General features: G+C 39.0%; 8 protein-coding genes, 1 long non-coding RNA gene and 1 pseudogene across 11 annotated transcripts in view; 4 read left to right on the top strand and 6 right to left on the bottom strand.

Moving 5' to 3' along the window:
• Positions 1–5,580: 5,580 nt before the first annotated feature.
• On the bottom strand, positions 5,581–9,426 carry LOC145496158 (uncharacterized). Its single transcript, XR_014050526.1, has 2 exons — positions 9,074–9,426; positions 5,581–6,681 (listed from the first exon to the last, which is right to left on the bottom strand). It is a non-coding gene; the product is annotated as an uncharacterized LOC145496158 (long non-coding RNA).
• An 855-nt stretch (positions 9,427–10,281) lies between these two features.
• LOC145496118 (prolyl 4-hydroxylase subunit alpha-1-like) lies at positions 10,282–29,943 on the bottom strand. Of its 2 annotated transcripts, none has more exons than XM_081475753.1 (12): positions 29,240–29,943; positions 27,781–28,109; positions 26,551–26,602; positions 25,258–25,457; positions 24,434–24,604; positions 22,556–22,626; positions 17,554–17,653; positions 16,661–16,714; positions 15,789–15,851; positions 13,572–13,640; positions 12,656–12,752; positions 10,282–11,795 (listed from the first exon to the last, which is right to left on the bottom strand). In XM_081475753.1, the coding sequence occupies exons 1-12, from the start codon at positions 29,580–29,582 to the stop codon at positions 11,725–11,727; spliced, it is 1,620 nt and encodes a 539-aa protein (XP_081331879.1). In that variant the 5' UTR covers positions 29,583–29,943; the 3' UTR covers positions 10,282–11,724. The 2 variants fall into 2 exon arrangements, with proteins under 2 accessions (XP_081331879.1, XP_081331878.1); XM_081475752.1 differs by lacking the exon at positions 22,556–22,626 and adding an exon at positions 19,366–19,436 and having other exon boundaries at positions 29,240–29,942.
• A 1,565-nt stretch (positions 29,944–31,508) lies between these two features.
• On the top strand, positions 31,509–42,570 carry LOC145496120 (prolyl 4-hydroxylase subunit alpha-1-like). The gene is made up of 13 exons (XM_081475757.1): positions 31,509–32,143; positions 34,137–34,277; positions 35,115–35,305; positions 36,383–36,434; positions 36,537–36,703; positions 37,336–37,506; positions 38,373–38,443; positions 39,603–39,702; positions 39,959–40,009; positions 40,714–40,776; positions 41,143–41,211; positions 41,320–41,416; positions 42,272–42,570. Exons 1-13 carry the CDS (start codon positions 31,798–31,800, stop codon positions 42,340–42,342), a joined length of 1,590 nt encoding a protein of 529 aa, XP_081331883.1. The 5' UTR covers positions 31,509–31,797; the 3' UTR covers positions 42,343–42,570.
• Positions 42,571–43,299: 729 nt separating this feature from the next.
• On the top strand, positions 43,300–49,930 carry LOC145496131 (enkurin domain-containing protein 1-like). Its single transcript, XM_081475770.1, has 6 exons — positions 43,300–44,325; positions 45,909–46,078; positions 46,568–46,723; positions 47,567–47,727; positions 48,347–48,483; positions 49,217–49,930. The coding sequence occupies exons 1-6, from the start codon at positions 44,118–44,120 to the stop codon at positions 49,375–49,377; spliced, it is 993 nt and encodes a 330-aa protein (XP_081331896.1). The 5' UTR covers positions 43,300–44,117; the 3' UTR covers positions 49,378–49,930.
• Positions 49,931–54,698: 4,768 nt separating this feature from the next.
• Positions 54,699–61,347, bottom strand: LOC145494332 (uncharacterized). Its single transcript, XM_081473773.1, has 2 exons — positions 61,273–61,347; positions 54,699–55,639 (listed from the first exon to the last, which is right to left on the bottom strand). Exons 1-2 carry the CDS (start codon positions 61,345–61,347, stop codon positions 55,130–55,132), a joined length of 585 nt encoding a protein of 194 aa, XP_081329899.1. The 3' UTR covers positions 54,699–55,129.
• Positions 61,348–67,032: 5,685 nt separating this feature from the next.
• Positions 67,033–79,592, bottom strand: LOC145496134 (phenazine biosynthesis-like domain-containing protein). The gene is made up of 10 exons (XM_081475774.1): positions 79,134–79,592; positions 78,087–78,186; positions 77,882–77,980; positions 77,600–77,662; positions 76,012–76,064; positions 75,070–75,103; positions 73,040–73,124; positions 72,626–72,819; positions 71,024–71,086; positions 67,033–69,752 (listed from the first exon to the last, which is right to left on the bottom strand). The coding sequence occupies exons 1-10, from the start codon at positions 79,251–79,253 to the stop codon at positions 69,640–69,642; spliced, it is 924 nt and encodes a 307-aa protein (XP_081331900.1). The 5' UTR covers positions 79,254–79,592; the 3' UTR covers positions 67,033–69,639.
• An 8,466-nt stretch (positions 79,593–88,058) lies between these two features.
• Positions 88,059–89,178, top strand: LOC145496140 (uncharacterized). The gene is made up of 2 exons (XM_081475782.1): positions 88,059–88,077; positions 88,229–89,178. Exon 2 carries the CDS (start codon positions 88,235–88,237, stop codon positions 88,925–88,927), a length of 693 nt encoding a protein of 230 aa, XP_081331908.1. The 5' UTR covers positions 88,059–88,077; positions 88,229–88,234; the 3' UTR covers positions 88,928–89,178.
• A 3,970-nt stretch (positions 89,179–93,148) lies between these two features.
• LOC145496105 (sperm-associated antigen 1-like) overlaps positions 93,149–107,852 on the bottom strand; it is a 22,128-nt gene continuing 7,424 nt past the window's right edge. Inside the window, exons 13-24 of the mRNA XM_081475736.1 lie at positions 107,621–107,795; positions 106,592–106,672; positions 105,532–105,922; positions 104,755–104,862; positions 104,550–104,639; positions 103,965–104,078; positions 96,369–96,521; positions 95,502–95,624; positions 94,639–94,744; positions 94,079–94,153; positions 93,849–93,944; positions 93,149–93,430 (exon numbers count right to left, since the gene is read on the bottom strand). Of these exons, the coding sequence (XP_081331862.1) occupies positions 93,330–93,430; positions 93,849–93,944; positions 94,079–94,153; positions 94,639–94,744; positions 95,502–95,624; positions 96,369–96,521; positions 103,965–104,078; positions 104,550–104,639; positions 104,755–104,862; positions 105,532–105,922; positions 106,592–106,672; positions 107,621–107,795 (1,613 nt within the window). The 3' untranslated portion in view covers positions 93,149–93,329. The remainder of the gene's footprint in view (positions 93,431–93,848; positions 93,945–94,078; positions 94,154–94,638; positions 94,745–95,501; positions 95,625–96,368; positions 96,522–103,964; positions 104,079–104,549; positions 104,640–104,754; positions 104,863–105,531; positions 105,923–106,591; positions 106,673–107,620; positions 107,796–107,852) is intronic.
• LOC145496148 (uncharacterized) lies at positions 96,655–98,217 on the top strand. The gene is made up of 3 exons (XM_081475793.1): positions 96,655–97,177; positions 97,630–97,767; positions 97,874–98,217. The coding sequence occupies exons 1-3, from the start codon at positions 97,040–97,042 to the stop codon at positions 97,928–97,930; spliced, it is 333 nt and encodes a 110-aa protein (XP_081331919.1). The 5' UTR covers positions 96,655–97,039; the 3' UTR covers positions 97,931–98,217.
• On the bottom strand, positions 98,833–102,452 carry LOC145496116 (uncharacterized; annotated as a pseudogene). The gene is made up of 5 exons (XR_014050517.1): positions 102,272–102,452; positions 101,786–101,895; positions 99,901–101,339; positions 99,499–99,611; positions 98,833–99,358 (listed from the first exon to the last, which is right to left on the bottom strand). The product of XR_014050517.1 is annotated as an uncharacterized LOC145496116 (transcript).

Here is a 107,852-nt window from a genome sequence, read left to right as displayed (position 1 = left end):
AGTTCACAAAGGATGTAGTTTTCGCAAGTTTTGATTGGCTCAAAGACAAAAAAACTCGTGGTAGAAAATTTGGCCAATCAAAGTTTGAAGACATTGTCTTTTCTCCGAAACATTGTGAACCCGACGAAATTTGAAAATAATTGAAAGAACAAGCTATTTGCATTTTTCTCGCTTCAACTTTTAAACGCGATGGCTACGATTTCCATGCAACGTGCTTGCAACATGAGCAACATAATATGTTGACGCCAAACATTTAGAGGAAATTGTGCACGCTGCTGTCAATACCAGTGTCGACACCTATCTTGAACAATAGTCTAACAGTTGACAATGTGAAGTCCCATTTCCGAATATGGCGACCGGAGACTGTGTAATCTTTCGAAACTGGCTGGTTTTATGGGCAGCAATTGAAGACAACTGAACAATGCGCTCTGTGTACTATGTTCGTTATCTGTTTCTTGCTCAGTCCGGTTCTCTCTTTGTGAGCTATATATGTCTTTATGCTTTGTTTGCTTTGGTCAAAATTCTTTCAACCCTGATTCCAGACAAGTTCACTTCGAAAAAAGTTTTGCTCAACTCTGCATTTTGACTGTTCAGAGCCCTATATTTTCTCGTATTTTTAATTCGATCGTTGAACGCACGGATAGAATCGCGATAGAACTGGACGCCAGCGCAAAACGGGAGACACGACGGTGTAGGGGGTGGGGATTTTGGCTTGCTTCCAGTCCACAAGCCCCTCGTGCTCGCTTTTTCCTTCGCGTGCGTTGAAAAATAGAGAGGCTGTGAACAGTCTATTCTGCATTTTCAAAATTGATTCCTCTAAAACTTATCAGGGATTATTAGGGGATTATACACTGATTGCACCGATTGTCTATGAAAGTCTTCATCGCACGATCGCAACCTTCATCGCAACCCCCCCCCCCCCTGCCCCTCCCTTTACATTTCCCCTTGGGTTGCCGGCAAGTTCCTTCCATGTAACGGTACAGTGATGGGGAAAGCAGAAGCTTTCTTTTTGATCAAAATTGTGTGCAATTTCCCCGCAAGCGCGCGACTCTTTACGCGTGGGACTGGCTCTAGTTACGTAAAGGACCGATAATGTCACGTGGACAAATCTTGGATTTCCCGCCAAAGACGAAACACAACTAGCTATGGCTTCATTTTGAAGGAGGATTGTTTCGTGGAGACTCTGCTTTGATAATAGTGAGATTAAGAAAAACCACGACGGCAACGGCAATGGGAGCGTCGCTAAACAAAAGATTTAATTGGGAGAACAGTGGCTGTGCACGTGCGTTATAATTCTTGGTACATTTCTTTACTGTCCTCGGTAAAACAACAACGTGAAACGACCAAAGTCTGCGTTGTCTGGAGAACGTGAACCACGACGGCTAATTTTTTAAATTTTTATTTCAAGTTTATCGCTGTGTCCCAGATTCGGTTTCGTGAAAGTTTTGGCAGTGATAAACAAAGTAAATGACTTAAGAGTATCGCGAGATTCGTAGCTAAAATATAAATTCATTTTTTAATCGACGTTGACCTCGGTGTCGCCGTCGTGGTTTCTGAAACTCCCTAATGACTTAGACAACACTGCTTTTTGCCCACTTTCCTGAACTTTAGTTAATTGTATCGTGCTATCTGAGGTACGAAGTTGAACGGAAAAAAGGTTAATAATGTGTTGAAAATGCCCATTTCTGTTTGTACAGTCCGTACGGGTTCACGTGAGCTCCATAAAAACAGAGGAAATGCAAAGTTGTAGCACAAGAAAGCGTGCAAAAGGTGTGGTTTGTTAAAAATTGTGACATATTTGTTAGCTGATTGGTGTAATCTTATTTTGCATATTCATGATGACTATTGCTGATCCGAGGTGCTTGTTTGTCATTTTGAGATGCTTGCCGTCGGAGTAAGATGTGTAATTCGTAGTTCCGTCTACACGAGAAGCGAATTCTTACTTTGAGGAAGAAATGGGGTCGACGTTTGGGGAAGAGAGGTCGGTTGACACCCATTTCTGCTGATGGTTAGTATCAATTTCTTTGTACTCCACCTTCGCAAGCAATATTTCAACCATATGCGCTCGCCGGACACAGTTCACATTTCGTGTTGAACTTTAGAACAACCGTATGGCTTTACACGGTAACGTAGTAAAAAGAACATTAGAAGCTAGTTCAGGAACCATACGCGACGCTTAAGTTCTCAGCGGTTTGTTTTCGATGTGAGTTTGGCTTTCTTCGTTAAAGTGACGTTTCTTTGTCAAACTTTGTCTTGTACTTGTCAACGCGCACTCTTGTTTAACAATTCACTGTGAATTCTTTACTCCTCGTTTATTCTTTGGTTTCCACACTTTGGATTGTTCCTTACGCAATTTTTATCTGTTCTATTTTCAGGGAGTAAACGACTGAAGACAGGAAAATCAGGAAAACATAAGGAGAGGCAAAAGGATTCACGCAGTGAGGATGAAGAAAAAGTTGAGAATGGCATTTGAGAATTTGGTTAAACTGAAATCTCTCCGATATGGCAGTCTTTGAGCTAGAAAAGATATAATCGTGTTCAAAATCGTTTTGTTGGTCAAAAGTTTTCTTTTTCTTTTTCTCGGCTGAAATATTTGCGATGGATCGGAATGACATCTGGACGTGAAAAAATTTAAATTCGGTAGTGATTGTTAATGGACTCTGCCATTTCTGACGGAGAGGTTTCAACCGCTTTCGAGCTATCATTTAGTACATGTTTTCACATAATGGGAAGTTTTATTTCTTTGCTCGAGCGATCATGAACGTGATTAAATCATACTTTATCGGTTTGGTGTTTGCATGCTTCACTACGTGTATTTGTTAAAGTCGAGAATTTTTTTGCTTTATTTTTTGAAAAGTCCAAATCGTTGTACAATTGCTCATCACTCCCAAGTTTGAAAACATGTTACTAGGCGATAACGTTTGTAGAGTATTTTTTTAAGGTGGCGCTGCATGTTGAAAACGAAAACACCGTGATAATAACTATTGGTTACGTGATCATGTCAGTCATAACAAATTCTGTTTTGATATAAACTGGACAAATAAGTCAACGCTGAACATTTCCAAATGTCTTGTTCTCCAAAATCGAATTAATTACGCAGTTTTACGAACGTCTAGTTTCAATTTATCATGTGAATTGTCTGCTGAAGGGGAATGCCCTTGCTCAAAACAACATTAAATTCCTGGTAGCCGAGTGGAAAATTGTTTCAGTTGAGCTATCAAACGTTATGTTGTCGGAGAATTATTTCCACTATTCAAATCTTTGCATTTTTAAATACGAAATAAAAGAAGTGCCTCGATCGATTCTTCGATTTGCAGTCGAATAGACTGAACGTTTATAATTTTTTCCTTTTTTTTCCGATATGTCATGGTGATTAGATTAATTCATCTGATGTGAATTGTGTGTATGTTAAAAGAGCAAATTCGTTGCTCAAAATTAATTAATGACCCAAATGATCTGAAAATGCTGCAGCGTGTATTGAAGTTAATTAACAGCGTTCAGTTCAACAATTTCTATCGTTTCTTCGTTATTTGAAATTTATTATGAAGCATTTCAACTTACTCTTTCTAGGAATCGTGAACGAGTTTGTAACTTCATTCAAGTTAATTCAGCTTTCAATATTTATGACATGATCACAACCAATTATTTAACGCTTTCTTCGTTTGTTTACGTTTTTTATGCGCTATAGTAAAAAGCGCGAACATCTTTTTGACGTTTAATGTGTATTGACATGCAGAGCCACCTTGCAAATAAATAATTCTAGAAGAGGATATTGGGTTTCTGGATGATCATTGTATTCTGAAAATACTAGATTAATTTATCGGCAGATATTCTTTTATACATTTCTGTACGGAAAACGTTCGGTTTACATTTTCTCTCTTCGGAAGGGGAATAAGCGCAAAGAGATCAATCAAAAACCAAATATATCCTCTTGTTTAACTTCCAGCGAGGCTTTAATGAGTTATGTCTGGTATCAAGCAACTCTTTCCAAAATGCTTTTCAAAAATTTGTAGCTCCAATTGTTTGAGTGTTCTAAAATGATATTGCTTTCTTCCGCAAATGATGAACATTTTAACCAAAATTATACACTATTACATCTTTGATTTTCAACACTAACTCCAATTGTCTGACTCCTTGAAAATTTTATCGCTGTCGTTTGCTACAAACAAAAAGTCACCAAACATTTACTATTAGCTCTTTTGCTTTATCAAAGCTGAAATTCCAATTGTCTGATTCTCCTCTGTTACTGCTTTCGTTCGCAAATAGCACATTCGTATTACAGAAAATTTTAACAGAAGCCATAGGACATAAAATATAGCGATACGTTTTGAGGCTTGATAACCAGACATTAATCTTTAACACCTCGCTGGAAGTAATTTCTAGAAGATAACGAAGCAAGCCATGAATATATTTTATTTCAACTGGCTTATAATTCGTCGGGTTTTGCTTTTTGATCTCGGCTAAAGGTGACGGAAGTTCTAAAATTATTCTAACGCTAGGACTAGATTGAAGTTTTCGCGGTTTTTATTATTTCGTAGGAGTAATCAGGTTCATGACTTGCCTTTGCTATCTTCTTGAAATATATTACATGATGATATCACGTTACATAGTTAAGCTGTGAACGACAGGCAGCTAGAAATCTATATACAGAAAGAAGACGAGCCAGTTAAAATGTCTACAACTGCAACGTTTCTGCACAACATTGAGGTGGCGACAATTTAGAATCGCTTTAGTTAATGGTTGGAGAGCAAGTTTCCCAGCTCTATGAACTTTCTTAAATATTTCGATTTAGAAATTTTCTCATGTTCCAAATGTTGTGTAGAAATGTTGCAGTTGTAGAAATTTTAACTTGCTCTTCTTATTTTTGTAAATAGTTTTCTCACTGTATTTCGTTTTACGGCTGACTATTTAACAAGATATTATCATGGAATATACCATTTTGAACACAAACAAATATTTACAGGATTCAAAATCTTGGTGTTTTGAAAAACCTGAATGACAGAAATCAAAATTTTCGTTAGTTTGTGTTCAAGAAGGTATATGTTGATTTTTTTTGGCGGGAAAAATTCAAGGAGGTACCTCCTTAAAATTTTTGTCAAAGAAGTTGTCAGGGGAAACGCTGTGCAAATTTTTTCCAATTTTCCCGCCAAAAGTCTTAGTATATATAAACTAATTAAAAAATACTTCAGACTTATTGATTTGTCATTATTTTAATTAAAGTTATTTGACGTCAATAAAAGAAACGAAAGAAGACAAAACAAGTTTGCGTTTTTGTGTATATTACTTTTATTGAGTGAATAATATAGGACTTTACTGAATAGAAGTTAAGTGTAATGATATAATACAGTTTAAAAAATATCAGAAAAAAAGAAAAGAAAAAAACGGCGCATACGTTTTTTAGGCGCTCTAAGTTTTTTGGCGTGAAAATAAAAATATTTAAACATGGGTTGAAACAGAAATTTGTTTTAAAAAATTGGCGCATGCGTATTTAAAGCGCCCGCATTTTTTCTAAGTTTTTTGGCGGGAAAATTTAAAATTTTGACATGGGTTACCCTAAGAGTAAATTTAGGCAGTCAAGACAATGTTTAGAAAGCATTTAATAAACAAGAGAAACTGATTTTGTACAAAACTAACTCGACGGAATACGCTTGAAATAACTCGACAAAAAATCAGCAGCGAAATTTTTCATAAATTCTGGTTTCGAGAAAACTTTTTAAAATCACTTTTGGTTTCATGAGTCATTTTGGAAAAACAAGACAAGGCAATCCATTCTGAAATTGGTCCGTCAAAGAAAACTAGCAAAAAGTTGTGATTCTAAATACGAGGGCTAACTATAAAAATTTGCTCCTCATGGAAAATGAAAGACTTACGAAGCTCACGATAGGAGAACTCAGTGAATCATATGATAGAAACGTACAAGACTATAGAACAACAGTAGTGTTGCGTTACAATAACGACCGTTGAGAATATGCCAATAACGTTTTGCAAGGGAATTGTTCAAATTCAGGAAATGTTGCCGTATTTTAACTGGTAACTCAAAAAATAAAGAAAATAAAGTTTCTTTTGGTACCCAGCTGCTTTACCGTTTATCTAAACAAGCCAACAAAATATCAAAAGGACTTCACAATCTTCATTTGCTAAATTAACAGTTAATCTCCTGTTGCAATGCCGTGTAATGAAATTCCCACACAAAGCCTTGTTAACATATTCTCAACGGCCGCTAATGTAACGCAACACCACTGATGTTCAAGAGTCACGTACGCATCAGTCACACAATCCACCAAGCTCTCGTATCGTGAACAAACTTTAAGACAAAAGCATTAAAACTGGATTAAAATTTTGTACAGCAAAGCTCACGAAACATTTACCGAAAAACCTAACTGTAACTCATTCTTCGGGCGAGTTCATTTTTTTATTGATAGCCTTTGCGTTCTATTTAATTGTGAGGAAAACATCGCTAATCTAACGTTTAGTCTTCGAAAAAGACTTTTTCTTATATGCCCTACTTGTTGGTTTGAAAAAAATCTCTCAATCTGTCTTACTTTGGTCCTTTCTGTGCTTCATGTGTGTCTCTCTTTAGTGTCCTAACTTCTTAATATTGCATCTGGTGTCTTGTCTGGTCTTGCCTTTGCCTTCGCCCTCGCCTTTATCTTCCCTAAATCATCTGGTCACTGAGAAATCCTGAAAGAAAGCAAAAACAAAAAAAATTGTGTGATGTACATCACACTGAGCTTTTTATTATATTTGCACTCTCTTTGCAACTACACGAAGCTTTCTTCATCCTATCCCATATACATTAGCTAAAGAATTCCTGTATTGATGTTCTTTTCAATTGTCATCACCTGTTTGCTTGACAATGAACTGATTTTGTAAGATAATGGATCAGAAAACCTCAGCATTAATTTGCAGCAACTACTAAATTAATAATGCCTTTGATTTACATCCTGATTTTTGTGGCTCTTAAAATAGAGAGGAAAGATGTTTAGTTGAATTTGGACAGTGGTGGATCCAGGAGAGGGGTCTGGGGGGGCCGGGCTGCCCCCCCTTATTTTGGGTAAAAAAAAGAAGAAATCACAGAAGGAAGAAAAGCTGGCAAAGCAAGCAAAACAAAACTGCCCCCCTCCCCCTTAGCTCAAGGCCTGGATCCGCCACTGTTGGACTAGTTAGTAGACTATAGCACAGGCTTTGAATCTAACAATAGAAATGCTGGTGGTAAATGAATAAAAACAATGTGAAACTATTTGATTCATTAACTTTTTTTGCTGTTGTTGTTTTTGTTGCTTAAACAGTAGCCTGGGCCAAGATCAGCCTCAGCAACAATAACTATCGAAAAGCTTTCCTTTTGCATCTAGTACAATATTTACAATAAATGTACTCTCTCAATTTACTTTTACCCTGCCAACCTAGTAAAACAAACTATCTGGTGGCAAACAATTCTGTTTTTAAAAAAAATTTAACTTAAAGAAGATAATTTGTACACCAAACTTCTGTAATGAAAAAGGTCACCGTGTTCATTTGAGAAAAAAAAAACAGCATTTATTTCACTGTCGAGATTAGCATGATGCTGTGTGCGTGCGAGCGCTTGTGAGTGCTGATGATGCGAAAATTGTGCACAGTACGGGTGCGAAAATATGCAGTTCTGAAGAATTAACTTAAAAATTTGGAGTAATCTGTCAGGATGTAGTAATCAAGACAACATTTGTCAGTTAAAGTTTCAAGACATCTGACAATAATGTTGACAACAATGTGGAGATCAAAACACGACTTGCCTGTCACTTTCCTGTTACCTTCAAGCCATGTGACAGGTCCCAGTAAGGATGTAGCAAATGAAATAAGAATGGTCACTTAAAATTTCATTCTCTCTGTTAGTGGTAAATATGGATCAATTCTAGACCAATCTGTCAGTTGTCAGTAAGGATTTTGAGATCAAAACATGATTTTGTCAGTTAAAATTTGGAATCTTCCGTCAGTTGTCAGTACGGAGTTCAGACCAAATCATGATTTATTAGTAACATTTTGGATCCATCTGTCAGTTGTCAATAATTTTCTCCAGACAACTGAATTAAATACTTTATAAAGTAGACAAGTGATGAGAGTGGAGCAACTCAGCAACTAGGAAATATTGTGCAGTATATAAATTTCACAACTCATCCCCAGTATATCACAATAAGAAGGGAGAATTCATAATTATTTGAACTTGGGCTTCTCAAGGCCAGTTCAGTTTATGAAGGTCAACATTTTTTGAACCTCAGGAGAAAAGAAATTTCTCCCCATCAGTTAGTTCAGTTGCCCTCTTTGGCTGTCCATTTCTCTGCCGTTCATTCAGTTTTTATTGTCCGGGCAGAAACCAACACCATGTTGTGCTGATGATGATGTGTGGGCAGGGTACATCTGTCTTAAAGTTCCGAAATGTAATAAAACACAACAAAGTTGCTCCCTTGTCTTCTGTAATATTGAAATATCAGAAAAAAAACCTCCATGAAAATGTCAACGCAACGTGCAAGTAGCATCCGCGGAAGAACTGGGCACCATGTATAAAAATAACTCAAGAGGTGTTACCTTCGGTACAGTGTATAAGGAAGGATTAACTCTCTTACGTTGATCTTCTTTTGGTATGATATGAACAACTTTTCACTTCACATATATCAACCCGGGTCGCATAAAGAAGGAGCAGAACTTCACTTAAGGTAAAAATGCTTAGAAAATTAGGGGGTCTTCGTTTTAGAGTTTTTGGGGTCTTTTAGAGGTCTCCGTTTTAGAGACACCCCTTTTACCAGTGTTCATTCATGTTTTATTTTTCCCCAGAGTGGGGTTTTTTTTTACACTCTTGATTAACGTTTGTTTCCCCACCCTGGGGAATTCGTTCACTGAAAATAAATCCCCGCCTCTTACCCGCACTCCTCCCCACCCACCCCTCCCGCGGGATTTACATTGATAGGTGCAAAAGATGTAATCCACGAGATATCGATTTACTTTGGCTAAATTAATATCTCGAAGCATGTAAAAGTCTTTTCACCCATTTAAGTAATCAAAAGTAGTAATAGAACATAAATTTTTCAATACGTGTACATACCGTGGACGGTCAAAGACAACACTTTTCATCTCGAGGTCGCTTGCTGTTTCTGGCTCTTGAATAAGTAAGCGAATTTCCCTCCAGTTTGTTCCACAAGCAAAAGTTTGTGTCTGGGACACGTTTGGAAACATTTCCTCTCATGTAGACACGGCATTAGGCAAAGGTTTGTAGGCAGAAACTTCCAAAGAACCTCGTGCAAAGGTGGCGAAGAAAAAGTGTAAAAGACATTTGCAATGCAAATATTCAATTTGAGTCCCAGGGCCACCAGTCTTTCTTAACCGGTTGGGCTTTGGCCCGAGGAAAAGGGATTTTCAGTAACCGCCTGCAAGCAGACTCTTTTATTTTTTATTTATTTATTTTATTTTTACGGTAAGAAAAGGCTCTGCTTGCAGGTCGTTCAGTAATTAAATCAACACTGTTTTCCACCTGTTGATCTATAACTGAAACCTTCTTTGACAGAGTTAAGAAAAAAATCTCTGAATTTACTGAAAATTTCTCCCCATGTTAGTTCGGTTGCCCTCTTTGGCTGTTCATTTATCTGCCGTACGTTCAGTTTTTAACGTCTGGGCAGGGCTCACTCTACTGGTGTCATAACACCATGTTGTGCTGCTGATGATGTGTGGGCAGGGTGCATCCGTCTTTAAGTTCCAAAATGTATTAAAACAGCGAAGTTGCTCCTTTGTCTTCTTTAATATAGAAATATCCAAAAAAAAAAAAAACCTCGATGAAAACGTCAACGCAACGCGTAAGTAGCATCCGTGGAACAACTGGGTACCATGTATAAAAATAACTCAAGAGGTGTTACCTTGGGTATAAGGAAGGATTAACTCTCTTACGTTGATCGTCTTTTGGTATGATGTGATCAACTTTTGACTTCACATATACCAACATGGGTCAGATCAGGCCACATTGAGTTGCATTCCTAATGCTACCAAAAGTTTAACACTTGTCTTCCGTTTACTTAACAATTTACCCATAGCATGAGAGGATATCACCAACTTATAAATGTTGAGAAATATCTTGTGTTACCCCTCGTGGATTCCATGTGTAGTACAGTGGAAGAGGAGAATACACGGGGAACCGCTGGAAATCTCCGAGGGAACGCATGCAGAGAGGACGAAGTTCCTGCACCGGAACTGTAACCCGCGTCGGTTCCAATCCTTTGCGGCGGAAACATCCGGATGTACAAAAAAGAGGAGAGTCAAGAATAAGGAATATATAAACTTTATTTCCATTGCGTAAAAGTTTGTCATTGACCTGAGAGGGAAGCCTTGGAAAAATACTTGAACAAGAATGGATTACTTTTTATTTAACATTATAAAATTCTAATATAAAATTCTAATACTATTTTCTATGTATTGTTATCAATTTACGATTATTTCTTCATTACTCAGTTTTATGCCTCAGCTATAGTCACTATCTCTAGTTCTTTGTTCCTCAGCGCGCACAAAGCAACGCGTGAATTCGCCTTTTTCCCCTTTCCTTGGCACTAGTGTTAAAATTGCTAATTCTACTAGAGCGGTTTTGAATTGAGTGTTTAAAACCCAAACCCAGTGATCACTCTGGCCAATCACAAAGCACACAGACAATCAAGCGAACCAATCAGAACTCGAACTAAATACAAGCCGCTGATAAAAAGCGCGGGAAAACGTTATGGGCAAATCGCGATTTTGGTTTTACTTCCGATTGGACGAGAAAGTAGCGCGATATTTTTAAACCAATCACAAAGCGTTGTAATGCAAAACCAAAGCAAATAACAATAACTTTCGACAGTCAAAGGAAAAGCGCCCTAAGGTTACTAACAAAGATCGGTACAATTTCTAACACACTAGTAGAGTTGCCTGGCTTTGACAACGCAAAGATATTTTCTACCTTATTACGAAAACAGCACGTTTTTTCCTGTACTCATTTTCAGTTTTTAGGGGCAAGAGGTGACTCGAAACTGCGGAAAAACTAGAACCAAGTAATCACAGAGTCAGTCACTACAGAGACCGCGATCAACCAAGCAGAAGTCGAATGATTAAAAAAACCAATCACGCCAGGGCCTATTTCGTGCCCAGATCTGATGACGAACTGGGAGATGTGGGTTCTGGATAGGACATGGGGCAGGCGCGGGAAATGTCGCGCGCTGTCAACTCACCATTTCTGTTGGTCTTAAACGTGATTGGTCAATGCCTGACTGGCGAATGCCACTCAAGACAGGTTTGAATTTCTTGTTGTTAGATCTTTATGTCGGCTTTTTTAGTTCTTGGCCAATTAAAATCGAAATTATCGAAAACTTTAATTCCTGTCATGTGGCAAAATGCGGCGCGCTTTATAACATCCCCCCCCCCCCTCGAAAAAAAGATATTAAATCGTTCGTGTAACCAAAATGGTTGAAAACTGAATTTCTAAGAAGCTTAAAGGATAAGCGAAATAACTCGACTTGCTTCAGAAAGTGGTTTACAACTGTGCTGGAGGCTAATAAGCGATATCACACGTTGGCCATTTTTAGTGACAGACAAAATCTACTCAAGGCGCGAAAAACGCCTCCGAAATATTATATCAGTAGAAATATCGTAGAAATATAGGTATTTATAAAACCGACCGCCATTTAGTTATCTTGGTATTTTAAAAAAGTTATTTTGAGCCCGCTGTTCCAGTCAGCAGTATTACTCGTGTCGAGAAAGACCACAGCGTCTTCTGAATTCCTGGCCGCGTTCATGAATCCACTTGTTGGCCACTGAAAAACATGAACATACGATATTACAAAATAAAAAAAAAACAAATCCTTCTGAGGTTTTGCTTTCATCAGATACAAGACCCTCTAAGGACTTGACGTTTTACAAAGTTTATAGTTCTTCTGAAGATGACTTTTATTTTGATTTACGTTTCAGGAATCCTAGCGGCAGTCATTTTTGGATTGAATAGTGTTTGTCAGTCCATGGTGTTATAATTCTGGTGCGTTGAAACTGATCGGTCAGTTTAGCCGTGATAGTATTGGCTGTAACACGGGTGTTAACAGCGATTGATCAGTTCTAGAGAGCGTCTGGCTTCGTTTGTACTTGACCGGAAAACTCGCTTGAAGACTATTTCAATAACCTTTTCTGAGTAAGAAAAGAAACCCTCATTTGTCATGACTGTTCGATTCAAACGTTGTAAATATTGCGTTGTTTATTGTTTTCGTCCGCGATTTCGTCTCGGTTCACACGAACAAAGTAGGACACGGTGAATAGTTTTATTTCTTGGCGTCGCGCCTGGTCAGTAACGCCATTTATTATGTGGCAAGGTAGTCTTGAGTTAAATCCGAGGGTTCTGATTGGTTCTTTTTGGTCAGATTTTGATATACGAAGGGAATAGGCCGTGTATTTCTCACTTTTTGAAAAGCGGAAAATTCAAGGGCCGACTGCCATATAACAACCTGCTTACTAAACTAGCTTGCTCGAGCCGCACGGGTAAATATATGCCCTCGGATGTTTTTGTACGGACCTCGCTGCGCTCGGTTGGTACTGCAACGAGCTCGGGCCAATATTCCCGTGCGGCCCTGGCGTTCAGTTAGTAAGAGGTTAATATCACAAATAAATACATATTTACTTATCTTACCCCATTTACTGCCGACCAATACTGGGCAGCCAGCATGTCTTGTGCTATCATCACCGTCTCCACTGCGCTTCAGGTTCCACCAGAACGCAGCGTCTCCCTGTTGTTTCATGGTTAAAAGCAAAATATCAGCGGTATCAGAAGTTTATGATGCTAGTATTTTTAAACTTCTGGCGCCATTTAAAGCTAGTCCGTTCACCGTTTATTTTACAGTTATAATGGCAAAGCGCAGACGGGCGCGCCCCAACACCCATTCCCGGAGTTCGCGCCTGTCCAATCTCTACTGGTTAACATTTTGCTAGTGCTCTCGATGAATTTATAGAAGAACTAGAGGATGGAGACTATCTAAAGCAGGTTTCAAGGTCGATCGAAGCTCTTTCAGTCACATTTCTACAGGCGTAATGAAATGTTTGTCGGGATTTTCACTGAGAATTATTTCGCGCTAGGATTACAACTTCAAATCGTGGGTGGAAACCAGTTGTGATTTCAGTACGATTCGGTACTGATTCAGTGTCGCCAGAAGTTCCAAACTTGAAACGAACACAATACCATCGTGGGGGACTCCGACTGCCCTGGACTCCGTCGGGATCCCGGGTGGGGGTGGGGGGTACTCCCAGAAAAATTGGGTGGGGGTGTGCGGCCCGCTTTCCAAAACCCTTACCCCATTTATGACCAAAATCTGCGATTTTCCCTACCCTATTTATGACCAGACCAACCATTCGATAGCTTATTTATGACTATTGCGACTGACACAGTTGCCCTAAACATAGTTTTTGAAAGGCTTTTATTTATGGTCTTATTGATAAAGATGAAAAAGTAGCTTCTTCTTAAAAGCTAATGTGATTTATTGTAGGCTTAACGCGACTTCGTCAGGCAATGGGGAGCACTGCGTGACAATCTAAACAAATTTCTCTATTACCTTGCTAGGAAATAAAGTTGTGCCAACTTGAGTGAACACTGTGCCACCGCCTGCTTCGACATCACTCATCTGAAAACACGAGAACAATGAGTTAAAATCACTGAACAATCGGGACCAAGGACACTTGAAAGAGCTCAGTCACGGTATTTTGAGTTATTTTGACCACGAACAAAACTACTTTTAAATTCAAGGAAACCTGAAAATAGTAGTTTACTAAGATAGAAAACACCAAAGAGATAACAATAAAACATAAAAGAACAAGGATGGTTAAGGATGGAGAAGATTAACACGGATTACAAACGACGAACTTTGAAAAATTTAGGCTAAACTTTTCAAGATGTGCAAACCGTGACGTAACTCCTCTAACTGAAAGTTGTTATATGCTGGACAAACTATGTTTCAATACTCTACCACAAATGATTGCAAAATAATAGTTCTCAACAACTTCTTTTAGGGACCGTTCATTTTTTATGAGGGAGGGGGGGGCTGGTGGGATTTGGGAAGCACCATTTAAAAATCGCATGACCCCCCCTCAGCTTACCAATTTTTTCACATGCCCCCCCCTTATAGCGGTCATTTTTTGGGATGACCCCCCCCCCAAAAAAAAAAAATTGAACAAACAATATTTAGATTTCAACTTTTTTAATATTTCTCTAATATTTCCCCCTACTTCACGTTCTGTGCTCACTGTGAAGACAATATTTACAATCCCTATACTACAGAGAGCTGTTGTTTGAAAAACAAATCAAAAGAAAGAGAACTCAATTTCGGATCTCCTAGTTATGGCTCGCCCTGAGTGTGTGGCATTTGGCCTCTCATTGGCATCTCCCTCATCTGAATTGATGAATGCCCACAGTTTTAATGTAAAACAGATCAAATGTATAGAAGCTAAGTTGACGAAGGTCACGCAGGACAGAAGAACTAGAAAATAAGAGCAATTATAACAGCATATTTAAGGGCATACTCAAACAGCACATCAACAAAAGGAGAAGGAAAAAAGAAAACCGCAGAAAGTCAAATGAAAGAAAGAGGAAGCGGACTGAAAACAACGTCCAACGAGTTTATGGAATCTGTGTTGGAAACCCGCTAGGAAATGATCTTCCACAATGCCTTGTGTACCCTCCTAGAACGGCCGTCCCGGAAGAGTGTACTAAAGTTGAGGATGTTGCCACGTCGTTATTTAGAAGAGATGGGCCATACATCGCACAGCTCTTGGAAGGGAATTATTTCACCAATGCTGCAAGAAGCAGAATCACCACCAACCTTGAGCGGGAAGTCAGAGATTATGTTTACACCTTCATGTACCCTGAAGAGTACACCCTGACGGAAAGCATTGCTGCTTCTTGCAGCATTGGTGAAAGAGACTCCCATAGCAGCACAAACGGCGACGAAGAACTCGACGACAGCGAAGATGAAGATGAGTGCCAGTGAAAGTTGCATTCGAAAATAACAGTGTTAAATACTTCTTTTCAGTAGCTACAAATGCTTTTTGTTGCCAAACGTTTTTTTAAAGCAGAAGGAAAGTTTGTAATAAATTTGTATCCTGCCTTCTATGTTTATTCTATAGCAATGTTTTTGATATTCAAACATTATGCCATTTTAACGTTTTACTAAAATATTTCACGTGACCCCCCCTTTTTCCCTTATTTTTTTGGGATGGCCCCCCCTCGAAAGCCATTTTTTTTCGCATGGCCCCCCCCCCCCCAAATCCCACCAGCCCCCCTACCTGATAAAAAATGAACGGTCCCTTAGTTCAAGTTGTCATAACGAACAATTCTCACGAAAAAGGTTTTCTTATTCCGTGACACACCTTTCGACAGCCAAACCTTCACTAAAGTTTGCTTCCAGCAATGTCAAGCCATAAACTCTGACATATGCAGAGATACTCTTTTTCTCGGTTCCCACACATAGTATTGCCTCTACTGTATAGAAAACCTCTATCAAGCACTAATAGTTATCGACAGGAACTATTATCTAAAGCTTAAGTCTAAAGTCTGTCGAGACCCTTAATTGATTATATTGAAGTAAAATATTTGTTTGGCCGTTATAAGTTCTTCTTAATGCACAGTTTTTACCTTTTTAAGTGTAGATCATTCTAGAATGTATAAACAGCTTCTACGACTGCATAAGGATTGATTTCACTTCTATATCCAATTCAAATTTTACTTAATCTGTTTCATATTTTAATTTAAAAAAGGGAATTTTGCACTGACTTACGTAAGCCAAAAACGTAGCAATCCTATTGCCGGTACCTAGTGACGTGAACCTATCTTCATTGCCCTATAACAGAAAAACACAGGCACACAAATAGTTATGGAAGACATTGTGGCCGAGTGGTGCCACTGGTCTAGGGGAGTAGCTAAGGCTCGGTTCATACGTCGCGCTTGTGTCGCAGTTAATTCAAAATTAATACTGTCGCGTATGAAGACATGATTGATCATCGCAGTTATATACACAACATTTTTGCAGTGTCGCGTATGTCAGTCATCGGAAAATGTCTTAAACGTAGAGTATCCAATAAGGCGGACGAAGATACTAAACGACGAAGGGTTGTTGCGGAAAATTGTCAATCAAACGAGAAGGAGAAGGCTGACAATACAGCAGTATGTGTAGCGATATGTTCAGGTTAGAACTCCGGTTAAAACTGCAACTTGTCCTTGCAAAGTAGTCGTCTGAGCAGATCGCACCTAGCATATCAGCAACATGATTATCGAGCCAATGAGCCTTTCTGCCAGGTAGGACTGGGGACGAGAAAGGCCACGTTGTTTCTCTTTCTATGGCCAGACCAAATTTACGCATGCTCAATACATCATCATGATGTATGTATTAGGTTCAACACGGCAGAAATTCGACGTTTGAATCGGTGTCGCATTTCTGTCGGATAATGCGAAAAGACCAATCGAACGTGCGGCGGAAATGCAGCTGCCGATTCAGACGTCGAAATGCGACGTACGAACCGGGCCCTACTGTAACGACTACCCCAGCACCAGAGTTAACATACTGTACAATTAACAAGCTGCAGAGGGCACACGAGTACACACGTTATCCTCATGCAAATTGTTCACGGAAGCCTTTAATATTTTTCTTACTCGGGCAAAGTCATAGTGTGGTTCGTAATGACCAGCAATTCCATAGTTCACAATCTACAAGAAAAAAAATTAAAACACATATGTAAGCAAAGACGAAACTGGAATATTAAATTATGTGAATGAGCCAGAGATTATGAAGAGTAAAGAGAATCAATAATCATTCCCTCTCAAGTTATTTTTAGACATGGTACCCAGTTCCTCCGCGGATAATATTATCGCACGCGTTGCGCGGAGGATGAAAAGCGCGAAAAGCCGACTGAGATGACTGTTCACGTGAGCAAAATTCGTCACATGATTGGCTGTTTCTAGACCCCCTCGGGATTTCCGAAACAGGTTAGTGATCTAAAAATAACTTGACAGGGGTTCCCTTGGGAATAAGGCCTTTAACGGGGGATTCACTCTGTTACCCTTCAGCCTCTCTTGGCATGACCCAGTAAACAGCCAGACATGGCTGGTGTTTTGCGAAATAGGCCATTTCCGAGTTGCCGTTTGCCTCTGTGTTAAAACCATTGTTGTGCGAAACCATTGTTTTGAAAAAGGGTTTCATCTATAAGTTCATTTTCATGCCAATCAAACTCATTTGATAAGAAAGGTTTTGCAAGAGGACTCGTTTTGAAAGAGAGGCAAAAAGCAACGAGGAAATGGCCTATTAAAGGTACCCTCTCTACTCAGCCCCCCTCCCTCCTACCCATTCAAACATCCTTGAAATTACTCAATTAACCATTCAGTTTCCTAAGTTCTAAAATGTTTTGAACATTACTGAGCAGTTTGGAGGATTAGAAGTTTCCAATCATAAATTGTAACGATCAAATAGAGACCAATTAGCAATCAAATTGATCGCCCTTTTTCAGCAGTGGTAATATTTTTCCTACCCCTCCCTTGACAGTACACACCTGTAGTTCCTCAGCAGTGTCCATAGTCAAGCCTGTTACATCTTCAATGCGCAGACTCACTCGTCTGATGAGTTCGTGGTCCTCGTCCTTCAGCCAGCCACTTACAGGAAGTAAACAAGTAAACAAATAAACAAAATAAACAAAACAAAAAAGCCAAACAAACAAACAAAATATAAAAATTCAGAAAAGTACACAACAGACAGTAAACAACGTAATAAATGAAATAAATTAACAAAAGAAAACAACCGAGAATTCAAATAATTGCGGGTTCAAGAAATTCTCACATACGGGTCCGTAATAAAATCAGTACTAATTTCCCGGATGGAAAACCAATCAATAAGCTGCAGAACACTTTACAGCACTGTCATTTAAGTGTCAATTCAAACGCTATTTTAACTTTCAAAGTTTACAATTATCATCTGTTGATTATTGTTGATCAAGTTAAAATGTATTAATTCCCTTTCTCATTAATTAAAAGGAATGGTTTTATCTCGATGGACATTTTCGATATTAAATTGAAGATGTTTCTATCAGACGCTCGTCACTACTGTTATTTATGGCGTCACGCTTCTCGAGCGTAACATAACGACGCGGCTGTCACGATTGTCACGCTTGAGGAACATTGTGTCACGGCCCAGATAACGTTTTGAAGACCCTGATGTTCTCATCTTTGCCACAATCACCGTTACTTAAATATATGAAGTGCAATTTTTTTTTTGAAATAAAAAAATAGAATGTCTTATTTTAGCCTTATATTCAGTCTTCATGATCCTATGTTTAAATGAAGAATCTTCAAATCTACAATACGTTATGATAATGTTTATCATGTAAGTTTATATTTTATTAGTTCAAGATTGGCTGTAATATATTTCGCTTCATTATCTCTGAGAATTTAGCGCTAAGTCTGGAAAATCATATAGAATCGCTTTAAACATAATTATTCAGTTAGGTCTACAGTATAACGCGTTATATCAAATATCAGAGCAACGTAAAATCAAGTCAATTAGTGTGGATTCAACTGTCTTTCTATATTGTCAGCCATTACAAACCGAGCATATGAAGATGTTACAGCTGTTATCAACATAGGCTCATTCATATTTGATCGATAGTTTAAATCATTAATAATTACGTAGATGGATAGCGCAGTTCTTTGGTTGGTTAGTTGATTCTTTCCCTCGATCGATTGACAGTTGGTTTGTTGGCTAGTTTCTTACGCTGCTAGTCTGTCTGTCTGTAGGTCAGTCAGTGAGTCGTCAGTCCGTCCGTCCGTCCATCAGTCAGTCAGTCAGTCAGTCGATCAACAGTTGGTTCGTTGGCTAGTTTCTTTCATCACTTGTCTGTCAGTCAGTCAGCCAGTCATTCAGTCAGTCAGTAAGGTCCCGGTCAGTCAGTCAGTCAGCCAGTCAGTCCGTCTGTCCGTCCGTCCGTCTGTCAGTCTGTCAGTCAGTCAGTCAGTCATTCAGTTCGTGTGTCCGTCCGTCAATCAGACAGTCCGTCAGTTGAGAATTATTAGAACCTTGTTTACAGTTAGACATTACCTGGCATTATCTGAATTCAGAAAATAAAGTCGTTGTTGTTGTTACCAGATTTAGTTTACAAAGTCAAAAAAAATTATGGTTATTTCTTTGGATTACCAATAGTCACTGGTTTAAAAAAAAATTATCCCCGCAGGTTTTCTAAACGACTGAGGCAATCGGGACCGTAGGATGAAAACAGCCTTCACATTCTAGCCTGTAAAAAACCATCCCTAGAATCTCTGCTCCAAGCAATCACCAAATATGAATGAACCTGATAAAAACAGCAGTAACCAACCTTTTGCTTATACGGTAGGACGCATGTTCGAGATTCCCCGTGACAGGATGTTGGATTGTCGCACGACGAAGCTGTTTGGAAACGTTTGTGAATAACACTAATTAGTACAATTCTACCATTTTACCAAATGCTGCAGCCTGATTGGTGGAGCAATCGTTCACTATAAGCCATAAATGCGCAACCAGTGACTCTTGAGATCTTGTCTACAAATTGTTGATATTTTCTCGTTTTTCTGAAGTTTTGGAGGAAGATTAAGAAATACTACTCAATAATAAAAATCCTTAGAAGAGGAAAAGACGAACGGCTACCATTAAGTGACATTAAAACTCGAAATTGCTGACAAAACCGATCTGCGTACATGCACAATTGCAAGTTACCGTGTGAGATCTTTCTGTAACGCATGTTGTTCTACTTACAACGTAGAGAAGTAATCAAAAATTATCACGTGAAAGGCTTAGAAACCTCGAACTTATGATCTAATTAGTTAATAAAATAGGTTTGACCTCGCAAAGCGAAAGAAGCGCTGTAACATTTTTCTGTTGTTCGGGGTTGGGTTAGGAGGTTGTGGGGGGGGGGGGGGGAAGGATATTGTATCAGAAAGATAAGTTTGTCACAGACCTAAGGAAATAAGCCTGGTTGTTAAAGATGCAGAAAGGGTACAGAAAAAAAGAGATGTACCACTAAGTCAACAAATACTTTTAGGAAGTACCTTGGGAGAAATTGAAGGGCAGTAACAATAATTCAATGTTCTCTTATCAGAACTTATTTGATTACCTTTTCGACGTAAAGGTTATTGGTTGTTTGGCTTGAATTACGGCAATGATCAAGTAAAATAACATAGTGGTTATAAAAAAAAAAATAATAAAATCCGTCTTAAGGACTGTGTGCAATGACTGGAAGCAAATGATATGCTGTTGTTAATCTCACATCCCAGTACCTTCCAACATACTGCACCTCCCACTGTACCCATGCCATTCCGTATCTCACGCTCAAAATTTCTGGTACACAGAGTCTAGATTGTAAGCTTCCTCCCAACACCCTGTGCGTCTTAATTATACTAAAACTGCATGAATATGTTGCGGCTCATTTTTGAAAATCATGCTTTCTTCATGGTGACCTGGAAAATTATTAGTCGTTTTTGTATCGCAATTTTCATGTCATCACGTTTTTTCTCTGTTATGTTTGCCATTATTCAACAGGACTAGCTCTCGAGAAATAGTCGCACAGCATCTAATTAAGGTTTAAGTCGGGGTGACGCCTGTGCCATCATGTTTTAAATGTTAATGTCCACAGATATTGCATCACAGTTCGATGTCATCATGAACAAGCTATACACTGTGAGCCAGTGAGAACAAAAATAATAGGCAAAATGTATGATAAACATTATTCAAGAGATTTCATTGGTTCTAGCATCATGGTATGAGCAATTCTATTTGAGGTTGTTAATGTTTTCAAATATGTATATTATTTTTTGTTTTCGTTTTGTGAATGAACATAACATACGGCCATTTCTGCCTGCAAGAAAGCCAGTTAAATCCACATAAGCCTCACAGGATATTTCAAAGAAAGTGAACTATCTTTGGTCTTTTATCTTCCCTAATGCCATTCTTCTTAAGGTGGCCTGACTTCTTTTATATGAAAATAGTGGACAATTTTTAAAGAAAGACAGTTAAATCCACACGAGCCTTAAGCGATATCTCCAGGAAAGCGAACTATTTTTGGTCTTTTATGGAAAAAAAATTTTTTTTTTACTTGTAATGGTGCTTGTCATGGTTGTCACACAACGTTCCTTTCCCACTAACAGCTGTGTCAGTGGTGGAGTGTTGCGTGACAACTCAAATAACGGCTGCATAGACTATGTCACGGTGGGCTGGCTTTTTATGTTTAAACCTAATTTTGACACGACTCTGTGTTCACAAACCTTTTGCTAACTCTATGTTCACTTGTCTCTAAAGTTCCATCATCAAGAGTTACTGTAGCACGTGCAAGCTATATAATTAGACAACAACATGCAAAGAAAACCAAGCTGTTACTATTATGCGTTAATTGTCACATGAACCTGAAGGGAAAGGTTACCAAGTTAAGAGCTTTAGTTAGCCTTTGCATTAATGAAAACAATAAAAGAAACCACCATGCACAGCATAATAAATAGCACAACATGAAAGTACTACTCAGTAGCTTTCATTTGAATGGTCACACACTAGGGTTTCATCGACAGACCTCAAAGTTAGAGCCACCTTGTACAGCATAATAAACACTCAGTTATTACTACATGAAAGTACTGCTCAATAGCATTCATTTGAATGGTCACACATTAGGGTTTCATCCACACGCTTTAAAAGTTAGAACCACCTTGTGCAGCATAATAAACAGTACCACATGAAAGTACTGCTCAATATAGAAAAAGAGGAGTATTTATTGTGACAAAAACTAGAGCTAAGCTTTACAAAATGCTATAATATTTACATAATTTGATGTCTGTTAAACCTGTAAAACATGTTTCCGCTCAATAGCTTTCATTTGAATGGTCACACATTAGGGTTTCATCCACAGACTTAGAAGCTAGAACCACCTTGTACAGCATCACAATTAGTAGCACAAAAAGCATTCCTCATGAGGTTTCATTTGAACACTTGTACCCTGGGTTGAAGTTTGATTCACAGACATAAAAGTTAGAATCATATTTATTTGACTCTGTCAGAGAGTTGCACATGTAAAGAGTTGATTTCTACAAAATCAAATAGTCTCACATCAGGCTTGCTGAATACATAAAACCATTTGATTGACAGTTAAATGACAGTCCTGAAGTCACAAAAGATCAGCTTGGTGTGATAGCTTAAATAGCCATTGGGCTTTGTTGCATAATTTCACAATGTTGCATAATTACACAAAGTTGCATAATTATGCAATGTTGCATAAATATTACTCAATATTACATAATAACACAAATTATGTGAAAAGCAAAGTCAGCCACATATGAAGCAGAATTTTGAGCCACATCTGCCTTGGATAATGTTTCATATATTTTCACAATTTCTAATAGGAATGTTAATAAATCATTAATTTTCAATTAATATCTTAATATTATTAATTTTCTTGATGATCACAAAGTAACAAATGTTGACTCGTTGTGTGTAGTCGTGAAACATAAGATTAACTGCAGTGACTGATACAAGCAATGGCTCATTACCTTTTACTAACTCTATAATTTGCATGTTCTAACAGTCCTGTTGTTGGACTTCTTACTGTGGCTCGACGAAGCTGATTATAAGAAGGTCAATAACGCATATTAGTACCCAATCAGCATGCTTAGTGGGAGACACACGAATTTGATTGGTTCAATCTCCAAATGTTGACATGTGAACATGGTTGTATTATTCTTCTTGTTCATGACAGAAGTCACCAAAATTATTTTTGCAAGCTAATTAAAACTCTGTCATGTGCAAAGCTCAATTCAAATCTTTTAGCAATGAATTGTTAAAGATGTCTTGGTAAATGGCCCATACAAGTTCGAACAACCACCAGCAGTTTCATTAAGGGCCAGGCACTAGGCAAATTGAGTGGCTTTTCATTGATAATTTATATAGTACTGTTGCTGTTCTCTCCTATTTCCTGAGGCAAACAATCTCCTAAAAAATTAAGCTTTTTTTCAGGTCATAGAAAACACGATTTTGCCAACTATAGTACATGTTATCTCCTTTTTTATCTTCAAATAGTGAAGCAAATTAGCCCAATGATGCATAATTTAGCAAAATTGGCCCAAAAAGTTATATACACCCTTTTTGCACGAAAGCCTTCAATTTTTAACAACTTATTTACCAAATAATATGCCAAAACATTAATAAGACGACAACATATTCATCAACTCCTGCAGATTTTCCGGTTGTCTAGTCTCAGAGATGCTATAAAGCTCCAAATGTGCTGTGTTTTGGAACATTTTTGACTTGAGATGTATGTTGTACCTGGCTAACATTGTATGTTTGATGTATCGGAAACTACAGTTTTGAGGTTTGCTTACATGTAAATACACAATTTGTTGGGGACATTTTGTTGTGTTCTTGGGCAAGACACTTTACTCTCACAGAGCCTCTCTCCACCCATGTGTATAAATGGATACTGGCAGACCTAATGCAGGGGGTAACCCTGTGATGGACTAGCATCCCATCCAGGGGGGAGTAGAAATACTCCTAGTGATTCACTTCACGCTACAGAAATTGGGATAAGCTCTGGCCTGATGGGCCACTTTGCTCATATGTAGACTTTTTGCTGGGTTCAAAACAATAGTGTGCAGAGTACATGATCTTTATTGTTGAAGTGCATTTTTTCCAATTCATTTTTCAATCAGAGAGTATGGTCTGCAAAGCTTAATTAAGAAATTAAGGCTGTCAGCAACCCTGGTTTAACAAGCTTGAATGTCGAAAACCAGACAAAGCAATGAAGCAATTCTTGTGGTTCATAACGCAGCAGCAGCAACAGCAGATAGAAAAAAATGTCAGCTTGCCGATAACATTTTACTTAAATTCCACAATTTATGAAAATAAATCTCACAAAAACGTAAAAATGGAAAAAGACATATACATGTATCCAGGTGAAACTACACCCACTTTCAGGTATAAATAATGAAAGGGGGAAAGTAAACGCATAATTTTCAGAGCTTGACCCCGTCCACACTATGCTAGAGAAATTTGAAAATGGAGCTTTCTTTCTACAGTTAGGCCTATACCATCCACACTAATCCATCACAAAAACAGACCTTTTTGACAACACTCTTCAAACCGGAGAAATTTAAAAACGCCAATTTTTCATTCTCGTATGGACAGAAAACATTTTGAAAACAGAGCTTTTCAAAAATGATGTCATCGTGATAATAAATGTGATTTCCCTGCCCAAGTTTTCCTCAACCACGAATCCAGAATGACTGGTTATTGTTGCATTTGTGTAGTGTGGACGAAAACATCTGCTGGGTTTCCAGAGCGAAACCTCCATTTTCAAATTCCTCTCGTGTAGTGTGCACAGGGCCTTACGTTATGGGAGTTTTATAGACGAGAACAAGAAAGAGTTACATTACCCTTGGCGCAGCCAGTTCCTTTATTTTGTTCATCTCTGACTCTGATAAAATGTTCCGCATAATAAGTATCTCGGGTTTGACAAACACTCGTTCAAATTTTGCAGGCCTGATTTTTAATCTTGGTGTAGCACTGTGGTACCAACACGTCATTTTACTCTGTTCCCATGCAGTCTGTAAAAAAATTTCAAAATGATATGACATGTGATTGAACAGACACATGGACAAGAGGAAATACAGTCGAATCCCTACTAAGCGGCCACCCTAGGGGAAATGGGAGGTGGCCGCTTAATAGGGGTTGGCTGCTTAATAGGGGTTTGCCTATTTTCGGTTAATTTCTTAGTGAACATGGAGTCACTTCAAGACAATTATGATAAACATGTGTTTGAATGTTTTTATCACTCATCACCTTCTCTTTCAGACTCTTTTCTACCATTGCCTTTTCCAAAACAAAGTTAATTTACCTGTAGCAAATTTTGGGTGGCTGTTTAATAGGGGTAAAGACAATGGAAAAACCTTCATCAGGATGACCAAAAAGTGGCTGCAGCCGCTTAATAGAGGTGACCGGTTAATAGGGGTTTTATTTACAGTATTTTACTGACAGTCATTTTGGGACTTAAATAACTGGTCACTTAATAAAGGGTGGCTGCTTCATAGGTCGCTGCTTAATAGAGGTTAGACAGTGGTTATGAAACTGACATTTTTGTTGAAGGGGTAATTAATATTGTGAAACGTAAATTAAAAGAAACTAGGATTTGGACCAACCTGAATTGAAATTAAGCTCAGCTCACACTCAAACTTGGGTACCAATTGTGCAATCTACTCACCAAATTTCTGACTTCCCCTCTGCACAGCCTTTCGTAGTTTTGGAAGGAAGATGTTTGATGCCAGTCAGCTCGCTCACTCCTTGGTTTCACTTTCGTATCAGTGATAATTCCAGTATCACCTCTGCGACCAGTCTGCTTGTACATCTTAACTTCTTCCCCAAAGTATTCAACATTTCCTTGAGCTCTTTCATGTGTGGGATCTACAAAATAGAAAATCTAAGTTAGAAATCAGCACGGGAAATGTAAATCTGCCACTTTTGAGTCTTGTATTTGACCATGACTCCCTACTCACCCCCTTAGAAGGGATTTGGCTGCATTTTTGTTTATTTAAATTATGACCGAATATCTCTACTCTCGAAGGAGACGCGTTGGCCTCATGGTTAGTGTGCTCAACTCCTGAGCAAGCAGTCTGGGTTTGAGCCCTGGCCGACGACATTGCGTTGTGTTCTTGGGAAAGACGCTTAACTCTCACAGTGCCTCTTTCCACCCAGGTGTATAAATGGGTACCAGCAAATTTAATGCTGCCAGGGGTAACACTGCGATGGACCAGCATCCCATCCAGGAAGGAATAGAAATAATCCTAGTCACTTCATTCTACAGAAACTAGGATAACAGCTGGCGTGATGGGCCACTTGGCTTGTATGCAGTCTTTATCTCCACTCCTGCACAAAAATTAAATGTTCCTAGTACTCTAAGATGAAGTTGTTGAGTGTTTTTTTGGAGGGAGTGAGCAAATTGCAATGTTCAGGGAATTTGGTAATGGTTATTTGTAACAGAATCTGCCATGACTCTATTGCAGAACAAACCTTAAAAGAAACTTGCAATCTCTAATTAAGTTGGTTGAACCTCCCGCTTACTCAAACTGAAATCATTTTCCCTTGGTTATACGTACTTTTAGTCACTTACTATCTCAAACCCCCAACATCTCGAACTATTTTTTGTTTCCCTTAATCAAGATTGCAGGGCTCAACTGTATAGTAAAACATGAAGCATTATCAGTAAAGGGAAAAAAAAATTTCTTCAGCTGATGAAAGACTTCTCAAAAAGCCTTGGAATAGGATTCAAGAAAAGGGTTCTGCACTCTATTCTTTCCTGTTCTTTGCTTTCAACAGGCTTTGCCGGTTTCATTTTGTATCACTGATGTGCAAGGTCATGCAAGAAACTACTAAAAAAGTATCAGATGTGAAAAAATTTATGCCATTCGTGAATTGTCCATTTTACATTGAAATTGTTTTAAATAATGTGTCAATGACCAACAGAACATATACAAACAACCTTAATTTTTTTACTTACCAATTTCTACCATCTTGTTAGAGTACTCCAATGCTTTTCTAAAGTTGCCCCGCTGCAATGTAAACAAAAGAACCAGTCAGGAAATGATATATTTTTTGATCATGCCACAGCTAAGATAGTACATGTACGCACTTAGCCTCATGCAAAACACAGATGTATATCTCTGTTTAGGTTGTTACTTGATAATCAACTGAAGCTGATTAACTGACTTGAGGTATTAACTACCTTTATTTATTACTTACTTAATTTATTCATTTTTATCTACTATTAAAGATGATTTCCAGTTGGTACTGCACACTCGCAAGAGTATGTTTACATTTTTTGTTTTGTTTCATGTATGACATCACAAAATGTGAACTTTTTGCAACTACTTACATGATATCACTTGACGAAACAACTTAACAGCTGTAAAAATCAATGAAGCAGTTGGAAAAAGAATTTGAAAAGCCTCAAAGATAAGGTATGTGGCTCATAACGAATAACTTCAATTTGCATTCCATCGAGTGAGAATTTTCATGTTTATAAACATTAGGGTGCTGAGACTGCACAGTACGGACTGGAGATCATTTTTAAGTACCATAATCTTAGTATTATAGAGACATGTCTACTAGAAAATACACTCATAAAATTCATACTAAACTACATGTATCCAGGAACCAAGTGCCGAATATTATATATGTCCCCACTAGTAAGGATATTGATGATGTCACTTCCCACTTTTTCATGAATTTGCTTGTGCAAACAGTCACTTTGTCTATGTAATAAAAAGAAAATTACAGTGGCTTGAAGATATGAATTAGACATATTTTCTCATGTTAAAAGCAATATTTTACTCACTTGCTGCACCTGTTCGTAAAGTATTGTGTTTTACAACTGGAAAATATAATTCATATCTTCATGCCACTGTCTAACACCTATTATGTTAATATAAAGACAAATGTGGAGAATTTTGAAACCTGACATTTACATGTAGGAAAATAGCTGCCCTTAATTGCCACAGCAGAAATCCTATGAAAAAGTTCTTAGGATGGTTAAGGTTTAAGATTTAAATGCTTGATTCTTGATCATGAGGGATGTCGACATAAAACCAGATATAAACATTATAAGGAATAGATAGCAACCATAGATACTAGTTCCACTAACTCTTTACGTTTGTTTTTACAAGTTTATGGTAAACAAGGAAACATTTTACAGCTACAAAATAAATAAGTATAGTTCAATGTTCCTCACTTTGTACTCAGAAAATGCCAAGTGATCATACACATCAAACAGACGGACATCTTCAGTCTCATTCTGTTTGTTGTACTGTTTCAAAGCTTCCTCCATCCAGGTCTTCGTGTAAAACATGTCACTGTTGAGATATGCATGTCGTCCCACATCATAAACTTCACCCACTGTCATTTTAGGTGACTGCACTGACCCAGGTAATTTTCCAAGAGCAAATGACGAAGGTTGAAGTTGGTATGTGTCCTGAAGTCGCAGAAGTGCCGTGATTGCTCCGTCAAAGTCTTCTTTTCCTGGAAATGCTTCTTTATGCTTGGTAATAGCATCACTCACAGCTGCCAGACAAAAGCATGTGATATGATGATCTGCGAACTTAATTCTCCTCGCAATAAAATTGTGAAGTATTAATGCGTTACTTATGAGAAAAAATAAACTATAAATCATAAGCTAAGGAAGGTTGCAGTTCAAATTTATGTAAATTTTATTACAATCATCCATGTGAAGGTAATCCTGAAAATGACTTTGGATGATCACAAAATTTGCTCCAATCTGAGCAGAAACCATATCTGGATAAAGTGAACAAAGACTTTAGTTTGTCAGTCAATGATAAGTCTTGTCTGTTGGAACTGATTGGTTAGTTTTGATGTGATCGCTGACTGTCAATGGTCTGTCAACAGTGATTGGTCAGTTCTAGCTAGTTTTGATCTGTGTATCAGGGGTTTCATAAACATTTTCAGCAAGAGGGCAACTGCCTTTCACAGGCAGGCAAACCGTTTTGAACTGAACGTCTGTGTAAGAAAAGTTTCCTTTAGATAGTCAAATCAGGCAGGCAAAATCATTCTCACAGCCGGTCAATTTGCCTGGAGCCCGGCCCCTGTGTATCTGAGTATCATCGTAGGGGATTGAATAATTTTCTGTTTAAGTACCAGATTCTACAGATTCTATAATATTTCAGTTTCAAATTGAGTAAAATAGCCTAATCTCAAGAATATTACCAAGATGCAGTTCTAACGGGAAAACCGTCATTAAAAAATGTTCATGCATAAATTAAGACAATAATGACAACTCATCAAGCTATGTCAATTAGAATTGGATTAAATCAGTGACTGACACGTCAGCCAAAATTAATACTAAGGGAATAAATAAGCATGGTGTTCAAAAATTTTCTCGTATTAGTCTTTAGTCGTAAGATTACGCACTCTCGAGAGTGTAAAATTGATTGCATATAATAGCTTAAATTGAAGTCCTCATCACAAACGTGAATTAAAATAAAATTAAATCAGATCTCCATAACAATATCGATATAATTTAAGGCAAACAAGCTTACGTGGGTAGCTGCTCTCCAATTTTATAACTGAGAGAAATTAATCGGCGAGACAAATTAAAACGAGTTGTTATTGAATTCATCACCTCGATAAAATGCAACCAAACTTATATGAAAATCTCCCTGAAAAACTAAACTTACCCTCAGAATTGTCTAGCTGAACTAGTCTTTCTGCTTCGGGCCATTCCTTGTACATCCTCCTAATTTCGAGATAAGAGTTTACGGGATGTCCTAAATATCTTGATACATCCTCTCCCACAACCTTATGCGCGGCGTTCACTTTAGCGAGAAACTTCTTGAGTTTGGTCAGCCTCTGTTCCTCTAAATTGACATACTCTTCTAAAGTGAACCTCAATTCACGTTCTCTGTACACTAGGTTCTCTAGATCGATTAAGGCCGTGAACACTTCACCTTGAGTTCTACTCAAAATCAGGTAAAAAGTCAGTGTTAATAGGGAAAATCTAGCGCAGAACATCTCCGCCATTTTGCAGACCCGCGCCACACGCAAGTAAAATGAACGAAGTTCTGTGAGGTCCTAGACAAGGAAGACATGTACTATTGAGAATTTGAATATTCATCTCATAAAAAAACAAACAAACATTGCTAATTTTCATAATGACGTCTAGACCAACGCCATTTTGTTGTCTCCTACTCATTACAATTGCAAATTAGTGCTTAAGCTAGAATAATGGTGTTTTGAAGAGCGAAAGCCCTCGTGGAAATGTCGCTTGGTCCTAAGGCACAGAAGTAATTCTTACAACCAGCGTGACACAGGAATGGAAAACCTGCCAAAAAGTGGATGAATCGATTCATTCATGAAAACAATCAATTATTCATTTCATTGAAGCTGGAAGGAAACATGGCAAACTGCACGTTGAAGTAGTGGAAATAAAATACTTCAAATACTTTTTGGAAAGCGTCTCAGCAAAGCAGTGACACATATTACTCGTGGAGAGCGGAGCTCGTTGCACTTACTACGTCATATAACACTCTACCTAGTTTTCCCTCGAACCCTCGGAGTGGGGTACACTGGGATGTGTTGCTGTGAGGTCTGCCATGGGAGAGATTTGGTCTACAATACGTTATAAGCTCAATACCGGGAAACTGATTCAGTGGCACAAAAAAAATTTACTCTAGACTAGGAAGGAATAATTCACACAAAATGCATTTGAACATGAAGAATACTGAAAGCAAAAACCGATACAACGTAGAATGATTTTTGAAGGTGTACTATATTTCGGCTGGCCAAACCAGCCTTCTTTAGGTACAATGGAAGATTTTACATTGGTGCGTGTTTTTATGTTTTTTTTTGTGTGTGTGTTTTTATTTGAACATGGTCTGATGTAGGGTAAGTCGCTTCACAGCCCCAGCTTCACAGCCTCAACAAACATTTGCAGACCTCCCACCGCCCGGGGTAAATATTCTCAGTAAAACTGCTATAACCTCGAAGCTGCTATCAGTATCCAGTTTGGTTTTAATAAATAAATACAGACTGTACTGAACTAAGCATCAAGCCTTCCCCTTCCCCACCTTCCTGCAAGAAGCCTTGAGCCTGGTTCACACTTGTCGGATAAGCAAAGGTATAAGCACAAGCCTAAGCACAGGAAAATACTAGTGTGAACATCCTCGTGCTTATGCCTGAGCTTATCTCACAAGTGTGAACCAGGCTTTATATTCGAGTTCCAGCCTTTTATTCTAAAAAAAAGCCAAACAACTTTTGCCTTTTAAAAAAAGCTAGGCCTATATCCCAAAAAGCAAAACAATCAATATTCTAAACAATGGCCAAAATAGCCCATATTCTAAAAACAAATACGGCTAGCCTATATTCTAAAACTGAAGGCGAAATAGCCTATATTCCAAAAAAGGCCAAAATAACCACCTACATTCTAAAAGAGACAGCCTGTATTTAAGGAAAGGCCAAAGCAAAGTTATTATTATATATATCTGTATTTCTAACCTGTAAGTGTTTTGATCTGATGGTAATATTTGCCTTTCTGAAGCATGATAGTTTGAGAAAAAGGGAAGACACGTAAGACAGTTTCATTAAGATTGGCAGACATCATATCGCAACATCCCTCTTCACCCTAGCTACGATTTTGAAGCACTTGGCCTTCAGCTGGTATCAGCTGGCCTTTGAAGAGCCTTTTCGATCAGTTCCAGCTGGTATTGAAAATAAAGTTTGCCACACAAAATTGGCTTAGCTGGATAAATCCATTAGTTAAATCAATTCTTCCGATGTTGTCTTTACACAACTGCCTGAACGTTTCGCTTAAAGTTTACTAGGGGTCTAACAAGAGAATCAGTACCACGGCCTGTCTTTGAAACAATAGAAAAACCAGTGTAACACCCGTAAACAACTTGCGCCACAGAAAAAAAAAATCTATTTGAGAACTTCACCGCAACTACACTCACATGGCTCGACCAAACACTGTTTAAAAGAATCAGTGATATATTCTGGAAAATATATTTCAGCGACCAATTCCTACTTTACATCTTGATATTGACTACTTTCCATTTAAAAACCATCGAAGAATTATATTCTAAACATAGCGCAGATCCCATCTGCTTTCAAATATAGTATAGAAATGTTCACGATTAATTATTAATAGTTTGAAAACTTCCCCTCTCAGAATTCGCTAGCGCAAACTCATCGGTCACATGTATCGAGCCTGAATCAGTAAGACCTTGCTGGTGACAAAATGGGCACTCGATGGCTGTGTGTAATTCTCTTCCTGGCTTTCTGTCGAAGTTTTCGTCGAAAATTCTTCGCTAAAGGAGATAGTTACACGTCTATCGCAGAGATGACACAAGTTGTAAACTTGGAAATGAAACTTGGAGAAAGCCTCGAGAAATTTGTCGAGTTAGAAAAGAAAAGATTGCAACAGATCAAGCAGTTTGCTGATAGCGTCAAAGAAGCGACGAATCGGGTGAAGATAGAGGGATTGAAATCTCTAGAAAATCCAACCACAACTTATGCTCTTATCAAAAGATTTGCGAACGGATGGAGCGAGCTTGGCAAATTTTTGGACAAGGATTATTCGAACGGTAAGTTTCTTTATTTCGTTCATTAACATCGTTAATGATCACTAGATTTCTATACTTGTTTTATTACACGCTGCTAGGTTTTTCAAGATTTGTATTCATTTCTCGATTTTCAATCTTATATTTCATAAAAATTGTAAAATGGCTTTTCACGAGCTGAACATTTGCAACACTTATCAGTCCTGTAAATTCTAATAACATTGCAACGCTGAAAACAAAAGTATGGACAATTGAGTATCAATATAAAAAAAAATAATCCAGTTATATTCTAGGGTTTTTTCTTTGAAGTTTAGATAATATTTCATGTCGTATTTTCTATGAATTACACTAAATGCATCAACCTCGTCAATATAATCTCCACTCGAGTTCAACAATGCAATTTTAAAACCGATTGGTGGGGCCTAATGACTGCTGCAAAACCGATATCAAAGTCACCTTGGAAGTTTAGTTGTTTACAGCAAACGTCAATCATGCATTGGACCAATCAGAAATCACAGCGAAAACATGCAACACGCCGCCGGAAAACGCGGGAAAAATAGGCATTGTCCCATGTGACTATGGCTGCGACCTCAGACGTGTTTCCGGCTGTCCAGCCTCAAGTCTCCGCCGAAAATATTTTCTGCGGGAGACAATCGAAAGCCGGAAATACGTCATCTTTCTCAGGCTAATGTGACTATGATTATAGTTGTGCCGTCTAGAAATTTGAGTAGCAAGAGTGATTTTAAGCTGCACATTTTTTTTTTAATGGAGGATTCGGCAAGCTCAGGATGTTTTAAGATGTCTACGACAAAACTCGTTGCCAGATCCCTTGCACTTCCCTGTCCCTGGTCTGGAGAAACGGATCGGAGCGAATATATCAATATTCTAACGTGGCTCCGAGGCTTTCGGGTCAAAATTGTAAATTTTTAAAATTTCTTTTGTCTCTCAATTTCTAAAAGAGACTTGGATACAAAGAAAACAACACCAAATATAGAGGTTTGTCCTAACCTCGAAGCCATGTTAGAATTATCGAACTTGGCCTATTGGGAACGACAGTTGACACATTTATGCTCATAATTCGGTCTGTTAGTCCTACGTTTATACAAAAGATTCATTACCAGATTAAAAGTTTATAAACTAAAATTACAGCATAATATATTGTTAAGAAAATATATATTGTAAGAAAATATGCGATTACTTAGTCTGCTGATAAAGATATTGGATGACTGATTCCGCAATTTTCGAGAGGCCATCAAAAAAATGTGTTAACTTTCCGGTCTCTTTCCAACCACTTTCTGTCTAAATATCTTCAAACGTCCTGCAAATCTTTACAAGTCTCCGGGTAATCGTCAGTAATCTTCGGAAGGCTTCGGTCGTCATTGGATATTGACGGAAGTCTTGAATAAACGTAAGAGTCTTCGGAAGTAAGTTTGAGAGAATTAACAAATGGGAAACGCCATAGCGTGTACTATTGAGTTATGGATGCACGCGGGAGGTTGCAAAGCACGAAAGAAGCGTAAGAGTCGCACGAGGCGATGCCGAGTGCGACTCTAGCTTCTTGAGTGCTTAGCAAACCTCCCAAGTGCATCCCTAACTCAATAGTGCACGCTATGGCGTTTACCATTTGTTTTATAACATAACATTGAGACACTGGAACAACAGAAGCCCTTTTATTGAGCTACATCACAAAAAAATGTTCGTGTAGTCCTACATGACAAGAGAAAACAAGCGCGCGAAAATTCATTCATGACAACCGACTGCACACCAGTAACTCGATAAAGTTTCATCTTCAGACTACTGTGAAGACAGTTTCGCATTTCTGGCAAAAGAACGTCGGCCATTACTTTGGAAACAATGTCTGTCAAAGGATTTGCTTTGTAAACGTTAGCACACACGTCAGCAGCGTACACCCATGGGCAAATAGTAGACGCTAAATTAACCAATCAGAGCGCGCGCTTTGCTTTAGTTATGTTATAACCAAATGTTTTTGTTTGAATCTTGTCTTCTGTTTCCGTAGATTTGAAAGATCTATTGAAGTCAAACAAATGGCAGTTTCCAACCTCCAATGAGGACTTGATAGGAGCCATGGCCGCACTCTTTCGGCTCCAAGACACATACGACATATCTACTCCTGACATGGTGAATAATGATATTCCAGGTGAGCAAAGGAAACCAAAAACAAAACGACATTTGTCAGTGATCATGAGTAATTGAAAACAGTCTTTTTGCCCATAAAAATGGTTCTGATGTGGAAAGAAATGGCAGAACGTACCCAGGTCTCTTGTGGGCGCTTACGAGAGATCTGGGAACGAGTTTAGGCAGAACGACCTCTAACTGAGAGAAAATGAGCTCGACAGGGCTGGAGTGGGAAAGTCGCGTTCTATAGATAGATCATATACTCACACGAACTAATAATACCGTTGAATATACAACGGCTTTCTTGTATTCTGATTGGCTGTATTTTCTATGGCATGGTGTAAATAGTTGTATTAAATAGTTTCTGCATGTAGCAAGAGAAAGGAGCATCGAACCCTTAAAGAAAACAATGTATTTTAGTTGAAGGTAAAATGGTACAAAGATTGAAGAGAAACTGTCTATTCTCAAAAGCGAAAATACTTGGATATGTTATCGGTCTGTTAATTATAAATTGCTGAATACTCCAGACTTGTCTCTTAATTTTTGACCGATGAAAGGACAAGTCATTTAAAAAAACGTTGCCAACAGTTAAATATTGTTATTATTATTATTATTATTATTATTATCATTTTGTTACGAAAAGCATATAATTTCGTAGCTGTCTTCATAATTCGTCCGTATATTATAATACCATTCCTTGCTGTCCATTATTATTCATCCTAACTTCGTTTATATGTGTCCCTGTCATTTACTGGGTCGTACTGTACAAATTCAAAACATTTATATTGTTGAGCGTTTGTGATCAAGATGCGTTTTGAGTATACATGTATGTTAAAAAAAATATATAATGCCTGCTTAGGATGTGGAGCGGCTCCAAAGCTATTGGCTGAAGACTGTTTTGATATGGGGACAGTAGCTTACCAGTCCGGGAGATATGGACTGGCCAGGGCCTGGCTGAACATGGCGGATGATCTGATACGACAAGGAAGACACGACGGAGTAGCTAATCGCACAGAAGTGTTAGAGTACTTGGCTTGGATCGAATATATAGTAAGAAAATCAGACTTTGCTGCTTTGATTCTCAATTAAACGTTACGCAAACAAAAAATTAGGGGCCTCGTCCACATTACACCCGAGTGAGAATTTGAAAACGGAGGCTTCACTCTGAGAACGCATCAAATGTTTTCCGTCCACACCGCAAAAAACGAGGGCAGGGAAATCACACGGTTATTATGACGTCATCGTTTGCGAAAAGCTCCGTTTTCGAAATGTTCAGTTCCGTCCACACGAAAATGAAAAGCTGGCACTTTCATATATTGCCTCGGTTTGAAGAGCGTTTTCGAAAAGCTCCGTTTTGGTGACGGATTAGTGTGGACGGTAGGCCTAACCGTAGAAATAAAGCTGCTTTTTTAAATTCCTCCGGCGTAGTGTGGACACTGCGCAACTTAAAACGTGTAATTTGGTTATGTGCATTTCAGTACGGCTCTAGAGATTTGTTTTGTTCGAGGATTTATAGCTATTATTTCCAGGAGCTTGTAAAACAATTCAAGAAACAGCTGCGAATAAATTGGACTTTAATGTGTAACAGACAGCAGAGAACTCATTAACGAATTATTATTTAGAAATTAAAAATTTTGAGTGTTTTTCGTTGGCAATGAGAAAGTGATGCACTCATAAATAAATCAATAAATTACAATATTTAGAGAGGAAGACACATCAGCCTAAGCTGGTTTTCATGCAGGGCCTCTTTCTTGGTCGAATTGGAATTTGCAGATGTTAGTTTTTTCGGAGGGCGAAGAACCGGAGAACCCGGAGAAAAACCCTCGGAGTAAGGCGAGAACCAACAACAAACTCAACCCACGTATGGCACCGGGGCCGGAATCGAACGCGGGCCACATTGGTGGGAGGCGAGTGCTCTCACTACTGCGCCATCCCAGGTATCATTAATACTGAAACGAAAATTGGTGTGAAATTAGGGTGGTTCGAGAAATTGGGGATAAAATTAAAGTGTTCGACCTAGGGCAGGGGAACGTCTTTTGATTCGAGTTTTCGAGAGGTTCGAAAAATCGAGGGTTTGAAAAATAATATTGACTTGAATGATTTTGTCTTCTATCTTTTTATATATAGAAAGGAAACCCCGAGCGAGCTCTTAATCTTACCTTGGAAATAGTGCAACTGGGTAAGATATTTTATTTATTTCTTTATTCCACTTTAAAGTGCGCTTGCGGCCTATAGTCTTCGTTTTTTCAGAAATAAAAACTGTTCACATGTTTTTAAACAGCTCCCAACAGCACCCAGGCAAAAGAGAATGTTATGCACTACAGAAGAGCTGCTGAACAAAACACACGTGACACCCATGAGCAAATAAAGGCGAAAGAAGAAGAAATTACCACGACTACTTTTACAAGTGGAGAATACGCGAGCCTGTGCAGGGGCGATACGAGCAAGGTACCAGTCCTCTCTCTTCTTTCCATTTGTTCTGCAGTAATGGCTTCTATAATTGGAATGACATCTGTAAACCAACTTCGAATAGCCACAGCAAACCCAACTGCTTCTTATTATCGCAGTCTGTGATAGGAGAATGGGAAATGCTTAAAGAGATTAGGTCAAGCAATTTTAAGCAGTTTTTGAGTGGATGAATTTGCTTCAGAATTAACTGAAATATCACAATAGCGGCTTAAAACGGTAGAAAAACCCAAACGAAACAGAGACCTGACAGCCAAAAAGGGACATGAATCGGCAAAATTGGAGAAGATAAAAACGGATTACTTTCGGGAAAATTTGCATGGAAAAACGTCGGACCGACATTTTACGAGCTGGCGAAATACCTCCCGAAGGTCGATATCTGTAAAAAGTGGACCTCCCTTAGGTAGATATTGCCGAGTAAAAATGTTTTGAAAATACAAAAGCAGCGAATTCCATAACATGTGGCAAGAAATTTTGTTCGGTGACGACTGGAAGTTGCTTAAAAGAAAATTTCCATCCTTTGTAATGTTCGCCGAGTATGGCGAAGCAGTGAATTTCAGAACATTTCACTAACTGAGCTCGTAACTGTTTTTTCCTTTCCATTTCTGACTTAGAGTACTCCGCAAGGAAATCTGATTTGTTGGTATCACGGGAAGAAGAACCCTTTGCTTATGATCAGACCTGTTAAAGTAGAAATGGTTTGGCGTCGACCCCGTCTTATCATCTTTAGAAACCTTCTGAGCACAGCGGAGGCTAACAGAATCAAGGAAGTCGCCACGCCCAGGGTATGCTGAAATACGAACTGTAGGGAAAGTATCAACCTCGTTCCCAGGCTCTCTCTCGTTTGCCTCCTAAGAGAGGCAAAGAAGACAGAGCCTGGGAACAAGATTGGGAAAGTAAAGAGCGTTTTCACATACATGACGTCACGGCAGCCATATTTGTGTACAAGAACAATAAAACGGCGGCCATATTGATGTTCCAAACCAATACTATGGGAGTTGAACTCTTTTCTTAGGGAGGCACATTCTTTGTTTCAATAAATTTGTATGGCTGCTGGCCACGTGAGTGAAACTGTTCTATTGCTTGGTAGATTATGGCGTTTTGTTAGGGGGTTCACACGAGACAAGGGGTAGACCTATTATTCTACAAGCCATGAAATCTATCATAAACGCTCTTGTTCTTTGACCATTTCAATTTAACAAGAAATAAAATGCAAACAGCGGCAACAAACATAACACATGAACTACGCATGGTTTGAAACAACAATCTAAAATTTTCTTGAAATATATGCTGCGTAACTAGCGTAAGGGCAAAATAACTGTGGTTATCAATCATGAGTATAGGGCAGAATAAAATGGGAACTTCAGCTACTTCAACCGTGGTAATACTACGGTTAAAACGATGGAGGAAGGGGCGTTTCTTCCGTCCCTGGGGTAAATCTCACGCCCTACGTGCAAAATCCCTTTGTCAGCCCGGGATCTCTTCAAGGATAGTCCTGTGTTCTACTTAAGATACCCACCTCTCTCACAGATCTCATGGAAATTGGCTTCCTATCTGGAAAACTCTACTTAAAGGTTTACCCTTTATAATGCTGCTAAATTTATCATTTGATTCCCAGTAGCTGACGCTTTGTTTTGGCTTGATTTGACAGCTAAGAAGAGCAACTGTGTTTAACAAAAAAACCGGAGTGCTGGAAAACGCACATTATAGAGTAAGCAAAAGGTGACTGTTTTAATCTGTATCAGTGCACTTTAAGAAATTAGAGAGTGAGGAGGTGAGAGAGTTATCCTGCGTATAGCCAGCCGAGCGAAATCGGGTCTAATCTGCGATTAATTAGGCGTTCTTTTTCATTGCGCCGCGCGAAAGACCTTTTTCGCATTCAAGCCGCGCCAAAAATGGGGCGAGAGCAATTCTCGCCCCATTTTTCGTGAGGCTCGATTTCCGGTTCGTCTTGTATACGGGGACGCTTGCTGCGCAGGCTATGAGAGAGTGAGTCAATAAGTTTTCTGATAACCACTACATTCATTACTTATTATGTCCATTTAATCCTTTATAATATAAACAGGCGCGCAACGTTCAAACGCAACAATTTAGGCCCCGTCCCTACACCGCAGGAATTCGAAAACGCGCCTTAATTCTACGGTTAGGCCTACCGTTCACACGTCCACACTAATCTGTCACGAAAACGAGACTTTTCTTCAAACTGAAGGAATTTGGAAACAGCGGCTTTGCTTTTTAGTGTGAACGGAAAACATTTAGAAAACGGAGCTTTTCGAAAACGATGACGTCACGATATAATGACGGTAATCATGTGATTTTCCTGACCGAGGTTTCCTCAAACACAAATCCAAAATGACCGGTGATTGTTGCGTTTTTAAATTCCTCCGAGGTAGTGTGGAGTGAAAACATTTGATACGTCTGTCTTTGCCATCTTGAAGTTGATTGAAACAAAACGGCAAGAATGTCTGTCAGAAAACGTACCGGAAATACAAAGGAAAATGAAAATACGACGCTATGGACAACAATTGAAATAAATCTGCTGTGCAGATTTGATGCACAAAGCGTAAGTTTTCAGTAAATTTCTTGAGTTTTGGCCTGTAAATGGAGTATTTTACAAATTCGAGATACCTCTAACAGTGACCGTTTTGGGGCATTCTCGTTCCCAGTGTTACTCGTTCTAAAATGTCGTTAAAGAAACAGAGGCTCTAGGGACGAGAATGGTTTAGGTGGGAATGACAGCAGGAAATGCGCATGCGATGCGTTTGACCGCTGGTATGAAGCAAACGGTGATCGACTGCTCGTACAAATTGCGTGCTGTTTTATTATAAAATGTGAGCCATATGACTATGTGATTTACTGAAAAAATGGTTCCAAAATACAGCGCTTGGCTTGAAAACGAGGATGACGAGGTCGTTGCAAGGGTGAACCGTCGGATTGGGGCCGTGACAGGACTGGAAATGAGTACTGCAGAACCATTGCAGGTAAAGCATCAATACAGATATCTTTTATTCAGAACTTAACATACAAGATATGTCATTTATTTTACAGGCGCTGAGATTTACTCATGAGAACAGTAATAACCTAGAATTTAACCAATTAGAAAAGACCGCGATAAAATTTGACTAATTTTGCTAATTTTACAAGGTACATAGAGAGGACTGATTCACCTTTAACATGTATGTACTTCTTCGGTTTCCATGCTCAATGCTCTAAACAAAAGTTTTTTCTACCAACCAGATCGCAAACTATGGAATGGCCGGTCAGTATGAATTTCACCTCGATTTTGGAGTAAGTAGCCTTTGTATAATAATATACTCTTTAACAACACACTGAAAAGAGAAAATTTTAATTGACTCTCGTCCAAATATTGAGCGGTGAATCCTGACTTCGCAAGATTAAGTTGATAACTTTCGATTAGAAGTAAAACTAAAACTAATCGTGACTCGCTAGCCCACATTTTCCCGCGCTTCGCGTCACCTACATGTATTTGCTTCAAGTTTTCATTGGTTCACTGGATTGTCTGCGTCCTTTGTAATTAGCCAGAATGATCAGAGCTTGGGTCTTGGCTTAACGACACTCAATTGACTATATTCGTATCCTCGGTATCGTACTGGAACTAGCTTGGAATGGAGGCTCGGGGGGGGGGGGGGGGCGTTGGGCGGGGGAATATCTTACAAAGAGATTCATGCATTTGCATTTGAAAAGACTCCCCACATTAGCCTGAGTTGCAAGCTAGTTCCAGTCCAATACCGGGAATACGAATATGGCCTATTGAAAACTGCTTTATTTTAGTATCCAGTTCCTTTCGCGAGAGTCACGGTAGTCTTATGTCATAGCTAAAGCGCTACTCTCGAGATTAAATTGCCCAGGTCTGGGCAGTGCTAGAGTCAATGTATAGTGTTCTTTAGCAAAACATTACCTTCTGAGATCACTAGATCGCCAGTCAAGAGTATATAATTGTGTACCGACTAATTGTTTGTTTCGACTGTTAGGACCCAGGCTCACCCTTAGATGTCTCTCCGAATGGAAACCGAGTCGCCACAGTTCTTATTTATGTAAGGAAAAAAAAAGTTTACATTCTGAAAGTAATTCTATATTCTACCCAGAAACAAACCTGAATCTTAGAACCATTATTCATAGGGCAAGACTCATAATTTGTCAAAATATTTCAATTTTTTTTGTTTCGTTTCTATTAAGAGCTGTTAGACTCGTACGTCTGTTTCGCTTGCTGAATTTTAAAGTTTCAGTTGGCTTTAGAACAACCCCATCACAGACCTAGCCATCGGTTCACATTAAAAAAAATAGCAAATTAAATAAAAAGTAAAGTAATTTACTTTCTTTTTCTAAGAATGAGAAAAAGTTGTTGGATCTCGAAAAATGCTAACTGACATAAAAATCTACTTTTCTGCTTGGTTCTATAGCTTAATGACGTCAACAGGGGAGGTTACACAGTATTTACGAAAGCGAAAACTTTTGTGAGTCCGTCGATGGTAAGAAACTTTGAAAGCCTGTCAGACCGGTTTTGTCAGACCTGTTTTGTTCCACTTTCTTGATTCCATTATACTAGCTTTTAACGTCATTTCCTGACGTGTTTACAGGGTGATGCAGCGTTCTGGTATAACCTCAAGAGATCAGGGAAAGGAGATTACGAAACAGAGCATGCGGCATGCCCAGTCCTCTGCGGAAATAAATGGGGTGAGTCTGTAAATGGGATTGGTGCCTACTTCCCCCAAAGTTTGATCGGCCAATAGGAAACAAAACGAAATTAAAATATTTTAAGAGGTCAAGCTAAGCTAAGGCAAGTCAGATCTAAAACTGACAAAGGTTAATTCCGCGTTAAATGCAATTATTTTCTGGCTACTGGAAAGTCAATCGACGTGTTCTATTTGAAATCTGCGAATTTTTCATCCTCGAATTATTTCGCATGTATATCCATTGAAAGAGACAATTTTTCTTGATTTATGGCTTAGAAAATAACTAAATTTTGTAGGTTTATGATTATTATCTGTTGACCTTTATAGCGTTCATTAAAAAAATCTGTCTACTTCCCCTCGTTCAACCTCGTCCCTAGGGCCCTTTTCCCGTCCCGTCCCGTCCCACCCCATCCTTCCCACATTTAAATGGTAAATTGCTTGGTTGCCCTTCGTAGTCAACTCTTCTGGCCCTCCTTGACTATTTGCTGTCAGAGAACTCGGACTCATTGCGTAATTATTAATACAAGACCTCTCTGCCAAGTTATGATATCTCGGTGACCCATAGTCTCCTTCAAAGCTGTCTTTCTGGGTGGTCACACAATGTTCCCTCCACCTCCCTCCCCATTTCCTAGTTGGTGGACCCCAAAAGGAGGCTGTCACGGAGACTAGGTGACCCACTGCAGCACGTAAGTAATGCAGTAAGCCAATCACCGCTCGAAGCTAGACACATGACCAGTGTAAAGCGCGGGAAAACAGAAGTAAGGGACACGCTGTGCTAGAACTTTCACTGATTGTTTTTAAAACACTTTACAGCATATTTAACAGCACAATGTTTTTCTTTGATGTTCTTTTTCAGTTGCCAATAAGTGGTTACATATTCGTGGACAAGAATTCCGCCGCAAATGCAGCCTTGACCCCAACGAATGATGATAAATAATTTCAGACGTGATTTCTACATTTGTTCCGCCTTTTGCGAGTTCGTTTTAGTTTGTCAGGTCTTTTGATATAAACGTAGGTCTAATATGAGGCTGGGACGAAAAATAAGTCTAGTGGAAATATTAGCTAGTAATAAAATTGCAGCTTGGAGGACAGTTATTCGCAAATTGTAAAATTGATAACTTAAGAAATAAACTCTTTATAAAAACTAAATCAACAACCGCATTTGCTCTGTGTTTTGGACCCTTTTCGTCATAGGCAGAATAAATCTTTGGATAGAAAAGTTAGTTAACCAAAAACTTTTTTCTAAGCTAGCGGCATCTGTATTTCTTTCTGTCGATAAGTGTAAACTGCAGACTATACTAACTCTCAGCGACAATAACTAGCTAGCCCGGGCTAGCTATAACTAACTCTGAGCCTGAAATAATCCCCTCTAGCCTTTAAATGGCTCTCAGCAGGGTGATTTATTCACGAATTGCACTATTTTTTGCTCTAAATTGAATCTTTTTCCTGACCAATGAGAATGGAATACGAAAACGAAACAACCAATCAGATTTCAAGGCTTTTTCAAACTAAAGAATCACATTCCAGGAGACTGAAAGACAAAAAAGCTATTGTTTGGCAAATTTTGGTACTAACGAAATTCTTGTATTTCGGCTATGAAATTGTGCGATTTCAAAGCGAATGTAATAAAGTGGAGTACAATTTTGACCTAAAATTATACTTGTGATTTCAAATCGAATCTCGCGCTGCACGCTCGTTCGATTTTCAAATCACGCGTATGATTTTCAGACGTAATAAGTAATCATACGGATTTCCTCGTTCAATTTAGAATTAATTTTCACTTGTGGGTTAATTCCAAATTGAACTCGAAACCGTATGATTACCTGTACAAATTGCACTGCACTCAATTCAATTACCATTATATGTTTTTGCCAGTGTAGTAAATTTTTAGCGGAGAAAATTTTTGGGCAGGGACTGCGGAGGGGGAGGGTATATAGCCCTACCTTTTTATCGCAGGGATTTATTTTCTAGGGCTCCAGACGGCGCGCAAATGCAAGATAAATGGCGAAACACTGACCTTAACCATGTTAACGTTTGTTTGTATTCTCTCAGATTTTGTAGCCCTACCCTGTTGTGGGAAATTTATTTTTTTCGGCAACTTTTTATTACATATCGTGCAAGAAACCACAAAATCGTAAAAAAATGAAAGCCGGTCAAGCCGTTTCCAAAAAAGCACGCGAGAGCGAGTGCAAAAACTAAGGAGCAGGGGGAGGGGGTGAAGCCCCTCCCCACTTCTCCCCATTTCTTTTCTCACCCCAGGCGTGTTCCTTAGCTCGCCCGTTTGCTCGATCGCTTGTTCGATCTCTCCGCCTGGAAAGGAAAGGAAACGTCTGTTACGCGGGCTAGTCAAGCCGCCATCTTGGATTTAAATGCACGAGCAGATCCTGGATGATCCGTTTCCTGGGTACGAACCGGGTAATTCAAGCGAGCGATTTCTGTGTACAGCGGTTACATGGCAACATGCCTCCGTTGCCTTGTGGGACATGCTTTAGTTGTTTAGCATACCAACGGAAAATACATGTAGGAAGTAAGCTTTTGTTGTTGAAAACCCGAGAAAATCGTGGTGAAATTCTTCGTGGACTTGCATCGTAAAACGTTCAGAACCAAACGGAACTATGACCCATGAAAATCCAGGGATAAAATTTCGCGATCTGTCGTCAATCGATTGATACTAAAGGAAATCTCAAGTCGTGAACTAGAAAATGCTTTCGACTTGGACGATACCTACAGACCCTGGATTTGATACACGAAGGCCTTCTAGCGCTGATAGATACAGTCCAGTCTATGCAGAAAGGCTACCGAAAGCACGAGTGAAGCCCGAAGCGCTTTCTAATGCAATCAAGAACCAGGGAACTCTGGCGCAGTTGTTTAATCCTCAAGGAAGACCATACTCTATCGGATCAAGACCCTGTAAGTCATAGTTAAGCTCATATTAGCTTACAATGCACTTAGAACGTACAGTTTCAGCGTAAAAACACTTTCAGACCCTTGCCCATGTAAATCCCAGAAGAATATCTCGTCTTCTGACAGTAAAGTGAAGATCGGTGTGTTTGTAAACGACACTTGCTGATCATTCTCAATGGAGTGTTTACATTTGAAGCCATGAATATGCTCACATCTCGTGAGATGTCAAAAAGGTTTTTGACGCTATTAAGGTCATTCCACTGAAACAGAATCTGCACTGAGATTTTTGTGAAACTTTGCCTATTGATTGGTTATAGTAGAGGAACTTAAATTTTGAAATAAAAATGAGGGATCCCCATGTTCGTTTAGGAGCAACAGCACCTTGTTTATACCCAATAAATCCTTATAATAGCACCATGATTGTAGTCACGATTGCTTGCTAAATTTACGTTTCCGACGAATGGTTTTGTTCTACACTGAGAATTGTCCATATTTATTTTACACAGAGAAATCTATTACTCAATTCAAAACAACAGAAAAAAATGATAGGTCACCATACTCTTTTGCGAGAAAATGACGATTTACCTCTATACGAGATCCAGCCGTAAAGAAAAAGCCACCATTTTTTAATGCGCACATGCTAATCACGCTTGAAATTATGCGCAGTAGGGATGCGCAATGTAATACTGGGGAATGACCTTAAGTAATGATCCAGATTAGAACTGTCACATTTTCTATTGTTCTGCGGCAATATGCTTTCCCCACATTGAAATGGTTGTGCTTTCATACGGAGAATGTATCAACTGATGGAAAGCAGGTTTATGAAATAAAATGTATTTAAACTCTATTTTGAAAGGTAGTTTCCTTTGTGTTGAAACATTTCAACCAATCACAACAGTCATAAACAAAAACAATAAAAGTTTCCAATTTTCCAATGTTCCCTACATAGGATTGCTGTGGTATTTAGACTCAGAAGAAGTTTTGTTGAAAGAAAGATAGTTGATCAGTTGCAGATAAGCACATGTACAGCTTTCTGAAGTTTTGTTAGATTTTGCTGATTGAACCAGTCAGAAGTACGATACAACAATAGCAAAGTTGCACAAAAGTTAGCACCTATTTGCATTCCTTGCCATGTGGTGTTTTCCTTCTTATATGGACCGTTACTTGATTTAAGTTAAATTTTATCTCGGACTTCACACTCATTTGTGTGTTTGTATCTCAGATTAACTAAATGATTAATAAGCAAGAGACTGGTCAATTACTGAGCTAATATTAAATTGGTCATGCTATCAAATTACTTGGTACCATAGACGAACTCGTGCTCATACTAGAATTAACGTGACAGAGTGCGAATGGGAGATTTGTAGTTATATGTAAGACCTGATCAGGCAAAGCTGTAGGGTTAAGGTAAGGTTAGTTTTAATGTTTCAGTATTGTGAGAGTAATACTTGTTTCACATAATTTCCTGATCACATGATCACTGTACTGAACAATCCAAATAAAGCACACCTATGTTGGGAGAGGCTTTGTGAAAGGATAACATAAAGTCTGTCTTTCCTGAGCTGATTCATTACAATGTCTCTTTGTAGCCTCGGCACAATCCAAGAATTTTGCAAAGGAAAATGTGCATCGGATTAAGGAAATCCAGAAGGCAAATCGAGAAAAGCAACGAGAATCTGGCACTAATGAACCAGTGAAAGCGGTTTATAAGCCAGGAAAGTTTGATCATGTTGACTCGAAAGTGGCACACGAAATCAAGGTTTGTAAAATTTTGTTGTCTGGTTAATCCTTTTGTTTCTAAGATTGCCCAAGTTAAGAAAAGAAAAATTGTAACTTGTGTTTTGCAAAATGAGGATTAGAAAACAATTTTGCCACATACAACAACAACAACAACAACAACAACAACAAAAACTAATTATGTAAATATGGGGCACTGACATTTTTCTTTGCCTCCTTAATTTACACCCCAGCAAATCAAGTTCTACTTGGAATGTTTTCTACTCAGAATGTAAGGATGTGAGTTCAACAGAAGGATTTTTTTATTTTCTTTTCAGAAGGAAGGAGATGATTCTGTGGATTTTTACACCTGATAGAAGTCTCATTTTATGCTTTGATTATTATATTTTTCCGATCGAAAGGCTACAGGGGGAAGGGGAGTGGAGGTTATTGGAATTCTATGGTATACATGTACATTATGTATGCCTTCATATTTTAAGTCAGTTTTTTCCTTTGTCACTATTGTATATAGGCTCCTCCTCCCCCTCTACAGAGATCGAACTCTGCAACATTTCTTCGAGCTGGTTCAAGAAATGGTCCTCCAGTCAAGGACCGACCCACATCATGTGAGCCTGTTATTCCACGCGAGATGAAGTTGACTGTTCCTAAGGCAACTATTGCTAAAGAGGTGAGCATCAGTTGCTGAGGACACAAAAGTCTATCCAGTTTACTCAGCGGTGTGAGATTCATGGGCGAACAGTATTTATTTAGTGCTCACTATGTGTTCTGTTTTGTATATATGGGTTATTGACCAAGTGTGAAAAAAAGATGGCTAGATATTGGCCAAGTTCTTTTTTTGCGAGTTTATGGACCGAGACGGAGGCCAATATCCAGCCATCTTGACCGAACAAGCTTGGTCAATAAAGGATTTATTATATGGCTTTTGGGGAAATTTTTCTTGCAGGATATGGCAGGTAGTCCCAAGCAGGCAAGATAGCTCCATCTTGCTCGCTCGGGTAGCCAATCACAATGCAGGATTTGATTCATCTTGTCCGCTCACGGAGCTAACCATATAATAGGTGTGTGTACTGACCTAAATTTGTATTAAGACCTAAGCTGCCTGCTCTTTTTAACTCTCTAGTTATTTCAGGAAGCCACTGCCCCTAATTCTATTAATATAAAGTATTAATTTTGTAAAAATATATACCGGTATGTGAGAACAAGGGGAAATAAAGCTTGTTGATGTTGTAATTGTTGTTACAGCTTATACAGCAGGGTTCGTACGGGTCATGGAATACTTAGAAAATGGCAGATCTTAAGTTGTTGTTCACCACTGTTTTCATCAAAAATTGTGGACAAATGCCCTGCCTAAAGAAAGTAGAGATTCAGTGAAGTGTTATACATTGTAACTGATAACAGGTATGACTGTTATGTGGGTATATGGTTCTGTGAGCTGCTAGAGTTTTGATCTAGATTTGTATGTCTGTTATAACATGTTCTCCTCACTGATTATTGTCGTTTATTATTGCAGCACAAACCACAAGTGAAAAATGTCAATCATATTGGTCAAAATGTTCGCCATGCTCCCTCACCTCTCAGACCACGCCCACCCTCAGTGGTTGCAGCCGAGAAGTTAGCAGCCAAGAAGCAGGAAGAGGAGAAACGTTATCAAAGAGGAAAAGTACCCAAGTAGTGAGTATACAGGCTCAAAATCTAAATTATCTTTACATGGTTACAACACTTTGTTAAAATTAGGTTTGAGAATTAATTTTGTTCTTATATAAATTCAAGACGGCATCCTGTATGTAATGGTGTATTCTAGCAATAGATAACCTGCGAGTTTGGCTTGGCTCACTCTTGCAGCCTCTTCAGTCACATGTGTTACTGCGTGGTGATTCTTGTTGTTCCACCCAATTCTTGGAGGTGAAAGGAAAAGTGCTAAATGTAGCAGTTGGTAAAAGACTTGCTAGGATCCCTGGATGGGATGCTAGGTCATCACAGGTCTCCCCACCATTCTGACGCATTGTCCTAAGAGACATTGCTAGAGTAAATTGTCTCCCCAAGAATAAAATACCTTGGCGTAAGCCAGCACTAAAACCTGAATGGCTCAGTCCAGTGCAATAGCCATCAGGTCAGCATGCTTCTCACTAGTTTGGAACTTGTTAGTAATGATTGAAGAACTTTCATGATGTACTACGTACTTCTCAAAACCCAAATAGAAACTTGTGTATATGATTCGTTCAGGAGAATTAGGATTTTGAGTTTCAAAGAAAGCAACCATGCTCAATGCCATGAATATGATTATTTTCAGCCTTAAAGTTCGTCAACAACAATGGAAGGAAGAAGAAGCGATAAGAATTGCTAACATGCCAGATCCCAGTGTCCCCCCTGGACACACGCTAATGCCAAGGGAAGAACGACTACAGACATTGGCTAGCCTTCAAAAGAGTAAGTCGCAGAAGTTTCTGCTGACAAGTATGAGTACTATATCGAGTGTTTGGTTCTGACAACAACAAAATTGTAAAATGTAGACTTTTCTAGCCTTTAAATCTATCATTTTTCAACATTTTTAGTAGAAAAGCAACTGGTTTTAGTGTGGTATCAGGTATCCCACACTATTGTCATCTGTTCGTGTCCGTTAATGTAAATGAGTTGCAAAGATTGCATTGCATTCTGGATCCACGTATCCCACACATGTACCCTTTAAGTACCTATTTTTACCGGGTGTCAAAACTTTTTGAAATCAACTTCTTTATAAGGAGAACTTTCCTCTACATTGTCAAACCAGGTAGGCAGAATCAACCTCACAGCCAGGCAATTTGCCCTTTTTTCTTTCCTAGTCTTAAGTTCTGTGCTAAACTACCTCTGTTATCTGAGATTTTCTACTTTTAACACATTTTGGTACACCGTAAAAATGATGTAACGTAGTTATACATGTATGACCTACAATTTGGTTCCCAAGAAATTCCTGTAATTTAATAAAGTGTTAGAACGTTTGATTGATCTGTTGAAGGTCTTAGGTTAAGCTCCTGTGACATGTAGGAGAACTCAAAAAACGTTTTCCACTAGCTTGTGTCAAGAATCAAGTAATGTCTGCCTCACAACCAACCTCAATCCCAGGCGCCAATTTACAATTATAATTTCTTTCCAATTTTATTGTTTTTGTTTCTTTTTCTTCCAGATCAGACAGAGCTTCTTACCCAATTAAACGCACTTCCTGTACGGGTAGACACACTGCGTGTAAAGACAACAAAAGCCGAACTTGAAAGGAAACTTTCCGAAATAGAAAGTGCTATCAAAATTTTCTCCCGACCCAAAGTGTTTGTAAAAGTGGACGAATGATAACCTTAGTGGAGAAGCCAACGGAGAAAAAAACTGCCTTACCCCTCTCGTGTTGAATTGAGATTACTTGAGGGGCATGGGACGTAGAACTTGGATGACAATAGAAGAAACTGGTTGGTTCGAGATTCTGTACGTCGAAAGAGAAACATGGTTAAGCTAGCGGAAGAGGAAGTTTTTGAACATATGATTAAATCTATGATACTTTTGTTTTTCCTTACACAGAGAAAATCCCACGTATATGAACATTTTACATATCCATTATTTTAAAATTGAAAGAAAAATTCAAGAATAGATATCGAAACCTTTCATATCCTGTGAAACTGAAGTTCCTCTTCTCATCGAGAATTTGAGCACGAAAGTCATATACCAAGATAGTGCTGCACACGTGTTGCGATTGGTTCAAAGCTGTGTGCATTATGACATTGTCAGTTCATTTGAACGAATGACTGCAGCAAAAGCAAAGCTGGTCTGTTTTTATAATAATTTGAATTTTCATCAAACATAGTCTATTCAAGCCTTCTGTAAACTATTGTAAATAAACTTTGTACCCACTGCTGTGTACAATCATGATTTTGCGTGTTGGACTGCGGATGAAGAGAGCAGCTTTTAACACTATTCGACGTTGAAATGATAACATGAACGAAAAATACAAATTAACGAAAAACGAACTAGAAGTAAGCAATCTGATTGGTTTAGCGAACGGAGGCAAACGCCTACGGATTTCGGGTTAGTTTCTGGAGGGCCTTCGCGGTCAATTTATTTCGGTGACTTATAGGCCCGTTACGCACTACGTAAATTTGAAAACGGCGTTTTCACTCTGAAAACGCATCAAATGTTTTCCGTGCACAATACGCCGGAGAATTTTGCAAACGCAACAATCACCGGTCATTTTGGATTTGTGTTTGAGGAAAACTCAAACAGGGAAATCACGTGATTATCGAGACGTCATCGTTTTCTTAAAGCTCCGTTTTCAAAATGTTGTCCGTCCACATTAAACGCAAAGCCCGCGTTTTCAAATTCCTCCCGTTTAAAGCCGTTTTAGTCGAAACGCTCCGTTTTCGTGACAGATTAGTGTGGACGGTAGGCCTAACCGTAGAAATAAAGCTGCATTTTCAAATTTCTCCAGCTTAGTGTAAACGGGGCCTTACCTGAGACGAACGGCTGGACCACGTGACCCAAACTGGATTGACCGCGGAGAAGTATCGAGACCTAGGAACTAGGCAATGGACAAGAGTCGCTCAAGGGTTGATCCTCGCTTGGTACGAAGTAATTTTATGAGCAGCTATTCTCTTTGGCATTCTGATAAGTCAAAGCTTTCTACATACTAGGGATATTCTTGTTAGAAAACGTGCAATACCTGATTTGATCCTTTCATTTACTCGCGGGCAAAATAAATTGAAAACTCGATGTGGAAACTTTAAAAAAAAAAAAAAATATATATATATATATATAGCAGTTATCGGTGTACACAACTTAGGCAGTTGCAAAAATAAGCCTGAAAAAATTATTCAGGATTCAACGACATTCAAACCCATGACCTGTGCGATACCGGTGCAGTGCTCCACCAACTGACCTATCAAGCCAACCGGGAGCTGGTCACTTTGTGGGTCATAAAACGTTAAAACTCTCCTGAAAAATTGATGCGAGCCATTCTCGGTAAATCTACTGGCCAAAGTTAAGGTTTCATTTTCTTTTTTAAGGTTGCTTCGTAGAAATTAACTTGATTGGAAATTGTCCGCCAAACACGAAGGAAAAAATTCCACAAAACAACAAGCTGCCTTCCTTTTTGCAGAGTTTTGCAAAGCAATTCGTCGAACGAAACTTGTCCTTTTTAGCGGTGCATATTGTAAAATCCGTAACACTCAGGGAAACAAATTTGGCACACAATAAAGTCAATAAATACGAATTATGCAACACTCTCTCGTGGTATGTCATGGAATATTCCACGAGTCATTTGTGTTTTCTCGGATGTACACACGAACCTTTCAGCTATTTTATTCCATGCCATAGAAAATACAGCAATCAATGAGACATACGTATGGTTCTAGATTCGAAGGTCGGATGTAATACTGTCGATTATACAGCGGCTTTCCTGTATTCTGATTGGCTGTATTTTCTATGGCATGGTATAAAGGTTTTTGCTAAATAGCTGAAGTTAAGTTGATTCTAATGCGCGCTCTTATTGGTAGATTTATGATCAGGTGGCAATGGCTATATCGAAGTGTCTCCCGCTCTGTCACTAACCAGAGGTGACTTTGATTTCTTCTTGCCTTGTTACTTTATACTTAACTCAAGCATTCAAGCTATGCAAAACACTTAGTTACTGGTCCCTTGCATTGGACAACAGTTAGCTTTCCCTCGAATCTCATGTTTCTCGGGATTCTCGGGAAAACAAAACTAACTGCATGAATTCATTGCGAGTGTAACTTATAGTTCTATTCCTAGGAGCGTACTAAGAGAAAAACTGGGTGGTGTGCGGCCCCCTTCCCAAAACCCTTACCCTATTTATGACTAAAATCTGCGATTTTCCCTACCCTATTTATGACTTGACCAAAACTTCGATACCCTATTTATGACCAAAACGGCTGAAAAACCATACTGCCTTTGGGGCCGCACATACCCATATAGCCCACATAAGGGAGTGTCTTCCCCCCCCCCCCCGGGACTATATTAGACTGATTTGCCTAGTTTTTCTTTATTTCCATTCGATTTTAGTTTGTGTTAATTGAAGAGTAATTATTAAATTATGTTAATCACAACGAAACGTTCCTTTTGCATTAACTTATTTTGGACTTAAATCAGTTCGAGCCATGTTTTAATGCTTCTTAAAAACAGATTCTTAAAGTACCACACTTTCACGAATGATTACTCTACCATTTAACAGTTCAAGGTAAAATTTAGGAGAAGAAGAAGGGAGGCGATTGAAATCCAGTGCCAGGCCCTAACCTTCAATTAAACTTCCGGTCTTGTGGCCCGTTTCTCGAAGGTCCCAAAATGTTTTTAGTCGCCCCTGGAAAGCCACAGCAAAATCTCAAACCTTATGACTACAGAGCTGTTTTATTCACATATTCCTACTCTAAACAGAGGTTCCATTCATACAAGAAATTTCAGGCTTATACACCTCCTTTTTGTTTTAGATACAGATTAAAATTCTGAAAAATGGTTTTGCGGACCCGAAACGTTTCCGACGAAGCTTTCGAGAAACCGGCCCCAATAACGAGACATTTTGTCACCCGACTTCGGTCATCAGAGACCAAGTCAATGACATTTGAAGTCGTTATCGCTTGAGAAAGGCGCCTTGACGGCTCCAAAAGCTCGCATTAGTTTGATATTTTTATTTTTCTTCGGTAACTTTATTTTAGTATGAATTCCATAGAATCGGGAAGCACTATTCTCGCTTGCTTTAGACTGGTACTACCAGAGACCCTTCGCCGCGGTGAAAAATTTTCGCGTAAACGCAGTCAATGCTGCACCGTAGTAACGAGGGCTGTTACTTTCGGATTAAGCAGGCAAAAGGGGCCGCTGCTTTCGGGTAGCTGTTACTTTCGGATGGTTAAAAAACGTTTGCACGGTAATTCATGGTCGTTTCAAGCTAAGGGGACGCGTAACATGGCTAACATGAAGCTAGCAGTTCCATTTATATATGTTACTAACTACCTCGCATAAGCAAAGCAGACTGTACAAACAAACAAACAAAGGCCCTAAATGTTGGTACTGAAGTGCGAAAGTAATGATCGCGTTTTATATTAACCTATAGTACTGCTTGAAACGTTATTTCAAGTGTAGTGCGGTTTTTTATTGTAGTCGAGTGGTAATCTACAAAAGGCCGCTACTAATTTCGCGTGGGCTGGCGTTACTTTTGGAAATCTACGTTACTCGGGAAATAAATTACTGGAGATGGTACCAGTAGAAGAACTTTAATTTCACAAAGCTTCGACTTGCTATTGAATTTGTAACAAAAAGTCTCTGCTTTTTTCGACATTCCTCGTGGTGTACAAGGGATTTCTAGCGACTACTAAAATAAAAACCAGGAAACTAGAATAACGATTCTTTCACGCGCTCATCCAACTTTCCACTTTAGAAAGTTTTAATACCTCTTATCATTGCGTTTTTAAACTCCAGGTATCACTTAATCACTTTAAAGCATCACTTTAAATTTTATAAATAACGTTATCGTATTGTGTTCAACACTTGATAACCACACGGCGCTAACACAAGCCAATTCTGTAACCGGCGCCAAATAAGCGCGGGAAAAAGTCGCATGGCGGTCAAAATATTTGCTTTGGCTCGCATCTGATTGGCCAGTATTATCATCATCTCATTGGCTGAATTTTTGCACCGAGGATTGCGTTTAGTAAATGATAAAAAAAATGACAAAATTTCCTTCGAATGTTGTTGAGAATAAAAAGTCAAATGGTTTCTCCGTTACCTGAGTTTCATTAACTTGTTTTTCAGCGTAGTTAGAGTAGTCTCGATCTAACACTGTCTGACCTTGTCAAGAACACAGGTGACAAAATAATAAAATTAGAAACTAGAAGATATTGTTCCCCCAGTGCACTATTAAATCCTTAGAAGAAACGTTAAAGAAATACATTGTTACCCTACTTGATATTTCGAGCGTAGAACTAATGAAAGTGTTAATTAATTATAAGATGAACTGAATGACTGAAAGACATTTGGTTCTAGACAATTGATTTTTAAAAAAAAAAACAACGCAGTTTTATACGATTCATAGATTGATCTGTCAATTGCATTCAACATTTAACCATTATCCCATTTTGTGTTTATTCCATACATCCCGCTGTTTTTTCTGTTAAAAGCTTGTGTGGCGAAATCTTCAAACAGTGAAAACTTCTCAACGAGTTTGCCCCGCTGCGGTGTTAAAACTTCTTCTTCAGTGACGTCAATGGGAGAAATTTTAGATCGCATTTGTCATTTTAAACAGCCATCGATCATCAAAGAATACTTAACATGCAAAGCCATAACTTTCAAAAAACAAAATTGAGAACATGTTGCCATTGGGTCATACCCTATTTTTATGATCCTTTGTCTAAATGTTGGGTATTATAAATCATTTTTTAACCATGCATAAAAGCAGCGAAGGTGTAACAAACGGCTGGCCGACACGAAAACCTCTTCTCGTAGCTACAGGTTATGGCATTTTGTTTCTCCCGTTTTAAAAGGTAATTTTACTTGAGCTGAATGAAACAAAAGTCCATTGCATTAAGTCCTTTACCACTATTGTGGACGACTTCATCTTTGTTGGTGTATGTTTACATTTTATTGATTATACAGCCAACACAATCTTTTGTAGCGGCTCGTTGCCATTTCACATCAACATAGAGCGTTTTGCAAACAGCCCATGTTTAACACTCCAGTGCGAACTCAGTTTGCTAAATGATGGTTAGCGGCTCTAATACCGTGAAATCTCACTGGTCCGTGAAACATCTCACACACCTCTTTTGCGAAATCACTCTTAACGATGTTAACCTATTGTCACTTTTTACAAAAAGATACAACTGAGCGAAGCGACATGCAAATTAGATCTCGAGGGAATAAACATCAAAATGTCCTAAGCGCGCTATTCCAAGCTTCATGTGACAAATTCTAAAACAAATCATGAAGATCTTTGCCCGTTTGTTGTGTTTTCGAGACCTTCAAACACTGGCTATCATTGGTGTATCCATGTCAATGTAAAAACCCCGAAATTACCATGTCACGAGAGAGTCCCATTCGATGACAATGAAAGCATTTAAGCATTGAAAGTTCCAAGAGCGTACTTATTATCATGATCCTCCTTGAGTAGCTCGGTAAGATTTGAAATATAGTTTTTCGCTAGCCGTAGGATTTCAACTTGAGTCATCTTTCTCTCACTGACTCCTCCGGAAGAGTTCACATTGCTTGGAACGACCGAACGTAAAACTTGAAAAGCTGCATTCAGTCTAGCCTTCCTTCCTCGTTCCCTCTCGTTCCGCCTGATTTGTCGCGTTGTTCTAACACCAGTCGGTCGAGTTCTACCCTGTGTTTGCCAGCCGCTGGTATTTTTCGTCCATTTTTGCCCTCTTGTGTCATTTTCTGTGCTGTTGCTCAACAGTTCCGAGCTCGTCTCCTCCATATCCACATTGAACGATTTCGTGTTTGTAACCTTTGGTCCTGCCGGCTTGATAAAACCCTTTGAAGTCGTGGAGCCGAATTTTTTTGCTTGCGACTGCGTTTGAAAATGACCCCTTCTTGATCCCTGGGTGCTCATAGCCGAAACAAACTGTCAAAGACCTACAAGAAGACAACATGACAGATACTTGTGATAAATAAACAAAAACACTTGGACGAGCTGCGAAGGAGATAGCTTAACGAAAATGCATTGACGATCTCATGAACTTCTGACACGAAAGTGAATCTCAGCGAAAACACATAAAACAGTTTCTAGCGAGCCTTAAGTGGTCAAAAAGGTACTTGTCATAATAAACCTTCACCGCTTTACTACCTGTTAGCATTTTTGTTTTAAAGTTTAAAAATTTAACAACTTAACCGCCCTCTTACCTGTTGGTGGTTAAGCGAGGCGCAAATAATTGTGCGTTTGTGATGTTAGGGTGTTCTTGAGCTCGGGGGACTTGCTGGGTTGTGGTGTTTACTTGTAAATGCTGAGCTAGTTTTGTGCGATTAGCTGATCGCACGTGGTAAAGAATGGGATCATCGGTAAACAATGGTTAGCGTTAGGCACGCCTCAGGTAAAAAAAAAAAAAAAATTCAAACCCTTCATTTTGCGACTTTGAAGACAAGTAAATCAGGGAACATAATGGCATTCACAATAAAAATTCTTGTAAAAAACCACGTGTACTGCCAGTGATTAAGTCTCCACGTTAGATAACAAAGATGCAAAGGGTCTTTAGAAAATGGAGTTTTGCTAACAAGCCGAGCCACAAAGCGAAAATTAGCTACATTTGACTCTCCATAGCGCCTCCCCAAGACGAAATCATCGAGTGTCACATTTACAACATGTTTTTTTGACATGTACTCTCTCAAAAATGATGCGATTTGCAGCGATTATTAGAAATCCTATACTCGCGAGAGGACTGGCTATTTCGTCTAGTTTTGTAAAATAACCCTTGATTGTTAAATTTGCATGTTTTAAAACTTAAGACAGGCCGGAGACTCCATGTCTGATGCGTGAAGAGAAGATAGAGACAGAGACACGTTCGGGATGTTTTATCTCAATTTTGACAGAGCTGGCAAATCTTCTTTCTATAAAAGTGTAAACACATCGACGAGAAATGGTGTATTATGCGCATGCGCGAAAGCCTTGGGTTCCATTTATATAGCAATAGGAGGCGAGTGTTTTTTTCGTATTTTTTTGCGGTTTAAAACTTGGCCAAAAAGGGCTTTCCCGTGACCTTGTCCAGCAGTTAGTTCACAATGCTTGTGTACAGGATGCTTTTAAGGTGGGACAAAGGTAACTGCAAGTCCAGGAGGCTTCCCCAGTAACATTTGTCAGCCTCCACCTGGCTTAATTGATTATAGAAACTTCATACAATGCTGTGACGGCACATCTAGGCTGTGTGAGTGATTACAGACTTTAGTCTCTAATTAGCGGCTCATTGGCGAGAGACTAATGATTTCCTACGCCATACACGTTGGCCTTATTCAAGAGTTGTGCGAGTTGTCAGGTCTTTATTCGTACCTGATGTGTTCAAGGATCACACAAACGCTGAACATGTCACCTACGTGTGTGTTTTACCATATCAATGATTCTTGGCTGGCGAAGTATTGTGTGCTTTAAAGGCTTGGAAATTAACGATTTACTCTAAAAAAAAGAATGAAATCAACTGGAACAGGTCGAGGAAGGCCTAAAGAGGCTCCGCCGGCCCTGCCTTCAACCTAACAGGGTTGAAGTTCGAGTAGGTTTCGATCCTGTTGGCGTGAATACAGAATATTGTTGTGGTTTGCGAGAAGCTAATTTTATTAGCTGCCATCTGGCGATTATGTGAAAACTACACGAAAACAATGGGCCACATGGAAAGCGAAAGATAAGGTCCAAAGTAAGGAGTATGAATGTGACACCTTTTCAGGTGATGGGAGCTGGAAGATTCACAGATTATTCATGCAAAACATGCAATCATGTCTCACACAAGGGGCGTCCATTGAAAACATCTGATAAAGTTAAAAACCCAAACTGCCTTTTAATGGTAGCTAGGTTTTTTTAAAAATATGTGCTTTCTCAAAAAAAGGAGTTGTGTTCTCAAAAAAAAGCATATATCTGCATGGATAATGAGATACAAGGCTAAATAAATAGATTTCATTGTTCTTTTTGTGAGTCCGTTATGAGTTAATTCTCATTTGATTAATAAACAGCTCCAAGGGGTTTACAGTTTTATTTAAACTGCAGGTTAAACTCGAGAAAAAAAAACTTCCAAATCCGAAGACCGAAAAACGAAACAGGGAAACACTGTTTGTTTTGGAAGCTAAAAATGTGGGGAAAACTCTGAAAAGTGCGGGAAACTTACCACAATATTACAACAATTTTAACAGTCAAAATAACAGAAAGCCTACTTTGAAGCAATCATGGTTTTCTATTATTTTGAGTCCTTTAACTTGGTAAAATGTGCCGCATTTTTATTGTGACACAAATTGGACCTTTTAACATGCGTTTAGAGCACTCTTAAGGAAACAAACAAAAGACATCATTGGTTTATTTGTTACTCAAGCTGAAGCGAAAACATCAAAACGATATTTGAATCTAACCAGACCTCATTTTCAAAATGTATTTCTTAGGTCCATTTAACTGAATTGATACTTTTGTTATGCTGTATGCCTTTTTATCATTTTAATAAAGTACCTTGCAAGGGAGATTCTGTTACAAAACAGACGTAAGCTGATTTGAATTTCAATCTGATTAATACAGAAATAACTAAGTTAAAAAAACCTTTTTTCAAGAAAAAAATCCCTCAGCGCAGAGCCTGGCTCTAGTTTTAACTTCCGTGCTCTTCGCACGATCTCGTTGATGTGTCACGTGACTGGCTAATTAATTGAAAATTCTCACAAAAAGCTGCCCAGGAAACAAAACTTCAACTAATCAGCTCATTTGCATATGTGAAACGGTTTTCTTCAGTCAGTAAAAACAAGTAAAGATCTGTAACTTTCCATAAAGGGGGATAAAGCGGTCACACGTTGTCTTAATCCACCGTACATGACCAAAGAAATGTATTAAGTGAAAATCTGCGTTTTTTTCATTGTTTGATAAATGCTTTTCACCATCACTCCTTAGTAGATCGTTGGCGTCTTAATTAATTTCGGTCTTGTTCGCTATAGCTAGCAATACTGGATTTCGGAAGAAACTCCAAACCCGATCACATATATACGAAATCAACTCGACTGACATGACTCGTTGATCGACTTTGTTCCGAAAGCATTGAACGTACAAGTTAGATGTTACGTTTCACTCAATTTCATGCACTTAGTAAACGAAAGCAGCTCAATATTTCAATATGTTTTTGTTGCTAAACTTTGCTGATTATCCAACGTCGGACACAACACTTATTGTTTGTAGCTTGAAAAGTGGGCGTTTAATGTTGCGTGCGGAGGCATTCTCTACTTTACAATAGGCGTCGCAGAAACAAATTAAAAATCTCTAAAATGGACGTATGTGGTGTTTTTCATTTACAATTGTTGTGAACGCACTCTGTTTGTCCATTGAAAATGCTTGTATGTATTGTTAGGTTGTCAACACACTTCGAGAACTAAATAAATAAAAGATAATTAAACAATTTTTAACGAAAAGCGTGTTTTTAACGTCTAGTTTCTCCCGATCTTAATACATTATCAAGTAGATAGGTGATAGAAATACACAAAATCATCATCTAAGGGAGCCCATCTTGATGTAACGCTAAATTTTCAAATCTAAAATTAAAAGAAATGTACGGAAATAGTTAGGAGATTTAATATTTCTTGCTTGGTATAACAACAGCGATTAACAATACGACAGTACCTGTTGTAGAATCATAAGTAGGCTATTATATATTTCGTGCAACGATGAAATTTTAGAGTATTTGCTGTTGAATTTGTTTTAACGCAAAGTAGCTTTGTCTTTGCATCTCTTTGTTGGCTTTCTCAATGCTAAACCAATCACAGACGAACGTGGTTACCCTTGTCAGACGAAAGAGGCACGTCAAATGCACGTGCCGTTGTTGGGGGCTATGTGATTGGCTGAGAGGTTAGGAAAACCAACAAAAAGGCAAGAAAAGTTGTCATATTTTAATTAGAAAGATTACAGGGGGAAAGTGGATTTTTCGGTGTAGAAACTAAATTTTGATAGCAGGAAAATGATACAAACCACAGTATACATTTTAGGTGAATTTAAATGCCCTTCGGCGGGTGGGGAAAAAAAGGCTCTCATTCTCTTCCTCACAGATATTTTCCTTTTATTTTGGTCTCTAAACTACGCCATGTTCATATTGTTCTTTGTCTTGTTGCTCTTTTCTTTGCGACAGAAAGAAATCCTGTTCATTCAAAGATTTCGCTTCTGGCTAGTATCTACTACCCATTGCTTTATCATCGTTTTTTTTTTTTCATTTGTTAACATTATAACTTTACATAGTCGCGACACGATTAGTTTATACACAGAAAAGATGCTAAAAAACAGTGCTAGCTAGACCATGAAATGAATATAATATTTTTACACCATCCCATCAAAACGTACTATAAATCGCAGCATGTTATGTAATCAAATTCGGTTTAATTTCTTCTCGCAACTGAGCAAGATTCTAGAGACTCTCTAGATTAAAAATGTTCCGAGGAGTCGTCGTCGATGTCACTGTGGCTTGTCTGTTTTAAGGTCTTTTCATATTCAAATACTCTCCTTCTTTTTCCCGGCTTGATGTAAATTTGTCCAAAGAGCGTTTGATTTCATCGCGTTGGCGTTTCTTCGATTTACTTATGAAGTAAACGTAACTGAAGCACAACATGTGACGAGGAGTAGCTTGAAGAGGAACCTGGACTCACAGCTTTCTTTGAAATTGAAAAGTTACCCTAATGTTATCTCATTATTTGACATATATTCCTCTATCAAGTTTATAGCTGTATCATTTTAAAACACTTTGTTTGGAAAATCCAGCAGACCAAACAGTCTATAATTTCGTACGATGTCCGCCCGTGACTTTATATTTTAGGGCTGCCAAATTTAGATTGGTTTAGTTGGATCACTAATGGTTTCCGAGGAATAAAAAGCAAAACAAGTCGGCAGTAGCTGACGACTAGTAACAACGAAACAAAATTAATGATGACGAATTTTATTGTATCCTTCTTACCGAAAAAAGTATTGCTAATCTACAAAAGTAATATAAAGCCCTTCCTATAGTCCAAAAAAGTTAAAGTGGTCAGTGGCGGATCTAGGGGAGGGGCCCAGGGGGCCCGTGCCCCCCCTTATTTTGGGTAAAAAAGCAGAAGAAATGACAGAAGGAAGAAAAGCCGGCATGGCAAGTAAAACACAACTGCCCCCCCCCCCCCCCCCCTGTTAGCTCAAGGTCTGGATCCGCCACTGATGGTCATTATGGCACGCCAATGATGACGATGTAACATAACAGATTTGTGATTGGCAGTCCCAGATTCAACTCCTCCACGCTTTGTAATTAGCCAATTGGTCAGCCTACCACCAGTTGGGATTTTCAGCACGTTTCTGTTCAATTTTCAATATTTGTTTACTTGTTTTAGTGTCCCCAATTAGTACAGTGGTGCTAAACACTTCGACAGTTAAATAAAGTTTCTTTTTAATTCCACAGTGTATCGTGACGATTAACCCTCAAGTTTTTAATTTTTGCCAGGGTTATCACTCTTGCAAAGTAGATTAAAAGTGAGAGTACAAGACGTCACGTAGGGAGGGCTTATTGAAAGGGTACCCTATACTATCTTTAATTCAGTTATTCCCTTAAGCTCGTCTGAAGAAGATTCGTTGAATCCATTGCAATCAATCTTAGTCATCTTTGTTTTACTTTTGTATGTTAAAATCAATTTTGTATTTTCTACCGTAAAAAAGACTGACTATAATTTTATAGTTTCCTTCTATTGGAAGGTATTTTGTGTATTTTGAAAACTGACTAAATAAAAACTTTCGTGGGAAGTCGCATTTTCGACTCAACCGAGCAAAAATTGTAAGCGGAAACGGGAACCTATTAATAATACAAAAACTCTAGCTGCCTGTTTTCAGTATATTTCCCTGTTTTATCGAGAAAACGGGAATCTTATGAAATGGCCTTTCTATTCCTATTACTGAATAAAACTACATTTAGTTTTATCTTTTTAGCCTACGTAAAAGTTTCTCATCATTTTAGCTTTCTAGATTGGGGATATGGTTTTTCACGTTTTTACGTGTCCACGGTGAAAGAAAACGGCCGCTATCAATAATTATAATCATTGTATCACTGAAGATAGTTGCCCACAAATTTATGTAAGCGCATGTGATATTTAGAGTAGAGACTTCCTTCTTTGTGTGAAAGCGAAGTTGATACTCGTGTTGAGGGCGAAAGAAGCATTTTAAGGAAAGTGTCACCGACATCTTTTCAATTCATTATTATTGTCAATCAAGAGAGAGGAAGTCTGAAAGCACGAGGACCATAATGTATGCCTCGTGGAGGGTAACCCTTTCGAAAGTTCACCAAGGAAGTACATATTCAACTTTAACTTAGGCGCCGAGTTAGAGAAAGACTTCGCTTCGCTGGGCTCGCCTTTTGTATTTTTACCGTTTGGAAAGAAAAGAGGCACAATATTTCTTTCGGCGATACCCACAGAAATTGATACTTGTAAACTCGCAATTTGATCTGCAATCTAATGGCGTCGAGGAGTTAAAAAATTCAATCAACTTTTAAAACGCCACTTCAATCAATGTTTTGTTTTGAGCTATTTTAGGATACGCAGTTTTTGCCGCCTTTGTTAATGTTTTGTAAAAACGTTTTTAACAGAAAGACGAGCCGAAGTTTCGATACCTTTAACGCGGTACTGATATAGCCCGCCCGAGTCGTAATTCCTCTACTCGAAATTTAATTATTTGAAGTAGAAATTAAAATCGCTTTTTATGCTATTTGTGGACTATATCAGAAAACCTATAAGGGTTCCTTGTAAACTTGCACATAAAATCTTATTGTAAGCTATTCAGCCCCAAAAGTTCACAAAAGTCGATTTTTGACTTCAAATTCACGCAATTTTGAAGTAAAAAGCTTGGGAGTTGTTTATGGTCTGAGCAAGAAGGCAATTATGGAAGCCCAGATCATTTAAGTGAAAAAAAAAGCCTTAAAGTCTTACAATTTTTGCGTCAGGATTAATTTTGTTCGATAACTACAAGACCCTTTCTGATTAGATCACACGGACTATTAAAAACCAATTATATTATAAAACGTAACTTACAAAGAAATGATGTTCCACTTTAGAGGAGGCTCGCCGCGTTCATCACCATACACTGACACCGTGGTTTGATTTTTGATTCTTTTTAACAAAGGCACTAGTCAGTATCGGCAATCCAGAAGCTGCGATCACCAGCGCCAAGAAAAGGAGCAGCGTCTGGGAGAAACCGGAAGGAAGCCAGCATTAATTACAGTGGTTACTCTCTCTACGCATGTTCAGAGACCGTTATTGAACTTGAACGCATGCGCATAATCAAACTGGAACTAGGATTTTCTATTTCCGGTGTTTGATTTCGTTAAGAGCGTCACGTGTTCCGTCGCCGCTGACCGCAAACGCGCGGGGTTAGTGGACGAGTTAACAAATTGACGTCAGCTTCTCAAGCGTCTGTCCCGTTATTGATCATGAAATTCGTCATAACATTGTCAAAGTGGATCCGCAAACTACTTTGACAATATTATGACGAAATTCATTGTCAATAACAGGACAGACGCATCAAAAACTGACGTCAATTTATTTTTTACGATAACAAATTGTCAAATTGTTCGCTCTCGCTCGTTGACGCATTCCATAAATCATAAATTCATGTGTCTGTCCGCTTATTGAAAATGAAAATTAGCCAACGAGCCCGCGAGAATTTCTGAAGTTATCGTAAAAATTGTATTAATCCGAAAAGTGCATGTAAGGATGTCACGTGGCAGTTGTGTGTATTTCGGGTGCAAGGCTACCCATCAAAGTAGCGTAAAAACCACGTGCAGTCGAAAAACGTTTGCACGTTTGATTAACTGGACAACCTTCTTAAAAATGTTCATATATAAAAGTAACGACATTCCTTTTAGTGGGGGCTAACGAAAAAATGGCTGAAACGGCGAGCCGATTATAAGGTGAAGCTCTACTGAACTAACTTGAAATCAAATTTTATATGTACAAAATTATGCACGTGTATGAAAGCGAAAGTCAAAAGTCTTATCAGTTAATATTTTCCTATGGATCTCCACTAATACAATGCCAAAAATATTTTTCGGTCGTGTCATTTTTCCCTTAGTCAAAGGCTGCGATCAAGTTCTCCTGGTTATTATGTAGCTGTCAACCATGAGGCAGTGAACGGTTAGAACAATAGCCGTCTTTAAGTCTTAAGTGCAACTTTTTAAATTCAGTACAGTAAAGTTATGAGTTACGTCGAAGCAAAGTGAAAACCAGAGTGGTAGTTAAAAGGAGTTTCGGAAGCCATTTGGCAAAATCTCTCGGACGGAACGACGTCATGAAAACGTGGCCTGGCTGCTTAGTGCTGTTGAAAATGGCGGCAACGATGTTCGAATTATGGCCTTCTTTGGAGACGAATTTCATAAGGAAAACCTGCACTTTAGAGGCTTAAACTTCGGCGAGTGGCTAAACTTAGTGCAAGGTTTTTATTAGCGTTGACAAAAAATATACGTTTTTTGGAGTGACCTTCTCCTTTAAGTTTTTTATTCAGGTTCAGTTATCATGGTTCCTTAACTTGATGTTCCCCTGTTTTTCACAAAGTAGACTATTCTTTCTAAATCGCGACACAATAAAGAACGCTTAACTTAATTTAGAGCTGATTATAGTAAAACAGTTATGCAGAAACATGAATCCAAAAACCGCTTTTCCCTTCGCCCATTCGTCTTTATAGACTTTTTTTTTGTACTACTAGTTGCGAACATATTTTAATGAACAATTCTAATGGGATGCTTCTTGTGGTAAGACAGGCTTTTGACAGGGAATACCGGATTCAAGTCACACCATATACGCAAAAACGAGTATCATATTCTCATTGTCCGGAGTCGCTTGGGTAAATAGAAATTACTCAGAGATAGTAAAAGAAATAAGTATTTATAGACGATTTAACGCCACATTCATTCGCAACAATGCGGTGTAAGTCAGTCTTACTAGCCTCGAAAGTTGTTTACCATCATTGTAATGTTTTTCAATTTGAAGTGGCTACAAGTTTTCCGTTGTTAATCTTTAGTTGCTGTCATTATATCGAATGCTTTGACTTTTTTAAAGAGCGCTGCCCTCAAATAAGCGCCGCAACACTCGCTATTGAACTGGAACTAGCTTGCAATGGAGGCTCATGGCGGGGGGGGGGGGGGGGGGAACGTCATTAAAAAGAGATTAATGTCATTTGCATTTGAAAAGACTACGCGCATTAGCCTCAGTAGCAAGCTAGTTCCAGTCCAGTATGGAATATGAATAAGGTCTATTTAAAGAGCGCATCGAGAGATTGTGCGAAGAATATTTTGCAAGAAAATGTTCTCTTCGACTCTTTGCCCGCATTTTGCATTCAACTCACATTCTCGAAAAGTGAACACCACACCGAGGCCACGCCACGAATTTTCCCGCTTTTTCGTACCATCACTTCATTTAGTTTAAACTGAAGAGTCCACATTATCCAGCCGATTTTGAAATAATTTTATTTGCCCTTCTTGCAGGCATAAGAAGTGAGATAATGCGTGGTTTTGGACTGAGGAAAATGTCTACTTTGATTTTCGTACAGGCAACACTATGGATAATAAGTTATTTTGCTTGTTCTACATTTCGGGACTGATTATCTTTTGCGCGAAGCCATAAAGAGAGTTGAAATCTAAGTGAATATCTCACGGGAAGATAATCAAAAATTCTTTCCCCAAAACATCCCGCCACTTCTGGCAACTAAACGTAACAGAGAAACTCTAGGGCTAACGGTTAATATTTTGACTTTCTAAATGTTAACCGTTGACTGAAATCTTAAAAATTAATTACCATTGTTTTATAAGTTTCAAATTAACTTCCATTGTTTAAAAAATTTAAAAATGTATTTTGATTACTGTAAAACATATTTAAAGGAGCTCAGTCACGGTGATTTGTCTTTTTTTTTTTGGCCACTTACAAAATCTCCTTTAAATGGAAGGAAACCTGAAAAACATAGTTTACTAAGATAGAAAAACATCAAAGAGATGATAATAAACCATAAAGGAACAAGGCTGGTCAAGGACGGCGAAGATTGACAAGGACCGCAAACGACGAATTTGAAAAATTTAGGCTAAACTTTTCAAAATGTGCAAACCGTGACTGAGCTGCCTTGAGGTCTTAGGACCATACCGGGACTGAAAAAGGTGTTATTATAAGATTTGCGGACTAATATAGCTGACAAGCCACAAGACAAGACATAAAAAGTAGTCTTGACAAGACATTTCGAGACTTTTACTTTCATGGTTAAATTTTTTTTACAGTTAATATTTTTTACGGTCTATTGAGACCCTATTTATTCGCTTAGACCCTGTGTTAATTTAAACCCTTAAAGAAAAATAAGAGACAAGAAAACAGAAAAAGGCGCTCAAATTCTTTGCGTTTCCTTGTTGGGTGCCGAAGATTTACTTGGCGCTGTGTGGTAACCTGAGTATTAGGCCTTCCTAAGGGGAGGGGAGAAGGTCAATTTTCTCCCTGTTCCCGCATTAAAGCTTAACACTCAGCCTACAGTTTTTCTACGCATGTCATGTAAACGACCGCTTTCGGAAGCTCAGTACATTTTACTGCCATCGTCAATCGACCTATTTCTCTCTTTTTTCTTTCTCACTTTAAAGCGCGTTTAGGTCGAGTCTAAAACCGGCCAATTTTCAAAATCTGCTGCTCAACAAGATCATGCCATGCGAATCTCGTCCTAATTTACGGCCCATTGTGGGGCTTTAATTAGGAACGGAAATAAAGGTTTATCGTTCAAGAGTGGTTACTACTCGATTTTAGTAAGTCAATGTAATTGAAGTCCCACAAACTCACTAAAATCGACTAGTGACCACGCTAGAACGACAAAACCTTACTCCCTTAGTACCGTTACATTATAGCTGAGACAGTGAGTTTTCAGTCGACGGAATCGAGTCGATATCGTAAAAGTTGCTCTCTTTTTGCCGTTTTATGCAAATAAGGTCTCCGTTGGCGCCAGTGAATGAAAACGTGTTTATATAAATCTAAAAAAGGTATAAGTTAATCTCTACTATTTTAAAACTGTTTGTTTCTTTTGTGCATTGTCACAGGTGAATAAAGAGAGCGGAAGAAACAAGACGGAGTAAAACAAATGCGGAGTAACCTGAAATGCTATAATCACAGCTATGGGTAAACAAAAGAAAATAACAGTTTAGACACCGAAATTAAAGGTTAAGAACATAATCTGGTATCTGTTTCACGGCAAAGTAAAATCGTTGAACAAAAGAAGAAATGGTAATTATCTGCCGATAAAATTACTAATTCAGTTCACTCAGTTATTTGCCACGTGGCAAGTTAAGTTTTAATACGCAGAGTGAGTGTTGATACAAAGCCGCTGCGAAAATAGCAAAAGGAATTTATGCTACACAAACAACTTTCAGTAACAAATTTCGGCTGAAGAACGGCTGACAAGGACTGCGAATGTGTCATTTCAAACTGAAACGCTCGAACGATATCGAAACGGTCTTACAGGCCTGTTTACAACAAAAGCGACACAAAATAGCAAGTCCATTCATGACTTGTGTTGACACCTTTTACAGAAATTAGGCAATTTTATTCATGTTTTCGCGCTTTCAGTGGGTTTTCTTGCGCACGCTTTTTTCAAGGGTTCTTTTGACGAAAATATCTAAGACTCGAACAATGTCCTTTGTTTAAGTTTTGTGTTTGAGTATCGGTGGCGCACTCAAATGAACAATACAAAGGTGTTGTGCGCTGTTTTCATGAACAAAAATAACCTCAGCCGCATTAATTAAAAGCTCTCTTTTCTTCTCTGAAGTGGCTTTTCAAATAAGAACCAAAGGTCTGTTTACACTAACGATTTTGTTGCGGATTTGGGCTTGGTGATTTTATCGGTAAACCGAGATATCAAAACTCGCGTGACCTATAAAAGGCCTGGAAAAGGGCCTTGACAGACCTGACTCGTACCCAGTCTTTATTTATCTGGTTTTTTAAAAAAACGATTCGAGAGCGCCTGGGGCGAACCTTTAGGGGTGTCTTCCGAAGAATCATTTGTATGCGCGCCGCTTATATTATAACCATAGAAAAGTATATATCATCGTAAAGCTAATAAAATGTAGAATCAGACGAAATAATTTTTTTTAAGATTTGATTTAATGGTAAGCGCGAAAGCCTTCAAACGCAAAACTGACACTATTTGTTAAACTGAATTACCTGCCTTCCTGCTCGCAACTACGACCAAACAAACTGCACAATGTCAATCAGTAGGTGATAGACTACACAAGGGTGTGAGGCTTTTTCGATATTCCGATTGGTTGCCGAGAAAATCTATTTTGAAGTAGGCGAATTGAATATTTGCCGATCTTCGTCACATGAGAGCGCGTAAAAGGAGAAGTATTTGGAATATCAAAAAAGCCTCACACCCTTTTTCGCTTTGATAACCAAGGAACATTTTGGTCAAATTTCATGGGAATCTGTCAAATCTATATACCCTATTAATTCGCTTGAAGTAAGGAAATCCACGCAAAAATAAAGCTCGAGTTTTAGACTCCTAAAGTTTTGAAAGCTCATCACACCTCATCAAAGCGGCTGTCAACTGGGTCCGGCGCCGACCAGTGAAACACGAGCTTCGGACCCCGCGAGCGCCCGCAACAAAAACAGCCCATTGAATTCGCGGGAAGTTTTGCAGTCGAAGTCGAACACCGTCGAAATGTTCGCCTTTCTCCTTTTTCTTCGGCCCGGATTTCTCACGAGATTTTGTCCAAGGCGTCTTCTCTCTTTTCGATGAATTCATAATGTAAGTTTTCACGGATTCTACATTAAAAAATTCACTGATACCAACGGCCTAAACGACGCGACACAGCACAACTTTCAAGGTAAACAAAATATGCAAATGTTTGTAATTTAAGTCCCGGAAAAGGATAAGTCCCGGATAAGATTTGCCGCGAAAAATCCATAGGCGCTAGATGTGTTCTTAAAATGGAATTGCAACGCCTTTAGTTATTTATTAACTCTTCTCCAAAATAGTGTTTCCCTGAAATCTCGCGATCATTGAATGATTTTAAATAACTTTTTTCACCAAACTTTAAATCGATGTTTTAGCTATATCAGGAGCACAGAAAAAAAATTGCAAAATTCGGCCTTTGAAGGTCTACAGTAACCTTAAGAAGTACGAGAGGCGTTCTAGGAAGAGACGCCGCCAAAACAAGTATATGTAAATCTAATTAGAACGGCATAAAGTTTGAGGCCACTTATTTTTCATATATTCCACAAACTGTTCCTCGAATCAAGGCTTTCTTTATTTCTATCACCTTTCAGTGCTTGACAGTATATTTTTAAATAATCGTTGGAAATTTACCCGGGCAAGAGCACCTTCTAATTTTGCCGGTGTCCCGGAACAGGGAATGGTTTTCAGGGTTTTTCGTCTTAAATAAGTACTTTCACTTTGCTAAACCGGCCATGTGTGTAGGCATCGTCAGACGTAAGGATTTTACTTCTCAATTACACCAGAAGGCTTCAAGATTTCTTCACCAGGCATATTGTATGTAAAATCCGGCGAAGAAATGAGAATTCATGTTAAATATGATTGTTAACCCTTCAAATACGGACGGTTTTTTTAGCTATTATCGTTATATACCTAGATATTTCCTTCAACCGTGGGAAGAAAAAACGTGTATTCACATTTTGTACTAACAAAAAACAAAAGCGACGTGGAAAAGTTTTCCACGACAAACCGTACTCACCGGGGCTAACAGACCTTTGAGACCTTTTTAATTTAAATTAAATGATAATTATGTGTGACTGTTCAAATCTTACAGTGTTAATCTTTAGAACTAAAATTACTATATTTTGTTTACACCCCTTCACAACCATTACTAAATTAGGCCATCACGCAACGCCAGTAACGAGAAGTGTGTTGCGTGACGAGTGCAATGAATGTCGTTACAAGTGTAGAGTTCCTTGTAGAACTAGAACAGCTTTCCCAGCGACATCGACTCTGTGGTCTTGTCTCACATGAATTTGGAGTTCTCCGCCGCGAGATGAGCACTGCCGAGCTATAAAGAAAGTAAGAATAAAATTTAAACATGATGTCGTTGGTAAAATTATTGTTACAAAAAGTAGTTTGAAGCCAAGCTTCGTATAGACTACGAGTAGTCTCTCTTCCGCTTAGTCTGGTGTGACCACAAATAAACCGCGAGAAAAAAATTGGCCACGTAAAAGCCCTAGGAATTCGCGCGGACAGTTTTCTCTCGCGGTCTTGGCCCCAGGATTTCGCGCGGCCATTTTTTTTCTCGCAGTTTTCTTTCGCGTCACACACGACGGACTAAGTGAAAGAGGAACTACTCGTTGTCCACGCTACGTAGATTTGTCTTTTTTTTCGTATGATAGGATTAAAGATTTTTCACCTCTGCTGATTTGCTTTGCAATCAACTTCAGTTGAATGACGACATTTGTTCGTTAAATGCAGGTAAGTTTTGACAGTTTCGGGCCTCTGTTGGTTATGACGAGAATTCTGTTACACCGAGGGTCTGTTACATGCATTTCGCTGTAACCTTGGCCAAGCAGAGGCTCCCTGGGGCCTAGTGGACGTGGACATAGAATAGGGGTGGGCGCGAGGCGGACGATCGGAAAATCGGAAGAGCGAAAGGGTGGGAGCTTGAGGTCTGTCTTCATTCTTCTCCTTATCGGCGTTCCCCGCATACTTACGTTTTTCCCTCTCCCCAGCCTTCGAACCACCAACATACACGGTCAAGGCAGCACTTAAGAGGCCCCTGTGGGGAGAGAGACCTGTTCGTTACACCGGGATCTCCGTTCTAAAGAAGGTTCGTTATCTCAGGGCTCCACTGTGTGCTGCCAAAGTCACTGCATTTACGAACATGTAGACAAACAAAAGCGACACAAATGCCGTCATGCTTAGGAAGTGGCTTTTACTGCGCCTTTCAATAACATGCGGACTCTAAAATTCAAAGCTCAACCGACAAATGCGTTTTTTGCTACCGTCAATCAAATGTCCGGCAACTCCTCGCAGCTTCCGACTACTGCCGAGCACTGTTTCGTTGTCTGAACTGTGCTCAACGATTTGATTACCGCGCGTCGTCGGAGGCTGGGAGGAGCCGCCAAACATTTGATTGACGGTCGCGAAAAACGCATTTGTCGGTTGAGCTTTGAATTTTAGAGTCCACATGTTATTGAAAAGCGCAGTAAAAACTCTCCTGACCCCAACCTGTGCTATCTTTTTAAGGATGGTTTATGACAAAAAAAAGAGCTTCTGTAAGATTCCTCTCTCAGTTCCCAGGTCACTTGATACAAAGCGAAGACTGCTTACCATATAAGTCGTTCTTGTTTAGTCTTGATGACCAGAAGCTAGCGAGAACTGTGTGAGCCGAGCCTGAATATAAAACAGATATAAAGGAAAACGAGTGTTGATTAACGTGTGGTGTTGTGGTCTTTTTATTCTCTGGAAATTATAAAAAAACCCCCAAAAAACTATCAAAAGGACTGTGGTCTAGATGTCGGCTTTCTGCGAGTTATTTTGTGAAAGGACAGTTCACGGAATATTTTGTGTCTCGTTGTAAAATTATAACGGTAACTTAACCAACAAATTCCAGAACGTAAGAACGCAAATGGAAACTTCAGTCACAAACTGCAGTCCTTTTCTACCGAATTGTGATTCTCCTGGGTTGAAGTCATTTAGCGCGGTCGAACCTCCACTAATAGCCTGCAGAACAGGCCGATTAGCGGGGCAGACCGCGAAACGCGATACACGAGCGCGGCGCGCGACCCCGAGCTACTCCACTAACGGCCACCGCTGCACAACAGCCACCTGTCAACAACGGCCATTCTTTTGTTCCGGAGGACGGTCCATACAATCACTCTTGGGGCGCGATCCATTCAACCAAAATTTCCGGAAATTTCGGTCTAAAACTGAATGGATCGGTTTGGTCCAACCGGAAAAGTTTCGAAAAAATCGGTCCACCTTTCGTGGTAGACCACCTTTCTCGGTTGGACCGGTCCGATCGAAAAGGACCGTTCCATTTGACCAATCAGACCCATTCTCAATCCCAGTACCTCGCTGTTCGGTATTTTGCATGCACAACATGGAGGAAAACACTTATCATTGCAGCTTTAATGGATTGTTAACAGCGGATTTATCGGTGTTACTCGTACATCCATGTGTAGTAACAGCAGTTACGTAGCTGTGTTACGCAGTGTATGTTTTGGCTGTTTAAAAACGATCCTTTTCCGAAATATCTGGGAACAGTCTGCTCATAATAAACCGTTATACGGGTTAAATTTCTACCCATGAAAAAGCTCGCACAATATCATCGATAAAGTCGAAATCGTCACCTAACTCTAACAAAAGCAACAGTGATCCAACATCCGCCATTTTAAATGAGCGCGAACAGAACTCTTTCTACGAGTGAAATGGAACGAGACCGTCCGGACCTGTCGCGATCCATTTGCCCCCAAGAAATTTTCGAACCTCAGCCCGGAAATTTTGCTTGAATGGATCCCGCCCTTAATATATTTAACTTCTCTACAACGGCCACCTTTCCGCAACGGCATCTAAAGCGCGTCCCAACCGCCAAAATAACCTCTCGATAACGGCCAGTTAATCAACAACTGACGAACGGTGTATACAAAACCTAACTTTTTATTGGAAAAGACCGCGAAGCTTGATCCATACCGCGCATCGTTGGTCTCTGTTTCTGTTTTATTGACATATGTTTACTGCGTTACGAAATGTTGAATCCCACGAAAAAAAGCGGTGTCATCTTTCACCCCTTCCTCCCCATAACCCTCACCTCTCTACAACGGCCACTTTTCTATGTCCCGAAGGTGGCCGTTGTCGAAAGGTTCAACTTTATAGGATAAAACTTGTTACAGGAGACAGCTCAAGGAGCCTTAGATATTTTTTCTTACTTACCAGTCACAGGATCCTCAGGGATACCAACCCAGGGGGCGAAATAGCGGGAAACAAAGTCATACCCTGTACCACAGCTGTCTACACACCCATTTGACTCAGTCCCCTGTAGAGTTACAATCACACCACGGACAACTCCAGACGAGTGAGCGCACATCATGCCTTGGAAGTCTGGGGAGAGGTTTTCCAAATCCTCTCTGTTGAAAACATAAATTTAATTTATTTACAGACAATATCTTATCGGCCGTTTTTAATTTTCTGGTCTTGATACAGTATTGTACAAAGCTAAACAAAATGCTTCTTATATCGTTAATGCAAGATGTCCAAGGTCAACCTTGTTTTCAGGCGTCCCTCCTTACTTCGTCATCAAGTAATTTTTCAGTCAGTCAGAATTTTCACAATATTATTTAACCTGACCTTGTCAATGTTGGCTCAAGACACAACAATAGTTTCTTAGTAGTTTTAGAGTATTCGACTTCCTTCACAGCAAGTTCACCTACAACTAAATAAAGATATTTTTGTTTATCAGGGGATCAAGACAAGAATTAAGTTAGAATAGGCCCTTTGCAGCTAGGGTCACATGACAAAATTAAGGAGTAAGTTTATATGACAGATTGAATTTTCAGAAAAATTATTTAGAGGATAACTGTTGCTGGAGAGCAAGGTCTTGCTCTCCAACAACTTTTCCCACACAAATCTTCCCAATGTTTTAAAAATTCAAACCATCATAAAATCTCATTCTTTAATGCCAGGGGCCTCAAACTTGGCCATTGTGATTTTTTTCAACAGGCTCTTTCTATTTTAGCCCTTAATTTTATAAAAAGTAGGTCACGTGATGGCCTAACTACAAAGGGCCTATATTTAAGATCAGTACTAGAGTATGTTCACTGCATTTTTAACACTGTTCATAAATTCACACTTGTTTAATCGCCTGAGTTCCATATTTCCTTGCACTTTCACGAATGCACTAGATAAGTCCTTATTGCTGTTATGAAATACATGTATTCTGTTTGTGAACTTCTGAACCTTATTGGCTGTGGTCTTCCAGACCGGAAGGTGTCTCTAGCTTTTATAAAATGAAGGAGCTTGGAGTGTTGCTACTTCCCCCTAAATGAGATGCTGCACTCATCATCGTCATCATCATCATCATCATCATCATCATCATCATCATCATCATCGTTATCAAAGTTTACCCATTAAATCATTTTTCTTAGATTGCCAGTCAAGGAAATTTGTTGGCAACCACATGCAATGTGGACTGCCAGCAGTCTATGTGGGGAAAATCTGTGGGGTAGATTGCAAACTTCTTGCAGTCTAGTAATTAAAACACTCATGGGTGAAGACAGGAAACAGTCATTCTTATCACAATTTACCTATTAAATCAGTTTCCTTAGATTGCCCGTCAAGACATGAATTTACCAGTAACCACATAGACTGCATCCAGTCTCTCTTTTGCTCCAAAATCCATGGGAAAGAATGCAAACATCTTGCAGTCTATAGTAAGCACAACACTCATGGGTGAAGAAAGGGGATATTCCGAGAGTATCTTCAGTTGAGGAAATACAGTCAAACTTCTCTAAGGCAGCCCTCTGTTAAGCGGTCACCCTCTATTAAGAGGTCACCTTTCAAATTCCCAAATTTTACTTTACATATTTACTGTATATTTGGCCTCCATTAAGCAGTCACTTCTACTAGGTGGACACTGTCACCGTTTGGACTTCCCAATTGGCTAATGTTATTGTAGTTCACCTCTATTAAACAGTCACCTTGTTACATTAGGTGGTCAACCAGAGCATATTTTTACAGTTACCAAAAACTCTTGTTGGTGCTGAACAAAGTCAGTGACTTGACTCACAAAATTAAGTTATGCAACCCTAAATCACAGACAACCATAACTGAATTTTTTCACTTCATGTTCAATGAGATGCCAAACTGTCAATGATCTGCTTTAACGCAAAGATGCTCAACTCTTCCTTATGAACAAATTTACCATAAAGTCTGTCGACTAGTGCTTGCACTGCTGTTGTTACAAACAATAAATGTAGATTGCCCGCATACTTTTGTTTTCTTGTTCAATTTTTTGCCCTGTAATGCGCTAAATTTTGATCACCACATTTAAATGGTCAATCTTTATTAAGCAGTCACCTGGCTATTTCTGGAGGGCGATCGCTTAACAGAGGTTTGACTGTACAGAAAACATAGCAAGTGTTAACAAGATAAATTATGCCAGTTATGCACATTATTGAAGTCTGATCATTTCAAGATTTAGAGGGTTGTTGAATATTATTATCATTACTTGATAAATTGTCCTAAAAGATATCTTCTTTACACAGTTTTTAAATTAATAAACATGATTTTATTACTATTATTATTATTACTATTATTATTATTATTATTATCACTGTTATTATTATTATTACTATTATCATTATTATTATTATTATTACCTGTTTTAATTAATTTTGTTATAGTTTGGTCCTCCTAAAAGAAAGAAAAGAATTCCATGTAAAATATTGTTATCAGGCTCAAAACTTGCTTTATCCATCTCAAAGGGATGGCATTGTTAATGTTATGGACAGCGAGCTATGTGCAGATTGCAACAAGGTCTCCCTAATTCTGCTGTGCTTTGCAAATGGCAGAGCTTACTCAAACAAAGTAAAGGCTGTCAGTTTTCCTGAAGCTTTCGAAATGCTGATAAGGTTGAGATAGTCAAGTCAAAATGTATTAATTTTGCATCACAGGGTACACAACATCAGAAGCAATCATTCAGAACTTTTCTGGGTTCCTCATGGACATGTCCAGTGTTCTTCAATTTTTCAGCCCAACATAAATATTAAAAGTTGGGATGTTATAGCATGCTACTTTTAAATGAAAGATTGATTGTTAGTGCACTGGACTCTGGAATGAGCAGTCTGGGTTCAAGCCCAGGCTGGCAACATTGTGTTGTGTTCTTGGGCAGGGCACTTTACTCTCACAGTACCTCACTCCACCCAGGTGTATAAATGGGTACTGGTGAAATTAATGTTGGGGGGTGGGTAACCCTGTAATGGACTAGCATCCCATCCAGGGAGGAGTAGAAATACTCATGCTACAGAAACCAGGATAAGCTGTGGCCTAATGGGCCACTTGGGTCATCTGCAGACTCACACACAGATCAGCCACATGGAGGTTAGAAGCTCAAAGGTTTAAGAGCTTTTCAAAGAAATCGACAATAAAGCAATGAGAAAGCTGCAATCACATTTGGGCATTAAAACATCTTTAAAATTTTTGAGTAACATGTCCTTCTTAGTTTTGACTGAGTGTCCAATTACAAAATGTTCTTTAAGCTAGTGATGTCATTACATAACAGCAAAAGAGAACTATTAACATAAGACAATAAATTAACATACTTCACTTAGTGGTTCACTGCTATTTAAGGGAAGATCTAAGCATATTGATGAACCTAAAAAGTAAATAAATAAATAGATAGATAAATAGATAAATAGATAAATAAATAAATAAATAAATAAATAAATAAAAGAACAAAAAGCAAAAGGTACATTTTATCAAAATCACTACAACGATTTTTATCCTATGCTTCTGCAGCCAATAGTAATATGTATAATTAACTACTTTCACAGGAAAATATGAACTAAAACAATTTGACCTCACAGTCAACAAAAACAAGTCTTACAACTTTCCCTGTTTTAACTATGTCATACAAGCAAATAGTAATCACCTTTCCCCTCTTTATAAACAGTGTAAGGTTAAGAAAAAACCAGTGCCCCCTAACAGGGGTATAGAATGGTAAAATCTGAGACTCACCAAGATGTCAAGACCCTCATTTCAAATCCGAGCCTGACACAGCATTATATAAAAATCCGAGTGCGAGATGCCATGATCAAGAAATCCAAGTGTGAGATTATACAATTCTCTGTGCCTCGCACTGTCAGAATATGAGTTCCAATACGACAATTTGCAAGCAGGATTTATTTAAGACTACCTGTTTCATTGTTGAGCCATAATGTTGCTGTTGTTTTATGACAGTTAATTCAGACAAAACTTTGCTTGGCTTGGAAGACTCCAAAACTCAAATTTCAAAATACGAGATTCTCAGACTCTAGTTTGAGAAGTCAAGATTTCAAGACTCACAGAAAAGACACAGTCAGAGATTGATCATTTTTCAAGGACCATTCTATACCCATTCTAACATGTGCCATATTTGCAACATTGTTTTTTCTTTGGGGAGAAAGAAGATCTCTGTTTTATAGTACTCATAACAAAGCACAGCAGCATTATAACTTGTTGTTGTAGTTAACATCCCAAGCACTTAGAACTGGTTTTGACTTGACAACCGATTGCAAAAGGGTTGGGAGACTGAGAGAAAAATCTTTTATTTAAAAAATGTACATATAATCTAAAAAACCAACAACAACAACAACAAAACAAATGTGAGAGGAGGTGTAAGGTGTAATGTCAATATTTTAGAGAAGCGTTGTCCTAACACAGGGCATCTCAACTCTTCTTAGCAACTGGCTGTAACTCTAAATGCACATGGCTTCATAACTCAGTTGCTATAGGAACAGACAAGTAAACTAAAGGCAAAGCTTCAAATGCAGATGGAGGCCTGAATATTAGTACAGTAGAACCTCACTATCTCAAACTTGGTTATCTCAAACTCAAATTATTTCCCATAGAATATACTTTTCAGACATTAACTATTGGCTATCTTGAACTCCTGTTAACTCAAACCCTTTTTTGGTTCCCTTGAGGGTTTGAGAAAGTAGGATTCAACTGTATAACAAATTTATGTTTTTTTTAACATTTCAACTGTAACTTTTCGTGACATTCTGTAGAAAACTCAACTTACCATTACAAGTGTCAATAACTGTGTCACTACTGCTTCTGTTAGGGAGGGCCGTTATTCTAGGCTCATTACATGGCTTTATAACTGACGTTGGGAAATACAGTACATAAATTTTAAATTTTATGGCTTACCTTGCCTTCTTGCCATTAAATTTCCACTTAAAGTTTCAAATGTCACTTCTTTGTTTGGGTTCCCTAAATTGTGCAAAGAAATTATCGCACCAAAAGTCATGTTTAACGTGAACCACTAGAGATGTGGCCAACTTCGTATATATACAGTAATAGATATCGAATTTCACCATTTTAGCTTTTCTCCTTTTTAACTAAAACACAGCCTAACAAAGGAAATGCTGTTACTAACAGTATTTCACCTCAGTCCTTACAGACTGTGTAGAAACACTTCTCTCATCTCACCTAGTGAGTTGAACAAAACTGCTGCTGAGGCTAGGGTTGCATGTCCACATAAAGGTACTTCACATTTTGGTGTGAACCAACGCAGACCAAAACAGGATCCTAGCAAGGCAAAATAAAATAATGAAATTCTAAAAGATAGGGGCTCGAAGAGAGAGGAGGACTGAAAAAACAAAACAATGCCATTTGTCTTAAGAGCTACTAGTACCTTTGTTGTAGGTGTCTTGGCTATTTTTCTCTGTAATAAAGGCAGTCTCTGACAAGTTCATTTCTTTGGCAATTTTCTGTAAGATGTCATCACTTAATTCCTGAATTGGACAGAAAACAAGATAATGATCTGATAAATGCATGATGATATTAATGAATTTAATTTTAAAAATTAACTCTATACACCTATTTTGTAAAAATTAAAAACCATGCTCATTGTGTTAAATTCTAAGCAATGTTATTTTAAAAGCGACTTGTACAGCTAGAGGGGGCGAGAGGATCCCTCAGTGATTTTCCCTACCCTACTTATGACCTGACCCTTAAATCAATACCCTGTTTCAGACCTGCCTTATAATTAGTTACCTAGTTTAGATGCATTGTGAAGGGCTTTTGTTGATGGTCTTGCTGATAATGAAAAAGTAGCCTCTTCTGAAAAACATACCCAATTCAAGACTAGAGTGCTAAAACCAGACCCTATTTGAGACCAAAATGGCCAAAATCAATACCTTATTTCTGACTAAAACTGCTAAATACCATTTCCCTTGGGGCCGCACATACCCATTCAGCCCATACAAGGGAGTAGCCCCTTTCCTTAGGGAGAGGGTGTGGGAATAGTATGGTAGACAGGTGGGTGTTCCCACTTTTAGCAGTACGTACTGGTCTGTGTTTTTATTTTCCTATGACCATTCATGTCTATGCAATTTTTTAAATTATCCAACCAAAGATAGTCTAGACTCCAACCCTCCCATTCTAACCCCTGCACCCTCCAGGGGGAGGGTCCTGCACTCCTCTGTGTGATATTTCTCTTTTTGTTGTAGACACTAATCCTTTCCAAGTGCCCTGCCATTGGTATAATTTAGATTTTATGCGCATCCCTAACAGTAAATTAATTTTCCGAAATAGTATTAAAGTGTTATCAAGGGAGCAGGCTTTACCAGCTTCGAAGCTTTCGCACGTGCACAGGCCGACGCAACTTTTTCAAAATCGTTGAAACCCAGAGGATTTGTACTAACACCCTACCAGATCCTTTATCTAAAAGCTAACTAACTTTCGATCCTACAAGGCATACTGCGGCTGGGTTTCCACCAAAAGGTTTGTCTGTAAATGCATCCACCACAAAGATACGGCGAGCTGACCCCAGGAGAGTTGACTTCTCTTCGTCCGCCATCTTGATTATAGTCTTATCGTTACCAATTCTCCGCGAAACAGATTTTCCGGGAAAGGTCCGGGAAGGTTTGGCGGATCCAGCGATCGAATCACGTGAGCATCTTTACTCCGTAAGAAGAAGGAAAAGCTAATTTTGTATTGAGAAGACCAAACGAATTGCTTTAGGTCAAGCGTTGTGATGAAAGATAAAACAGAACTTGAACAGTATCAGTGACGGCACAAGGTCCGCGATTCTGATTGGTTCCCAGACCGGTCGTGATAATTTAGGTATCCAACGCGGACCGCAAAAATGAAACGCTCCAGCAGTAGTAATCGCTTTTCTTTATTGTTTGACGGACAATTCCTGTTAAACTTTCACGAAAGCGGTGAGCCATGCCAGCCGATGAGCTAAATCAATACTCTTCTTCGCCTTATTCTACGGAAAAAGGAGTGACCTTAAGGTGGCCGAACACAGTTTTCAAGTGCCTACGCCTAATTCACCATTACTTTTAAACTATTTATGCTTTGGGGCTTTTTTTTTTTGCAAGATTCAACGTTAACCACAGGAGGGTTTATTCTCGCATTTTGGCTAAGGTGTGTACTGTTATCATGGCAACGGAGCTGGGTAAAAACAAGGCTCAAAAAATGTTTTTGTTTATTTAAAAAAAAATCCAGTCGTTAGATTTTCTTTATCATTTGTCCACTACGAACTGACATTAAATCCGTTCTGTCAACACTGTTCTAATAAAATTTTGACATAGACGATTTTCGGAATTCGCCGTAAATCGTTTTCACTGCATGTTCTGTATTATTAAAAATTCCTTACATCAAAATTCAGACTTTTTGTCATAGATCATTCACGTGGTTTCTGAACTATTTTTTTGCCAAATTTGTTGAAATTCTAATGACTGGATCGTTAGAAATCGGCAAGTTTTTGCAAAAGCAATCGGACTCAATTTTTCGAGCAACTACGCATGCGCTGCATTTCACTGGGTTCTTTCGGTAACAAAGAAAAAGCTGAGAATTGCTGGCTTCTTTGCATCGTTAGCTTTTCTAACATATCTTTGTACTAAAAGACTAAAGCCATCAATACACTGCGTTCAATTATAACGAAAAATAGCACAGATAGTGTGGGTGTTGAGTAACTAAAATGATCGCTCTATTGACGACATGTTTGTTTTTGCAATCCTTATGCGCACGCTGAATTGCATCAGCAAAAGCGCGCGCGAAAACTGTGTTCGGAAGCCGGCTCCTCTAGTCTATTGGATTCGAACGCAGTTTAACCTTGTAGATGGATAAAAGAAAAATTCCCTAGGGAATATCACGTGGTCTACAATGGGAAACAAACCGCCCAAGCTAAAGAGGTCTATTGGCCTTTTTCGCTTGGGCGGTTTGTTGTCCCATTACAGACCACGTGATATTCTCTAGAGATTTGTTCTTTTATTCATCTAAAAATTACTTATTCATATGCACACGACTATTTGAAAATTTGAAAGGAGGAATTCTCAAGAGAACCATCACATTGTCTGAAATAGGGCAACAAACTGCCCAGTCGAAAAAGGTCTATTGGCCAGCCAAACTGACTGAACTTGTATCATTGGCGGGTAAAAAGTTCTACAATTTCGACTGCAAGTAGTTGAGTCAGCCATTAACCGACCCTGACAAACAATGAGACGCGCTGGGCAGAGAATGGTCTCAGCTATTCTCGCCTAACACTATTTAATGTCTATATTTACGAGATCAAGTTTGCATGAGGTATTCTGCTGAGGAAAAAGTGTCCGCTGTCCGTAGGGCCGGTCTGAATGGGGCTTAACTCTCAGAGTTGATAATTGGTCAAAATTTTCACCGTCAGCTGAGAATTTAAGCATTTTTAAACCGATTGCTGAGATCTGAGGTCTACAAAGCTAGTTCCTGATAGCAGTGTAGTGAGCCAAAATTTTAATGACGGCTGAGCCGAATGGCCAAACATTTAATCGCTAACTGAGATTTAAACACCCACCTCCAGATCCTCGTTAAAGGGTTTATGAGTATCAAATTAAGAGGAAATGTATTTAGGAGCCACAAAAACATTCCATAATAACAAGGTACACTTATAAGCAGGTGTCTTGTTAGGGGGTTTCTACTGTTTTACACGTGACACATGATACTTCGCAGACTCCGCTGAAATAGATTCCATTTGGTTAAGTTTTAAAAGATTATATTTGCATTTCCACTTTCCCATACATTTGTTACAAAATACATTTGTTATCAAATAGAGAAAAGAAAGTAACAGCCGAGATGTTAATTTTCTCTTCTTGATAATAACGGAGCCAATTAAGATGACTTCGAAACGTTGTAGTTTACACTCGCTTCTGTTTGTCATCAATTGTATTTCGAAATGTCTACTAACCATACATTTGTCTTTGAAAAGAGAAAAAGTATACAGAAAAAGTCTTTAAAAGTTTACAGCAAATTGCATGGATGGAACCTTAAGGTTGTTTTTAATTCCTACTGTAGTTAAGTAAAAAAAAAACAAAAAACATTTCTAGAATTGCTAACACCCGTATTTCGTGCTTTTAGCCGAAAGGTGCTCAGATGTTCGTTCGCAAGGTGTTGCATTTAGTAAAATATTGGTAATAGCGGTGTTATAGACCGAGGCGAATATAACATGATAATAGCAAGTATTTAGCCAATATCTCGACTTCATGGCATCACGTTTTGTCAATATCAAGCACTACATGGGTCTGAAGAGATCTTGAGTGCTTAAGAAATAGAAAACAGAAAATGCTGTTAATTTCTTTCAGAAAACACTGTAAGTAAAATAAAGAGATTCTATGAGGTGATAGTTGATGAGGACGAAGGCTAAATCAACTATTACCTCATAGAAATCTCGAGCTCACAATCGAATACAGGGTGGTTTATAAAAATAATTGAATTGCACGGTAACGCATTGACGTTTTCGACTTATCCGTAAAACCCTAATTTTTATTGAACTAAACTTCTCGAAACCAAATAGCATTTGATCCGGTTTCCTTTCCATACGTTTAATCCGGGATATGGGAAGTAAATTGCATTTAAACGGGTTGTGGAATCTTTTCGCATGGCATGAACACAATCATGCTTGAAAACAAAGGCTACGAGAAAACGTTCTTGAGACCATGCTATCATAGGGTCCGGAGAACAGTTTTCAAAGAAAGGTGAGACTAAAATATATGGTATCAATTTTTCCGTCTTTCAAGGGAAAAAATTAACATGGAAAACTAAATAATTGATGCTAATTTTCCCAGTGACACTTACGCAACGAAACTATGAGTTGTTGAGCATCTTAGTTGTATCTTTTCGATAGAAACAGCGAAATCTCGTTCAACCATTAAAGTTGAAAAGATAATAACTTAAGCTATACGTTTCGTTGTTTAGATAAACAAAGCAGTAAGTGTAGCGAGTGTTCACTCACCTGGGAGTTGCGTATCACATTGCTCTAAAAAGTTTTTTTTTCCTCCATAGTTTTGAGGTATTTTAATTTCGGTGGTAAATACGAGCTCGATTGAATGGTAACAGAGAGAGCTAAAAAAAACCAAAAAAACTAACGAACCATCAGAAATGGGCCATTCGTTTGTAAAACATTCGATTGACAATTTTACTCGCTATAATTATAAATAAGAGATCATGTATAAAAGCCGACAAACTGATCGTTTGACAGCTGCAGGTAAACCTTTTATTACGAATTTTCACTATTTATACAACTAGGGTATCTAAAAGATAGTAATGCTGCGGCACATTCTGTTGATAGTGACATATTTAACGCCGTGATTCATCTATCTGCGCGTTTCAAGACTTAAATTAACTGTTATTTCTCAAAGTAGTGTCAAATCGTGGTGTCACTTAAAATCTGTCTTTGTATGCATCAACTTCATGCATGATGACGCATCGATGGCGAGGTGTGACAAAGGATCGAGACAAAAAAGCACATTGTGATCTGAAGTATGTTTGGACATAAAACGATACACATCAGCCTCCCCTTTACCAGATCGCGAAAATCGAAAGATGTGGAAATTGTAGGAGCAGAAATCTAACTTATAACTTCTGTACTGGTACGCATTAAATATCTCTAGAACTTGACAGACTGTGTCGAGAACGTGTTCATCGCGATGTGTGAAAATGCTCAAGCTTTAGCTTAAATTCATGTTTCGATGAAAAGGAATAGATTGCAGCATTTATGAAATCAGCGTGTTCCACGGTTTTCGTTTGTTTTAATTATTCTACAGGCTTTAGTAAAGACGATTTCTCTTCATTTAAGAATTCGGCGAAGAAGGCGAGACTGCCGCTAAGAAATGACATACTAAGATTAAGATGTCACAATTAATCGGCCAGATTTACAAACTTTCACATACTGCATAGCAAGAGTTGTGAAAGTCAAGCGCGATCTCCTTCACATCGCTTTACAGGTAAATCAGAGCAAACTTTCTCAGTGGAATCCACACGAAAAAGGACGACGGCTCGACGAGTATGACATCCTCGTGTTGTTCGTGGCGCAATGCACTCCTGTAAAAGTGGCGCAGTGCAGTCTGGTTAACTGCAATGCATTCTGGTAAAAAGTGATGAATTCGAGAATTCGTACCCCCTTCTATATATTCTTCTTAAATCCTGATTATGTTGCTGCTCGCTCGCTACGCTCGTTCCGCAGCAACTACGAATAAGTTTGCAATGGTACGTACCCAGGTCTCTCTCTCCAACGCAGACATTACTGGGTAGGAGTACATAAGAGGCAAGAATTTCAGTCTGTTATTGGTCAATACGGTGCATTTTCCGTGGTTTGTTATGTTTCTTTTAAAACGGTTGTTAAGTGGAAACTCGACCAAGGTTTTGAAAATAAGTCTTACAGGATGAGGTGATAACTAACATGAATTTGGGTAAAATAAAATGAGATACATAGCTACAGGTTAAAATTGTTCAACTATGATATCATTATTTGCATTCAAAACAAACAAGATAAGATGTTGAATATCAATATTTAATCCAAAGCTTGAAACATTAAAATTCTCCTTGATTATTTCGGTATATTCCTGTAAATTTCAGTTCTGATAATTCAGCGTAAAATCAAGACAATATCCCCAGGCTAAATGAGGTTTTTCTTTATCCTCAGTAGCTTCTAATTTACATTGTATTTATTTTGTAAAAAGATTTTTTCTATCCAAGGAAAGCCCCTCCCCTCCCACCTCCCAGCCCTCTTAATGTTATATGAGCTTAAACCAGTTGATTGTCACGACAAATTAATCTACTAGAATCTTTTAGTGCTCTACTTTAAATTCGCAAATTTGATTGGATGTATAATCGTTAACTATTTGCGGATATACCATTATAGCATGCTGGCTGTTCATGAAAAAGAAACACACCGGGGGAGGGGGCACTCCCCTTTTAAGCTAGAAGAGTGAGCTACTCTAAAGGTTGTGGGGTTTGAGCATTTTTTGGGGGAGAATTTGTCATTTCTGATCTGAATTTGAGCAGGAGATTTACTGAAACTACGAATTGTGTATCGTCTATGTAGCTAGAGAAGACATGTCTGTTGATACGAGAGAGCGTGATTTATTTAGGCAGTTAAAACAGTGACGTGTCAAAAGGGTGTTAATTGAGGTACCAGATTTGAAAATGCGAATGAAATTTAACGTATTTTGGTGTGACATAAGTTCAGGAATTACTTAACTGGGCGTCACCGCCCTCCACACCCCTACGAACCGACTCGGGTAAAATCATTCACTGCATTCCCTTTCCTTATGGTGCTTACTAAAACAGTGGAACTACTCGCTCTTGTCTTGTAATTAAGAGCGAATAGTCAATACATGCCTCGATGACTATAACCTCTATTAGAGAACACTAACTCGTAGAATTGCTAAACATTAAGGCCCTTAAGATTGGAGTCACGCGTAACATGATGATAGAGAACAAGTAAGATTTTTGATGTTCCAAACAGTAGTTTCCAGGACCCTCGCTCTTTATGCTGGTTTTAGGTAGAGAGGGTAGCTCATGGGATGGAATGGGTACGTGACGTGACAATGTGAAGCCTGCAACGAAAATAAAATTGAAAGTCTCTTTCGTACGAACTTGTTCTCGTGCTCGTACCCAAATAATACAGTATGTTGCTCGCTGTAACCAAAAGGACACATTTTAAACCGAGGATCGAGATTAAAATATTGATTCGCCAGACTAATTACCCCATATTTCTTTAAGGTCAGCTCGCCGGAGGGTTATATTTTTTTTTGTTCGATTTTTTTTTTGTCAGTTTGTTTTTTTAGTCTTGAGAAGTAGAGGCACCTCCACAAAGTACCCTGTTTTGATGACTTCCGTTGTTCTCGTCACTCGTCTGCTTGATAATGTGAGGGTTTTGTAAGGGGAAATTAGAGGCCGATCAATTTTGGGAATGAAAAACGTCGGGAGAAAGTCTACCATCGAAACCGTCACTATATGCAAGGGCTGTGTGGGGTGATGAGATGAGATGTGGGGTGATGTCCTCTTTTGTTACATGATTTTTATCTGTTTGTCAAGTCAAAATACATTTCCCAGTGCACGTGCGTTGCACTTGATGGAACACACGTCACATTCTCACGGGGTATGATCCACTTATTCAAAGAAAAATGAGTTTCGATGACGTTTTAAGAAAAAAATTACAGCAGCCTGGAGGCTGGGTATTGTAAGCTGTGTTGGTTGCTATGTTTGGTTTTCCCTACTTGCACATGTGTCGATAAATATCTCCAAAAACTCGACTAATTTTGCGGGCGTGTGTCTTTGTTTGGAGACGAAACGCTTTTGATAAGGTTTTCAGGCTTTTATCGTAGAGGAAAACGATTTCAAATGGGTAATTAGATACTTGACGCTAGTAAATACGTTGATTTATGGCCTTCTTGAGGGGGCTTATGTCAAACTAACGTGCAATAACGTTAGAAGATGCGATTTTCTCTTCATCTGCTGACTATCATTCTAGAGTGAAAATGAGAACAGAATATATTGCACATTCTCCACACCACTGTAATCATTTTTTTTTTTTGCCCGAACATGATTTCGTGGCAAAACCACGAGGAAAAATCGCCCCTTAGCCTCTCCTTCTATTCTTGACTATTTTCTTGAATAAAAGAGGGATAAACAACAAGGACCTTGCGTATCAAAGCACAGTACGTAAGCGTTATCTATGGATTAAGGAACAGTTTAATGATAGGAGAGCCAAAGAGCTTGTGACTGGAGCCTAAAGTCTAAAGATGCTTAGAGAGGTTCACACGTGGTAGCATTGTGGCTTGTGTCATTATAGTTAGGTTACCTAAGAAATGAACAGATTTGTCGAGGCTTATTAATTGCCAGGCATTGTTGACTAGATTCCATGCACATCCCAATGACAATGTTTATTACACAGTGAATATGGGGTAAACGTGCACAGACAATTGAGTGGAGCCTCCACCCCAACCGGTTTTGTGTTGCGAGATAAAAGCGAAGATGCTAAAGCTCTAATCGCCTGAAAATATCAATTATTCACCATTTGGGAATCTAGACATGCACCTTTTGTTAGGGTTAAACAAAAGGCTCTTTTTCACAAAACATGTTGCGATAGCAAGTTGGAAATTTCAGCTCGATAGAAGCGTGCAACCTTGTACACGCCGCACGGTTTGTGATTAGCAAATTCAGCCTGATTTTCGCCACCACTGCAATATTGGACCGCTTAGATCGCACAAGACAAGAGGTTCTTTACGGAAAAACGGCTTGAAAGTGAAAGTAAGGCGATTAAAATGTCGGACTATAGCAGTTTTTTCAAGTCACAATGGATTACAGTGCTTTTTCTCTCTAACCTACTTTCGTTCAGTTTTGTTATTTTAATAAGTAATCTTGACACTACATTCATTAATCGAAGTGTGTTAGTCATTGAAAAATGTGTTAAAATACATAATAACCCGTAGTAAAATTAACTTCAGCGCGTTTCTTTAATTTAACAAGAAAGAGAAACGTGTGCTTCAAGTCTTGACACAACACCAACACTTTTCTTCGCCTTTCCTTGTAAATTTAAATATTCGGCGAAATGCAAATTAGATTCTCGGCCAGCTATTGACAAAGACATGTGGCTAAATTCTGCTCGGAAGCCGCGAAAGGGTTTGAATTTTATGCACGAAAGTTCAAATTCAAAGTGTTCACTTCGAAAAAGGTGTTTTTTTCGCGGGTAATTCTGCTATGCGAGGAGAAAACTTGAATCTTCGCGCATGCGTACTGTACGTGAAAATCATTGCTGCTCTAAGTTTTCTGTTCATTAGATACAAATAATTCGCGTGAGTTTGTTTGAATCTCGCTTTGAGAGTACCATGTTTAGTCCTGACTACCTGAACCACTTAAAAAAAGAATCTTTGCGAACGTTAAGTACAAATATCAGTAGCGTGTTCAGTTTTGTTTTTCTTTTGGAAGAAATTTGTTCTTTTGTGTTCAATTACTTTTTGTAAAAAAAAAAAAAAGAATTTCAATGCGACTGAGGTGCCCAATATTCGATTGATAGGTTTCCTGAAAACAGGCCTGGCTTGCCTCGTAGTTAATAAAGGAATTGAAGGATATTAAGAGATGAAAAATCGTGCCTCTGTTTGTTTTGACAAGTCTTTTCTTCTTACCTTGTGAGGAATCCCGTCAACAGACCAAATTTATTATGTAATTTGCCGGTGTGACAAACATAGCATGGCGGTCGGTTTATGCAAAGGTTTGGCTAATTGGTTTTGTACTTTATTCTGTCACTCTTTTGTAAAACTGTGTAACACAGGCTGGAGTGCACACCGATAAAAGAACCACACGAGATTAAAATCTTGCTCATTTGACAACAACACATCGCCGAGCACCGGTGCGACACACAGGTCAGTAATGGTGCTTTTTTTCCCTTTGCATCACCATATAATTTCCTTATCGAATCCGTATCTAGCACAAGGTTCACATCTAGATATTTCGTCTTTTTTTCGTCAACTCTGACTGATTTATTATCTGTTGAAATCGTTCTCTTTATTTCAGACTAAAATGGAAGATATATTTCACGGTGGTTTTTACAGTGAAGCGGCTTTTGACAACGCGTTTACGGTGGACGCCTTGACTCCGGAGAACCGTTCCGGGTTTGGCCTTACCGAGCAGCAATTGAACTCGCTTGTCAAATACAGGGAGGTCGATTACCCTTCGACAGCCAACACTATGCGATACCACGAATTATCCGCATACCCGTACGAGAAAATACCGGAAGGCCAGACTTCAAGTGATATGCTCCAAAACGGAACAACAACTGGGTTAGAAGTATTGGACGAACTCTGTTTGTCGAGTAACACCTTGGATGATACACGACGCTCGGAAGCACCACAAATTGACGGCTGCACGAGGCAAGGCCGCGGACAGCCGTTGAAAAAAATGCGGCGCCTTCGTGCGAACGACCGCGAGAGAAGAAGAATGAGATCGCTGAATAGAGCGTTAGAAAGCCTAAAAAAATGTCTACCCGTGCCGCAGAGTAAACGGCGGGTCACAAAGCTGGAGATCCTCCGGATCGCTTGTAATTACATCCGATCGCTTTCCGACACTCTGAGCGAAGATTCGCGAAGTAACGACAGCCCAAGCCGAGGAAGAAAGTCGAGATCCCGCGGGATTGCAGGTGATCCCGTTGTAAACGGGTTTTCCGTAGCTCAAAGGCTAGAGATTCTATCTGGAAATAACACAAACCGCATTTAAAGGGACGAAATTCTTATGTTTACCTAATGACTGTCTATAGTTTGCATACGTGTTTAATTAAATAGCTTTGTTTTGAATTAAACCAGAGATGGTCGAGTCTGTTCTGGTAAACAAGAATGCTTTTTATTATTGCTCATCTTCACAAAACATAAGGTGTGTTTTTGCTTCTTTTTTCTCAATCAAAAACACACCGCGAACACTCGCGAGTCTTCGCGAAAGGCGCTAGTGACGTCATCTTGCTGACGCCAGAAGAAATCGTCTTGTTGCTAAGTAACTACTTCTTTGACTAAAACCGCTGGTTAATTTAAGTTCACTAAATTAGTATATCTAGAAGTTCGCCTATAAGACCCCTTTTACGCACATATACATCGTATCTAATTCATTGGAACTTAATCCATGACATTATATATTTTTATGACATTATTTTGTCCTAAATTTTAAATGTAGTGGCGAAAATATACCGTCTTTAAACTGAAACCGTAATCGAAGAACACGGCACTTGGCTGTTCGTTTTGTTGAGTGGCTTTGCATATTATGTAAAAAAAAAAACAGTTAAAACTGGCATCTATATTGATAAATAAAACAATTAAAGTAATTGTTTAATTAATAACGAAGGGATGAATGAAACATTTCATATGCGTGGTTCTCTTTACAATGCCAGTAAGATGACACAAAAGTTTGAAATAATGCTGAACATTATTTTACTTCGCCTAAAACCTCGGACTTTTCTGCGGGGGAAAAAACTCAAAAAAACAATGACGAAAAGCCCCGTAATATGTTTAAGACACTATAGTTATATTCTACGTGGGGTTCCACATTAATTGACGATAGATAAATCTAAGCTTTTAGCGAGTTGCTCCCATGATCAAGCGCAAAAATCTCCAAATGCTTAATTTAATTGATTAATATCTTTATTCTCATCACCTGACGTATTATGTTAAGGAGAAATTATTCAAGGATCACTCAAACAACTCGCACTTAGCACTTCACTGTACTTGAATAAAATCAAGAGCTTAATCCATTGTGTCAACACAATTCTAAGCCGTTTACGGTGCTTTTCCCACAATGGCAGAAAACTGTTAAGTGCACCTATCGCTTGCTTTTTCTTACCGCAATTATTATTTAAAACCAAGTTGCCATTGTGGTTATTGACATCTTTAAGTGCAGTTAAAAGAATGGTCTTTTCCAACAGCATTACTCCAGCATGCGTGTCAATGTAATCGCCTCTAATAAGCATATCTAATTTACACGTGATGTTTTTGTAAGGGTACTTAAGAAAGCTTGAAAGCATATTTCATAGGCTTTCCTGCAGGATAAACGTAAACATGTCAATTAAACTTATATATGATACTTCTAAAAACGCTATAAAAAATTAAAAAGCGAAGTATTTGAAAGTTCTATGAAAAGGAGAATTAGATAAGATTAGAAAGGAACTAGACAAAATCGTTACCAGTTTTTTTCTCCACAAAATCAAGTTTGGTTTAGATAGACGCGTGTTAGAGTGACAACGTGTTCCATGTCATGATCAAAATGATTAAATCCATCATCTCTGTTGGTCATTCATAACTGGTTTAATTTAACTACTGAATTCCGTCGTTTTGTGCTTTGTGTTTTAGTGTTAACATGTAGCGATCTACCGTAAACTGCCGCTTATTACAGGCCCATCTATCCGTAAATCAAAAAATACATCCGCGGTTATAAGTCCCCTCGGATATAAGCCCCCCTCGGATATAAGCCCCCTCTTGTTTTCCTTGTTTTGAATCCGTGTTATTAGGATGTTTTAAACCAAATTAAAAAACTATTTCAATCATCATGTGCAGCTATAGCTCGTTCCGAAACGGTATTTTTTCCGGTTGTAAGTCCCCTCGGATGTAAGCCCCATCGGATACATGCTCCATCGTTTCGATCCGTTTATAAGCCCATCTAAAAGCCGTTACGAAGTTGTATAAGCTCAGAGATTAGGATTAGAAGTGAAAGTTAATGGTATGTTAAAAAATTTAGTTCTGAATTACAGTGGAACTCCGCTTTGCAACTGCAGCGCCGTTATTGCAGTAATTACTTTTTTGTCCCAAAAATTGTTCGATAATTGTTCAACCAACCATGCATTCGGAGACGCCAACCTTAATTTACCTTTGCCCGCAAATAAAGGAAAAAAATTGTTTTGTTCTATGATCTGATAAAGTCGACGGTGAGTTTTGAATTAAAATGATGCCTGCTATAAATCTATCCATGACTATATAATATGTCGAATTGTTCTCACATTCTGATTGGTTCTCAATTGTGACCCATTGGAGACGTAGAGATGACTTCATTAGAAAGTTTTATTTGTTTCTTTATTGAGTAAAAACAAATAAATTCCATGTTTCCGTGCGTTTGTTCAGTTATAGACTGTCAAAATGTGGTAAGAACATCAGTGACACACTCGGCTCATGTGCCAATTTTTTGTTCTTACTACATTTTGACGTCATCTGTGCAAGTGATTTTGAGCAGAAAGCTGCGCAATACGTTTTCCCGCTCTTACATTCGTGACTGAAAACGATTGACCGAGACGAAATATCAAGGCCAAGGAAGTAGGCAAGAACCTTCCCGTTTAACTTCAAGCTAGGAAAAAAAGCTCGTTGTACCATACCGCAAAGCATATCAATTTGGATTATTGTTCACTTGAGTGCGTCGCCGACAATAAAGGATAACTCCAGATAATAGAAGATTGTTTGGTCTTTTGCATTTCAAACCTAGCAGTCATCCAGTGACATAACTAAACAAAAGAAATTGTGAAATGAGCGTGTTTAATTTGGCGTTTCAAGTCCACAAGAAAACTCAAACTAATGTAATACCAAAAACAAAAACAAAACTTTAAAAGAAAAATAAATCGCGTCCTGGCAACCGTGTTTAAAATGTGAGCGCTGTAAAAAAGGCCTCAGGGGCGATCATTAAATTCGCACATTACAAATCGCTGATTTGTTTCATTTCAAACATTGTAAACTTCTCTGAATCGATCTCAGACTGTGTGCTATCCTTGTACTTCTCTGCCGTTCTACAGCCAGAAGTTCTTAAAAGCGTTCTTTAAAATCAGTCTCATTTGCAATATTTGTGGCTGTTTTCCGCGTATCGTGCAAAGATCGATTCTCTCGTTCTTTTCATGCCACGTGCGATCGAGATAATTAATAAAGTTACCACGCCTAGACAGATTTATGCGTAAAAGCACCTAAAACAAACCTTAGAAACGATTTAGACTGAAATTGCGGCAGTTCTATATTTAATACGGAGGACGACTTATGAGCCTCCAAGAGCGAAATATATTTCCATCAACAGTTCTTTACAGAACTATCCTCACCCGGACGATCACACAGGACGAACTAGTTTTTATATCGTTTCTAAGATATTTTTTTAAGTGCATCGAATGTGTATAAATACGTGATGACTTGGTCTTCTCGTTATTCTACCAGAATCTTAGCCTCGGCGTTGAAAAAGTTTTAGAAGTGAAATTAATCTGCACAAACTGCTATTTCCTTTTGTTTGTCTGGGTCTTACTGATTCACCATCTCAGTCACGGTATTTTGAGTAATTTTGGCCAAGTACAAAATCCCTTTAAATTGAAGGAAAACTGAAAATAGTAGTTTACTAAGATAGAAAAACACCAAAGAGATAATAATAAACCATACAGGAACAAGGATGGTCAAGGGTGGAGAAGATTAACACGGATTACAAATGATGAACTTGAAAACTTAAGGCTAAATTTATCAAGATGTGCAAACTGTCACGCAGTTCCTTTAATAAAATAACAGTGCAGATCTTTCCTTTGTTTTAACGCCGTTCAGTTTTTCTCGCTCTCTCTGCAGCCTTGTGAAAACGCATCAAACTTAGCGCTTCGCTTCCGCGCGTCGCTTTTCAATAACTCGTGTCGAGTCGAGCAAGGAACACAAGTTTCAAAACTCATTATTTTATATCGAGCTTAGTCTACAAAGAGTTTAGAACGGAGAATTAAGCACACCTCTTGGCAATCTTCGTTGCTGTGTGATATTAGATAAAACTGGTCCGTAATGTTCTTCATCATAGAACACAGGTAATATTCCAGAGTCCAGGGTCCAGTCCAGATTAGACTACGTGAAACCGCCAATCCCTTCAGTATCAGCCTAGTGGGCAACACGCGAAAATGCGCGAGGAGACGCCACGCGCGGGGTAAAAAGAGTCAATATATTTTCACGTAGATTGGCGAAGAAATTAAGAAATTATAAACAAGGTTGTGTTTATGTACCATCTATCAGGCTCTCGCTACTAACACTGGGTAACATTAAAACAACATTCACACAACATTAACGTAAAGAACAGGTTTGGGAGATAAAGCTCTAGAGTGAAAGTTTATGGCTGAGACATTGTTATTGTAGATGTGTACAGCAAGCGCCTAAGTTCTGTATTTCTTTCGTAACCGGTCAAAGTCATCACTGGTCACAAAGTTCTGTTGTGAAAAGGAAGCTTGCAGCTTGGAGAACAGTTGTTGAAGTTCTGTTGAAGAGAAAAGAATGAATGAATTCTCAGGACGAACCTTCTTTTAAATAAAACTCAGTCGGTCAGACAGTCAGACAGTCATACAGTCGGACCATTAGTCAGAAAGTTTGACAGACAGACAGACAGAAAAACAGTCAGTAGGTTAGTCCGCAGTCCATCAATCCGTTGGTCCATGTACCCGTCCATCCGTCCGTCCATCGGCCAGTCAGTATGTCAGACATTCAGTCAGTCAGTCCATCCGTCCGTCAGTCAGTCTGTCAGCGAGTCTGTCTGTCTGTAGGTCTGCTAGTCAGTTAGACAGTCAGTTAGACAGTCAGTTAGTCAGACAGACAGACAGACAGAAAGACAGACAGACAGTCGGTCAGTCAAAAAGGATGAGCTACTCACTCTAATATCGACTGCAGAACGTCCTCACCTTTCTTCTCCTTAGAAGACATAAACAGCAACACCATATCAAATCGTTCTACGTGACTCAGCTGTTCAAGGATGTCCCACGCCAAGTTTTCTTCTCCTAGTGAAATACATTGATCGTTAGATTTTGTTTGGTTCCTACAACAACACCAAGATTTGTTTCCTCTACTGTCGATTTAATGCCAGTGCAATGCTTGAGAAGAACACACAGTTTACACTGAAACTAGCAGTTACCTTGTGGCACAATTTCTTGACTGAGTGCTGCAATAATGCCATTTAACATCGGCGCATCGAGCTTGTTACTAAGAACTGAACAATAAAACGAAATCATTGTAGAAATCATATAGAATGCAGCACACTTCACCCGCACAAGAAAGCCTCTGGTCATAGCTTACGATGCTAATTGCACTATCCAGTTTCACACCTCGCTTTTCTACCTCTTCCTTTCTGTCAGCCTCCTCTTTACCTTTTCCCTGTTATTTCCTTCCTTCCCTCTCTCCTTCCCTTTCCCTACTTTCTTCTATCTCTTCCCTTTGCTCCTTTTCCGCCTCTTGTCTTCTCTACTCTCACTTTCCTTTCCATTCACTACTTCTTCCCCTAATATCCCTTCCTTTTCGTTCTCAATCCTCACTCTGCTCTTCCCATTCCGTCCCGTCCCGTCCCGTCCCGTCCCTTCCCTTCCTCTCCTCTCCTTCCCCCCGTCTCTTGTCTCCTCTTCATTTGCTCCATTCTTCTTTCTATCTTCACCATCCCTTTAAACCTAACCACCTCACCATCCCACAAACTGTATTTACCTTTAGCAAGGCGTTTCGTCTCCAGCTGTCTCAGTAAGTCAGCGTAGTCTTTAGTGTTGTTCTTCTTAACCGAGTTCCAGGCTTGAAAGAAATCATAAGCGGTGTTCTATTGATAAAAAGACACGAGACTTCGTTTATTCCACATCCACCCAACGAAACACATAGCATATGCAAAACAGAGCTTTTAATCCAACACACGTCTACAATTTGCGTTCACACTAGCACTAAAACACGTTCAGAGTGAGCAGGTTTGAACTAAACACGTTTTTTTTGTAGTTTAAGCTTGTTTGTATTTGCATCGCTCACATTTCTCACCGGTTGAAAGTAACTCTTGGGATTGCCCTTCGTATTTGCTTTTGGTCACCATGTTTAACGTGTTTTGTCTGGCTAAGATCGAAAATACCCCATCACTGGGGTAGTTTCAGGGTGCTTTGCGTTCAACGAAAAATTCCGAAAATTTGGAACACGGGGACAAATGGTACTGACGAAAATTTCTTGGGAAAGTTTCAAGAAATCCAGGAATTTACTAATTTCCGAAAAGCGAACCATTCAACCGAATATCAAATGGAGCGGAAATTTTCGGTACGAAATTTCCGAAAATTTGGGTAGACTTGCCCTCTTTTCCGGATGTTTCGGAAAATGCTGTTCCATTCGTCGCTGAAAATTTCCGGAAATTCAAGCCAGAATTTTTCATCGAATGAAAAGCGCCTTCGGTCATGCTTCAAGCAAACGTGTTCGATCATGATGCCGAGCTCAAACCTTTCTGTCGTAAAACATCTCGCTATCTTGATAAGACCTCACATGTCAAGGCTTGAGAGGAACGCAGTAACATAAAGGACAAACAATAACGGGACGTTACAAACCTTGGCAAGCTTGACTGGCTTCACCGCTGCAGGCTCCTGATCTAAGTTTGTCATTGGAACTTCGTCCGGAGGTTTGTTTGAAGAAGACTGTCGTTTTGATGAGGAGACTGGGTGTTCATCATCCTAAGAAACAAATGATAAGGGATCAAAAACAGTTCCATCCCCCGGGGGTACTCCCAAAAAAATATGGTGGGTGTGGCCTGCTTCCCAAAACCCTTACCCTAGTTAAGATCAAAATCTGTGATTTTCCCTACCCTAGTTATTATCTGGCCAAAAATTAAGACCTGACCCTTAAATCAATACCCTGTTTCAGACCTGTCTCATAATCAGTTATCTAGTTTAGGCCGATGTTAAAGACATTGTGAAGGGCTTTTGTTGATGGTCTTATCGATGATGGTAAAAAAGTTGCTTCCTCTAAAAAAACGAGTTCAAGACAAGATTGCAAAAACCATATCCTATTTAAGACCAAAACAACCAAAATCGATACCCTATTTACGACCAAAACGACTAAAAAAACATACCCTTTGGGGCTGCACATACCAGGTATCCCATATAAGGGAATGCCCCCCCCCCCCACCCCCCGCCGGGAGTTGCACAAACGCTTTTGTCGGTAGATTTTTACACGGCTTGAGAGTACCCCATATACATGACTGGTCTTGTATGCATCCTTATGGCGACTCTCATTGATTGTTGATTGCGCGGGAAAATTCACAGCTACGCAACCAATCAGATTATCTGCGCGAATCTCTGTATGGCTACGTCATCAGAATGGAATTTTTTCTGGTTGACTCTAAGTTGACTGTGAAGCGGCAAAGCTTTAGCTGTCTGTTTACCCGCGCTTTCGAATAAAACGTCAACCCGTCAAACCTCTTCGTCATTTTCCTGCACGTCCTTGATAGGTATCCTTCTCCATTTTGGCGCCTTCTGTTCATGGTTCGTCTGCGGTGTCTGTTTTTCGGCTTTCTTGTCGTTTGTCTTTTTCTTTGGTTTCTGCTCTTTGGTTTGTGACGACCTTCGTTCCTACAAAAACAAACAAACCCCGCAATCCTGGTACTTTTTTCATAGCAAAGTTTCGTTTCCGCACACGCTCTAATCTGGTTTCGGACTTGCAGTTTTGCTATACTCCAGTACAGGAAGGCATTGCGAGAGTTAAGGTATTCCTGGAGGCTAAAGTGACATTTTTGTTTTGCCAAAATTTTTTGTCCGCTGGAAGATAATTTTAAAACACAAACGTATGCTAAGTTTTAGGTCGGAAAAACCAAACCCGTCTGAGATATTGGCATGCGAAGTTTCGTTTCTATGTAGGTTTTCGCGGTAAAAATACGAAAAAATGTCCTGCTGTGGTCTCCCAAAGGATGGTCTTGTTGACAGCTCAACGCAGTAAAACCTGGTAATTCGAAATGTGACACCCTCTTTGATCGTGATGGCAGCCGAGGAAGCAGTAAATGCGCTCGACCGTACTTTCAGAGAGAACGGGTAAATAAATCGCTTCGTGTACTGAATTTTGTTGCTTTTCTGTACTTGTTAAGAGATTTACAATGGCTTTTTTGTCATCCAGATTTCAGGGAACTCCTCCTGGCCTGGTGAGGTTGCTTCGCGGTTTTCACCAGAGACAGGAAGAGACCGCGGAGCAAGCAAGAAGGCGTTTTTATCGCCGAGTATTCGGCATATTGTGGGTAAGTACCTTAGTGACTTTTGCCCTATGATCTCCACGAGGACCTTTGATGCCGTGCTTACTTTTTTATTGCCATTTCTGCCTTTGTTTGGTGCGTACGTGAAGGTAATGTATGATGTCAATCTTCCACGTGGCAGTTTTGTGTGTGGTTTATGGTCTTGATGGAGCCAAGTTTTCATTAGCGACGGACAAATATAATTGCTAAACACTGAGAAACGTAAAAATGTATAGACTTTTCTTCGTTGTTTGCGCTTGCCCCGTTTCGTAGTGTTTGTACGCGGTTTTATATCGACTTTTATGTTGACTTGTGTCATTCTATTTTGCTGACCGGGTATCTGAGTAGCCTATAGTTTACTTGAAAACCGTTTCATTTTTCCAATCATTTTGGTGCTTTGCCTCGTGTGACGAGGTTCACAAAACATGGTTGTGAAAAGGTTTTTTTTTCCTCTACAGTTTGGAAACAAAATTGGCGAAGGCCGGTTTCGGGGGAAAGCCCTCCCGACTTACGTGTATCCGGATTGCCTAAAAGAGGCAATCCGGACCATCCTAAATGTGTCACTGCGGGATTACCCAAATCCCGAGACGTCAGCGGTGAGTTTTTTTTTTTTTTTGTCTTGTTATATCCACACCAATTTTTCTTAAATTAGCGGTTCCTTTTGAGCAAAATGTAATTTCTTTGCTTTTATCTTGCCTTTAGGTTTATAGGGTGACTTTAATAGACTTGCAGGATGCAAGATGGCCCGGAGATGCCTAGGTTGCATAGGACTAGCCCAAGAGGAGAATTGATTGTAATTTAAAAAAAATTCTTTTATTTGTAATAAAATGATGTGGAACAAAATGACTATGTTTAAAATCATGAACAAATAATTCCATTCACCCATATAGACAGCATCAATTCCTTAGGAGCAAATTGGAGCGCTGGTGTTTCTTTCAATTTAATGCCATGTTTACTAGTCACATGCTCCAGTACCATAGGCAACACTTTCGATGGATGTATTGCACTCCCATGAGCCAGAAAAATTCTCATAACCAAGGAGTGGGGATATATAATACATGGAGAATGTAGGTAATGAGCACTCAAAAGCTTGATTTTTCAAACTTTCCAGGGACCCAGGGGACCATATCCCCAAGCCCCTAAGAATAATCACACCCACCCATGCAAAATCTTCCGTAGGTACCTATGCTTCATTTTGATACCCTAAACCTCACCCCCAAGAAAGAGGTGGAAAATGAAGATGAAAAATTTGAGGACGTACATGGCAAGCTACATATTCAAAGCATCACTAGGTAAAAACCTGCATATCCAATTTTCTGGCCTACTCTTTGAAAAATTTAATTCTCTGTAAAACTCAACCTGTCATCCAACCTATAAAAATATAATCATCCTCACAAAAAGGAAGTTAATACAAGTAATCAACATTGAGTAATAAATGGAACCCATGATTGGACTTTATTTTTAATTTGATCAGCTGATTAATGTAAGGCTTTCTAGCCATTCAAAGAGCCCTAAACATTTTCGAGTTCAAAGAAATTGCAAAAATACTTTCTGCAGTCACATGAAAACGGTTCTACAAAATTTTCCAATGAATAGAAAAAATTCAAAATTAAGATAATAGAATCTACTACTCTTCAATTTCTTTTTAGTGGTACTGATTATTATGTACTAGGATCCACTAGCAACTCAAATTTTGTACTAAAATATAACGCAAAGCTGTATTTGTGCGAGAAAATGCTAAAATGTTCATGTAAGTGCTTTGTACCCGGCAAATTATTATTCATATGACCTAAAGTTTCACTAAGGCTGTTCATACATGACACATTACATGAAGCTTTCCTTACTAGGTACCAGGAGGGTAATATCACTGATAATCACGCAATTTCTTCGTGACCCCAAGTAAACAACCTAAGGTTTCTTAAAATTTAGTTTTTATTTTTATTAGCTGGACAGTCTTTGTGGCTTCTCCTCAAGTGGGTTCTACTTCCACACCACTTGCATGATTTCCCACCCACTTCCACTTCAGCTCCTTCGGGTGCAGCAACTTCCTCCAGGACTGGTGGTGGTTGAGCTGTCCCATCAGCAATGGCAGTCTGGGTAATCAGGATTGCCTCTTCTTCATTGACAAGGTCATCTTCATCATCACCGTATGAATGCCTGATCTGGCAGGTTTTCACAAACCTCTTCCTGTTAAGTGAAAAAAAAAAAAAATTAGCATGCTTCACAAATAGAATTTCCTATGAAAGTGGCTGATAATGTTGATGCTAGTGACTCTTTTTCAGTATAACCCGGGCATGAAAATCAGCAAAAGACCGCAATCTACTTACCTCAGTGTCTGTTCCTCTGTCCTGTTTATTTTCCGTTGCACACGCTTCTTCTTTCCCTGTTCTGTTTTCTGCCTCTCTAGCCTCTTCATCCTTTCTTCGTTGTCACTTTCACACTGCAATTATATTATTTCAAGTCAATGATAGACCTAATTAACACGAGGAATGTAAAAGTACCCTCAGGCTCTAGTGTTGCCTTATTGTTACAAATACATGTACCATGTACTTCCAGTCAAGGCAACAATATGCACTAATCTAACATTTCTTTAGCCTGTTCAAACACTCCTCTATGAAATCATTGGACCAGTGTTGGTATCTATGACATTATTTCAACATGATGGAGTTTTATAGTAGTAAACGAACATGGACACAAAAATTTCGTGATTTAATTATACTAAAACATACCATTTGTTGGATTCCATCAAGTACTGGAAGGCCCATTCTGGAGTACAGATCCACAATCCAGTGGTATTCAGGACCTCGATTCTTGTAGCACCATGTCATGCTGGCTTGAATAAGTCCAAGATTGGTTGCTGCCTGGTAGTGCTTTTGGTGGAGGTTGATGTCCTTAGCCCTAAACTTGGTCAGTACACTAAATGTGGATTCTGGCAAGTTGGAGTGGCCCTTCCCCAAACCAGAGTCTATTACTTTCTCTGCCTCCTTAGCCCTCTCTACACACTCAATTTGATATGCAAGGGCATGAAACTCACATTTCAAAACATGAATGGAGTGATATGGCTCCCCAGAACATTTGAGCTCCTCAACAAAACCCTCTTCATCAGTTTTACAACCCTTACAACTGCATTTTGTTAAGGGGTGAAATGAATAGGAACCACCTTCCCACTGATGGATGTCCCTGCAGTGGTACCTACCCAAGGTAAGCATTGTTTCCCTGTATTTTTCAGGGTCCCTCCCAGCGTGAACCAAAGCACAGTAATGGTTTCGCTTAGCACTTTGAATAAACCCAGGGCCTATACATCCACAGACTGGCTTGTTCCTTGTGGCAACAAAGACATGCTTTTTCCCAATACAACAGCACTTTAGCGATGCCATATTTGGGAAATCCCCTTTGTGAAGGCTAACAAAAGCTGAAGAAAATGATGTCATCTTCTGCAGCTCCTGAAGCTTTTTCCCATGGGCCCGACCTACATGCCCTCCACACAGCATGATCTTGGATTCCTGCTCATTGTCATACGAGTGTCTAAATCCCTTGGCTGAAGATGAATCAGCATCTTGCCAATTCACTTCAACCTTCATTCCCTCTTCCTTTGCCCTAGCCCATAACAACTGGGCCAAATGACCTTCTGCAGCCTTGGCAGTGCCTTGCCACAAATCCTCGTTGCATATTCTGTCAGCACCCCTCATTGACAGATGCCCATAAAACAAAAGACCCCCCGTTATATAATTTTTTATAATAAAAGTACAATTCTGACTAAAGTGTCCCCTTATCTGCCAGCAACCATCACAGGTAGTTACGGCACGATGCCAACTACCCAACTGGTCACTTGAGATGCTCTTCATCTGAAGTTTTGCATCCTCACACAACTCTTCTAAAATTTCCTTGATGTATGGCAGGGCAAGATCCACTACTTCTAGAAAAGGCTTTTCCGATACTACACTCAACCCTTAACCTTTGCCTAAAGTTTTCCGATAGGAGGCATAACCCTGCCCACTGATGAAAAAAGACAAGGATAGGGCTAAGGACACCAGGTGACGCCTTGACTCTGCAGCTAGTTGACTACTAATGTAGTTTATTTCTTCTTTCCAGCAACCATTGCAACGGAACAAAAATTTCATCGATCCTCCCAGACCTTTCTTCTCAGAGGCCACAAGTACAAGTTTGCCTAAGGGAAAGTTTAGCCATAGTTATGTTATAGACTAAGAACGTATAAGTTGAGAGCAAGAAGACTACATAACTGTGACTGTATTTATTTTATATGTCACACAAATATATCTGTTTTGGTTTTGCAGCAGATTATTTTAAACTTGGAAACAGAAATAATTGAATTCGTCCACTACATGAAGTGACAGGACTGTAACGCCAAAATTTTTTTTTCTTTCCTATTAAAAATTGCCAAATTAAATACAACTATCATTTCCCCTTTTGCAAAAAAAAATATAACCATTGCAGAGACAACTGTACAGATATAATTGTTTGATGGAGAGTGAAATAATTTTTCAATCATTGAAATGGAGCACAATGCTTATCAGCGACCCAAAAAAATATTTACAGGGCTATATATTTCCAAAACCATTATTGCACCTGATTGTGTGCACAAGTAAAATTTACCTCTACATCTTCCTTCCTTTGAAGGGCATTTAAAATAGGCATTGAACTCGCGGACAAAAGAAATAATGCTTGACGTCGTGGCCACAAACAGTCCTTCTGGGATACGGATGCTAAAAGATAAAAGCAATTGTAAGTAACAGCGCTTTGGCAGAGTCATTGTAATTACAGTAAACAAAAGCGCACTGGAAAATCATCGGTCAAGGTTAGCTAATGTTTTCACATAAAATTTGTAGCTACACAAGCTAACAAAACATGAATCAAAAATTTCACTGGGAAGCACCAAGGGGAAGTGAAATAAACGTATGTTATGGACGCTTATGTAATGAGAATGTATTCATTGCTCACAGATCACATATCATAGAAACGTGAGAAAATCTCAATGCTAGACAAGACAGCTAATCGAGCCATCAATTTTCAATGAAAAAAGTTATGAAATTGAGACGGTTTGTTGTAAGCTACAAATCAAGATACAAGTAGAAGTCTCACCATTCCCTATTGCTTTCCTCACGAAGTTCCTTTAGCGGTGGTTCGTAGTCAGAGTCATCGTGGGGAGAATCGGTCGTTGATTTCTGCTCTTGTTTGGCGTTGACAATGGTTTTAGTTGTTTGAAAGGTCTCCAAGACCCCTTCATCTCTCAGTTGCCGTTCTACATCTTTCGCACTTTTTAGTGTCTTTCCACCAGGGTTTGTGTAGCGTAGGTAGACCTTAACTCCCGAGGACGACTCCCTCTCCTCCTGTTTTATCGTCCAGCCAGCTTCCCTCAACTTATCAAAATCTAGCGCAATTCTTGATTGTGTTCCAGAACCACGAATCGCATTACCCTTCACCGCCTTCGCCGCTTTCTCGCTAGTTTCTCTCTGTCGCTTTTTCGGCGGCATCACTCCGACTACTTCTTTTTTTCTTTCGTTTTTTTTTTCGCTATATTCTCTCGCGCGTCCTATCTTTCGCTCGCTTCGAATGTCAATTCTCGCAATCACGCTGTCAACACTAACAGTTGGATGCCGTTGCGGTTACCGTTGCTATGGAAAGGTGTTATTGTTTGTAATCGCTTTTTCCGATTGGTTTCGCGGGAAAAATAGCACCCCGTAAAAGGAAAAAAGGGCCCAAAGCAGGGCCGTTTTAGGCGATATACCGCTGGAAACTATTATTGTAGGCATTTACAAGATGGCTGCCGAGGAAAACAACGAAAGGAGAGCTTTCCGACTGGTAATTTTCGAATTAAAGCTCGATCTTGTGTCTAAATAAATGGTATAAATAAATGTGGGAGATTGTTCATTTCATTTTCTTTTCATAGGTTAATCGCTACGACTTAAAACTTGGCAGACAAAAACTACGTATGTGAACGGACTTTTTTGTGCGAGTACGTCAAATGCCTTTGAATACAAGACTCGTAGAAGCATTGCCATTTTTATAAGGGTGTGAAAACATATTTCTAGACATAATTTTTTCCCGTTTTCCTTTTCTCTGACGTACTCGCACGGAATTTTAGTTTTCAACCTCGTGCATAAATTGGCCAAACCTTTCTAACATTGAAGGAATATTCTTTGAGTTATTTTGCAATAATCAAAACAAGAGGGTTTCGACCACGCCCATTTAAATATCAAATTTCAGGGACTACTTTCATTCTGGCTGAAGAAAATTATTTTTTAAAGTAAATACATAGAACAACGTTTTAGATGTAAAAATTTGATCATTTTTGAGCCAATATTTTTAATGATTTGCTGCATGCAAATATGGTAGAAAAATATGCAAATTAGCCTCCAGGAATACCTTAAATTTAATGCCAATATAGTGACCAGGCTTAGAGCGTCTACAGCCGGATTTAAGCATTAGGGCCCTATTCACACTACGCCGGAGGAATTTCAAAAGGCAACAATCATCGGTCATTTTGGATTTGCATTTGAAAAAAACCCGGTCAGGGAAATCACGTGATTATCGTGACGTCATCGTCTACGAAAAGCTCTGTTTACAAAATGTTCCCCGTCCACACTAAAACGCAAAGCCGGCGTTTTTAAATTCCTTCGATTTGATTTGAATCGTGAAGGATTAGAAAAATTAAAAAATTAAAAAACGGAATGTTTTGCCTGTACGTCATCACAACAGACTAACAAACTACCTAACTTGTTCCTGTACGAGGTAAAAAAAAAGCAAGAAAGAAACAGTAAACATGTTTGAGTACCTTTCGGCACAAGTCCAACACGATTTCCAGCTCCTTCTTAGCGGCAACGTTCTTTGGTTCAATTTTTTGAAGTGCAAACAGATCTCTGGCGGCAGAATCGTATTGGCACAACGCCTGTCAATCACAAAGAGGACACACAATTACAACAGAGGGTTTCCTTGACTACCACAAGAGCTGAATTGCTGAATGAAGTCATACACTTTTAGCCATATCTGCGATATCTTTTATGAACTGAAAAAGTTGTGCAAAAAACCTTGTGCACGCGTAAATCATACTAACCTACATTCCTTTTTATAGCTTTAGTGCATAAGTATAGTAATTTCCATCAAAACTAGACCATTGCTTTCAGGTTTTCGTCGATGTTTATTATGGTTTTCACTTCTCGAACACTGCTTGTGATACTGCTCCTTAAAATTTGGAGTTCCAACAAACACTATTATTTGAGGTAAGGTAAAGACACGAATTTGTCATAGAAAAGCCCTGCTAGACTGACTCCCGCTCTAACAAATTTTCAACTAAAAGTATGACTCAAGGAATACACGTACATGCATCCTGCTTATTCTCTTTCATACGCGTGAAACAAACCTTTTTTGCAAGAGCTCTCCGGAAAAGTGCTTTGACATTGTCGGGTTGAAGTCTTAGCGCTTCTGTAGTGTCCACTATTGCCAGCTCATGCTACAAACATAAAGGAAAAAACATCGACAAAAACAGTCTTGATAAACCACTAAATTCTCAACTCTTTCATTCTAAGAATTGTATGGCGTTTGGTAAGGAGAGTTGATATATTTACCTGATTTAGCCGCAGGTAACACAGTGCTCTGTTTGTGTAAACAGCCACATTTTCCGGGTCAATGTCAGTGCACTCATTATAACATTTAACAGCTTCCTCATAGCGGTTCTGTTCGACAAAAAAAAGAGATTATGATAACATTTCGTTATCCCCGCCTATATGTCTTGGCTAGAGAGAGTGTCGGACAGACAGAGCTTGACAGCTCAGTGCATTTTACGGGGGTGAGGGGAAGGAGGGCTTTCTGATTTCCATTGGACAGAGTTAGACAGAGGGACTAACTGTATTGATTACTTCCCTTGTGGAAAGGGGGGGGGGGGGAGAGAAATCCATTGCAGGACCCCCCCCCCAAAAAAAAATTAATGTTTACCCAGATGGTCCTAAAAGATCACCAGTTGACATCAGTTTTATACACCTGGGTGGAGAGAGGCACTGTGAGAGTTAAGTGCCTTGCTCATTAAGAACACAACAAAATAACCCTGGCCAGGGCTCCAACTTTGACTGCACGATCCAGAGTCATTATGCACTAACCATTATGGCTAGACTACCATTTCAAGCTCTCTGGACAATATAGATGAGTTACTGCATGTATCAAAAGTCTTCCTTGGCTCTAAGGCTGAGGGATCACCCTTGTTTTATTCCCCTAAGCCTAGGAGCCAAGTTAGCGTCCATTTTAGAATAATTTTATAGAACTGCAATAAAATACAGATACACTTTTTAACACATATTCTACAAGTGCATGGTCACAAAAGTGCAGTTTGTGCACTCAGGCAAACCTACCTGTTTAACAAAAGAATTTCCCTGATCTTTACACTGTGAAAACCTCACAGCTGGGTCAACAGGAGACTGGACTGTGGAATTACCTGTCACAGGGGAGGGGTCACCAGTGGCAGATGTGCCTCCAGTGGCACCCTCTGTAGGAGAGGGTTGGGCTGCACTTGTTGCACCAATAGTATCATGTGTGGGAGTAGACTCAGTTGTGATTTTTGTGGCACTTATGTCTGACTGTGGTGGGTGGGGATGGTTTGTGTCTTCACTTGCAGTCTGCGTAGGGGTGAGATGAGTCAACGAGTTATCGATTTTAGCTTGGGCAGATGAAGAACTGGGTTTTGGAGGTGATACTTTGTCTTTCCATTCAGGTCCATACAGATTCTCAAGTGATTTGGAAACCCTGGGGAAAAGAGAATCAAATTAAATTTCATGAAAAACAAAATCAAACCAACCCCACCTCCCCCCCCCCAAAAAAAAAAACGAAACAAAAACACCATCTCAAGTCAGCTACAAAAGAAGGCAAAAGTTACAACAAAGCCTTTAATCAAGGATATTTACTAGTTTCATAATTGTGACATGTGCATGTTCTATACTCTACAAGGATCAGTAAAGTTGGAAGTGTCGACAAGTACCGTAAACTGTCACTTACGAGCCCTGGCCTTCTACAACTGCGTAAGGGCTTTTAGATGGGCTTATTAATGGAGGGGCTTATATCCGAGCTGGAAAAAAAAAACCTTCTCAAAACGAGCTATAGCTGCACATGCTGATTGAAATAGGTTTTTTTATTTTCTGGTAATTAAGCCTTAAAACATCATAATAAAACAAATTCAAAACAAGGAAAGCTAGAGGGGGGCTTACATCTGGATGGAAGGGGGGGTGGGGGCTCATAACTAGATGTATTTTTCGGTTTACAGGTATATGGGTCTATAAGCAGGGGGCTTATAAGTGCAATTTATAGCATGGTTATGACCACAAGATGGTTTAAGTTTGGTCATGATGGGATAATCTAAGTTGACAGGTCCATAGGCCTGAAAGTAACATGAACAGCTTATAAACAACATGAGATCACCTGTGGTTTCCTTGTATTGCCGACAAGTGTTGTGGCCAGATTTTCAATGCCATCTGATAATCCTGCCAGGCCTTGGCATGTCTTAAAAACAAACCAAATCAAAACAGTATGAAAGAATGTTATGTACCAAACTACAACGCAAGTTAAATGTTCATATGACTGCCATCCTCTTGCAAAAGACATCAGATTGACTCTTGTCTATAGTGGGTTGTGTCTTGTTTCTTAACACAAGTCTCATTTCCTGTGGGAGTCCATTAAAAGCTGCCAGTCTGCCAGTAAAATGTGCATTGTACTATCAAGTTTTAGTATAAATCTACTAGTACTCTATCATGAATGGCATTCTCTGATTCGCTACACAACTCACTATCTATTCTGTTGTAGATAGTGAGTAGCATGGCAGTGTGTGCTTGTTAACATGCTGGTGGCCGCTTCTTTGCGTTTTCGAGGCATCTGTGAAGAGGATTTAGATCAAGTTTTGAGGGTCTAATAGATTTATACTAACAGAATTAGATTATATGCTCTTGATTTCTATGCGTGACAGTTGACTCGGGCCACGTCCTTGTCAACTATTGTGTAATAGAAATCTTGAGCTCATAATCTAATTGTGGAAGTTTGGGAGAATGACAAAAAGTACAGCTTTCAATGCACACTTTCTTAAAGGACAAGAGATATCTGTCTTCCTATTATAAACTAATATCTAGGGGTTCAAAGGTAAAGTCTGCATACAAGCTTATCCCGGTTCCTGTAGCATGACACAACTAGGTGTATTTCCACTCCACCCAAGATGGGATGCTAGTCCATCACAGGGTTACCCCCAGCATTAAGGTTGACGGTAGCCATTTATACACCTGGGTGGAGAGAGGCACTGTGAGAGTAAAGTGCCTTACCCAAGAACACAACAGAATAACCCAACCAGGGCTCAAACCTGGACTACACGATTCAGAGACGAGTGCACTAACCATGAGGCCACTGCCCCTCCTAGGGTTCAAAACACAAACTATAATAGAACCATTGGGAACATTTGCATACTTTTCTGAGATTTCATATGCTGTTGCTCTCTTAAGCAATGGTCGAAAAGCACCTGGTATAATTTCCAGAGCCGCTGTACAATCTGAAATACAACCAGCGCAGTCACCAATCTTCATCATACATGAGCCACGGTTACACAACAAGGCACACAGAGGTCTGCGGAATACAACTTTATCTGTGGAGAAGAACAGCAGAGAGCTGGAAATTAACACTCAGTCAGAATCTAAGTTGC

This window comes from Orbicella franksi, chromosome 8, assembly GCF_964199315.1.
Source record: "Orbicella franksi chromosome 8, jaOrbFran1.1, whole genome shotgun sequence".
NCBI lineage: Eukaryota > Metazoa > Cnidaria > Anthozoa > Scleractinia > Merulinidae > Orbicella > Orbicella franksi.
Note: the sequence above shows the minus strand (reverse complement) of the source record. Positions and strands in the feature narration are given on the sequence as shown.

What these genes read in the sequence shown, in the direction of transcription:
- LOC145496140 (XM_081475782.1), top strand. Translation starts at nt 88,235, where the DNA reads ATGGAAGATATATTTCACGGTGGTTTTTACAGTGAAGCGGCTTTTGAC.
- LOC145496120 (XM_081475757.1), top strand. Translation starts at nt 31,798, where the DNA reads ATGGGCACTCGATGGCTGTGTGTAATTCTCTTCCTGGCTTTCTGTCGA. An exon ending in CATTATAGAGTAAGCAAAAG is followed by an intron (nt 38,444 to 39,602) that starts GTGACTGTTTTA and finishes TCCAAAATACAG; the next exon opens with CGCTTGGCTTGAAAACGAGG. An exon ending in CCTCTGCGGAAATAAATGGG is followed by an intron (nt 41,417 to 42,271) that starts GTGAGTCTGTAA and finishes GTTCTTTTTCAG; the next exon opens with TTGCCAATAAGTGGTTACAT.
- LOC145496118 (XM_081475753.1), bottom strand. Translation starts at nt 29,582, where the DNA reads ATGGCGGAGATGTTCTGCGCTAGATTTTCCCTATTAACACTGACTTTT. An exon ending in GAGGGGAAGTCAGAAATTTG is followed by an intron (nt 24,605 to 25,257) that starts GTGAGTAGATTG and finishes ATTTTTTTACAG; the next exon opens with ACTGCATGGGAACAGAGTAA. An exon ending in AATTATAGAGTTAGTAAAAG is followed by an intron (nt 17,654 to 22,555) that starts GTAATGAGCCAT and finishes ACTTCCTGTAAG; the next exon opens with TGGCTGGCTGAAGGACGAGG.
- LOC145494332 (XM_081473773.1), bottom strand. Translation starts at nt 61,347, where the DNA reads ATGACTAAGATTGATTGCAATGGATTCAACGAATCTTCTTCAGACGAG. An exon ending in GAATAACTGAATTAAAGATA is followed by an intron (nt 55,640 to 61,272) that starts GTATAGGGTACC and finishes GGTCTTTGACAG; the next exon opens with TTTGTTTCGGCTATGAGCAC.
- LOC145496134 (XM_081475774.1), bottom strand. Translation starts at nt 79,253, where the DNA reads ATGGCGGACGAAGAGAAGTCAACTCTCCTGGGGTCAGCTCGCCGTATC. An exon ending in GCAGTGAACCACTAAGTGAA is followed by an intron (nt 75,104 to 76,011) that starts GTATGTTAATTT and finishes TCTTTCTTTTAG; the next exon opens with GAGGACCAAACTATAACAAA. An exon ending in CCCTGAGGATCCTGTGACTG is followed by an intron (nt 71,087 to 72,625) that starts GTAAGTAAGAAA and finishes TTTTATATTCAG; the next exon opens with GCTCGGCTCACACAGTTCTC.
- LOC145496148 (XM_081475793.1), top strand. Translation starts at nt 97,040, where the DNA reads ATGGCTTTTTTGTCATCCAGATTTCAGGGAACTCCTCCTGGCCTGGTG. An exon ending in GAGTATTCGGCATATTGTGG is followed by an intron (nt 97,178 to 97,629) that starts GTAAGTACCTTA and finishes TTTCCTCTACAG; the next exon opens with TTTGGAAACAAAATTGGCGA. An exon ending in CAAATCCCGAGACGTCAGCG is followed by an intron (nt 97,768 to 97,873) that starts GTGAGTTTTTTT and finishes TCTTGCCTTTAG; the next exon opens with GTTTATAGGGTGACTTTAAT.
- LOC145496131 (XM_081475770.1), top strand. Translation starts at nt 44,118, where the DNA reads ATGCTTTCGACTTGGACGATACCTACAGACCCTGGATTTGATACACGA. An exon ending in AAGTGGCACACGAAATCAAG is followed by an intron (nt 46,079 to 46,567) that starts GTTTGTAAAATT and finishes TATTGTATATAG; the next exon opens with GCTCCTCCTCCCCCTCTACA. An exon ending in AGGCAACTATTGCTAAAGAG is followed by an intron (nt 46,724 to 47,566) that starts GTGAGCATCAGT and finishes TTATTATTGCAG; the next exon opens with CACAAACCACAAGTGAAAAA.